The 144,179-nt window shown below is 46.7% G+C and overlaps 3 protein-coding genes across 10 annotated transcripts in view; 2 read left to right on the top strand and 1 right to left on the bottom strand.

The window, feature by feature from the left end:
- Positions 1–284: 284 nt before the first annotated feature.
- usp8 (ubiquitin specific peptidase 8) lies at positions 285–58,680 on the bottom strand. 3 transcript variants are annotated; one of them, XM_085968295.1, is made up of 20 exons: positions 58,554–58,680; positions 43,066–43,261; positions 38,115–38,259; positions 32,677–32,762; positions 31,811–31,976; positions 31,191–31,239; positions 29,625–29,796; positions 29,331–29,493; positions 28,768–28,912; positions 27,372–27,595; positions 25,411–25,989; positions 20,655–20,738; positions 17,707–17,787; positions 16,774–17,033; positions 15,979–16,191; positions 10,352–10,562; positions 8,704–8,937; positions 8,021–8,163; positions 7,296–7,428; positions 285–3,553 (listed from the first exon to the last, which is right to left on the bottom strand). In XM_085968295.1, exons 2-20 carry the CDS (start codon positions 43,167–43,169, stop codon positions 3,368–3,370), a joined length of 3,378 nt encoding a protein of 1,125 aa, XP_085824421.1. In that variant the 5' UTR covers positions 43,170–43,261; positions 58,554–58,680; the 3' UTR covers positions 285–3,367. The 3 variants fall into 3 exon arrangements, with proteins under 3 accessions (XP_085824421.1, XP_085824422.1, XP_085824420.1); XM_085968296.1 differs by lacking the exon at positions 58,554–58,680 and adding an exon at positions 46,552–46,868 and having other exon boundaries at positions 29,625–29,793; XM_085968294.1 differs by lacking the exon at positions 58,554–58,680 and adding an exon at positions 46,552–46,868.
- Position 58,681: 1 nt separating this feature from the next.
- Positions 58,682–116,220, top strand: gabpb1 (GA binding protein transcription factor subunit beta 1). Of its 6 annotated transcripts, none has more exons than XM_085968297.1 (11): positions 58,682–58,828; positions 60,563–60,670; positions 73,672–73,839; positions 76,703–76,897; positions 82,089–82,233; positions 83,693–83,806; positions 88,882–88,989; positions 93,189–93,371; positions 93,800–93,915; positions 111,655–111,711; positions 113,960–116,220. In XM_085968297.1, the coding sequence occupies exons 1-11, from the start codon at positions 58,760–58,762 to the stop codon at positions 114,110–114,112; spliced, it is 1,416 nt and encodes a 471-aa protein (XP_085824423.1). In that variant the 5' UTR covers positions 58,682–58,759; the 3' UTR covers positions 114,113–116,220. The 6 variants fall into 6 exon arrangements, with proteins under 6 accessions (XP_085824423.1, XP_085824424.1, XP_085824425.1 ...); XM_085968298.1 differs by having other exon boundaries at positions 93,192–93,371; XM_085968301.1 differs by lacking the exon at positions 58,682–58,828 and adding an exon at positions 59,100–59,356.
- A 21,428-nt stretch (positions 116,221–137,648) lies between these two features.
- hdc (histidine decarboxylase) overlaps positions 137,649–144,179 on the top strand; it is a 26,106-nt gene continuing 19,575 nt past the window's right edge. The window contains exons 1-2 of the mRNA XM_085968306.1: positions 137,649–137,703; positions 142,247–142,419. Coding sequence (XP_085824432.1) covers positions 137,676–137,703; positions 142,247–142,419 — 201 coding nt within the window. The 5' untranslated portion in view covers positions 137,649–137,675. The remainder of the gene's footprint in view (positions 137,704–142,246; positions 142,420–144,179) is intronic.

The raw sequence follows: 144,179 nt of genomic DNA on the forward strand, positions 1-144,179 counted from the left end.
CACACTAATCAATCAACGTGGGCCAGGACCTCAGCCTTCCCCCAGCACAACCAAAACTTAGGGGCAGAGATCAAACAAAACTAAAAACATATGGCTCCCAACAAATACACATCCACAGCATCAAGCTCCACATACCCATGCATGGCATGCAATCCGAATGTACAACTTCACTAGACATGTACGAGTATGTAGCGAAAAGTAGAACAGCTGGTATTAATTGGCGTGGAAAAGCAAGGCGTTTGGCTAAAAGAGATAAAGGAAAGAACAGAAAAGCTTAGCAAATGGGCAATCGAATCACATGGTATTTAATTAAGAAATGTGAAATAATACAAGACAGTACTAAAATAAATGATTACAAAATAAAAGACATTTCATTACACAGGTCAGGAAAAAAATCCCAATGTTGATTAAACATTAAAATATTGCCACAGTGTGGTAGAATTTCAAAGGCAAAAAAATGTAGTACAAGTAGATGCAGATCGATGGAGGGAAGGATGCTCATGTCCTATAAACCAATCATGGGAGCACACACGGAAGAGTGTCCGAGTTGTTGCCATATTTATAAAATAAGTTAGAGGGGCTGAAAATAATTCAGAAAAGGACATTAATGTTTACATTTAATATGAAAGTTTAATTATTTTTAAATGAGTAATTCAAATGTTACTAGATAATATTTTATTAACATTAAGTGAAATATTTAATTTCTCCATTGCTCATAACTACACTGGACTGCAGATTTCCCATGTCATTAAACGGGATCAAGGCAGGATAGAAAATTGTGGGAGCCTCAAAATAAAATTTAGATCTAGTCAGGAGGCCTACTGAAGTACAGTGATGTAAAGTTAGTCATCAGAGTTTAACTCCTTGATGTGATGGCAGATCTTCCCCTATAATCGGTTAGTCTAGGAATACGATGGCTACCCCAGGGGGAGAGGTCAGTTTAGTCACAGACAATAAAACCACTCGATGCCGATACTTATTTCCAAGTATTTCCCAAATCAAAGAGGCAATGCTAATCTTTTTCAGAGCGACAGTACTGAATGAATTCTGCAGGAAACACGCTGGTATTTATGGACAGACATCCACTACCTAAAGTATCTTATAAGCTCAGTTTGATGCATGTGCTTTCAGATTAAATGCTTGGATTGTTTAATTGAAATCAGTTTTACATTTCATTCCCTGCTGACTGTATTTGTGTTCAAAGCAGGGATCATTTTCTTAGCCATATAATGTGAAGAGAAATACAAGTGGCTTTAAAGGGAATTAGCATATGGGCAAGCAGTCACTGAACTCATGGGCATTTACAGACCGCACAGAACTATCAACTGCAGTTCCTGGTCCAAGTTACCATTATCTCCATCAGAAACTTTCATAAGCTGGGGAAGAATGCAGCAGAATCCTTTTTCAGTGATGTCAGAGGCCAAACTTCAATGCTTTGTTGAGTTTCTGACCTCAAGCATGGTGATGTAAAGGAAACACTGAGGAAGAGGGGGAAGAAGCCATTTAGCCGCTCGAGCCCGTTCTGCCATTCAATTAAATCATGGCTGATCTAGATCTTATACCCATGCGGCCACCTTGGTTCCGTAACTCTTAATTCACTTGCCCAACAAAAAAACTATTAATCTCAATTTTTAAATTTCAATTGACTCCTAGCCACTTCCTTTGCGAGAAGTGCTTTCAAAGGGGTGGAAGCTATCCTACAGCTGTACAGAGCTCTGGTTAGACCCCATCTGGAGTAACTGCATTCAGTTCTGGGCCCCGCACCTCAGGAAGGATTATTGGTCTTGGAGGGGGTGCAGTGCAGATTCACCAGAACGATACCGGGGCTAAAAGGGTTAAATTATGAGGACAGGTTGCACAGACTGGGCTTGTGTTCCCTCGAATATAGAAGATTAAGGTTGACATCACTCCTGAACGGCCTGGCTCTAATTTTAAGGTTCTGCCCCCTTGTTCTGGACTCCCCCCACCAGAGGAAATAGTTTCTCTCTATTTACCCCATCAACTCCTTTCATCTTAAACACCTCAATCAGATCACCCCTTAATCTTCTATACTCAAGGGAATACAAACATAGAAGATAGGAGCAGGAGTAGGCCAATCGGCCCCTCGAGCCTGCTCCGCCATTCAATGCGATCATGGCTGATCATCCAAGCCTAGTCTATGCAATCTGTCCTCAATTTAACCATTTTAGCCCCGGCATCATTCTGGTGAGAATGCAGCCCCTCCAAGGCCAATATATCCTGCCTGAGGGGCGGTGCCCAGAACTGAATGCAGTGTTCCAGATGGGGTGGAACCAGAGCTCTGTACAGTGGTGATCGCTTTCACCTTTCACTTCCGGCCCTCCTGGGATAAAGGCCAACCTTCCATTAGCCGTTTTAATATTTTTGCCCTCACAGGAGGCAAACAGACCTTCCACAGGGAAGCAGACAGGAATTTCAACAAGTCTTGGAAAACGTATTGGCACCTGTCAGTATCAACCCATGAAAGGCAGGCAGCGGTAGCTTGTATCTGCAGCCAGAGGCATTGCAAAGGAACGGCAAATGAGTAACAGATCTCTCATCAACAAACAAGCGGTTACACAGTAACCAGTGTAGAAAACCCCCAAAATAAGCAAAGATCAAGGATCATCCCCATTAACAAGTCATACAGGTTGTTCAGATCTCAACTGTTAAAGGAAAGTATATTTTTGATAAATTAAATGCACAGCTTTTTCAAAAGTCTGAAAATAATTTTGATTTGCAATATAACAAGTGCAGCAGAGTTGCACCTTTTAAGCACCTCCCGTTAGATAGAAATATAGGCAAGGTTACTTCAAATAAAAGTACCATTACTTTTTAAAACTATTTATATTATACACATACACATTTTGTGCAAGTCTGCAGTCATTATGTACAGATACATTCCCATCCATTCAGATTACTCCGGTTACCTTCACAGTACAGAAAGATTCACTATAACGAATATTGAAATGCCATTACAATAGGAACAAGTCATTTAAGAGAATCATACTAGTACTTGTCTCACGTAGCAGCAACAATCTTATGATGGCCAATGAGTGCTGGCTTGTGAAATTGTTGCAAACTACAAACTCGGTTCATCAGTAAACAGGATATTTGACATTCTTGTAATCATTCTAAATCGGCATTGTTAAATTTGTTACACAACTATAGCTCTTATTTTTCTGGTATACCCTTTAAAGGACAGATCATCCAGTTAAACTCTAGTATTGCAATACGATGCAATTAAGTTTTGCTACAGCTGTATATGCTGCTAGTCTTTCTGGTCACATGCCAACGTGGCTCGATAAATAACTAACATCGGTGCAATCATGTGCAGCGTCACTTTGGAAATTCACCACACTGAACCCGGCTATGTAGCCAAGTCAGCCACACGCAGCTCCAACGAACTGTAGAAGAGAATGTAGGTTGCCGATGACCTCACTGAAGAAGCAGATATCTCGGAAACATCATGATCATCGAACTTGAACCAGCGCTGCTTCACAGCATTCTTGCAGTAAGCTGTATAGTGCCCTCCATCCAGTCCTCCGTAATGGTTCTATACAAATTAAAACATTTAGATTCATAGAATGGTTACAGCACAGGAGGTTATTCAGCCCACGCTGGCTCTGCAAGAGCACTTCAGCTAGTTCCACTCACTTTCCCCATAGCCCGCAGTTTTTTTTCCTTCAGGTTCTTATCCAATTCCCTTTTGAAAGCCACAATTAAATTTGCCTCCACCACCCTTTCAGGCAGTGAATTCCAGATCCTAACCACTCTCTGCGTAAAAAAGTTTTTTCTCACGTCGCCTTTGGTTCTTCTGCCAATCACCTTAAATCTGTGTCCTCTGGTTCTCGACCCTTCCACCAATGGGAACAGTTTCTCTGTCCAGACCCTTCATGATTTTGAACATCTCTATCAAATCTCCTCCTCAACCTTCTCTGCTCCAAGGAGAACAACCCCAGATTCTCCAGTCTATCCATGTAACTTAAGTCCCTCATCCCTGGAACCATTCTCGTAAATCTTTTCTGCACCCTCTCTAAGACCTTCACATCCTTCCTAAAGTGCGGTGCCCAGAATTGGACACAATACTCCAGTTGAGGCCGCTCCAGTGTTTTATAAAGGCTCATCATAACATCTTTGCTTTTGTACTCTGTGCCTCTATTTATGAAGCCCAGGATCCCGTATGTTTATTTAACCGCTTTCTCAACCTGCCCTGCCACCTTCAATGATTTGTGCACATATACCCCCAGGTCTCTGTTCATGCACCCCCTTTAGGATTGTACCCTTTAGTTTACATTTCTTCTCATTGTTTCTACCAAAATGTATCACTTCACACTTTTCTGCATTAAATTTCATCTGCCACGTGTCCGCCCATTTCCTCTTGAAGTCTATCACTATCCTCCTCACAGTTCACTACACTTCCAAGTTTTGTGTTATCTGCAAATTTTGAAATTGTGCCCTGTACACCCAGGTCATTAATATACATCAAGAAAAGCAGTGGTCCTAGGACCAACCACAGGGGAACACCACTGTATACCTTCCTCTAATCCGAAAAACAACCATTCACCACTACTTTCTGTTTCCTGTCACTTAGACAGTTTCGTATCCATGCTGCCACTGTCCCTTTTGTTCCATGGGCTTCAACGTTGCTGGCAAGCCTATTATGTGGCACTTCATCAAATGCCTTTTGGAAATCCACATCAACCGCATTGCCCTCATCAACCCTCTGTTACCGCATCAAAAAACTTAAATCAAACCAGTTAAACACAATTTCCCTTTGACAAATACGTGCTGGCTTTCCTTAATTAATCTACACTTGTCCAAGTGCCTTAATTTTGTCATTTCTAAAAGCTTCCCCACAACCGAGGTTAAACTGACTGGCCTGTAGTTGCTGGGTTTATCCTTGCACCTTTTTTGAACAAGGGTGTAACATTTGCAATTCTCCAGTCCTCTGGCACCACCCCCGTATCCAAGGAGGTTTGGAAAATTATGGCCAGTACTTCCGCTATTTCCACCCTTACCTCCCTCGGTGCACCCCATCTGCTCCTGGTGACTTATCTACTTTAAGTACAGCCAGCCTTTCTAGCACTGTACCTCCTCGATCAATTTTTATCCAATCAGTATCTCAACTACCTCCTTTTTCACTAGGACTTTGGCATCATTTTCTTGGTAAAGACAGATGCAAAGTACTCATTTAGTACCTCAGCCATGCCCTCTGCCTCCATGCGTAGGTCTCCTTTTTGTTGCCTAAATCGGACCCATCACTCCTCTTACTACCCATTTACTATTTACATGCCTACAGAAGACTTTTGGATTCCCTTTTATGTTAGCTGCCAGCCTATTCTCATACTCTTCATTTCCTTTTTCACTTCCCCTCTGAACTTTCTAGATTCAGCCTGGTTCTTACTTGTATTCTCAACCCGACATCTGTCATACGCCCCCTTATTCTGCTTCATCTTACTCTCTATCTCTTTCAGCATCCAGGGAGCTCTGACTTTGGTTGCCCTACCTTTCCCCCTCGTGGGAATGTACCTCGACTGTACCCAAACCATCTCTAAAGGCAGCCCATTGTTCAATTACAGTTTTGCCTGGCAATCTTTGATTCCAATTTACCCGGGCCAGATCCGTTCTCAATCCACTGAAATTGGCCTTCCTCCAATTAAGTATTTTTACTCTAGATTGCTCCTTGTCCTTTTCCATAGCTAATCTAAACCTTATGATACTATGATCACTGTTCCCTAAATGTTCCCCTATTGTTGCTAAATGTTGCTCCACTTGACCCACCTCACACCCCAGATCCAGCAATACCTCCTTTCTCATTGGGCCAGAAATGTACCGATCAAGAAAGTTCTCCTGAACACTTCAGAAATTCTTCCCCCCCCCCCCCCCCCCTCTGCCCTTTACACCATTACTATCCCAGTCTATATTAGGATAGTTGAAGTCCCCCATTATCTCTACTCTAGTTCTTGCACCTCTAATTTCCCTGTTAATTTGCTCTCTATATCCGTCCCACTACAGGAAACTTTGGTTTATCCGGAGGTTAACTGTCCGGAATGCTCGATCCACTGGCAAAATTCAGGAGTCGGTTCAGTAAGTTTTTTTTCTTTTCGTTGCTTTTTTTCCCCCACCAGTCAGGCTCTGCAAGGTCTAGCTAAAGCTGTTGCTTAGCTACAGAGACGCTTGCAAGCTACGGCCGATTGTTTAGAAGCTGAACAGGGTTTGTTGCTAGATACGGAGCTCAAAAGCTCCGTATGTTTTAACATTAGCGCTGGTTTGTCCGGCAGTTTTGATGGGACGGCAACAGCTCGGTCCCGTCGGTGCCGGATATCACAAAGTTTCCTGTAGTTGGTGGCCTATAGAATACACCTAGTAGAGTAATGGCACCTCTATTGTTTCTTAACTCTAACCAATAGATTCTGTCCTTGACCCCTCCAGGACATCCTCTCTCTCCAGCGCTGTAATATTCTCCTTAATCAATACTGCCACCCCACCTCCTTTCTTTCCTTCCCTATCTTTCCTGAACACCTTCTATCCAGGAATATTAAGTACCCAATCCTGCCCTTATTTGAGCCAGATCTCAGTTATCACCACGATCCATATAGCCACATTCCCATGTGGCTATTTGCGCCTGCAGCTCACCAATCTTATTTACCACGTATTTAAGCCATTGTGGTTAAAATCAGCTACTTCAAGATGTTCAATGAAGTCACTGTTAGAGGTGATCATTTTCAAGATTTAACAACCTTCTGCTGACCTTTAAACATTCTCTAACGCTAGTGACCGTTTCTGTTTGACTGCAAAAATACCAACCCCATAGCCCCAGTCTTGGATGTCCAGATGCAGAAGTGTGCTACATCGCCACCCTGCTAAATCAGAGCATTACAATCATTTCATCCCACCTCTTACCACTTCCCTGGAATGGACAAGAATAACACTATACATTTGACTAAATGCCAGACTCTTCCATTAGGCACAGAGGACCACTTGAAACTTACCCAATATCTAACATTGGTCTCATAGGAAACCAACCACCACAGACAGCTTTACTTTAGGAAGCTGAGAGGATAAAAAGCTGCACCTAATAATAGGCCAAACCCTCAGACATTAAGGGGGCAGAATGTCCAAAAAGGTATCATCCCAATGCATTCAACCACCTACAAATCAGATTGGACAGGAGTCTCTAGTGTATCCGCAGTACTTAATCGGAGATTTACAAGACAATTCCCTATGGGTCTGCTAACTACCATGACTGAGGAAAATTGCAAAGCTATAAATGCAGCGATAGTGCAGCTACTTACCGACACTGCAAACAAATTGTATCTTTTGACATTGTTCTTGGGGCCAATGACGTAGTTGGACAGCTCCAGATTCTCCAACGGAAAGTCAACGTTTGTCTGTAGCTTCTGTTTCCATCTTCCTTCATAAGAGAACCTGTGATGAAAACCACAGGAGAAGTGAGATATATGGAACGAGACGGTGCTCACCAGGACAAGCCGGTGAGTACAATGAGACTGATGGAGGCAGACTCAGGTCTTTGGCTGTGCTTACACCTCTTGCTGTGTTTAGGGAAGGTGGGAGGGGAGAAGGACAGCTCTCGTATACTTTCTGCAGCTTCTTGATTGAAATATAAATATACAGAAATCAACACAGCATCATTTTTCTCCCTCCTGAAGGCTGCGATTCGTGCTATGGTACTGTTCCATAAGCAGCAGCTGCTTAGTCCCTCAGCCACCCTGCACATGCGAGCAGAGCGCTGGTAGTCTCCAACTATGGAATCACAGCCCCCACAACCCTGTCCTCACCAGACAACCACATGTGTACTTTTCAAGCATGGACAGTGATCAGGAGCACAAACTTTAGCTGAATCCTCCATAGCCCACCCCAGTATGAGGACACTGAGGCGATTGCAGTGACTTCAGTCTGGCTTGTCCGAAATCAGCTAACAGCAGAAACCAGTGATTGAGCCTGGGACAAAGTGCATTCCTCAGTGAGTCACATCTGCCATCTTATTAAAGAGCCGCACCGTTTCAAATGCACCAGTAGGATAGGAGGCAGTTTCCAGATCTCTAACTTCTTTGTGGAGTCCCTGTGTGCCTTGCAGTTGCTGCAGTGGAATCGGTTGTTGTCTGTCAGCTTCTCCTCTTTGGAAAACGATTTAAGACAATCCTTCAAAAAGGAAAACAATAATTCCCATTAAAATTAAAAGCAACTCCACCTGCTACAATAATCTCGTTTTAGATTTTTGTTGAGAACAAACCACTTTTTAACAATTTTTAAAGAGTTAATTTGAGTCCTGATCAGCACCTTTCATTCCCAAGCAGCAACACGCTGCTGTAACCAGACATTAGCTGTCGCACTGTCGGAGGGGCAGCGCCAAGGGAGCACCACACTGTCGGAGGGGCTGGGGGAAGGAAGAGAGAACCAGGCAAGGTACTGTTCCACAGGCTGCCCCTTCTATCTAATGACCTGACAAAATGGCCCTCCTTTATTTACATCTAAAAAGGTGAGTGATGGTAGGCAATTCAACTATGGAGGCACCACAGCGGTGCCTGATCTCACGGATACTCATCGCTCACTGGACAGTAATCAGGAGCAGAAACGCTTGCTGATTTTCCCCTCCCCAGATTGAGGACAACATAAATTTTGAACACATACAATCCATGAACACACCCAATCTATGAAGCTCAGGTAAGGAGATGACTTTACCTGCAGAGAACATTTGCTAGAAGATGGAAGTGGCAGAGATAGATACATAAAGGCCTCAAATGTTCGAGACCTTTTATGGCAAGTCAGACACTGCACTGTTGATTTAAACTGGCCTTGGAACAAAGCCACAATAATGGACTCATTGAGGAGCTTGTGCTTCTGCCAGGCTAGATCGGCTGCTCTCGTGTCATCCAAGCCATCGTTGTTTTCCTCCTTGTATCTCTTCCGGTCAGCCTGTGAGGTTAAAAAGAGAAAAAACTAGCCTGCCATCCTTCAGTACATATTAGATGCGAAAAGAACTGAAAGACTGTCAACACAGTGACCCTTACAGAGCAACGGGAGTGCTGCGTCGGGCTGCTGACATACTGAACAGAGCCCTTCATTTCAGATACCTGGCATTCAGCTTTCGAGTGCCACTGCGCAATAGGAACAGGAGTTGGCCATTCAGCCTCTCAAGTCTGTTCTGCCATTCAATGAGAGACTGGCTGATCCTTGATCTCATTGAAGGCAATCCACTATTCTACAGGAACTTACAAATAGAAAACATGCATTTCTAAAGCTGCAGGGGGAAGAGCATTTCAGAATCCCCAACCTACTCATACTGGAATAGTCTCATCAGACTACAAGTGCTTACTCTGCACCGACTATGATGCAGCTACAGCAATGTCTAAACATCCGGCAGCAGAAGCAAAAAGGCATGGATTCCATCACCAGAGTGGTGACAACTGAAGCTTGGTTTAACCCCATAAGTTACATTATCTTCATATGGACATTCCAGAATGCATTGTATTAATTAGCAGAAAGACTATTCCCAGGAGATGCGGCTAAACTGCAGTAAATTGCAACAATTCCACTCAGCTGTAGCTGAATTCACTTTATGCTGTAACCATCTTTGGAAATCATTTATTGATGCAACAGGAAAGGCTTTTCACCTACGTATATTTGGCAAATGGATACAGCTGTGAGTGCAGTGCTGTTCCTCCCCGGCTCTGTCCCAATTCACAAATTTAGCATTGGCCAATATACTTATTGATAAGGAAAAAAAACACCGAACAGATTGCTTTCCCTTGCTGTTCGGAGATATAACGCAAGATATCAGGGACACATAGGCTACAATATTTTTCAATCCACACGTTTGCTGCAGTTGCAGTGTAAATGCAGCTGGAATCCAGCATTGGAGCCCAACCTGATACCGGAACAAAGGAGGGGGGCTCCTTGGAGGAGAGGACCCTGCTCCACTTCACTCTGGAACCAGCTGGGTCTTAACGTCGGATTTATAGGTTTAGCATTGGTAGAAAGCTAAAACTTCTCATTGTGTAAACACATCCTTAAAGAGATGGTGGAGAAAAAAAATATAAAATTGGGAAGAGAGACTACTGTAAATATGTCAAAACTATAAAATCAGAAATGACAGCACTGGAGACGGCCACCTAGCCCATAGCACCTGATTCGTTACTAGCTCTTCATCTACAGCCAAATACCTCAGCTCCCCGTAAAAGGCCACGTTTAAACAATGCCTGACCAGAATTCCGCACCGTATCAAGAATTTACACATTCTTCAAACTACCTCACAAATATCCGCATTCAGTGCAACAGCACCCCTGTATTCAATGCACCCTTACATGCACAGCGTGCAGTCAACTCTTACTTTGTTAAGGTCTTCATGGAGTCCATCCATTAGAAATAGAAGCAGCTCCTGGGAATCCTGCTGCACATACCCTGCAAACGGCTCATTTATTTTTCCTATTCGTCCCTTAAAGTCCCTTGGGCTGATGCATTTATATTGTCCTGACCACAAGGTTTTCATTATTACACCAAACTCTTCAGCAACCTCACCTTTATGACCAAGAATGTTTGACCTATCAAAAAAAAAAAAAAAATTGGAATTATTCATATTACAAACCAAACCTTCAAACATCAGCATGTATACACTTTAGGGAGGGCGGAGGGAGCGTCAACATTCAGTGAGGGCGAGGGAGCATCAACATTCAGTGAGGGCGAGGGAGCATCAACATTCAGTGAGGACGAGGGACGGAGGGAGCATCAACATTCAGTGAGGACGAGGGACGGAGGGAGCATCAACATTCAGGGAGGGCGAGGGAGCATCAACATTCAGTGAGGGCGAGGGAGCATCAACATTCAGGGAGGGCGAGGGAGCATCAACATTCAGTGAGGACGAGGGACGGAGGGAGCATCAACATTCAGGGAGGGCGAGGGAGCATCAACATTCAGTGAGGGCGAGGGAGCATCAACATTCAGGGAGGGCGAGGGAGCATCAACATTCAGTGAGGGCGAGGGACGGAGGGAGCATCAACATTCAGTGAGGGCGAGGGACGGAGGGAGCATCAACATTCAGTGAGGGCGAGGGACGGAGGGAGCATCAACATTCAGTGAGGGCGAGGGAGCATCAACATTCAGGGAGGGCGAGGGAGCATCAACATTCAGGGAGGGCGAGGGACGGAGGGAGCATCAACATTCAGTGAGGGCGAGGGACGGAGGGAGCATCAACATTCAGTGAGGGCGAGGGACGGAGGGAGCATCAACATTCAGTGAGGGCGAGGGACGGAGGGAGCATCAACATTCAGTGAGGGCGAGGGAGCATCAACATTCAGTGAGGGCGAGGGAGCATCAACATTCAGTGAGGGCGAGGGAGCATCAACATTCAGTGAGGGCGAGGGAGCATCAACATTCAGTGAGGGCGAGGGAGCATCAACATTCAGTGAGGGCGAGGGACGGAGGGAGCATCAACATTCAGGGAGGGCGAGGGACGGAGGGAGCATCAACATTCAGTGAGGACGAGGGACGGAGGGAGCATCAACATTCAGTGAGGGCGAGGGAGCATCAACATTCAGTGAGGGCGAGGGAGCATCAACATTCAGGGAGGGCGAGGGAGCATCAACATTCAGTGAGGACGAGGGAGCATCAACATTCAGGGAGGGCGAGGGAGCATCAACATTCAGTGAGGGCGAGGGAGCATCAACATTCAGTGAGGGCGAGGGAGCATCAACATTCAGGGAGGGCGAGGGAGCATCAACATTCAGTGAGGGCGAGGGAGCATCAACATTCAGGGAGGGCGAGGGAGCATCAACATTCAGTGAGGGCGAGGGACGGAGGGAGCATCAACATTCAGTGAGGGCGAGGGACGGAGGGAGCATCAACATTCAGTGAGGGCGAGGGACGGAGGGAGCATCAACATTCAGTGAGGGCGAGGGAGCATCAACATTCAGGGAGGGCGAGGGACGGAGGGAGCATCAACATTCAGGGAGGGCGAGGGACGGAGGGAGCATCAACATTCAGTGAGGGCGAGGGACGGAGGGAGCATCAACATTCAGTGAGGGCGAGGGACGGAGGGAGCATCAACATTCAGTGAGGGCGAGGGACGGAGGGAGCATCAACATTCAGTGAGGGCGAGGGAGCATCAACATTCAGTGAGGGCGAGGGAGCATCAACATTCAGTGAGGGCGAGGGAGCATCAACATTCAGTGAGGGCGAGGGACGGAGGGAGCATCAACATTCAGGGAGGGCGAGGGACGGAGGGAGCATCAACATTCAGGGAGGGCGAGGGACGGAGGGAGCATCAACATTCAGTGAGGGCGAGGGACGGAGGGAGCATCAACATTCAGTGAGGGCGAGGGACGGAGGGAGCATCAACATTCAGTGAGGGCGAGGGAGCATCAACATTCAGTGAGGGCGAGGGAGCATCAACATTCAGGGAGGGCGAGGGACGGAGGGAGCATCAACATTCAGTGAGGGCGAGGGACGGAGGGAGCATCAACATTCAGGGAGGGCGAGGGACGGAGGGAGCATCAACATTCAGTGAGGGCGAGGGACGGAGGGAGCATCAACATTCAGTGAGGGCGAGGGACGGAGGGAGCATCAACATTCAGTGAGGGCGAGGGACGGAGGGAGCATCAACATTCAGGGAGGGCGAGGGACGGAGGGAGCATCAACATTCAGGGAGGGTGAGGGACGGAGGGAGCATCAACATTCAGTGAGGGCGAGGGACGGAGGGAGCATCAACATTCAGTGAGGGCGAGGGAGCATCAACATTCAGCAGACAGTTTTCCATTTTCTATCTCTGTGGTGTGTTTGCTGTGAGTCACGTTACGCAGCTTCAGGTTCAGTTCTTGTTAGCATCATTGTTTTGGTACTTCCGAACAGTCTTGGAATTTCACAATGGCAAGGTGTAACGTACATCTTGGCTTCCTTGTTGTAGTTTGTACAAATATGGAACAGATGTTGCAGAGGCAACCCCAAGACTACAGTTCCATCAACTGGCTCAGCCAATGTTCATAAAAATATTAACCTTGAGGTAATCATTCTCGACATATGGGCGTTGCTGGCAAGACCGGCATTTATTGCCCACCCCTAGTTGCCTTGAGAAGGTGGTGGTGAGCCGCCTTCTTGATTCGCTGCAGTCTGTGTGGTGAACAGTGCTGTTGGGGTTCTGGGATTTTGACCCAGCGACGAAGAAGAAATGGCGATATATGTTCAAGTCGGGATGGTGAGAGAGACTCAGAGGGGAACTTGCAGGTGATGGTGTTCCCATTTCATTCTGCTGCCCTTGTCGGTGTTGGAGGTCATGGGTTTGGGAAGTGCTGCAGTGCATCCCATAGATGGTACAACACTGCAGCCACAGTGCACCGGTGGTGGAGGGAGAGGCTGTTTAAGCAAGATGGGGTGTCAATTGAGCAGACTGCTTTGTCCTGGATGGTACTGCACACAGTGTAAATTTGTCCCTGGCAATTTTAGATATCTAGGTAAAGGAGCTCTAAACATAAGAACATAAGAAATAGGAGCAGGAGTAGGCCAATCGGCCCCTCGAGCCTGCTCCGCCATTCAATAAGATCATGGCTGATCTGATCCTAACCGCCAATCCACTATCACAGGACTATCTCCTGAATCTAACAGAATTAGACACACGAAACAGGAGCAGGATCAGGCTACACGGCCCCTGGGCCCGCTCCGCTACCCACAGGGCCATGACCGATCCGAACCTAGACTCATGTCCAAATTCCTGCCCACTCCCCGTAACCCTTAATTCCCTTTTCTTCTAGGAAACTGTCTATTTCTGTTTTAAATTTATGTAATGATGTAGCTTCTACAGCTTTTTGGGGCAGCATATTCCATGGACCTACCACCCTCTGAATGAAGTAGTTCCTCCTCATCTCAGTTTTGAAAGAGCAGCCCCTTATTCTAAGACTATGTCCCCTAGTTCTAGTTTCACCCATCATCGGGAACATCCTCCCCGTATCCACCCGATCCAACCCCTTCACAATCTTATATGTTTCAATAAGATCGCCTCTCATTCTTCTGAACTCCAATGAGTAGAGTCCCAATCTACTCAACCTCTCCTCATATGTCCATCCCCTCATCCCCGGGATTAACCGAGTGAACCTTCTTTGTACTGACTCGAGAGCAAGTATGTCCTTTCTTAAGTATGGACACCAAAACTGTACGCAGTATTCCAGGTGCGGTCTCACCAATACCTTGTACAACTGAAGCAATACCTCCCTATTTTTATATTCTATCCCCCTAGCAATGAAAGCCAACATTCCATTGGCCTTATCACTTGCTGCACCTGCATACTAACCTTTTGAGTTTCGTGCACCAGGACCCCCAGATCCCTTTGTACTTCAGTACTTTCCAGTTTCTTGCCATTAAGATAATAACTTGCTCTACGATTTTTCCTGCCAAAGTGCATAACCTCACACTTTCCAGTATTGTATTCCATCTGCCAAATCTCTGCCCACTTACTTAGCCTGTCTATGTCCCCTTGCAGGTTTTTTATGTCCTCCTCACTCACTGCTTTCCCTCCCATCTTAGTATCATCTGCAAACTTTGATATGTTACACTCGGTCCCCTCCTCCAAATCGTTAATATAGATTGTAAAGAGTTGGGGACCCAGCACTGACCCCTGCGGAACACCACTGGTTACTGATTGCCAGTCTGAGAATGAACCATTTATCCCAACTCTCTGCCTTCTGTTAGATAGCCAATCCTCTATCCATGCCAGAATATTACCCCAATCCCGTGATTTTTTATCTTAAGCAATAATCTTTTGTGTGGCACCTTGTCAAATGCCTTTTGGAAGTCTAAATACACTACGTCCACTGGTTCACCTTTATCCACCCTATATGTTACTTCCTCAAAGAACTCCAGCAAATTTGCCAAACATGACTTCCCCTTCATAAAACCATGCTGACTTTGTCTTATTAAATTATGATTATCCAAATGTCCTGTTACTGTCTCCTTAATAATGGACTCCAAAATTTTACCTACCACAGATGTTAGGCTAACCGGTCTATAGTTTCCAGCCTTCTGTCTACTGCCCTTTTTAAATAAGGGTGTTACATTAGCAGTTTTCCAGTCTGCCGGGACCTTTGCCGAGTCCAGGGAGTTTTGGAAGATTATTACCAATGCATCCACAATCCCTACCACCACTTCCCTCAAGACCCTAGGATGTAAGCCATCAGGTCCAGGTGATTTATCCGCCTTGAGTCCCATTATTTTACCGAGTACCACTTCCTTAGTGATTTTGATCGTGTTTATCTCCTCCCCCCCCCTATAGCCCCCTGCTTGTCCAGTGTTGGGATATTCTTAGTGTCCTCTACTGTAAAGACTGATACAAAATATTCATTCAGTGTTTTTGCCATCTCCGTATTTCCCACCATTAATTTCCCGGTCTCATCCTCCAAGGGATCAACATTTACTTTAGCCACCCTTTTTCTTTGACAGACTCATTCACAATTCACTCACTCATTGACTATCATGAAGATTAAGAACCAATGTTCCCCCTAAGGTGCGCGGGCGCCAGGCAGTGCACGAATCCGGTCTCGCACAGGCCGCTCCCACTGGAAGATACCGCGCAACGAATTTAAAGGGACCACACACACTAAAAAAAATTTAGAGGGAACACGAAGAACTATTCTCCAGATATACATTGGGTGGGAGGGGAGGACTATGACCGCCATTCTCCTGAGATTTTAACCATTCCTGCAGTGGGGGGGGCAGCACCAAGAAGTCAACAGGGTTTGAGCAGGATTGGCTTTAGGTCTGGCCCACCTCTGTCATTATACTGTATAGGCCAAAATCTCTAAATTCCAACAAGCACAACAACCTTCAACTATCCAAAGCTTTTAACGGAACAGGTAATTCAGAAGTCCTCAATGGTTAGCGACGCTGCAATGCAGGGTTCTCGGTTTTAATGTATCCCAACAAGTGTTGATCTTGGTCCATCAGACCACGACCGTCTACAAGTGACATCGTTTTTACCTGTTTATATCTTGTTGGTAGTAATTTTTATTGAAGTATTCCGCCAGACGGGGAGTGTTGCACAAACACTGCAAGATGGAGTTCATGTAGCAGGTGTTGCCAAGGTTTCGCAAACCAGTCAGAGCTCGCCCCAGCCCCCCGTACACTGGGTTCAAGTTTCGGATTTGAGAAGCGGAGGGGCTTGAGATTTCAGTTTTGCTGTAGCTGGAGGGTCTGAGAAGATGCAAAAAATCCATTTGATTTAGGATAAGGAACAATGAACTCCTATTATCAAACGTCCACAACTAGAATTACTAATTTTTCAGCTACTTCGTAATATACATACTATTTACTGTCTGATGTATGTAAGCTAGTGTGAAGAAAAATTCAGGTTTTGTAAATGTTTTACTGGAGAATGTGTTTGGCTGTGGTTATTCAAGATTATCTCCATGATTTAGGTGGTGATATTAACACACTGCATCATGGAATAATTAGAACACTGAATCATGGCCGCAGTCTCCCAAATAGGCGTAATCTTATAGGGTCATTAACCCTGGACGTCTGCCAAAGCAGTTTGCATTGGGACTGGGGAAGTGGTGGAGAAATGGGCAAACAAGTTTACCTCGGCCAAGTGTGGCTTTTCTGGGTGCCAGGTCCAGGGTGGCAATGACAAAGACCTGGGAACAAGTCACTGGCCCAAAGGAACAGAACATTAGTAAACCAAATCTTACTTTTGAAAGATAATTAGTAATTTGAGTATATTGAAACACACAAAGTAGCTTAGTGACTTTGGACATAATTAAAAAAACAACCTACTTGGTTTCCCGATTGATTGTGGGCACTAGTTTTGTCGTCACCTTGCTTTGCTCATCCTGAATTGCTTGGGCAATATCCGGTGAGGAGAATGAGCGCTTTAGTTTGGGGACATCAACATCTGTTGCACTTTGCGGTTTGGCTTTGTGAGCTGGAGGGGTGGCAGGAGGTGTAATCGATGGGACCATTTCAGGTGGATACATGTGAACAGAGTTGGTCGGTGAATGATAGTAACGGTAGGTTCCAGTCACCACATCAAGAAACTAAAAAAGGAGCAAAAACAAGGTGAAAGTTGTACTTAAAAGATTTAGATTTGCTCTTCTCTATCACAATATCAAAAGGAGACATCTCCAATGAAACTTGCTCTATTAAAATTAAAGATAAATATGATCCTGCTGGATTATGGAAAAAAAAATAATTTGTTTTCTCAAAGCTTTGAGTGCTGAACGTCACAGAAATGACTGTCCTCGCACAGGAAGAAAGGATTTACTGCAGAGTTCATTTGGATTGCCAGTATTTCCTCATTCCAATACTAATCTCGGTGCAGTTAAACATAACCACTATTATGTCAGATGACCAAGCACACGGCCCCAACAAGCTGTGCTGCGAAGCCGCTGTTATGATTCCACATGTTGAGTTCTTTATCTCGGCTGTGCTACTTTCACAAAGGGGAAGGAACAAAAGGAAGGAGTCAAACTCCAGTAGTGTCCTCTTGGAAACAGATGACCTGCCCATCACTGTTGTGCCTGTGTGGGGCGAACCACGGGGCAACTGAAGGGGGGGGGGGGGGGGGCGGCGAATGAAATTCTTGTTTTCTTATAAAGTTACAGAATTTCTCCACTGATTTAGGAAGGAAAAATATGCAAATTAATCCCATGGGGGAAAATTTTTTCCAACTGTGTTTAAACTTCTCTCGTCAAAACTTGAGCACTGTACCTTCATCCACCCTGTCGGTAAGCCTGGCACGGTGCGGCCCATTTCCTCACCCCTTGCTCTGGTTAACGTATCTCTATGTTCCTACAAAAAAAACCACAGAATTCGAGTTTTTGGGCAGACAGCAGCAAGGAAAATATTTTCAAAAACATAAAACTCTACAAAAAACAAGCACACTGATATATTCTACAGTACTGATTACACTGCCTCCGTCCCAGCTGCAGCCATTGTACATCTGCAGCAACCTACATTTTTTCGGGGGGGGCAGTGAGCAATACTTAAAATCAAGCTCTCAACAGCAACTCCAGGTTATCAATAATTGCAAAAATATTGGAAAAAAAGGACCGCTTCAGATACTGAGATGCAGGATCTAATCAAAGGAATTGAGGTGTTGCACACAAGACCAAGTGGAGGCTTCAGGTGATGTGGGGGATAATCAGACCAGGGTGCAGAGGCATCATTCTGGCCCTATTTTAAAGTCACACATTCTATTATTTTTTGTTCCCATCCACATTTATGATTTAGAAATGTCACCACAGGTGGGAGGGTGTAATTACAGCATGACGTTTACAGAGGCACTGCCCATTATAAATGTGGACAGAGGGCTCTATAATAAGAACATAAGAAGTAGGAGCAGGAGTAGGCCATACGGCCCCTCGGGCCTGCTCCGCCATTCAATAGGATCATGGCGGATCCGAACCTAGACTCACGTCCACTTCCCTGCCTGCTCCCCGTAACCCCTTATTCCCTTATCAGCTAGGAAACTGTCTATCACCGTTTTAAATTTATTTAATGTCGCAGCTTCCACAGCTCTCTGAGGTAACAAATTCCATAGATTTACCACCCTTGGAGTGAAGAAGTTTCCCCTCATCTCAGTTTTGAAAGGGCAGCCCCTTATTCTAAGATTATGCCCCCTAGCTCTAGTCTCACCCATCAGTGGAAACATCCTTCCCGCATCCACCCGATCAAGCCCCCTCACAATCTTATATGTTTCGATAAGATCGCCTCTCATTCTTCTGAATTCCAATGAGTAGAGGCCCAACCTACTCAACCTTTCCTCGTACGTCAACCCCCTCATCTCCGGAATCAACCGAGTGAACCTTCTCTGAACTGCCTTGAGAGCAAGTATATCTTTTCTTAAATATGGAAACCAAAACTGCACGCAGTATTCCAGGTGTGGCCTCACCAGTACCCTGTATTACTGAAGCAAGACTTCCCTGCTTTTATACTCTAAATATCCCCCTTGCAATAAAAGCCAAGATTCCATTGGCCTTCCTGATCACCTGCTGTACCTGCATACTAACCTTCTGGGAATGGGAAAGTTCACATGAATAAATGATCTTCAATTCAGCAAGAACTATTTTATCATGCAGTGAAATGAATTCTCTTTATAAACTGTTATTCACATCATTGCTTTAAGCAGGGGTCTGAGAATCATACAACCAGACCGCACAGAAGGAGGCCATTCGGCCAGTGCTGGCTCTGAAAGAGCACTGAGGCTCAGATCCACATCCCCCACTTTCTGTCCGTAACCCTCCAAGTTCCTCATCCTCAGGTACCTGTCCAGCTCCCTTATAAAATTATTGATGGAATCAGCTTCCACCACCTTTTCAGGTAGAGCGTTCCAGATCCCGACAACTCAGTGAAAAAATTCCCGTCTCTCCTCTTGATCTTTTGCCAATGATTTTGAATCGATGACCTCTGGGTATTGACCCACTCGCCGGAGGGAATCGTCTTTCTCCGTCTACTCTATCAAAACCTCTCCATCTTAAAACCTCGATTAGGCCACCTCTTAACCTTCTCTGTTCCAGGGAGAACAATCCTAACTTTTCCAATCTTCCCTCATAACTAAGTCCCTCATCCCTGGTAACCCTCCTCTGTACCCTTTCTGAGGCCTTCTGATACAATTTGAAAAAGGTGTGCCCATCCGGGATAATCAATGTTGTGATGTAGGGAGTGAGAATTTAAAAAGCTGCATTGTGTGTTCATTGCTGTTCTGCTAAAAAGGAGCGGTTTCTTCTAGATTATAGTTAAAAAGGCATTTTAGGGCGTCCAGAGTACAGTTTATTGGAGATATACACACCCGTACACTGAACTAGAGATGGACAAGCTCCCAGCAGTAAGAAGAGCTCCTGAAACTCAAAGAGGCTTAAATCACCATGTATCTGAACTGGCTGCTACATAATGAAGTCACTCTACACCCAACATACACCTGGCTTGTGATTTAGAGACCACCTGAAATCAAAACCAGGATGTTCCAACATATTGCATTTACTTGATCACATCATAGGAAATATATATATTTTTTAAAACAAAAGTACAGGAACATTTAGTATCTGTAGGCATTAACATGCAAACAGCAAAGTTCAATGGGGCACTGAAGGAACATAAGGCTTAACAACTTGTATTTATATAGCGCCTTTAACGTAGTAAAATATCCCAAGGCGCTTCACAGGAGCGACTATCAAACAAAATTTGACACCGAGCCACAAAAGGAGATATTAGAGCGGATGACCTAAAGCTTGGTCAAAGAGGTAGGTTTTAAGGATCATCTTAAAGGAGGAAAGAGAGGTATAAGGAGGGAATTCCAGAGCTTAGGGCCTTGGCAGCTGAAGGCACGGCTGCCAATGGTGGAGCGATTAAAATTGGGGATGCTCAAGAGGCCAGAATTGGAGGAGCGCAGAGATCTCGGAGGTTTGTAGGGCTGGAGGAGATTACGGAGATGGAGGGATTTGGGAAAAAAAATGAGAATTTTAAAATCAAGGAGTTGCTTAACCAGCAGTCAATGTAAGTCAGCGAACACAGGGGTGATGGGTGAATGGGACTTGGTGCGAGTTAGGACACGGGCAGCAGAGCTTTGGATGACCTTAAGTTTACGGAGGGTAGAACTTAAACTCTAAATATCCTGGGGTGCAAAACAATAGGTAGGTTTTACTAATAGAGTCTCTTACATTTGTTCTTTCACCTTCCTTGAACATTGTTGCTTTCTGGCCTCCACTTTCCTGGCCCCCTTGACAAACCTCTTGTTGCTGTTCCTAAATGTAGAAATAGCTCATTATAAACTATTCAATTATTATACATTACATGAATAAAATTAAAACATGCTTTGAAAAATTGTCTCCATAATGGCCGTCATGTTTGTGTTAAAACCGTCAGGTCTGTGTGTCAACTTTAAAAATCATAGGATTACAGCACAGCAGTAATTACTATTTGGTCCATTGGGAATGTGCTGGTTACTGGAACCATCTCCTCTAATCCCATTTTCATGCTCTTTTCCTTCTTTTATACAATCATAGAAATTTTAGCATGAAAGGAGATCATTCTTCCTTCTCATTGGTCAAGTGTTTTTCTTCCATCTCTGTTTAATTTGCCATTTTTCTCCTTTCTAATTTGGTGAAAGACACATAGAAAATAACCAATTACATAAAAGAAAATTGAAATTGGCAAGATATTTGATCAAATTTCACAAAAGGCTGTCCAATCACACTGAAGCAAAAAGATCTCTCTGCCTCCACACTTTCTCCCCCCTCCTCCAGGCTCGGACCAGGGAAAGCTTTTGATAATAGCACTTTTACTGTTGTAACCTCTGAACGGAACGGATCATAAATAAGATTAAAGTACAGACACTACCTGCATAAAACCACACCAATGGCAGCATATTGGCGGACACACCTGGACCTCCACATGCTCTGGGTCCTATTGGCGGACACACCTGGACCTCCACATGCTCCGAGTCCCATTGGCGGACACACCTGGACCTCCACATGCTCCGGGTCCTATTGGCGGACACACCTGGACCTCCACATGCTCTGGGTCCCATTGGCGGGCACACCTGGACCTCCACATGCTCCGAGTCCTATTGGCGGACACACCTGGACCTCCACATGCTCTGGGTCCTATTGGCGGACACACCTGGACCTCCACATGCTCTGGGTCCTATTGGCGGACACACCTGGACCTCCACATGCGCTGGGTCCTATTGGCGGACACACCTGGACCTCCACATGCTCCGAGTCCTATTGGCGGACACACCTGGACCTCCACATGCTCCGAGTCCTATTGGCGGACACACCTGGACCTCCACATGCTCCGAGTCCTATTGGCGGACACACCTGGACCTCCACATGCTCTGGGTCCTATTGGCGGACACACCTGGACCTCCACATGCTCTGGGTCCTATTGGCGGACACACCTGGACCTCCACATGCTCCGAGTCCTATTGGCGGACACACCTGGACCTCCACATGCGCTGGGTCCTATTGGCGGACACACCTGGACCTCCACATGCTCTGGGTCCTATTGGCGGACACACCTGGACCTCCACATGCTCCGAGTCCTATTGACGGACACACCTGGACCTCCACATGCTCTGGGTCCTATTGGCGGACACACCTGGACCTCCACATGCTCTGGGTCCTATTGGCGGACACACCTGGACCTCCACATGCTCCGAGTCCTATTGGCGGACACACCTGGACCTCCACATGCTCCGAGTCCTATTGGCGGACACACTTGGACCTCTACATGCTCTGGGTCCTATTGATGGACACACCTGGACCTCCACATGCGCTGGGTCCTATTGGCGGACACACCTGGACCTCCACATGCTCTGGGTCCTATTGGCGGACACACCTGGACCTCCACATGCTCCGAGTCCTATTGGCGGACACACTTGGACCTCCACATGCTCCGAGTCCTATTGGCGGACACACTTGGACCTCCACATGCTCTGGGTCCTATTGATGGACACACTTGGACCTCCACATGCTCCGAGTCCTATTGATGGACACACCTGGACCTCCACATGCTCCGAGTCCTATTGGCGGACACACCTGGACCTCCACATGCTCCGAGTCCTATTGGCGGACACACCTGGACCTCCACATGCGCTGGGTCCTATTTAAGATGCCACACACTGCTCCGTATCTACCCCCACTGTACTCCACTCTCTCCTCCCTAATTAATTTTCCTTCTTTTGTAAACCAACTGACCTGAACACCTCAAACCAGTACCCACCCTGACGGAGCCTCAGCACTGGACTTCACTCCAATGTGCGTCCCTCCACAGCTACTCCACCAGACACACCCCGACCTCCGCCTCAGCCTGAAGCAATGCCTCAAATCTGCTACTATAAAATTAGACAGCTAATTACAAAGAGATTCCCCCTTTTTATTCCTAATCCTATCCAGACCACTGGGAAGCAGGAGTGAAGGACCGAACAGGCTGAAATGGAAAAACCTGCCCAGTCTGCTCTGGCTCAGCTCCCAGTGAGCAGCTGGTGGGTTCCGAGTAGGATGCAGGTTTCCAATCCTGACCACCAAATATCATCTGGATAGTAACTACAAGATATGACAATGGGGGCAGTGGTTCATCGAGGGGGAGGAAGAAGGGGACCACTTACTCAAAAGGCATCTGTGTGTAGCTTGTGGAGATCGAAAAAGGGTGTAGGAATTTCCAAACTGATCAGCAGCCAGGAGAGATTTTAAAAAGCATGGCACCATACCAATTCCAACACACGTCAGGCATGGCACAGATTTCCCACTGTACTAAGCTTCCAATCTCCACAGCCTAGTAGTCAGAAGAACATAAGAAATAGGAGGAGTAGGCCATTCGGCCCCTTGAGCCTGCTCTGTCATTCAATAAGATCATGGCTGATCTTCTCCCTCATCCCCATATCCCTGGATTCCCTTAATATTCAAAAATCTATCTCTGTCTTGAATATACTCAAAGACAGCCTCCACTGCCCTCTGGGGTAGAGAATTCCAAAGATTCACCACCCTCTGAGTGAAGAAATTTCTCCTCATCTCAGTCCTAAATGGCCGACCCCTTATTCTGAGACTGACCCCTGGTTCAAGACTCCTCAGCCAGGGAAACATCCTCCCTGCATCTACCCTGTCAAGCCCTGTAAGAATTTTCTTTGTTTCAATGAGATCACCTCTCATTCTTCTGAACTCTAATAGGCCTAGTCTACTCAATCTCTCCTCATAGGACAATCCCCCCATTCCAGGAACCAGTCTGGTGAACCTTCGTTGCACTCCCTCTATGGCAAGTATATCCTTCCTTAGGTAAGGAGACCAAAACTGTACACAATACTCCAGGTGTGGTCTCATAATTGCAGTAAAACGTCTTTATTCTTATACTCAAATCCTCTTGTAATAAAGGCCAACATATCACTTGCTTTCCTAATTGCTTGCTGTTCCTGCATGTTAACTTTCAGTGATTCGTGTACAAGGACACTCAGGTCCCTCTGAACAACATTTCCCAATCTCACCATCTAAAAAATACTCTGCTTTTCTATTTTTACACCAAAGTGGATAACTTCACATTTCTCCACATTATATTCCATTTGCCATGTTCTTGCCCACTCACTTAGCCTGTCTATATCCCCTTGAAGCCTCCTTGCATCCTCCTCACAACTTACATTCCCACCCAGCTTTGTATCATCAGCAAACTTGGATATTTTACATTTGGTCCCCTCATCCAAATCATTGATGTAGATTGTGAATAGCTGAGGCCCAAGCACTGATCCTTGCGGTACCTCACTAGTTACAGCCTGCCAACCCGAAAATGACCCGTTTATTCCTACTGTTTTCTGTCCGTTAACCAATCCTCAATCCATGCTAGTATATTACCCCAATCCCAAGACCCCTAATTTTGTTTAATAACCTCTCGTGTGGCACCTTATCAAATGCCTTCTGAAAATCCAAATACACCACATCCTCTGGTTCCCCCATAGCTATTCTGCTAGTAACAACTTCAAAAAAATTCTAACAGATTCGTCAAACACTATTTCCCTTTCATAAATCCGTTGATTCTGCCCAATCCTATTATTATTTGCCAAGTGCCCTGTTACCACGTCCTTAATAATAGATTCTAGAATTTTCCCTACTACTGATGTCAGGCTAACTGGTCTATAGTTCCCTGTTTTCTCACTCCCTCCTTTCTTAAATTGTGGAGTTACATTTGCTACCTTCCAATCTAGAATCTATGAAATTTTGGAAAATGACAACCAATGCATCCACCATCTCTGTAGCCACCTCTTTCAAAACCCTAGGATGTAGGCCATCAGTTCCAGAGGATTTACCAGCTTTCAGTCCCATTAATTTCTCCAGTACTATTTTTTTTACAAATACTAATTTCTTTCAGTTCCTCATTCTCGCTAGACCCTTGGTTCTCCACCATTTCTGGGAGGTTTTTTGCATCTTCTTCCATGAAGACAGACACAAAGTATTTGTTTAATTTCTCTGCCAGTCCCTTATTCTCCATTATAATTTCTCCTGTCATCACTGGGGGATGTTGAGCAAAGGGCACGTGCCTCACGCAGCCAGGAATTAGGTAAAGGGATGAAATAAAAACCAATCGGAGACAATTGTCCACAAGCCACAAACAGCTTGTACTGATGAGGACTTGGGATTAGATCACAAAGCAGCTGGAATAAGGCGTGGTGACACCAGGGGTAAAGATTAAAAAAGGATAACCAGCAATTTAGAAAAGTGCAGGTATAGCAAAAGGAAGCAGAGGAGCTGTAAACACGGGCACAGACATACAAATCAGTTCAGCAGACTATGCTCGTTACTAGATTATAGCCACAACATTTAAATTCTTTTTAAAATAGATAATGACAACAGGCATTAATTTTATCTGTTAGTACCATCTTACTTCAACAGTGATTATATTTTCTTAATGCAATGTTTCCAAGTGAAGTACCTGCTTTGCTATATTTGTGCTGCTGCACTCTGGCTCAGAGACAGATTGCTCTCCGCCACTTTTCCTTGGGTCTACTTGATCTCTTATCGGACTTTCAATTTTGCCCTTTTCTTCCGGAGATGACTTTTCTTGCTCTGCTAATCTTTTTCTTTCAGCTTCTTCTTTCCACCGTCTGTCTTCCAGTTCCTGCATTCTCTGTTCCTCGTTTTCTCTGCGCTCCCTCTCTTGCTCTGCTTTTATTTTAAGCTCTTTTTCTTCCTCCTCCTGCTGTTCTTTTTCTCGGCGCTCTTCTTCTTCCCTTTCTCGCTCTAATCTCTCCTTTTCTTTTCTCTGCTCTTCCTGCCTTCGTTCACGCTGTTCTTTCTCCTTTCTGGCCTTCTCGCTAATGAGTGCTGCTTCAGCGTGGATCTGACTTCTTTCTTCGTCAGTTAACACATTCTGTGGTTCCACAGATGGCTTTGTTGACCGGTCAGGAATCACTGGCCCATTGTGAACAGGCAGATTGTCTGCTCCAGCAACATCTGATTTGGGTTGAGATCTATCTGGCCGTTTCAGTGAGGGTTTTTTAGTTCGATCAATCTGTTCAAATACAGAAAAGTACAATTGTCTTCATGGTAATTTAGAATCTTACAAAGACATTCACTTAATAAGATAAACATAATATTCAGTACAAGTGATCAGAGCTAACAAAATATTCAACTCCTGTACAAGAGGTGCATACAAGCTACAGCTATATCATCGAAAGAAAGGGCGAGGCAACAGCACCTGCAATTCTCCGCACATTTTCAATCTCATGCTGTGCAATCAATGCAAAATACAAAGAAATCAGAAATAGGGGAAAACACACACATGGCAAATGACCCACTGATTGGGGTCGCCTGCCTGCTAGCGGCTGGCTGCACATCAGCAGATTCAGAGAAGCAGTTCAATACCAGCAACTAAGTTGGGGAAGGTTTGTGATGTAGGAAGACATGTTTTTTTTTGGGGGGGGGGGGGGGGGGGGGGGGTGGTGGAGAGAGAAAGAAAGAACGAAAGAAAAAAAGGAGAGAGACAGAGAGAATACTGTTAACCCAATTGTTGTAATAGGGGCTATTTTAACAAGCTCAAAAAATAACACATTTGATATTCCTCTGGTACTCATAACAGATGAAAGTCTAAATTCTAAAGAAAAAAAAAGTTACACAAAAATAGATCATTTAATTTGTTTTGCCGTGATTTTATGGAACCTGGCCTCAAGAGTTTGACAGAGATCAAGTGCCACTTTTGGATAATCTAAAACGAATCTGAAAGATGCCCAAAATTCATTGACCATCAGAGGTGGCAGCGAGAGCAATGGTGCTCCCAGAATACGAGGTAGGTCCCACAATGCGCCAACATGGGCTACCCCCGTCAGAGCTGTATTTTCAGTGCTAGAAATGAAATAAAAGCCAGCTAACTTGGCAACAGGGGAGAATGGTGTTAATAACCGAAGATCCTCACTTGCTTTTCCCTGGGCTGAGCTGATGTGAAGATTTTCAGATGTGAAACTTAGGTGACCAGAATAACTGCTTCATCCAAGGACATCACCGACTGCTGTTCCTGGGAAGACGAATGCCAGTGTTCACATCCCAACCAACACCAAGTGTTTCTGAAAACCTGACTCAATTGGGGTGGTTCTGAGTGTTATAGATAAGGGTTTGCCCTGTTTTTTTATTTCCCTTTCCCACCCCACCAGTCCAGTGATTTCACATGTTACAAGATCCCAATTTTACTCGGACCAGCTGAACAAGCACCAAAGAGGAAGAGAGAAAAATAAAATGGAGGACGAGTTGAGCAGCAATGGACATGGGCAGGAGTTTTGCTTTTGTTTCATTTAGAAAAGGGAGAGAGGGAGGAATGCAACTGCGAGCAGAACTAAAGAAGCAGGGACATGGGAGGACAGTGCACACTTTGTACCAACATAGACAATATACCGCACATACCTGTGGAATGGTTTTCACTGCAATAGGCTGCCCAGCGACTGGAACCCCAGGAACACCATTAGGCACATTTACAGTTTCTATACTGACTTTTTTTGTTGTCTCTTCAAGCTCGGGTACATGTTCATTAAAACTCTCCAATTCTTGCAATGCCTTCTTTTCATTGAGGTCTCCAGAGGGTGGGGGAGGAGGGGGAGGTTCCTCCAAGGATGGGTAACTAAAATTCACTGTCATAAAAAAAAATGAACATCGTATTTTATTCAAAATTTGATTTAGCACTTTCATTAATATATGGATCGCTCCCTTGATCGCCTAATTAGTAACGGTCACATGCGATGTTACACCAAACTATAGGTCAGGCGGCCACACACTACTCCGTGCGTGATGTCAGCTGCCACAGCGATTGTGGCGCATGGTTAGCCTCCGTGCCCACTGACTAGGGAAGATTGAATTAAGAGAATTAGCCATGATTGGCATTTCTGATCAATATCCAGTGACCCCTCTTACAGGGCCGGGCTGTAATGACTTCCAGTTGAACAACCTGCGATGCCACGGTCACAGGGTGGGCACATAGGCACCGTACCAGCAGGCTGCCAGTGCATGTGGCACTGTACCCCAACAAGAGTCAGCACTTTCAAGAGATGAGGGGTGAAAAAGTGCAAAACACAATCAAAATCACCCTTTCACACCCAGTTCTATTACAAGGTCACCCACAGCGATGGGAGCTGTTCTTGCTGCCTCCCCTTCCATCACCTACAGCAGGTTTCAATAGTTTCGTGTACTTTCTTTTATGGGCGCCATTTGTTAAGGCAAGCCTTCCCCATTTATTTCCTAATTTTAATTCCCTTTCACCTGGCCTCAACAGCCCAGGGAGTGGGCACAGACTCTGCTACCTAGCCTAGTCCCAATGCCTTTTTAATTAGCCAGGCGTGACCCTGTGTCTTGTTCTTCCCCCTTACAGTGGTGCCGACCTCAGCTAGACACAGCCAAGAGCAGGGACTGGGATTAGCAGGATGCTGTCCATTCCCATTCTGTGTGACTATGCACTGGTACACCAATTCTTGGTGCATCACCCCAGGTTTCATCCTGTATTCTTAGGAAGGCAAAACAAATGTCAAAGCTGAAACATTTTAAAAAGATTACTCAAAATGCAGATGCTCTTATCTTGTATTTGCTCCATTTCATCTTCAGGTGGAGCAGGAAGTTTCCCCATTAAAAGTTTACAAACCATGGCACCACTTATTGCAATGGACTGTCTCAAACGCTGCATACAGTTTGTGGCAAACTTATATCGGGAATGCTTTGCAGCCTTCTCTTTAAAAAGAGGACATACTCAGGGGAAGAAAAGGGTTTTGAAACCGAGCAGGCCCTTGTACGTTCAGGAAGCAGCAGTACTTACAGGACACTTGGACAGCTCCACGGGATTCTTCCTTGGGAGCGGTCACTTTTGCATTGGTGGTATACATTGGGTAGCAGAGAAGCCAGCTGTCGTAGCCGCCTTCCAACACCAGCGGTTCACTCCGAAGAATTATCTGGCTATCCCACTGCATCAGAAAAACTTGCAAGTTGAAAATTCAGTACGCTTTTGGCAAGTTACCTTACACTTTCCCTCCCGCCACTAAAAGCTTCTATTAAGGCCGTTATCAGCTCTATAAATTGTGACTCACCCTGTGATTTTCACTTCTGTTTTGTAGGGTTGGGCTGGGAATCAAATGAGGGGACAACAAAAGAAGAGAATCTCTCAGCCTTGTTTCAGTGCCTCCCCAAGTGGCTCGGGCGAGGAATGCTGCACGCGAGCAGTACATTTAGAGCACCATGGCATTACAGGGAGGGATCAAGTCGAGGACATCAATTCCCTGTGGGGAACTGGGAGGGGGAGAAAGTAAAATTTGGATGGACAGTTACGATGCACGCATGGCACGAGAGGTGTAGGAGAATCTTTCTGGAAAATTTTTTACAAACCTTATAAAGTGCATCCTTGAGGCTCTGAAGAATGGTTCCCCTTTTCACCTGGTCAATGGAGCTGAACCAATCCAACAAAACAATGTAATCAACAAACTGTCGTTTTCGCCACATGTCTTTTGACTCCTCCGGTAGTTTCAGCTCTATCTGGTTAACAGTGATGCTGCAGAAAAGAGTTTAAAATCATTACTTCCTGTCTCCCTGCAGTACATTGAAGTATCTTGTTACAATTAGCGTTAAAATAATAGTACTGTAGTTACCAACACTATTCTAAACTTTGACTCAATTTCCTACCCCGGGTTGACAGCTTCCTCTGGCACGCTTACACAGCACGACCTGGCCATGTGTATGTGAGATTCCTGGTAATCCTTGTAGCTTCGTGCATCCATAATGATCACCCCAGTGTTTTCATCTTGCAACATTGCAAACAGCTTTTCGGCACTGATTGCGCCTCGAGGTGAATCTGCTTCCGAAAGGAAACGATATAAATAAAGTGACCAATAGTTCAGTCAAACAATAGTGGGAGGTGGTGACGGGAAGAGAAGAGAGATCTGTAAAACTCAAAAACTCCCTTTTACTTTGTAATTAAGTACAGAAGCCATGAGGAGAAAAAGCAATGCTGCTACAAACTTTTCAACACTAGGAAATTGCCTGTGCTTCATAGCCAGGTCAAAGGGACCAGCAGGTGAGCGATCGCTCCTAGGCTGCTGCTGCTTTATACCAGCTATTTGCAAGGGCAGAAGAAATGTCCTCGGTGACTGTCCAAACTTTATAATTTTGCTCCTCTCAGTTACCTGCAAAGAATTGGCATCCTCTACTCGCTGTGTGTCGAGGATTGAAAGTTCTTTTTAATATGCAGTTAGAGATAGAGCCGACACTTCAGAAACTGGCCACACAGCGTGGCCAGAGTATGCAATGGCATCATGACAGTTGACATCGCAAAACTGAATGGGAAATGCTGACAACAGCCATTTACAATGGGAAATGTTGATGGAAAGGTGTGGCCATAAATCAGGAAGTACACAAGAATTTTAATATATAGATTTTGATTTATTTTTAAATTTGCAATTCCCGTCTTCACAAAACCCAAGCATGCTAATCATTGCACTGTTGGGGAATAAGCAAAATGTTTATTCAACCAAATTTCCATATACACAAGATAATAGCATTTCAACTCAAGAAATGCAAGTCATAACCATTCTAAAACTTGGGAGAGTATATTTCACAGTCACTCAACCCGAGAATGAGTCACTATCTTCTAAATAAGAATGTAGAAAGTGGGAGAGGAAGAGATGCCCACTACATTGAAGTCTAAATCATTGATATATACAATAAAAAGCAAGGGACCCAGTACTGAGCCCTGCAGAACCCCACTGGAAACAGCCCTCCAGTCACCTGCTCACACCTCAGGACCACTGGCAAAGCCCCGGAACCAGTCAGGGAATGTGGTGTAGGAAAATAAATTCCAAAAAAAGATAGTTAGTTTAAGCTTCCCCCTACACCATAGAGGCCAAGAAGGTCCTGGGTTCAATCTCCAGTCTATGTTGAGTTAGCTAATCTGAGCTGTCAACTGTAGGGGCACTAGAACTAATCACTGTGCCCAGCATTAGGCGGAAGCTTAGCGAGGGCTCCCACTCCTGACTGCCATCCAGTGACCGCTGCTGGAAGCTGGACGAGATCAGGATCAAGCTGATTGAGTGACATCACTGACCAAGTTTAGAATTAGGATATGTTGATGGGGTTAGATGAAGAGGGGTGGGAGGAGGTTCATGTGGAGCAAACACTGGCATGGATCTGTTGGGCTGGATGGCCTATTTCTGTGCTGTAAATACTTTCCAAGCAGTACCGACAAAGCCTCACCATTACGTTCTGCACTTGTTTCTTTGATGTCACTTAACTCACTGTCCTCCTAAAAATAAAAACAGAAAGAAACTTTACAAACTTGTTCTGGTTAACATTCCAAACATGCTTAGATTATTTGAACCTTTTTCTATTCCCCCCTCAACTTAAAAAATAAAATAAAAAAATAAATAAATCTCTGCAATTAATTAAATGAGTGAAATAAAGAATAGATTTGCCTTTCTAATCTAGGCTGGAAAGAACTGAATTTAAGATGGCCACCACAAATCACATGACATCAACTACCAATGAGATTACAGCATATATCCCAAGGCAGGAAACAAACAACCAATCACAATACTTCTTACTAAACACAGAATAATCACAATGAGATAAAAACCCAAGTGCCATAATTTGATCAGATATTCCTCTTCTGCAGCACAGAAGGTTGGATACTGATTCTAAGTCCTTTTTTAATAGGAATCCAAACCTAGGAAGATACCCTTAACCCATCTATTTTAGTTGTGCAATGTGCTGACATACTAACCCCTGAATTTAATTAAAGCTGATACTACAACAATGTTGCTGTAATTGGAGGTCATTTCCAATGCAGGATAATTATTATTCAACTTGTTCCTAACCTTTAAGTTTCTTTTCTTAATGCCATCCAGGTCTGAAGAATTTCTGGTTGCTGCTTTCAAGCTGTTATCTCGTCCCTTGCTTTTTGTTTCCTCCTGCTGTTTTCTTTTTTCTTCCCGCAGCCTTTCATTTTCTTCAAGCTTTTTACGCACTTCAGCTTCCTCATATCTAACAGATAAAAAAAAAACGTTAGAATCTCTTGCACTAGTTTCCCAGTTAAAAACAACTGATTGTGTGTTGGGTCAGACAGATGAGTTTCTGTACAGCGAGGAAGTGTCTGTGTGACAGCACTCGAGTGGTGAGGCCTGGTAATTGGTTGAAAGAGATCAGGACCTGGGTGGCTCAACGCTTGAAAAGTCCGGGTTCTGGCCGGCGGGCAACCCGGGTCCAGGCTGGAGACCGGATTGTGGACAAATCCTAGAAGGTGTACATGAACATTGCTATAACTCAACAATACCGTTAATACTGGGAAATGCAGCAGTTCTTCGGGTCACGAGATCATGAAACAGCAAAATGGTAACGGCAGAGGATGCAAACTGACAGCAAAATATGGCAGAGTGGAAGATAAGGAACCAAAGGTTAACACTGAAAATTGGGAGATAAAGCAGAGATAAATCGAAAACTGAAAACTACATCACTGTGGGAGTGGGACTGATGATGCAGTCAGTGGTTAGGTGAAAATCAGTCTTGTGTGCAAAATATAAAGAGAAACAGACTGGGAGCAGGTTATTAGCTGCAGAGTCAAGCTTTGATGAATAAATAAAAGGATTAAATGGGCCATCAGGACAGCTCAGGTGGATTCCAGTCATTTTGTACAACCCTAGTCCACTATTATAAACCTTACAGGAATCGGAGCAACTGTACAGACCTTAACTTGAGGCTTTCAGAAAGCCTTTCTGCTTCTTCTATGGCTTTTCTGAAGCTTGTAGGGCCAAGTAGAGAAAGGTAGTAGTCCTGAAATAAAACACATGACACAATATGTACTCATCCTGTAACGCAATAGAACCAACAAAACTGCTCTGCAGTTCTGAGCAATAATGGCTTCACACAGGCAATGCCCAATGCTTAAAAACAGATAACTAATGCTGCAAATACACTGCTGATCAATCAGCCTCTAAAAGAGAAAGACGGGGCAACACTTTGAATGTGACCTTTATCATCAGAACTGTAACAGCCAGGATGGCAAAGTCCTTTGATAGATTTGACTGAAACAGGGTGGCGAGAACAAGTGCAGGTCAGGTGCTACCAGTGACATAGTTGTGAAAGTAGGCAACACGGCTGAACTCCTCCCTCCCTTCCATTTTTGTCAGTCACATGAAGGGGTTTTCCCAGCCTGCCACGACCTGTTCTGATGAATCATCACACCCAAAACATTCATCTCTCACGTGATTAGACCTGCTGTGCACTTCTAGAATTTAATGTATTTATTTCAGATTCTGCATTTGCTGTTATTCTTTTACATTAAAGACAGGTACACACTTGATAAAGTCCTCACCTTTTTCAAGCAACTGCTGCAAGCAATACATTGCTCAGATCCTTCTCCAGCAAGCAGCACAAACAGGCTAAAACTTATTTTCTTTCTCCTCCCACCAAAAACTGACCCCAAGAAGTCACTGCTGGGAAAATCCTAGCTGGAGAAAAAAAAAATCACGGTCCACGTAGAATATTTTAAAGACACTCCCAACACCTCACTGGTTTCCAGGTTGTAATTGTGGGGAGGGCATTCAGATTTTAAGACATTAAAGCCTAGGCTGTCTCAGAATGGTAGGTCTGGAACAGCCCCATCACGCTTCGGGGCTCAGGGTCAGGTTTATCATCATTTTGAGTTAAATTCAGGGTAGTTTAAACAACAACTTGCATTTCTAATGTAGTAAAATGTCCCAAGGCATGTCACAGGAGCGTAATCGAACAAAATTTGACAGAGCCACATAAGGAGATATTAGGACATGTATGTGATCAACAGCGTGGTCAGAGGTAGGCTTTAAAGAGTGTCTTAAAGGAGAAAAGGTGGCGAGGCGGAGAGGTTTAGGGAGGGAATGCCAGAGCTTAGGGCCTAAGCAGCACGGCCGCCAATGGTGGAGCGATGAAAATCGGGGATGCGCAAGAGGCCAGAATTAGAGGAGTGCAGAGATCTTGGAGGGTTGTAGGGCTGGAGGAGATTACAGAAATAGGGAGGGGGGGGGGGGGGGCGAGACCATGGAGGGATTTGAAGACAAGGATGAGAATTTTAAATTTGAGGCGTTGCCAGACCAGGTCAATGTAGTAAAACATAACCAACTTTACTTTCTTAAAGCAAACCTCAACTTTCAGCCATGTACTTAGTTTCCCTTCTCATCATCTCTTATTAACCAATCAGTTTCCACAAGCCACTGTGCTAACTTCAGTGTGGAAAACAACCAGCAACTGATAAATGGAACATAAATGAAAATAAAAGTACTCCTTAAACAGGCACTCTCCAGCTAGTTAATACAAAACACTGTCATTGTTCAAGCTTCAAACTTGGCAGTAATCAGATTTATAATTGGGTCTCAAACTTAGAAAGCTGTGCAACAGAAGTGAGCAGATAGGCTCCATCCTTTATTGTTAGAGTGCCAATTGAGTACACACCAGCACCCAGAGATAGTGAACATGAAATACTGACTCCCTCTGATCAAGGTCGAGAAACAGTGGTACTGACTCTACAGAGACTCGTGTTGAAGGGATCCGTAACCGTCATCAGCTCAATGGCTCCAGTGAGTTAACCCAAAAGGACCCTCTGAAATTAATGGGACATGCTGGAAGTTGAATTAAAGCACAGATGCCTCAATAAATAAAAAGGAAGAATTGAAGGTCCACTAACAAAATTGCATCTCGGATCATGTTTTAAAGTTGCACAGCCTGTGATTTTCTTAACAGGTCTTTAAATCATGAAAAAAGACATGTTCCTGATTTTCATTAAAGAGGAATTTGATCCTCTATTTATTTATTTAGGGGTACAGCGGTGTAGTGGTTAGGCTACAGGACCAGTAATCCAGCAAACGAGTCTGAGAATTTGAGGGAGGAAGAAAGCAAAGAAAGACTTTAGCATCTTTCACCACCTTAGGGCATCCCAAAGCGCTCCGCAGGCAATGAAGTATTTTTGGAGTGTAGCCACTGTTGTAATGCAGGAAACGCAGCAGCCAATTTGCACACAGCAAGGTCCCACAAACAGCAATGTGATAATGAATGGATAATGTTTTCTAGTGATCTAAAATCAGCCGCTTTGTACAATCAGGCTTAGCAACTCAACCACGTCACTAACATTAAGCATGGCAGCAATACACAAGAGAGAAAAATCCTGCACAATATGTTTATTTCACCAAGAGTGATCTCTACCATTAGCAGCAACAGCCATGTAATCACCAGCACGTCATCCGAGCATTGTGTCACTCAAAATGGTTCCTGCAGATACACCTGGGATAAAGCCCGGAACTGCAGTGCTCTAGTTCATGTGGGCATAGTACAACAATTTGACATGTCCATGATGCCACTGGAACCAGTGACAGCACCAACTCCTCCAGCACAGCTACTACCCAACAGCACTCAACTTTAAAACTTAAGAACAAAGATAATAAAGTTGATCACAACTCATAGAAATTTGGCAATAAAATGCATTCTTATATATACTTGCTCGGATACTGCACACCGACAGGTGCATTACAGTATACAGTACTTAGAAGCCTCATCACCAGGGCCCCTTTACAAGTAATATTACATAAGAACATAAGAAATAGGAGGAGTCAGCCATTTGAACCTGCTCCGCCATTCAATAAAATCACGGCCGATCTTCTACCTCATCTCCACGTTCCTCATATCGTTTGATATTAATATTCAAAAATCTATCGATCTCTGTCTTGAATATACTCAACGACTGAGCCTTCACAGCCCTCTGGGGTAGAGAATTCCAAAGATTCACCACCCTCTGAAGAAATTTCTCATCTCAGTCCTAAATGGCCGACCCCTTATTCTGAGACTGTGACCCCTGGTTCTAGACTCCCCAGCCAACCACCATCTACCCTGTCAAGCTGTGTAAGAATTTTCTATGTTTCAATGAGATCACCTCTCATTCTTTCAAACTCTAGAGAATATAGGCCTAGTCTACTCAATCTCTCCTCATAGGACAATCCCCCCATCCCAGGAATCAGTCTGGTGAACCTTCGTTGCACTCCCTCTATGGCAAGTATATCCTTCCTTAGGTAAGGAGACCAAAACTGTACACAATACTCCAGGTGTGGTCTCACCAGGGCCCTATATAATTGCAGTAAGAAGTGGTTACTGTTATACTCAAATCCTCTTGTAATAAAGGCCAACATACCATTTGCTTTCCTAATTGCTTGCTGTACCTGCATGTTAACTTTCAGTGATTCATGTACAAGGACACCCAGGTCCCTCTGAACACCAACATTTCCCAATCTCTCACCATTTAAAAAATACTCTGCTTTTCTATTTTTCCTACCAAAGTGGATAACTTCACATTTCTCCACATTATATTCCATTTGCCATGTTATTGCCCACTCACTTAACCGGTCTATAGCCCCTTGAAGCCTCCTTGCATCCTCCTCACAACTTACATTCCCACCCAGCTTTGTATCATCAGCAAACTTGGATATTTTACATTTGGTCCCCTCATCCAAATCATTGATGTAGATTGTGAATAGCTGAGGCCCAAGCACTGATCCTTGCGGTACCCCACTAGTCACAGCCTGCCAACCCGAAAATGACCCGTTTATTCCTACTCTCTGTTTTTGCCCGTTAACCAATCCTCAATCCATGCTAGTATATTACCCCCAATCCCATGAGGCCTAATTTTGTTTACATAGAACATAGAAGCAGGAGTAGGCCATTCGGCCCTTCGAGCCTGCTCCGCCATTCAACGAGATCATGGCTGATCATCCAAACCCTAGCACCCGGTCCCTACACCGACAGCCATCCCACCCAAGCCCTATCCCCGTAACCCCGCGTATTTAATCCTCCCTAACACTAAGGGTCAATTTTTATCATGGCCAATCAACCTAACCCGCACATCTTTGGACTGTGGGAGGAAACCGGAGCACCCGGAGGAAACCCACGCAAACACGGGGAGAATGTGCAAACTCCACACAGTCACCCGAGGCCGGATTTGAACCCGGGTCCCTGGTGCTGTGAGGCAACAGTGCTAACCACTATGCCACCGTGCTTTAATAAGCTCTTGTGTGGCACCTTATCGAATACTTTCTGATAATCCAAATACACTACATCCATTGGTTCCCCCTTATCTATTCTGCTAGTTACAACCTCAAAAAATTCTAACAAATTTGTCAAACACAATTTCCCTTTCATAAATCTGTGTTGATTCTGCCCAATCCTATTATTTTCTAAGTGCCCTGTTACCACGTCCTTAATAATAGATTCTAGAATTTTCTGTATTACTGATGTCAGGCTAACTGGTCTGTAGTTCCCTGTTTTCTCTCTCCCTCCTTTCTTAAATAGTGGGGTTACATTTGCTACCTTCCAATCTGCAGGAACCGTTCTAGAATCTATGGAATTTTGGAAAATGAGAACCAATGCATCCACTATCTCTATAGCCACCTCTTTCAAAACCCTAGGATATAGGCCATCAGGTCCAGGGGATTTATCGGCTTTCAGTGCCAGCAATTTCTCCAGTACTATTTTTTTTACAAATACTAATTTCTTTCAGTTCCTCATTCTCAATAGACCCTTGGTTCTCCACTAGTTCCAGGAAGGTTTTTTGCGTCTTCTTCCAAGTAGACACAAAATATTAGTTTAATTTCTCTGCCGTTTCCTTATTCCCCATTATAATTTCTCCTGTCTCAGCCTGTAAGGGACCCACATTTACTTTCACTAATCTTTTCCTTTTTACATACCTATAGAAGCTTTTACAGTCTGTGTTTATGTCTCTTGCTAGTTTACTCTATTATATTTTCTCTTTCTTTAATCAATTTCTTGGTCCTCCTTTGCTGAATTCTAAAATACTCCCAATCCTCAGGCTTACTTCTCTTTTTGGCAACATTAGAAGCCTCTTCCTTTGATCTAATACTAAATATTAAAAGGCTACACAATAACTTCTTCCAGGTCAGGCACCTCGAGTACAATTGTTTACATCTGGCAATTTTCTGAAAATCTCCTGAAGGAACGACTTTAATTACACAAAACATGCATTGAATGAGCAGAGTGCCAACAATAGGTCAGTGGAATGGGTAAACCCCCAGCGTGCACATTAACTATGGCAGCTCTATGACCAGTGCTGGTGGTATAAGCTGTGCAGTACAAAACAGAACAGCCAAGTACCTGCTGGTTTTTGAAATCGGCCCTTTTCCGAATGAGATCGTACACAGCCAGGTACTTCATGTAAAGAACATATGCCTTTTCCTCATCTCTGTCCAACCTACACTCCTCCGCAGCCTTGAAAATCTTACAGGCACTAGTAACATAGCTGGAAAAGAAAGGAAATAGTGAGTTAGATAAAGGCAACATCCTCATTAGCTGCAATAGGCTGCTGAACAGTGCAAACAACCTTCCTTGTCCTTTTCGTGTTGACAACATATACATGCTCGGATACTGCACACTGACAGGTGCATTACAGTACACTTCGATCATCAGCACTCCTTTACAACAACAAGTATTTAGAAGAACATAAGAAATATGAGCAGGAGGCCATTCGGCCCTTTGAGCCTGCTCCGCAATTAAATGAGATTATGGCTGATCTTCTGCCTCAACTCCATTCACCGGCCCTATCGCCATATCCCTTACTAGTCAGAAATCTATCGACATCTGTCTTGAATATACCCAATGACTAAGCCTCCACAGCCCTCTGGGGTAGAGAATTCCAAAGATTCACCACCCTCTGTGCGAAGAAATTTCTTTTCATCTCAGTCCTGAATGGCCAACCCTTTCTCCTGAGGCTGTGGCCCCTGGTTCTAGACTCCCCAGCCAAGGGAAACATTCTCCCAGCATCCATCCTATCAAGCCCTGTAATAATTTTGTATGCTTCAATGAGATCCCCTCTCATTCTTCTGAATTCAAGAGAATACAGGCCTAGTTTACTCAATCTCTTCTCGTACGACAGTCCCGCCATCCCAGGAATCAATCTCGTGAACCTTTGTTGCATTCCCTCTATGGCAAGTATATCCTTCCTTAGGTAAGGAGATCAAAATTGTACACAGTACTCCAGGTGTGGTCTCACCAAGGCCCTATATAATTGGAGTAAGGCTTCTTTACTCCTGTACTCAAATCCTCTTGTAATGAAGGCCAGCATACCATTTGCCTTCCTAATGGCTTGCTGCACCTGCACATTCACTTTCAGTGACTCATGTACAAGGACACCCAGGTCCCTTTGAGCATCTGCATTCCCCAATCTTTCACCATTTAGGAAATACTCTGCCTTTCTGTTTTTTCTATCAAAGTGGATAACTTCACATTTATCCACATTATATTCCAGCTACCATGTTCTCGCCCACTCACTGAGCCTGTCAAGATCCCCTTGAAGCCTCTTCACATCCTCTTCGCAACTGACACTGCCACCTAGCTTTGTATCACAGGCAAATTTGGAAATGTTACATTTAGTCCCCTCATCCAAATCATTGATATAGATTGTGAATAGCTGGGGCCCAAGCACCAATCCTTGCGGTACCCCACTAGTCACAGCCTGCCATCCTGAAAAAGACCCGTTTATCCCTACTCTTTGTTTTCTGTCTGTTAACCAATTCTCAATCCAAGTTAGTATATTACCCCCAATTCCATGTGCCCTAATTTTGTTCACCAACCTCTTGTGTAGGACCTTATCGAAGGCCTTCTGAAAATCCAGATACACCACATCTACCGGTTCCCCTTTGTCTACTCCACTACTTACATCTTCAAACCTTTATATAACACCTTTAACATAGTAAAACATCCCAAGGTGCTGCACAGGAGTATTTTAAGACAAAAAAATTGGCATCGAGCCACATAAGGATAAATTAGGGCAGGTGACCAAAAGCTTGGTCAAAGAGTTAGGTTTTAAGGAGCGTCTTAAAGGAGGAAAGGTAGCAAGGCAGACAGGTTTAGGCAGGGAATTCCAGAGCTTAGGGCCTAGGCAACAAAAGGCACGGCCACTAAAGGTTGAGTGATTATAATCGGGGATGCTCAAGAGGGCAGAATGAGAGGAGTGCAGTTATCTTGGGGGGGGGGGGGGGGGGGGGTTGTGGGGCTGAAAGAGATTAGAGAGATAGGAAAGGGCGCGGTCATGGAGGGATTTGAAAACAAGGATGAAAATTTTGAAATCGAGGCGCTGCTTAACTGGGAGCCATTGTAGGTCAGCGAGCACAGGGGTGATGGGCGAACGAGACTTGGAGAGAGTTTGGATACGGGCAGCCGAGTTTTGGATGACCTCAAGTTTACGTAATGTGGAATGTGGGAGGCCAGCCAGGAATGCGTTAGAATAGTCAAGTCTAGAGCTAACAAATGCATGGATGAGGGTTTCAGCAATGCTGAGGCAAGGGTGGAGACAGGCGATGTTACGGAGGTGGAAGTAGGTGGTGTTTGTTATGCTGTGAGTATGTGGTCAGAAGCTCATTTCACCGGTGGTGGAGGGAGTGAATGTTTAAGGTGGTGGATGGGGTGCCCATCAAGCAGGCTGCTTTGTCCTGGGTGGTGTCAAGCTTCTTGAGTGTTGTTGGAGCTGCTCTCATCCAGGTAAGTGGAGAGTATTCCATCACACTCCTTACTTGTGCTTTGTAGATGGTGGAAAGGCTTTGGGGAGTCAGGAGGTGACACACTCATCGCAGAATAACTAGCCCCTGACCGGCTCTTGTTGCCACAGTATTTATGTGGCTGGTCCAGTTAAGTTTCTGGTTAATTGTGACCCCCCAAGGATGTTGATGGTGGGGGATTTGGCGATGGTAATGCCGTTGAATGTCAAGGGTCGGTGGTTACACTCTCGCTTGTTGGAGATAGTCATTGCCTGGCACTTCTGTGGCGCGAATGTTACCTGTCACTTATCAGCCCAAGCCTGAACGTCATCCAGGTCTTGTTGCGTGCGGGCATGGACTGTTTCATTTCCTGAGGAGTTGTGAATGGCGCTGAACACTGTGCAGTCATCAGCGAACATCCCCACTTCTGACCTTATGTTGGAGGGAAGGTCATTGATGAAGCAGCTGAAGATGGTTGGGCCTAGGACACTGCCCTGAGGAGCTCCTGCAGCGATGTCCTGGGGCTGTGATGATTGACCTTCAACCACCACAACCATCTTTCTTTGTGCTAGGTATGACTCCAGCCAGTGGAGTTCCCCCCCCCCCCCCCCAATTCCCATTGACTTCAGTTTTACTGGGGCTCCTTGATGCCACACTCGGTCAAATGCTGCCTTGGTGTCAAGGGCCGTCACTCTCACCTCACCTCTGGAATTCAGCTCCTTTGTCCATGTTTGGACCAAGGCTGTAATGAGGTCGGGAGCCGAGTGTTCTTGGTGGAACCCAAACTGGGCATCAGTGAGTAGGTTATGGGTGAGCAAGTGACGCTTGATAGCACTGTTGATGACGCCTTCCATCAGTTTGCTGATGATTGAGAGTGGACTGGTGGGGTGGTAATTGGCCGGATTGGATTTGTCCTGCTTTTTCTGGACAGGACACACCTGGACAGTTTTCCACATTGTCAGATAGATGCCAGTGTCGTAGCTGTACTGGAACAGCTTGGCTAGAGGCGTGGCTAGTTCTGGAGCACAAGTCTTCAGCACGATAGCCGGGGTGTTGTCGGGGCCCATAGCTTTTGCTGTATTCAGTGCGCTCAGCCGTTTCTTGATATCACGTGGAGTGAATTGAATTGGCTGAAGACTGGCTTCATTCTTATTGTGTTTCGTAGCGGTTAGTTACAACTGAGTGGCTCGCTAGGCCATTTCAGAGGGCAGTTAAGAGTCAACCACATTGCCGAGAGTCTGGAGTCACATATAGGCAAGACCGGGTAAGGACGGCAGATTTCCTTCCTTAAAAAAGGACATTAGTGGACCAGATGGCTTTTTACGACAATCCAATAGTTTAATGGTCACCATTACTGATACTAGCTTTTTTTAAATTCCAGATTTATTTAATTACCTGAATTTAATTTCAGGATTTGAACTCACGTCTCTGGATCATTAGTCCAGGCCTCTGGATTACTAGCCCAGTGACATTACCACTATGCTACCGTTCCCTTAAGCATGAAGGGTAATAGAAGAAAAGTTGAAAAACAGATCACTTGAATGGACAGAAGTTTCGGAAGGACCTCAATCATAGTGTGCTGTTGCACAATACAGGACCAGAATCTGCTTGACATAACTTTGAAATAATATTATGCAGCATTATACAGTATATGGAATGGCAAATGCCTATTAGTTTTAAGACCTCATCTTCAAACCAATCATTCTCCACTCTTGTTCCATCTCCGAGCCACTGCACTATAATTTGTTCAGATTAAATTATTTCTACTAGTGCAGGCTCCATGTTGTTATATTTTTCTTCCTGAAGCTTTGTATTCCTTGTTGTTCCGTTACCTAAACTTCGCTCTGTGCCCACCATTGATCATGTTTTAAACAGCTGGCATACAGCGCTTGCCAATCTGCACTTTTAGCACCTACTACCCACTGCAAAAAGACGCCCACACAGAACCCACGTAATGGCACGGCAGACTGTAGTCTGAATATCAGATTCCAGGTGATTTTGGAATAAATTCTAATTTTTGGAGTTATCCCCACTTTTACATTCCCCATACTCCATAATCACCCATCTAAGGCTAGCATTGCAGAGCAAATCCCCTTGTGAATTACATTAGACTGAGGTCTCGAAACCTACAGCTTTCACAGTAAGTTCACACAAAATGAGATTCAATTAAAATAAAATACAGCTTGTGTCGCAAACCCTAAGGCAACCAATCATAGAATCAGACAGCACAGGAGGCGGCTATTCGGCCCATCGTGTCTGTGCTGGCTCTTTGAAGAGCTCTCCAATTAGTCCCACTCCCCTGCTCTTTCCCCAGAGCCCTGCACATTTTCAAGTGTTTATCCAATTCCCGTTTGAAAGTTACTATTGAATCTGCTTCCACCGCAATGTCAGGCAGTGAATTCCGATCATAACTTACAAAAGAACCACAGTAGGTGCAAGTCAATTACTTTTTTTTTTTTTTTTAAACCCTTCTAGTCTGCATTGCTCAGTTTTCTGCTACTAACTTGAGCTTTTTCAGAGATTTATTTAGATTTTAAAAAGGAATATTTTATTGCTGATGCACATTCCCTTACTTTTTGGTGCTTTTCTTTTCCAGTTTCACTTCTGTTTTCTTATTAAGATCGGCCAAGCAGGTAGAGAGATACAACTCCTTCACATCGCTCGATACTGCAGGCATTTTGAAGAAAGGTTCTCAATTGGTTCGGGACAGAAGCAGTCTCCTCTATATATTTTTGTTTAAACAGCAAGTAATATACACATATACTCTGTCTGCAGGAAAAAGAGCAAGAAAATCATTTCTATCACTTGAAGCTCTCAGGACTTAATGGCTCTCAGTGCAAGAAAACTGACAGTTTGCAGAATTTTTTTTGTGCCAATATATCTTTCAAATACATCAAGGGCAGCGCATTGAAGAAAAGCTACACGCCCTAGAGTTTCTTAAACCACAAGAATAATTTGGCCAGCAAACCAAATGCATGCTGTCACACAGACTATACCAGGCTGGGACATGCTCACTCAACACAGAACCAATGCCAGCTCCACCCTTACCCACTGATGGGGGAGCAGTCCTGCCCAGTAGTAGCCTATTAAGCAGAAATATGAAACAAATCTGAGCAGTCATGAATGGAAAAGAGAATTAAAAAGCAGCATAAAAAATCCCCTACTTGGAAACTGAAACTTCCAAAAAATATATATTCTACTGAGAAGAAAAGGGTGTAAAAGAAAAGACAGCCATCCGTGGCTAAGTAAAGAAATTAAGGATAGTATTCGACTAAAAACAAGGGCATATAAGGTCGCCAAATCTAGTGGGAGGATAGAGGATTGGGAAAACTTTAAAAGACAGCAAAAAACAAAAAGATTGATTAAGAAAGGGAAGATAGATTATGAAAGTAAATTAGCAAAAAATATAAAAACAGATAGTAAGAGTTTTTATAGTTATATAAAAAGAAAAAGGGTGGCTAAAGTAAATGTTGGTCCCTTAGAGGATGAGACCAGGAAATTAATGGTGGGAAATATGGAGATGGCAAAAACACTGAATGAATATTTTGTATCAGTCTTTACAGTAGCGGACACTAAGAATATCCCAACACTGGACAAACAGGGGGCTTTGGGGGGGGGGGGGGGAGGAGCTAAACACAATCAAAATCACTAAGGAAGTGGTACTCGGTAAAATAATGGGACTCAAGGCGGATAAATCACCTGGACCTGATGGCTTACATCCAAGGGTCTTGAGGGAAGTGGCGGTAGGAATTGTGGATGCATTAGTAATAATTTTCCAAAACTCCCTGGACTCAGCAAAGGTCCCGGCAGACTGGAAAACTGCTAATGTAACACCCTTATTTAAAAAGGGCAGTAGACAGAAGGCTGGAAACTATAGACCGGTTAGCCTAACATCTGTGGTAGGTAAAATTTTGGAGTCCATTATTAAGGAGACAGTAACAGGACATTTGGATAATCATAATTTAATAAGACAAAGTCAGCATGGTTTTATGAAGGGGAAGTCATGTTTGACAAATTTGCTGGAGTTCTTTGAGGAAGTAACGTATAGGATGGATAAAGGGGAACCAGTGGACGTAGTGTATTTAGACTTCCAAAAGGCATTTGACAAGGTGCCACACAAAAGATTATTGCTTAAGATTTTTAAAAAAATCACGGGATTGGGGGCAATATTCTGGCATGGATAGAGGATTGGCTATCTAACAGAAGGCAGAGAGTTGGGATAAATGCTTCATTCTCAGACTGGCAATCAGTAACTAGTGGTGTTCCGCAGGGGTCAGTGCTGGGTCCCCAACTCTTTACAATCTATATTAACGATTTGGAGGAGGGGACCGAGTGTAACATATCAAAGTTTGCAGATGATACTATGATGGGAGGGAAAGTAGTGAGTGAGGAGGACATAAAAAACCTGCAAGGGGACATCGACAGGCTAAGTAAGTGGGCAGAGATTTGGCAGATGGAATACAATACTGGAAAGTGTGAGGTTATGCACTTTGGCAGGAAAAATCGTAGAGCAAGCTATTATCTTAATGGCAAGAAACTGGAAAGTACTGAAGTACAAAGGGATCTGGGGTTCCTGGTGCACGAAACTCAAAAGGTTAGTATGCAAGTGCAGCAAATGATTAAGAAGGCCAGTGGAATGTTGGCTTTTATTGCTAGGGGGATAGAATATAAAAATAAGGGAGGTATTGCTTCAGTTGTACAAGGTATTGGTGAGACCGCACCTGGAATACTGCATACAGTTCTGGTGTCCATACTTAAGAAAAGACATACTTGCTCTCGAGTCAGTACAAAGAAGGTTCACTCGGTTAATCCCGGGGATGAGGGGATGGACATATGAGGAGAGGTTGAGTAGATTGGGACTCTTCTCATTGGAGTTCAGAAGAATGAGAGGCGATCTTATTGAAACATATAAGATTGTGAAGGGGTTGGATCGGGTGGATGCAGGGAGGATGTTCCCGATGATGGGTGAAACTAGAACTAGGGGGCATAGTCTTAGAATAAGGGGCTGCTCTTTCAAAACTGAGATGAGGAGGAACTACTTCACTCAGAGGGTGGTAGGTCCATGGAATATGCTGCCCCAAAAAGCTGTAGAAGCTACATCATTACATAAATTTAAAACAGAATTAGACAGTTTCCTAGAAGTAAAGGGAATTAAGGGTTACGGGGAGTGGGCAGGAATTTGGACATGAGTCTAGGTTCGGATCGGTCATGGCCCTGTGGGTAGCGGAGCGGGCCCAGGGGCCGTGTAGTCTGATCCTGCTCCTATTTCGTGTGTCTAATTCTGTTAGATTCAGGAGATGGTTCTGTGATAGTAGATTGGCGGTTATATGAGAAACATACTTTATCAAAGTAGGGGGGGGGGGCAGGCACGCAGGGGCTCGGAAGGAAGAGAAAGGAACCTTGCACCAGGCCTAGTGCACTCCAAGGTATTTAAAGCCAGTTGCTGTACTCACTAAGTCACCCACAAAATCTCCTGTACCCCATTGTGAGGAAGCACCTGTTTCTGCTCAGCACTTCCTCAAGGAGTTTGGCCAATATTAGGCAGCCATCGCTAGTGAGAAGCACGGGCTCCAAGCACAATATTTTGGGCAGAGCACTTGCTGAATACACCATTTCATCAGACACTCCCAATCATTGTAATCCCAATTTGTATTACTCAGTACAGACATGGGACACCAATATATTGGCCCAGAATGCAAACATTGTCTGATTGATTCAAGACGCCATTGCTATAGGAAACTAACATCCCGAATAAGACAGTCGGACAACTGAATACAAAATTCTTTCTTGGGTTAAATCCGAAAACCTGCTCTACACGGGCTCGACGGCCCGAACCTTCTTCCGTGCTGGAACCATTCTGTGATTCTACAGACCCTCCACAAACTGGAATAAACAGAACAGGGAGGAGTCCTGGGGGAGAATAACCGCGTCCTACCACCTCAAACCCCGACCCGGCGCCTCCACCATAAACTTCACTCGCGGCTTCGAGTGGAGAGCGGCCACCGCGGGACAACGCTGCAATGGGCCGAGGCCCCAGCGACTCCCTCACGCACACCTACCGGGTACCGGGCCGAGCTGAGTCGAGCGGGGCCGGGCCGAGCTGAGCTGGGTCGAGCGGGGCCAGGCCGGGCTGAGCTGGGTCGAGCGGAGCGGGGCCGGGCTCCGGGCCGAGCTGAGCTGGGTCGAGCGGGGCCGGACTCCGGGCCGAGCTGAGCTGAGCTGGGTCAAGCGGGGCCGGGCTCCGCTCTGAGCTGGGTCAAGCGGGGCCGGGCTCCGCTCCGAGCTGGGCTGAGCTGGGTCAAGCGGGGCCGGGCTCCGGGCCTCTCCCCGAGGTGCTGCAGCGACGGACACTCCGCAGACAGTTACACAACGCCCCTACTGCGCCTGCGCACCGGCCATATTTCTAAAGGCGGCTGGTGGCAACACACTTCCTGCCTTCATTATAGAGCCCTCTGTCCACATTTATAATGGGAAGTGCCTATGTGAACTGGTCACGCTGTAATTACACCCTCCCACCAGCAGAGGTACTGCACTGCCACCACTGCCAGGAGGGTCCTCTTTTGATTGAACCAAATTAAATAGCACTTTAAATAAAACTTACCAAATCAAATTAAAATTTGGTTTGCCGGGCTGATGATGCACTCGTCCTCGCGGCGCCCACCGGTCTCGGAAGGCCTCAAGTGTGCCGGCGGACACCGCGTGCTCCATCTCCAGGGCCACCCGGGCACGAACATAGCCGCGACTGCCAGGAGGGTGCAATTAGAATCAGAGAAATTTAAAGCACAGAAGGAGGCCATTTTGGCCCATTGTGTCTATGCTAACCGACAAAGAGCTATCCAGCCGAATCCCACTTTCCAGCACTTGGTCCGTAGCCCTGTGGGTTACGGCACTTCAAGTGCACACCCAAGTACTTTAAATGTGGTGAGGGTTTCTGCCTCTACCACCCTTTCAGGCAGTGAGTTCCAGACCCCCCAACACCCTCTGAGTGAAGAAATTTCCCCTCAAATCCCCTCTAAGCCGCCGACCAATGATTTTAAATCTGTGCCCCCTGGTTGTTGACCCCTCTGCTAAGGGAAATAAGTCCTTCCTATCCACTCTATCTAGGCCCCTCATAATTTTATACAACTCAATCTGTGGACCTGCACTCCAAGGTCCCTTTGTTCCTCTACACTTCTCAGTGTCCTACCATTTATAGTGTATCCTCTTGCCTTGTTAGCCCTCCCCAAATGCATTACCTCACACTTCTCCGGATTGAATTCTATTTGCCACTGTTCTGCCCACCTGACCAGTTCATTGATATCTTCCTGCAGTCTACAGCTTTCTTCTTCATTGTCAACCACACAGCCAATTTTAGTATCATCTGCAAACTTCTTAATCATACCCCCTACATTCAAGTCTAAATCATTGATATATACCACAAAAAGCACGGGACCTAGTACTGAGCCCTGCGGAACCCCACTGGAAACAGCCTTCCAGTCACAAAAACACCCATCAACTATTACCCTTTGCTTCCTGCCTCAGCCAATTTTGGATCCAACTTGTCACTTTGCCCAGGATCCCATGGGCTTTTACTTTCGTGACCAGTCTGCCATGTGGGACCTTATCAAAAGCCTTGCTAAAATCCATATACACTACATCAAATGCACTACCCTCATCGACCCTCCTTGTTACCACCTCAAAAAATTCTATCATGTTAGTCAGACACGACCTTCCCTTAACAAATCGATGCTGACTGTCCTTGATTAATCCGTGTCTTTCTAAATGAAGATTTATCCTGTCCCTCAGAACCTTTTCCAATAATTTTCCCACCACAGAGGTTAGGCTGACTGGCCTGTAATTACTCGGTCTATCCCTTTCTCCCTTTTTAAACAAAGGTACAATGTTAGCAGTCCTCTGGCACCACACCTGTAGCCAGAGAGGATTGGAAAATGATGGTCAGAGCCTCTGCTATTTACTCTTTTGCTTCTGCTAACACCCTGGGATACATTTCATCCGGGCCTGTGGATTTATCCACTTTCAAAGCTGCTAAGCCCCTTAATACTTCCTCTTTCACTATGTTTATTTCATCTAATATTTCACACCTCCTCCCTGATTGCAACGTCTGTATCGCCGCTCTCTTTTGTGAAAACAGACGCAAAGTATTCATTAAGAACCATACTCACATCTTCCGCCTCCACACACACATTACCTTTATGGTCTCTAATAGGCCCTACTTTCTTTAGTTATCCTCTTGCTCTTAATGTATTTATAAAATATCTTTGGGTTTTCCTTGATTTTACTTGCCAACATTTTTTCATGCTCTCTCTTTGCTTTCCTAATTTCCTTTTTAATTGCACCCCTGCACTTTCTATACTCCTCTAGAGTTTCTGCAGTATTGAGCGTGACAAGTTTACATAGGCACTTCCCAATATTCATATGGACAGAGGAATTTATAATATATATAACAATAAGGACAGAATCTATGACTTCAGTGGTGACTGAATCACATCGCTGTGCCATGGTCCACTTAGCTCTGGACTCCAACCCCACTTCACTTGACAATTACACTGAGGGTGATTTTCAACTTGTTGCCTGGGTGTAAAACTGACGTTTCGGATCAGTCACCCATATTAGAAACCACCTGATTTTAATTTCCAAACAGTGTTATCCAATAGAAATTGCTGACTAGCCACAGATGTGACTATGGCGACACCATTTTATGTAAGAAGTCACACAACACCAGGTTATAGTCCAACAGTTTTATTTGAAATCACAAGCTTTCGGAGCGCTGCTCCTTCGTCAGGTGAAGTGGAGAGATGCATAAAGACACAGCTTATATAGTCAGAGAATAATGCCAGATGATTACAGGTAATCTTTCTAACTGCCATTTATCACACCTCGGCAGAGAGATAATCACAGCAATCAAAGGTGTGAATGGTGTCCAAACAGGTTAGTCAGGAAAACATTACATCAAAGAACAATGAGGTGGGGTCACAAGGGGTCAAATGTTGCAGATGCTGGGATCTGTATGAAAAACAAAACAGACAAAAAAACATTTTTTTTTGCTGGAAATCACAGCAGGTCCGGCCGCATCTGTATAGAGAGAACACGCCAACGACGACTCGAGTCTGGGTGACCCTACGTCAGGTGGGGTTACATGTAGCGTGACATGAACCCAAGATCTCGGTTAAGGCCGTCCTCATGAGTGCGGAACTTGGCTATCAGTTTCTGCTCGACGATTTTGTATTGTCGTGCGTCTCGAAGGCCGCCTTGGAGAATGCTTACCCGAAGGTCGGAGGCTGAATGTCCTTGACTGCTGAAGTGTTCCCCGACTGGGAGGGAACACTCCTGCCTGGCGATTGTTGTGTGGTGTCCGTTCATCCGTTGTCGCAGTGTCTGCATGGTCTCGCCGATGTACCATGCTCCGGGGCATCCTTTCTTGCAACGTATGAGGTAGACAACATTGGCCGAGTCACATGAGTATGTACCATGTACCTGGTGGGTGGTGTCCTCACGTGTGATGATGGTATCTGTGTTGATGATCTGGCATGTCTTGCAGAGGTTGCTGTGGCAGGGTTGTGTGGTGTCGTGGTCGCTGTTCTCCTGAAAGCTGGGTAATTTGCTGCGAACGATGGTCTGTTTGAGGTTAGGCGGCTGTTTGAAGGCGAGTAGTGGAGGCGTGGGGATGGCCTTAGCGAGGTGTTCGTCATCATCGATGACATGTTGAAGGCTGCGAAGAACATGGCGTAGTTTCTCCGCTCCGGGGAAGTACTGGACGACGAAGGGTACTCTGTTGGTTGTGTCCCGTGTTTGTCTTCTGAGGAGGTCTATGCGATTTTTTGCTGTGGCCCGTCGGAACTGTCGATCGACGAGTCGAGCGTCATATCCCGTTCTTACGAGGTCGTCTTTCAGCGTCTGTAGGTGTCCATCGCGTTCCTCCTCGTCTGAGCAGATCCTGTGTATTCGCAGGACTTGTCCATAGGGGATGGCTTCTTTAACGTGATTAGGGTGGAAGCTGGAGAAGTGGAGCATCCTGAGGTTGTCCGTGGGCTTGCGGTAGAGTGAAGTGCTGAGGTGTCCGTCTTTGATGGAGATTCGTCTGTCCAAGAATGAAACCGATTCTGAGGAGTAGTCCATGGTGAGTTTGATGGTGGGATGGAACTTGTTGATGTTATTGTGTAGACTCGTCGATCGACAGTTCCGACGGGCCACAGCAAAAAATCGCATAGACCTCCTCAGAAGACAAACACAGGACACAACCAACAGAGTACCCTTCGTCGTCCAGTACTTCCCCGGAGCGGAGAAACTACGCCATGTTCTTCGCAGCCTTCAACATGTCATTGATGACGACGAACACCTCGCTAAGGCCATCCCCACGCCTCCACTACTCGCCTTCAAACAGCCGCCTAACCTCAAACAGACCATCGTTCGCAGCAAATTACCCAGCTTTCAGGAGAACAGTGACCACGACACCACACAACCCTGCCACGGCAACCTCTGCAAGACATGCCAGATCATCAACACAGATACCATCATCACACGTGAGGACACCACCCACCAGGTACATGGTACATACTCATGTGACTCGGCCAACGTTGTCTACCTCATATGTTGCAGGAAAGGATGCCCCGGAGCATGGTACATCGGCGAGACCATGCAGAGACTGCGACAACGGATGAACGGACACCGCGCAATAATCGCCAGGCAGGAGTGTTCCCTCCCAGTCGGGGAACACTTCAGCAGTCAAGGACATTCAGCCTCCGATCTTCGGGTAAGCATTCTCCAGGGCGGCCTTCGAGACACACGACAACGCAAAATCGTCGAGCAGAAACTGATACCCAAGTTCCGCACTCATGAGGACGGCCTCAACCGCGATCTTGGGTTCATGTCACGCTACATGTAACCCCACCTGACGTAGGGTCACCCAGACTTGAGTCGTCGTTGGCTTGTTCTCTACACAGATGCGGCCGAACCTGCTGTGATTTCCAGCAAAAAAAAAGTTTTTTTGTCTGTTTTTTGTTTTTCATACAGACCCCAGCATCTGCAACATTTGACCCCTTGTGACCCCACCTCATTGTTCTTTGATGTAATGTTTTCCTGACTAACCTGTTTGGACACCATTCACACCTTTGATCGCTGTGATTATCTCTCTGCCGAGGTGTGATAAATGGCAGTTAGAAAGATTACCTGTAATCATCTGGCATTATTCTCTGACTATATAAGCTGTGTCTTTATGCATCTCTCCACTTCACCTGACGAAGGAGCAGTGCTCCGAAAGCTTGTGATTTCAAATACAACTGTTGGACTATAACCTGGTGTTTTGTGACTTCTTACATTTGTCCACCCCAGTCCAACTCCAGCATCTCCACACCATGGACACCATTTTAGACACATGCACTAATTGTAGTAGAAAATGCCGTACACACGATACAGCTAAATGTATTGCACAGGTGCATATTTACTTGTACATCTACCACCATTCATAATAAAGGAAGTAAAGCACTCACAGCAATCAAAAAACAGTTGGAACGGTTTTCGTATTACCATTTTACAAACAAACAACTTTCATTTATATAGCGCCTTTAATCTCGTAAAACATCCCAAGGCACTTCACAGGAGCATTATCAAACAAAATTTGACACAAGCCACATAAGGTGATATTAGGGCAGATGCTTGGTCAAAGACGTACTTTTTAATGAGTGTCTTAAAGGAGGTAGAGAGGTTTAGGGAGGGAATTCCAAAGCTTAGGGCCTCGACAGTTGAAGGCACGGCCGCCAATGGCGGAACGAATGAAATCGGGGGCATGCGAGGCCGAAATTGGAGGAGTGCAAAGATCTCGGCGAGTTGTCAGGCTGCAGGAGGTTACCGAGATATGGAGGGCGAGACCATGGAGGGATGAGAATTTTAAAATCAAGGCATTGCTCAACTAGGAGCCAACGTAGATCAGCGAGCACAGGGATGATGGGTGAACACGACTTGGTGCGAGTTAGGATCCAGGCACCCGAGTTTTGGATGAGCTCAAGTTTATGGAGGGTGGAAGATGGAAGGCCGGCCAGGAGTGAGTTGGAATAGTCAAGTCTAGAGGCAACAAAGGCATGGATGAGGGTTTCAGCAGTAGATGAGCTGAGGCGGGGTGGAGTCGGGCGATGTTACGGAGGTGGAAGTAGGCGGTCTTAGTGATGGCACAGATCTGTGGTTGGAAGCTCATCTTGGGGTCAAATACGACACCAAGGTTGGGAACAGTCTGGTTCAGCCTCACACAGTTGCCATGGAGAGGGATGGAGTCAGTGGCGAGGGAACGGAGTTTGTGGCGGGGACAAAAAAACAAAGGCTTCAATCTTCCCAATATTTAATTGGAGAAAATCCCTGCTCATCCAGTACTGGACGTTGGACAAGCAGTCTGACAATTTAGAGACAGTGGAGGGGTCAAGAGAGGCAGTGGTGAGGTAGAGCTGGGTGTCATCAGTGTACATGTCGAACCTGATGTTGCGATTTCAGATGATGTCGCCGAGGGGCAGCATGTAGATGAGAAATAGGAGGAGGCCAAGGATAGATCCTTGGGGACACCAGAGGTAACGGTGCGGGAGCGGGAAGAGAAGCCACTGCAGGTGATTGTCTGGCTATGACTGGATAGATAAGAATGGAACCAGGCAAGGACAGTCCCACCCAGCTGGACAACGGTGGAGAGGCGTTGGAGAAGGATGGTAAGGGCAACCGTGTCAAAGGCTGCAGACAGGTCGAGAAGGATGAGGAGGGATAGGACAGACACATAAGGATGTTATTTGTGATTTTGATAAGAGCTGTTTCGGTACTGTGGCGGGGCAGAAACCTGATTGGAAGCATTCAAACATGGAGTTTCAGGAAAGATGGGCACGGATTTGGGAGGCAACAGCACATTCAAGAACTTTGGAGAGGAAAGGGAGGTTGGAGATGAGGCGGTAGTTTGCAAGGATGGAGGGGTCAAGGGTTGTTTTTTTGAGGAGAGGGGTGATGACAGCAGATTTGAAGGGGAAGGGGACGGTACCCAAAAGGAGAGATCCGTTAACAATTGCACAAAAAAGTTTAAAATACACATGCATACGCCATGCAACTGAGTACTGACATCACATATTCAACGACGGGGTCTATTACTCACTTTTTATTTATTAATCAGGCATACAATCAGCTACACCCGGATTCCCAATTAGCCGTAAGTTGCTCGTGGCTAACACATTGAACAACACTGATATAATGTGTTGCCAATCCCGATGCCAATTTTATGCCTAGGCTACAAGTTGGAAACTAACCCCACTTGGTTATGACTCCTCATGTGCAATACCACAGGCCATTGACTAGCATATATTCAAATACAAATGATTGTTCAGAAGTTGGTGTAGTGCCTTGGAAATGGTGCTGAGTTGTAAGGTCTGTATATAACCAGTCCTTGTGTGGCAGGCCTGTAGTACTGCTCACTCTGAAACATATTGTAAAGAAGGTTTTAATATATCTGGTTGCAAAACGAGTGTTGAATATTCTGTGTCTACGCCACAGTTTCATCTCCAGACAGGCAGACTCAGGAACTGTTAAATGTTAAGAGTCTGCTGCTCCACTGTACTCAGAATTCTAAGGTGAAACCACCTACTCTTTTGCATTAAACATCAGGGATCATTTTTCCCTCCACAATTTGCTCCTTAAGGTGACGACTGTTACTGGGACATGGTTTCCAAGATGCTGCCACCTTGGCGCTATGCCAATTCTTCATAGCCCTGTCTTGACATCGAGTGTTAAAGGCTATTCAGCATGGTGGGTGGGGTCATCGTGGCTGATCTTGTCCCACATTAAAACAGGGTCACTGGATGATGGTCAAAAGCAGGAAATCTGTTTCTTCCCTCTCCCGGCTGTTGCACTGGATCAAATCAGACAACTCACCAGGGACGAAACTCGAGCTTCCTGATCTGTTCTTGCACCCCCTTTAGGATTGTACCCTTTAGTTTATATTTCCTCTCCTCATTCTTTCTACCAAAATGTATCACTTCACACTTTTCTGCGTTAAATTTCATCTGCCATTTTGGTAGGAACGACGAGGAAAGACAATATAAACTAAAGGGTACAATTCTAAAGGGGGTGTATGAACAGAGAGACCTGGGGGTATATGTGCACAAATCGTTGAAGTTGGCAGGGCAGGTTGAGAAAGCGATTTAAAAAAGCATACGGGATCCTAGGCTTCATAAATAAAGACACAGAGTACAAAAGCAAGGAAGTTATGATGAACCTTTATAAAACACTGGTCCGGCCTCAACTGGAGTATTGTGTCCAACTCTGGGCACCGCACTTTAGGAAGGATGTGAAGGAATTAGAGAGGGTGTAGAAAAGATTTACAAGAATGGTTCCAGGGATGAGGGACTTCAGTTACGTGGATAGACTGGAGAAGCTGGGGTTGTTCTCTTTAGAGCAGAGTAGATAGAAACTGTTCCCATTGGTGGAAGGGTCGATAACCAGATTATAGAGAAAAAATCAAGTCAGCTTGGTAGACAGGGCAAATATATAAGGGCAAGGCTGGATGGCATCTATTTTAATGCAAGGGGTCTTGCAAATAAGGTGGATGAACTGAAGGTGTTGATAAACACATGGGAGTACGATATTGTTGCTATCACGGAGACGTGGTTGAGGGAGGGGCAGGACTGGCAGCTCAATATTCCGGGGTACAGAATCTTCAGGCGAGACAGAGGGGGAGGTATAAGAGGAGGGGGTGTCGCAATATTAATTAAGGAGTCAATTACTGCAGTAAGGAGGGATGGTATATTAGCAGGTTCCTCTAATGAGGCCATATGGGTGGAGCTTAAAAACAAAAAGGGGGCAAGCACTTTGATGGGAGTGTACTGTAGGCCTCCAAACAGTCAGGGGGAGATAGAGGAACAGATATGTAGGCAAATCTCAGAGAAATGTGCAAATAGGGTAATAATAATGGGGGATTTCAACTTCCCCAATATTAACTGGGATAGTCAGAGTGTGAAAGGCTCAGAGGGTGTAGAATTCTTAAAGTGCATCCAGGAGAGCTTTTTGAGCCAGCATGTAGAAAGTCCTACAAGAGAGGGGGCGGTACTGGACCTAATTCTAGGGAATGTGGCCAGCCAAGTGGAAAAAGTGCTAGTAGGTGAGCACTTTGGTGACAGTGACCATAATATGGTAAGATTTAAGGTGGTCATGGAAAAGGACAGGGATGGGCCGGAAATAAAGGTTCTAAATTGGGGGAAGGCCGATTTTAATAGGATAAGGCAGGATCTGGCCAAAATGGACTGAGATCAGCTACTTGTAGGAAAATCCGCATCAGAGCAATGGGAGGCTTTCAGAAGGGAGATTGAGATCATACAATGGCAACATGTTCCCGTAAAGGTCAAGGGTGGTTCCAAAAAGCACAGGGAACCTTGGATGTCAGGGGATATACGAGAATGGATTAGGAAAAAAAGGAGGGCTTTTGGCAGATACAAAAGGATAAAGACGGAGGAAGCCCTAGAGGAGTACAAAAAGTGCAGGGGATACTTAAAAAAGAAATTAGGAGATCAAGGAGGGGCCATGAAATAACACTGGCGAGCAAAATAAAGGAAAATCCTAAGATGTTTTAGAAGTATATTAAGGGTAAGAGGATAACTAGGGAAAAAATAGGGCCCATTAGGGACAAAAGTGGCAATCTGTGTGTGGAGCCGGAAGATGTGGCAGGGGTTCTAAATGAATTTTTTGCATCTGTTTTCACTATGGAGAAGGACGATGTAGACATAGAAATAGGGCGGGGGGGACTGTGATATGCTTGAACATATTCACATCGAGAGGGAGGAGGTATTGGCGGTTTTAGCTGGCCTAAAAATGGATAAATCCCCAGGCCCGGATGAAATGTATCCCAGGCTGCTGTGTGAGGCAAAGGAAGAGATTGCGGGGGCTCTAACACATATTCAGGACCTCTCTGGCCACAGGGGATGTGCCAGAGGACTGGAGAACCGCTAATGTAGTACCATTATTCAAGAAGGGAAGTAGGGAAAAACCGGGGAACTACAGGCCAGTGAGCCTAACATCAGTGGTAGGAAAATTATTGGAAAAAATTCTGAGGGACAAAATTTGTCTCCACTTGGAGAGGCAAGGATTAATCAGGGATAGTCAACATGGCTTTGTCAAGGGAAGATCATGTCTGACTAATTTGATTGAATTTTTTGAGGGGGTGACTAGGTGTGTGGATGAGGGTAACGCAGTGGATGTGGTATATATGGATTTCAGCAAGGCCTTCGATAAAGTCCCGCACAGGAGGCTGGTCAAGAAGGTAAGAGCCCATGGAATCCAGGGTGCCTTGGCACATTGGATACAAAACTGGCTTAGTGACAGAAGGCAGAGGGTGATGGTTGAAGGTTGTTTTTGTGACTGGAAGCCTGTGGCCAGTGGGGTACCACAGGGATCGGTGCTGGGTCCCTTGCTGTTTGTGGTCTACATTAATGACTTGGATATGAATGTAAAAGGTATGATCAGTAAGTTCGCGGATGATACAAAAATTGGCAGGGTGGTAAATAGCGAGGAGGGTAGCCTCAGTCTGCAGGACGATATAGATGGGTTGGTCAGATGGGCGGAACAGTGGCAAATGGAATTTAACCCAGAAAAGTGCGAGGTGATGCACTTTGGGGGGACTAACAAGGCAAGGGAATACACAATGAATGGTAAGACCCTAGGCAAGACGGAGGGTCAGAGGGATCTGGGTGTGCAAGTACACAGATCCCTGAAGGCGGCGGAACAGGTGGATAAGGTGGTAAAAAAGGCATATGGGATACTTGCCTTCATTAGCCGAGGCATTGAATATAAGAGCAAGGAGGTTATGATGGAACTGTATAAAACACTGGTTAGGCCACAGCTGGAATACTGTGTGCAGTTCTGGTCGCCACACTACAGGAAGGATGTGATCGCGTTGGAGAGGGTGCAGAGGAGGTTCACCAGGATGTTACCGGGGCTGGAGCGCTTCAGCTATGAAGAGAGACTGGGCAGATTGGGTTTGTTTTCCTTGGAGCAGAGGAGGCTGAGGGGGGACATGATTGAGGTGTACAAAATTATGAGGGGCATAGATAGGATGGATGCTGAGGAGCTTTTTCCCTTAGTAGAGGGGTCAATAACTAGGGGGCATAGATTCAAGGTAAAGGGCGGGAGGTTTAGAGGGGATTTGAGAAAGAACTTTTTCACCCAGAGGGTGGTTGGAGTCTGGAACTCACTGCCTGAAAGGGTTGTGGAGGCAGGAACCCTCACAACATTTAAGAAGCATTTGGATGAGCACTTGAAATGCCATAGCATACAAGGCTACGGACCAAATGCTGGAATATGGGATTAGATCAGACAGGGCTTGATGGCCGGCGCGGACACGATGGGCCGAAGGGCCTCTATCCGTGCTGTATAACTCTATGACACAGATTTAAGGTGATTGTCAGAAGAACCAAAGGCGATAGGAGGAAAATCTTTTTCATGCAGCGAGTGGTTAGGATCTGGAATTCACTGACTGAAAGGGTGGTGGAGGCAAATTCAATTGTGGCTTTCAAAAGGGAATTGGATAAGTACCTGAAGGAAAAAAAATTGCAGGGCTACGGGGAAAGGGCGGGGGAGTGGGACTAGCTGAAGTGCTCTTGCCGAGAGCCAGCATGGGCTCAACTGGCCGAATGGCCTCCTCCTGTGCTGTAACCACTCTCTGATTCTACAAGTGGGGACCCTCAAGTTAGAGGGTTCTCAGGATTAGGCGATGCTGCAATTTTTATTACCAATCCAGAGGTGCCCCGAGAAGGTGCTGGTGCACCTTCTCGCTATAGCACTGCCGTCCTTGGATTAATGGCAATCACACAATGGTATTAGGTAGTGAATTCCGGGATGTTGATGCAGCAACATGGGGGTGACATATATACACATAACAAGTCAGGGGCAGGCCTCTCCCTATCTTTGTAACCTCCTCCAGCACCCCCGAGATCTCCGCGCTCCTCTAATACTGGCCTCTCGAGCTTCACCATTGGCGGCCGTGCCTTCAGCTGCCTGGACCCTAAGCTCTGGAATTCCCTCCCTAAACCTTTCCACCTCTCTCCTGAAAACCTACCTCTTTGAGCACCTGTCCGAGTATCTCCTTGTGAGGGGCCCGGGGCCTGTCACCACACGGTGGGCGCCAGCTCCTTCACCAAGATGGCGGCGGGCCGGGGCCTGTCACCGCAACGCGGGCGCCAGCTCCTTCACAAAGATGGCGGCGGGCGGGCCGGCCGGGTCACGTGCGCCCACCCTCGCCCTCCGCGGTCCGCCTTGCGATCGATGCCAGCGCGGGGCCTACAGGCGGCGCCCTGCTCCCGCCACACAGCCCGCGGCTGCCCGCTCGCCGAGGTAGGTGCGGGGCCGGGGAACCGACCGACTAACCGGGCAGCGAGACTGGCCGCCGCGTTCGTCGCTTTCTCTCTCACTGACCGACTGCCTGTGTGAGGCGGCCCCGGGAGCAGCGCTCCCTCGCTGGCTGCGGGCCGGGGCTCAGGCTCAGGCTGCCTGCCTCTCTCTCGGGGCCCAGGCTGCCTGCCTCTCTCTCGGGGCCCGAGCTCCCTCCCTCGCTCGCTGCCTGCCGGGGCGGGCGGGCTGAAGCTTTTCCAGGTCACGCTCAGGCGATGGCCTACCGGATGTGGAAGTTGATCTTTCTCTCTGCGCCTTAAAGAATAATCGACTTCCCCCGGAAAGGCCCTGGGCCCCGGGCCGCCGCCCGCTTCCTGTCGCCCCGAGAGTGGCCGCGGGGAGCGGGAGCAGGGGCTTCGGCCTCGGGCTCTCGGCTCCCCGGCTCTGGGGCAGGGGGCTCGGGGGAGAGGGAGGCGCGTACTATTCTGGCCTGAAGGCTCGGGCCTCCCGGAGTGAGTCCTCTTCCCCCCGGTAAAGCGGCGTCCACCCGGCTCCCTGCCTCCAAAATAAACCGAGGCACGGTGGGGAGGGGGTAAATGTGGGGGTTGGGGGGTAAATGTGGGGGTTGGGGGGGTGAATGTGGGGCGGTGAGGGGGGTGAATGTGGAGCGGTGAGGGGGGTGAATGTGGAGCGGTGAGGGGGGTGAATGTGGGGCGGTGAGGGGGGTGAATGTGGGGCGGGTGGTTAACTGGGGCAATGGGGGGGTGAATGTGGGGCTGTGAGGGAGGTGAATGTGGGGCGATGAGGGGGGAGAATGTGGGGCAGTGAGGGGGAGAATGTGGGGCAGTGAGGGGGTGAATGTGGGGCAGTGAGGGGGTAAATGCGGGGTGTTAACTGGGGCAATGGGGGGGTAAATGTGGGGCGAGGGGGGTAAATGTGGAGGTTGGGGGGTAAATGTTTCTAGCTATCTAATCTATCTCTGGTGCACTTGAACTATTAGCAGAGTTATAGGAGATTATGTGGCTCTGTAAGAATTCCACTAAAGAGTCTGATTGAATAACTTGCGATATTTATCTCGCCTCACCGCTGATGGTAAATGTATCTTATTACAATACAATTTTGAACGATTTTTTGTTTTTCTGAAATGAAATAGTCTCCATAGTAACCAAACAATGCATGCAATATAGCTCACTACTGTAAAATTACAATTGGAACACTGGCAATTTGGAGAAAAATAATATAAAAATCACAGTGTGTACATGTAGAATGTTGCTTGTTCTTGTGCCAGATCTGCCATCTTGGATTTGAGCCTGATGGTGCAGAGAGGGTGTATGTATATAGCTATATGGCTGTATGTATATTCCCTGCTCCAGTCTTTGCGGTATACTCTGTAAAGGTGTAAACTTGCAGAATTATCAGGAATAGAATTTGCATTTTTGTGTCGAGATCTGTGCAGGTTTGCGGGTGAATCCATGATATATTTTGCAGTGTCAAAACCTTCTAGTCTGGCCTCCAGTGTAATAGAAAGGATGCTTCACGATTCAGATACACAGATCATTTTGGAAATAAATTAAATGTAAAGTGAAATTTCCACGTTCTGGTGTTTTTACAGAGCCATGTTTTTCCCAGGCAGTTGTGTAGCAATATGTGATTACTAGCCTGAGAGCCAAAAGCAATGCTTGCTTTAGTATAGTTCAGTGGGTGTTGGTGGAATTCCATTGTGTGTTTTCTGCTTAGATGTCTCTAGTGGATTTGGGGAAGAAGCTTTTAGAAGCTGCACGAGCAGGACAGGATGACGAGGTCCGAAACTTGATGTCCAATGGTGCCCCTTTCACAACAGACTGGGTAAGTAGAGTCCCTGTGTTAATAACCTTTTATGCACTGAATATAATTGCTACTTTCTGTGACCTGTGCCCTGCTAAATAGCCAAAATGTGACAGAAATAAGCCTTGTACTGTGTGGACAAAGAAGAGCTCAGTGTGCATGGTACAGTAGTATGGTTATGGAATAACAACAGAAAATGCTGGAAATACTCAGCAGGCCAGGCAGCATCCGTGGAGAGAGAAACAGGGTTAACGTTTCAGGTCTGGGACCCTTCATCAGAACTGGAAAAAGCTGGAAATGTAACGGATATTAAGCAGGTGCAGAGACAGGGGGGCGGGGGGCATTTAGGAGGGGAGGAAGGAATTGAAAGAACATGCTGTGAAAATGTTGCAAATGGGAATGGCAAAATCATACTGCATGAAAAATGGGGGCAGGGATTATTATCTGAAATTGTTGAACTCTACATCGAGTCCAGCAGGCTGCAAAGTGCCCAATCGAAAGATGAGGTGCTGTTCCTCGAGCTTACGTTGAGCTTCATTAGAACAATATAATAGGCCGAGGACAGAGAGATCAGAGTGGGAGTGAAGTGGAGAATTAAAGTGACAGGCGACCGGAAGCTCAGGGTCACCCTTACGGACTGAACGGAGGTGTTCCGCAAAGCGGTCGCCCAATCTGCGTTTGGTCTCCCCAATGTTGAGGAGACCGCATCGTGAGCAGCGAATACAGTATATTAAATTGCAAGAAGTACAAGTAAATCGCTGTTTCACCTGCAAGGGGTGTTTGTGGCCCTGGACAATGGGAAGGGAGGAGGTAAAAGGGCATCTTCCAGAACTCGATAGACTCCGGAACAGTACCCATGGATTGGAGGGTAGCTAATGTTACCCCACTATTCAAAAAAGGGTGGTAGAGAAAAAGCGGGGAATTATAGACCGGTATGCCTGACATCGGTAGCGGGGAAAATGCTAGAGTCTATTATAAAAGATGTAATAGCAGAGCACTTGGAAAGCAGTGACAGGATCGGACAAAGTCAACATGGATTTACAAAAGGTAAATCATGCTTGACTAATTTACTGGAATTTTTTGAGGATGTAACTGGTAAAATAGATAAGGGAGAACCAGTGGATGTGGTGTATTTGGACTTTCAGAAGGCTTTCGATAAGGTCCCACATAAGAGATTAGCGTGCAAAATTAAGGCACATGGGATTGGGGGCAAGGTATTGACTTGGATAGAGAACTGGTTGGCGGACAGAAAGCAAAGAGTTGGAATAAACGGGTCGTTTTCCGAGTGGCAGGCAGTGACTAGTGGGGTACCGCAAGGATCGGTCCTAGGACCCCAGCTGTTCACAATATATATTAATGATCTGGACGAGGGAATTGGATGTAATATCTCCAAATTTGCAGACGACACAAAGCTGGGTGGGAGGGTAAGCTGTGAGGAGGATGTCGTGAAACTCCAGTACGATTTGGACAGGTTGGGTGATTGGGCAGATGATGCGCTATCAATTCTAATAAAAGGCTGGGCAGAGTTCAGAACGACAGGCTTTTATTAACTACTGAATTGCACTTCAGACAGATCAGGACTATGCCCCTAGTGGACGACCGAATGCCAGGAGCTGCCATGCGGCCGCTCTTATACTCGGTAGCCCAGGGGCGGAGTCAGCTGAGGCATAGTCAGGCACAACAGTGAAACAAGAGTGAACAACAACAGTGAACTACAGTGGTTTACCACATTCACCCCTCGTTTAAAATTAAGTCCGGCGGGGTGAAGTGTATCAAAAGTTCGAGTAGGCGAGTCTGTCGGGCGGCCTCGTTTGCCGTCGAGATCTTCGTGGCGACGGTTGCGATGGTACAGCTTCCCACGACGCGTCTTGAGCGGGGTCCAGCACCGGCGTATCGTCCCCTTTGGTGTTGGGTGGGCGAGTGGACTCCGGCTGGTCCTGGGGTCGCGGCATGCCGTCTACTGGGGTGGAATGGACAGGGGTGAGAATTGGGTCTACTGAATTTTGGGCCGTGTCGGAGGGGGTCGTGGTGGGGGGCAATGGTGGCGGGTCAGTGGACCCCGAGGGTGCCAGATCTCTAATGGAGACTGTATCCTCCCGCCCGTCCGGGTATGCCACGTAGGCGTACTGGGGGTTGGCATGGAGGAGGTGAACCTTCTCTACCAGGGGAGCCGTTTTGTGGGACCTTACATGCTTCCTCAGCAGGACGGGCCCTGGGGACGTCAGCCAGTGTGGTAGTGAGTTACCGGATGTGGACCTCCGGGGAAAAACAAACATTCACTCATGGGGGGTTGCGTTGGTGGCTGTACACAGCAGTGACCGGATGGAGTGGAGCGCATCGGGTAGGACATCCTGCCAATGGGAGGTCGGAAGGCCCCTAGATTTTAAGGCTAGGAGGGCCGCCTTCCAGACCGTCGCGTTCTCTCTTTCAACCTGTCCGTTCCCCCGGGGGTTGTAGCTGGTGGTCCGGCTTGAGGCAATACCTCTCATGAGCAGGTACTGACGGAGTTCGTCGCTCATGAAGGACGAGCCCCGGTCGCTATGAATATAGCTGGGAAAACCGAACAGAGCAAAGAGGTTGTGCAGGCATTTAATGACCGTAGCGGTGGTCATGTCCGGGCAGGGGATGGCAAAAGGGAAACGGGAGTACTCATCAACTATGTTGAGGAAGTACACATTGCGGTCAGAGGAGGGGAGGGGCCCTTTAAAGTCGATACTCAGGCGCTCAAAAGGGCGGGTGGCCTTGATCAGGTTTGCTCTGTCAGGCCTATAGAAGTGCGGCTTGCACTCTGCACAGACTGGGCAGCTCCTGGTCATGGTCCTGACCTCCTCGATGGAGTAAGGCAGGTTGCGGCCCTTAATGAAATGGAAGAACCTGGTGACCCCCGGGTGGCAGAGGTCGTTGTGGAGGCCCCGTAGTCTATCGATCTGCGCGGTGGCGCATGTGCCTCGCGATAGAGCGTCTGAGGGTTCGTTGAGTTTCCCTGGCCGGTACAAGATGTCGTAATTGTAGGTGGAAAGTTCGATTCTCCACCTCAAAATCTTGTCATTTTTGATTTTACCCCTCTGCTTGTTGTTGAACATGAAAGCAACTGAACGCTGGTCAGTAAGCAGGGTAAATCGTTTTCCAGCCAGGTAGTGCCGCCAGTGGCGCACCGCCTCCACGATGGCCTGGGCCTCTTTTTCCACAGAGGAGTGTCTGAATTCGGAGCCCTGGAGGGTTCGTGAAAAGAAGGCCACGGGTCTTCCCGCCTGGTTAAGGGTAGCGGCCAGGGCAAAGCCGGATGCATCGCTCTCCACCTGAAAGGGGATGGACTCGTCTACCGAGTGCATGGTGGCCTTGGCAATGTCATCTTTTATACGGTGAAAGGCTAAGCGGGCCTCCGCCGTCAGGGGGAAGGAAGTGGACTTGATAAGTGGACGGGCTTTGTCCGCATAATGAGGGACCCACTGGGCGTAATAGGAAAAGAAGCCCAGGCACCTTTTGAGGGCCTTGAGACAGTGGGGCAGGGGAAGTTCCATCAGGGGGCGCATCCGGTCAGGGTCAGGACTGATGACTCCGTGTTTCACCACGCAACCAAGGATAGCGAGGCGGGCTGTGCGGAATATGCACTTTTCCTTGTATGTGAGGTTTAGGAGTTGGGCCGTGCGGAGGAACTTGTCAAGATTGGCGTCATGGTCCTGCAGGTCATGGCCGCAGATGGTCACGTTGTCCAGGTAGGGAAACGTGGCCTGTAACGCATTCTCGTCGACCATCCGGTCCATCTCCCTCTGGAAGACGGAGACACCGTTGGTGACGCCAAAAGGAACCCTGAGGAAGTGAAAAAGGCGGCTGTTTGCCTCGAAAGCTGTGTACTGGCGGTCCTCAGGGCGGATAGGGATTTGGTGGTATGCTGCCTTGAGGTCAATGGTCGAGAAAACGCAGTATTGCGCTATCTTATTAACCATGTCGGCTATGCGGGGGAGGGGGTATGCGTCCAACTGGGTGTACTTGTTGATAGTCTGGCTGTAGTCGATGACTAGGCGCTGCTTGTTGCCAGTCTTAACGACTACCACCTGGGCTCGCCAGGGGCTGGTACTATCCTCAATAATCCCCTCTTTCAGGAGCCGCGTCACCTCAGATCTTATGAAGGATCTGTCCCCGGTGCTGTATCGCCTGCTCTTTGTGGCGATAGGCTTGCAGTCGCGGGTGAGGTTGGCGAACAGGGGGGGGGGGGTGTGATTTTGAGGGTGGAGAGACTACAGGTGGGGCGCGGCGGGCAATTTAAAAACTGCTGGTTGCAGACAGCGGGGGAAGAGGTCCACCGTATGTCAAGGTGACACTCTTAAAGTGACAATGAAAGTCCAACCCCAGTAGAACGGCAGCGCAGAGATGTGGCAGGACGAATAGCTTTACATTTTTATATACGGAGCCCTTCACCGAGAGGGTCACTACGCAGTAGCCGCCGACGTCTGCTGAGTGGGATTTCGAGGCCATGGAGATCCGATGGCGCGTTGGCCGGACTGAGAGGGAATAGCGCCGTACTGTATCAGGGTGTATGAAGCTCTCCGTGCTCCCGGAATCAAAAAGGCAAGTTGTGGCGCGGCCATTTACCTGGATGTCCATCGTGGGCCTGGCTAGCTGATGGGGTCTGGATTGATCCAGCGTGATGGAGGCCGCTGTGGAGTCGGTAGCGTCGCTGTAGAACCCCGGTGAGGCGGCGGTGGGTGAGTCGGGGGCCCGTTGGCAGAATGGCGGACAAGATGGCGGCGTCGGAGAGGAAGGACAAAATGGCGGCGCCCATGACGATCCCGATCCCCACGAGGCTGGAGGGAGGCAAGATGGCCGCTCCCACGAATCGCACGCGGCGCTGCTGGAGGTGGGGGTCTTCTGACTTCTGCAGACGCCAGTGTAGTGTCCCTTCTTACCGCAGGCAGAGCAGACTGCGTTTTTCGCCGGGCAGCGCGCCCTGGGGTGTTTGGTTTGGCCACAGAAATAACATTTCTGGCTCGGGCGGGACATCGCTGCAGCAGTTGAGGCCAGGGCCTGTGGCGGCGCCGCGTCCCAAGGTGGCGGCGGCTGCGGCATCCATGAGGCGGCCGCGCGGTCCGGGGAGTAGGCCTCCATGTTCCGGTGGGCTACGTCCAACGAGAGGGTGAGTGAAATCGCCTTCTTCAGGTCGAGCTCGCTACTTTCCAGCAGTCGCTGCCGTGTGTGAGTGGACCTGAGGCCCGCCACGAGGGCGTCCCGGATGAGCTCCTCCGTATGTTCCATGGCTGTTACTTGCTTGCATTCGCAGGCTCGGTCGAGTTCCTTCAGCGCCCGTATGTATGCTTCTGTGGGTTCCCCGGGCTGCTGTTTGCGAGACCCCAGGAGATGTCTTGTGTAAACATAGTTGACCGGGCGTGCGTATTGCTCCTTCAAGATGTCGATCGCCCCCTGGTAGCTCGTAGCGTCCCGGATAAGAGCAAAAGCTCGGTGGTTTACTTTAGAGTTCAGCACCCTGAGCTTGTCGGCATCGGCGGCGACGGTCTCGCCGGATGCAGTCAGAAAGGACTCAAAACAGTGCAGCCAGTGCGAGAACTTAGCAGTCGAGTCCAGTTCTTGCGGGTTGAGTTCCAGGCACTTGATCTTAAGAATCTGCAGCATCGTTTTTTTTTGGCTTTTTTTCAGTAGTTAATAAAATTGATGCGCTATCAATTCCAATAAAAGGCTGGGCAGAGTTCAGAACGACAGGCTTTTATTAACTACTGAATTGCACTTCAGACAGATCAGGACTATGCCCCTAGTGGACGACCGAATGCCAGGAGCTGCCATGCGGCCGCTCTTATACTCGGTAGCCCAGGGGCGGAGTCAGCTGAGGCATAGTCAGGCACAACAGTGAAACAAGAGTGAACGACAACAACAACAACAACAACAGTGAACTACAGTGGTTTACCACAGCAGAAACATGGCAAATGCACTATAATGTGGATAAATGTGAGGTTATCCACTTTGGTGGCAAAAACAGGAAGGCAGATTATTATTTGAATGGCAATAGATTGGGAGAAGGGGAAGTGCAAAGAGACCTGGGTGTTCTTGTGCACCAGTCGCTGAAGGTAAGCATGCAGGTGCAGCAGGCGGTTAAGAAGGCAAATGGTATGTTGGCCTTCGTAGCAAGAGGGTTCGAGTACAGGAACAAGGATGTCTTGCTACAGTTGTACAGGGCCTTGGTGAGACCGCACCTTGAGTATTGTGTGCAGTTTTGGTCGCCTTACTTGAGGAAGGACGTTCTTGCCATGGAAGGAGTGCAGCGAAGATTCACCAGGCTGATACCTGGGATGGCAGGAATGACGTATGAGGAGAGATTGTGTCGACTGGGCTTATACTCACTGGAGTTTAGAAGATTGAGAGGGGATCTCATCGAAACCTATAAAATTCTGTCAGGCCTGGACAGACTAGATGCAGGAAGGATGTTTCTGATGGCCGGGGAGTCCAGAACCAGGGGTCATAGTCTAAGGATAAGGGGTAAGCCATTTAGGACTGAAATGAGGAGGAATTTCTTCACCCAGAGAGTGGTGAACCTGTGGAATTCTCTGCCACAGAGGGCGGTGGAGGCCAGTTCATTAAATATATTCAAGAAAGAGTTGGATATATTTCTTAAGGCTAAAGGGATCAAGGGATATGGGGAGAAGGTAGGGACGGGCTACTGAATTTGGATGATCAGCCATGATCTCATTGAATGGCGGAGCAGGCTCGAAGGGCCGAATGGCCTACTCCTGCTCCTATCTCCTGCGTTTGCACAGGAAGGTGCTGGGCGAAGGGGAAGGGCTACTGGGGGTGATTGAGGAGTGGACCAGGGTGTCGCGGAGGGAGCGGTCCCTTTGGAATGCTGAAAGGGGAGGTGAGGGGAAGATGTGTTTGGTGGTGAGATCATGTTGGAGGTGGCGGAAATGGCGGTGGATGATCCGTTGAATGTGGAGGCTGGTGGGGTGAAAGGTGAGGACAAGGGGAACCCTATCATGGTTCTGGGAGGGAGGGGAAGGGGTGAGAGCAGAAGTGCGGGAAATAGAACGGACACGGTCGAGGGCTGTGTCAACCACAGTAGAGGGGAATCCTCGGTTGAGAAAAAATGAAGACATGTCGGAAGCACTAGTATGGAAGGTGGCATCGTCAGAACAGCCGCGGCGGAGACGGAGAAATTGGGAGACTGGAATAGAGTCTTTACAGGAAGCGGGGTGGGAGGAAGTGTCGTCCAGGTAGCTGTGGGAGTCGGTGGGCTTGTAGTGGATGTTTGTCGAAAGCCGATCGCCAGAAATGGAGACGGAGAAGTAAGGGAAGGGAAGAGTTGGAGACGGACCATGTGAAGGTGAGGGAAGGGTGGAAATTGGAAGTAAAGTGAATGAACTTATCTAGTTCGGGGCGAGAGCAGGAAACGGCACCAATACAGTCATCGATGTACCGGAAAAAGAGGTGAGGGAGGGGACATGAGTAGGACTGGAACAAAGAATGTTCCACATATCCCATGAACGGGCAGGCATAGCTAGGGCCTGTGCGGGTTCCCATAGCAACACCTTTAATTTGGAGGAAGTGAGTGGAGTCAAAGGAGAAGTTGTTCAATGTGAGAACAAGTTCAGCCAGGCGGAGGAGCGTGGTGGTGGATGGGGACTGGTTGGGCCTCTGTTCAAGGAAGAAACGGAGCGCCCGAAGGCCGTCCTGGTGGGGGGTGGTGGTGTAGAGAGATTGGACGTCCATAGTGGAAAGGAGACGGTTGGGGCCAGGAAACTGGAAACTGTTAAAGTGACGGAGGGCGTCAGAAGTATTTTGCTATTATAGTATGGTTATGGTATTGGACTAGCAAAAGTCAGGATTTCAAATCCCACCGATGGCAAGTTGTGAAATTTAATTTATTAAAAATGTCCCAACTATTGAGACGTCCCATGTGATTCCAGTCCACACTAGTTCGCTCCTGGTGCCCGCAGCCCCCAACTACAGATGGGTAGGCAGTGCAGCCTTGCCCACACCCCAAGAATACAATTAAGAAATAAACAAATCTGAGGGTGCTGCTGGGTGTTAGACTGGAGCTCGATTGTCTGAAGAATGAAAAATAAAAAGACAAATCAGAAAGCACAGTCTCTTTCTAGCTGTAAGTTGGGGGTGGGGGTAACAACTTAAGAAATGAGAGGAGGAAATAAACACAGGTTCCTTTAGAGTAGCAACAAATACATTTATTAAATGGGACAGTTTTGCTCCTTTTATCAAAATGAAGTGAAGGCCCAGTATACATCACAAACAGCAAGGAATATTCCTGGTTAATGTTCCCAGAAGAATTTGTTCACAGATTGGCAAATAAAGAGAATGTACACTCTTTTAAAACTGTATTCAAAAACAAGAAGTTACAGTGGACCGAAAACATTTCAAGCATTTTTTCAATCATAAGCACGGTAACAATTAAGCCATTCACTCCTGGGATAATCTGAAAGCTCGCAGCTCATCATCGCCATAGGTTGTCGCTCCAATAATGGTATGATTCCAAAATTCCCAGATGAGATTTAGAAGGAACAATTGTTTTGAAGTATTCAGAAAGAAAACAACAGATTCCAGATCCAGCACCGAGCGGCAGAATAGAACCTCGGTGCGTTAAACTCAACTGAGCTGATACTGAGCACGGCCTGAAACAGGCGAGTGACGCACATGAGTTGTGGCTTTCTCTTGTTCTGGTCATCTTAATAATAAATTTGAAGTGCTATTTAAAATATATAAACTGAGCTGTTGTATGGTATTTTAGTACTTTTACAAATTGCTCATATCTGATGATCTTGAGTAAAGTTATGGCATTTAGGCCTAGAAATTCAGTTGTTTGCGCCAGCCGCTAGCGCCTTAGGAGGAGGAGATGTGGGGCGCTAGGCGGCTAGCGGCCGGGCGCAGCGCGATCTGTGCCTCTCCCCAACTTCAGTAAAGATTTAGCGGCGGCGCGAAGCCTTTGCGCGCGCTCAGCTGCACGCGCAGATCCTGACGTCATTTCATCGTGCAACGCCCTTTGTTCGCCCCAAACCGGAAATTCAGTGGCGCCGGCCTATTGTGCGCCTGGCGCCCCTAGCAACTGGTAGAGGGGAACGGTTCTCGGGCGCGGGGGACGCAAATTAAAGGACACTCCTCCTGCAGTAGAAATGGCAGCCATTTTGCAACACTCCTTCTTTGTGAGAGACGGATCTTTGCAGAGAGACAAAGGTAGAGAGCTTTCTGGTTTGGCTCAACACTCGCACAGGTACTTGTGGCTTCAGGCCACAGCTTTGCACTTGTCTTTAACTTCAGAGCCATATCATTGATTGGAAACATATAATGGGGGCTGCAATGGGTGCAAACGTTGGCCTTCTCCATTGCATTCAAAGGGCTCACAGACGCCGTGAGAGAGTGGCAGACATGGCCAGACGGAGAGGGGGCAACAGGCGTCGGCAAAGGAGGCCTTACCCACCCAGGGTATACCGCCAGCAGTTCTCATATCTGAACATGTCTGACGAGCAGTGTGTTCGGAGGCTGCAATTCCGAAGGGCGGTGGTCACTGAGATCTGCCACCTGCTTCGCGGAGATCTGCAGCCACATCTGAGGAGCAGGACGTCTCTGTCGGTGGCAGTGAAGGTGACGGTATCTCTCAACTTCTATGCCACCGGCTCCTTCCAATCCGCTACTGGGGACATTTCCAACATCTCCCAGTTTGCCGTGCATTGCTGCATCCGCCAGGTGACCAATGCCCTTTTCAGAAGGAGACGTCAGTTCATCTCCTTCTCCATGGCCCTTGTCAAGCAGCAACAGCGTGCAATGGGCTTTGCAGCATTAGCGGGCTTCCCCATGGTGCAGGGCGCCATTGACTGCACGCATGTGGCTTTGCGGGCACCTAGTCATAGAGTCATAGAGTTATACAGCATGGATAGAGGCCCTTCGGCCCATCGTGTCCGCGCCGGCCATCAAGCCCTGTCTGATCTAATCCCATATTCCAGCATTTGGTCCGTAGCCTTGTATGCTATGGCATTTCAAGTGCTCATCCAAATGCTTTTTAAATGTTGAGGGTTCCTGCCTCCACAACCCTTTCAGGCAGTGAGTTCCAGACTCCAACCACCCTCTGGGTGAAAAAGTTCTTTCTCAAATCCCCTCTAAACCTCCCGCCCTTTACCTTGAATCTATGCCCCCTAGTTATTGACCCCTCTACTAAGGGAAAAAGCTCCTCAGCATCCATCCTATCTATGCCCCTCATAATTTTGTACACCTCAATCATGTCCCCCCTCAGCCTCCTCTGCTCCAAGGAAAACAAACCCAATCTGCCCAGTCTCTCTTCATAGCTGAAGCGCTCCAGCCCCGGTAACATCCTGGTGAACCTCCTCTGCACCCTCTCCAACGCGATCACATCCTTCCTGTAGTGTGGCGACCAGAACTGCACACAGTATTCCAGCTGTGGCCTAACCAGTGTTTTATACAGTTCCATCATAACCTCCTTGCTCTTATATTCAATGCCTCGGCTAATGAAGGCAAGTATCCCATATGCCTTTTTTACCACCTTATCCACCTGTTCCGCCGCCTTCAGGGATCTGTGTACTTGCACACCCAGATCCCTCTGACCCTCCGTCTTGCCTAGGGTCTTACCATTCATTGTGTATTCCCTTGCCTTGTTAGTCCCCCCAAAGTGCATCACCTCGCACTTTTCCGGGTTAAATTCCATTTGCCACTGTTCCGCCCATCTGACCAACCCATCTATATCGTCCTGCAGACTGAGGCTACCCTCCTCGCTATTTACCACCCTACCAATTTTTGTATCATCCGCGAACTTACTGATCATACCTTTTACATTCATATCCAAGTCATTAATGTAGACCACAAACAGCAAGGGACCCAGCACCGATCCCTGTGGTACCCCACTGGCCACAGGCTTCCAGTCACAAAAACAACCTTCGACCATCACCCTCTGCCTTCTGTCACTAAGCCAGTTTTGTATCCAATGTGCCAAGGCACCCTGGATTCCATGGGCTCTTACCTTCTTGACCAGTCTCCTGTGCGGGACTTTATCGAAGGCCTTGCTGAAATCCATATATACCACATCCACTGCGTTACCCTCATCCACACACCTAGTCACCCCCTCAAAAAATTCAATCAAATTAGTCAGACATGATCTTCCCTTGACAAAGCCATGTTGACTATCCCTGATTAATCCTTGCCTCTGCAAGTGGAGACAAATTTTGTCCCTCAGAATTTTTTCCAATAATTTTCCTACCACTGATGTTAGGCTCACTGGCCTGTAGTTCCCCGGTTTTTCCCTACTTCCCTTCTTGAATAATGGTACTACATTAGCGGTTCTCCAGTCCTCTGGCACATCCCCTGTGGCCAGAGAGGTCCTGAATATATGTGTTAGAGCCCCTGCAATCTCTTCCTTTGCCTCACACAGCAGCCTGGGATACATTTCATCCGGGCCTGGGGATTTATCCATTTTTAGGCCAGCTAAAACCGCCAATACCTCCTCCCTCTCGATGTGAATATGTTCGAGCATATCACAGTCCCCCCGCCCTATTTCTATGTCTACATCGTCTTTGATGCAAAAAATTCATTTAGAACCCCTCCTACATCTTCCAGCTCCACACACAGATTGCCACTTTTGTCCCTAATGGGCCCTATTTTTTCCCTAGTTATCCTCTTACCCTTAATATACCTCTGGAGAATGCCGAGGATTACCGCAACCGGAAGGGCTACCATTCGCTCAATGTGCAGTTGGTGTGTGACCACAGGCAGCTCATCCTAGCTGTCAATGCCTGCTTTCCAGGCAGCAGCCACGATGCCTTCATCCTGCGCCAGACCTCTGTGGCAGACATGTTCCAGGCCCAGCCTCACCCACGAGGATGGCTTCTCGGGGACAAAGGCTATCCTTTGTGCACCTGGCTGATGACCCCGCTCCGTGCGCCCAGCACCCCTGCTGAAGAGGGATACAATGACAGCCATCAAGCAACCAGGAACATCATTGAGCAAACAATCGGCGTCCTGAAGCAACGGTTCCGCTGTCTGGATCGTTCCGGAGGAGCCCTACAGTATTCGCCTGAGCGAGTCTCCCATTTCGTGGTTGTGTGCTGCATGCTGCACAACCTGGCTATCCGTAGGACTCAGCCACTGCCACCAGACATTGGAGGACCACCGGAGGAGGAGGAGGACCAGCACAGGAGGGAGGCAGAAAGTGCAAGGGCCGCCCGTCGGCGGCTTATTGAACGTCGGTTCTAGGCCCCCTCTCAGGGAATGGCTGAAGAATGTAGCCGCTCCACAAGCCCTCAGCCGAGCAGGACTTCCAAAAGAAAGCATGGACAGTGCGATTTAAGAACATTTATTTCTTTGAAACCTCTGCCCTTCCCACATTACAAACTAATGGAGAGAAGCCCCCCCAAAAAACACAAATCGACCAGTCTCGGCCTTTCAAAAAACACAAATACACCAGTCTCGGCCTTTCAAAAAAACAAATCCACCCTCCCCCTTTAAGAGCTCACCGGCGCCAGAGTGTCTGCCGTCAATCAGCAGCTCGCCGCACCTGCGCTGCGCTCGCCCTCGGGGGTTTCGCCCCGGGCCGCCGGCTTAGCGCCTAATGATAGTCGTGCATCGCCTGTTTTAGCGCAGCAGCAACCTCTTGGGGCAATGCCACTGAATATCGGCGAAGGTGGCGCGAAGTTGCGCCGGGCACAAACTTTAGCGGCCGCCCGGCTGTAGCGCCCCAAACGTGGCTATACTGAATTTCTAGGCCTTAATGTTTTATACTTTTGAGAATATTAAACTTTCAATGCAAAATGTTCATGGCACAGACATCCATTTTAAAATATTCTAGTCGTTAAATATTGGGTGGATGCTCAAAAATTAAAATCTAAGGTTCACTATACAGAGCTAAAGTTTTCATTTAATTTTTGAGGATGTTAGTTTTTCAACATTTAAGATATTGCATTATCTCATTCCACCTGCAAAACCATTGCACTAATTAGAATAGGTGGGGAATTGCCATTCTTCTGTTGGGTTACTTTACATTCAGTTTATATTTGCTGATACAGCTGGGAACATCCCCCCTTCATCTGGCAGCCCAATACGGTCACTATTCAACAGCTGAGGTGCTACTTCGAGCGGGAGTGAGTCGGGATGCAAGGACCAAAGTGGACAGAACGCCTCTGCATATGGCAGCATCGGAGGGCCATGCAAACATTGTAGAGGTACTTGTAAAGGTAAGATTAGAAAAGTGATGGTGTATATTAGCCGTACTTCAGTGGTAGCACTCTCGCCTCGGAGTCTCAGGTAGTGGGTTCAATTCCCACTCCAGAGACTTCAGCACATAATCTGGGCTGACTACTGGGGGAGTGCTGCACTGTTGAAAGTGCTGTCATTCAGATGAGACGTTAATCCGCGGCCCTGTTTATCCTCTCAAGTGGGCGTAAAAGATCCTACAGCACTATTCAGCGAAGAGCAGGGGAGTTCTCCCAGTGTCCTGGCTGATATTTATCCCTCAACCAACATCACTAAAAACATTATCTGGGCATCTCATTCCTCCTTGTTGGACCTTCCTTTGTGCAAATTGGTTGCCACTTTTCCCTTCATTACAACAGGGATTATACATCAAAAAGTACTTAATTGACTGCGAAGTGATTTGGGATAGAGTCATACAGCACGGATAGAGGCCTTTCGGCCCATCGTGTCCGCGCCGGCCATCACGCCCTGTCTAATCTAATCCCATATTCCAGCATTTGGTCCGTAGCCTTGTATGCTATGGCATTTCAAGTGCTCATCCAAATGCTTCTTGAATGTTGTGAGGGTTCCTGCCTCCACAACCCTTTCAGGCAGTGAGTTCCAGACTCCAACCACCCTCTGGGTGAAAAAGTTCTTTCTCAAATCCCCTCTAAACCTCCCGCCCTTTACCTTGAATCTATGCCCCCTAGTTATTGACCCTTCTACTAAGGGAAAAAGTTCCTTAGTATCCATCCTATCTATGCCCCTCATAATTTTGTACACCTCAATCATGTCCCCCCTCAGCCTCCTCTGCTCCAAGGAAAACAAACCCAATCTGCCCAGTCTCTCTTCATAGCTGAAGCGCTCCAGCCCTGGTAGCATCCTGGTGAATCTCCTCTGCACCCTCTCCAAAGCTATCACATCCTTCCTGTAGTGTGGCAACCAGAACTGCACACAGTATTCCAGCTGTGGCCTAACCAGTGTTTTATACAGCTCCATCATAACCTCCTTGCTCTTATATTCAATGCCTCGGCTAATGAAGGCAAGTATCCCATATGCCTTTTTTACCACCTTATCCACCTGTTCCGCCGCCTTCAGGGATCTGTGTACTTGCACACCCAGATCCCTCTGACCCTCCGTCTTGCCTAGGGTCTTACCATTCATTGTGTATTCCCTTGCCTTGTTAGTCCCCCCCAAAGTGCATCACCTCGCACTTTTCCGGGTTAAATTCCATTTGCCACTGTTCCGCCCATCTGACCAACCCATCTATATCGTCCTGCAGACTGAGACTACCCTCCTCGCTATTTACCACCCTACCAATTTTTGTATCATCCGCGAACTTACTGATCATACCTTTTACATTCATATCCAAGTCATTAATGTAGACCACAAACAGCAAGGGACCCAGCACCGATCCCTGTGGTACCCCACTGGCCACAGGCTTCCAGTCGCAAAAACAACCTTCGACCATCACCCTCTGCCTTCTGCCACTAAGCCAGTTTTGTATCCAACGTGCCAAGGCACCCTGGATTCCATGGGCTCTTACCTTCTTGACCAGTCTCCTGTGTGGGACTTTATCGAAGACCTTACTGAAATCCATGTATACCACATCCACTGCGATGTCCTGTTGTGGAGGGTGGGTCACTGACTATATTGAAGGTGGAGATAGACAGATTTTTAAATGGTATGGGAGTCAAGGGTTATGGGGAGCGGGCAGGGAAGTGGAGTTGAGGCAAAGATCAGATCAGCCATGATCTTATTGAATGGTGGAGCAGACTCGAGGGGCCAAATGACCACCTACTGCTCCTACATCTTATGTCTTATGTCCTCAGGTCATGAAAGGTGGTATCGAAATGCAAGTTCTTGTATTATTTGGACACAACACTATTGTGATCTGAACCAACCTCGACTGAAAAGCCCAAGTTTCCAATAGCCTTTCCTTATAATGTCTGACCCTGGGAATCCGAGTCGTGGCTGTTTGCTGAACTACCACCGGGGTTTGAAAGTCTCTTGAAGTGAACGGGACTGGGTACTCTGGATGTGATCTGACCAGTGTATTATAGAATTTGAGCATGACTTGCTCTGACTTGTTCTCTACTGTTTTGTCTATATAGTTGAGGAGTCTGTTGGCTTTGTGTCTGGTGCTCTGTGATTGGATATATTGAATGTTAAGTTATTAAAACCTCTAGATCTCTTTTTAACTTTATCCATAGCTATTTCAATGCCTGTCATCAAGTGCTTGTGTTGCTGCACAATTCAAATCGCGAGGTCTCTATCTGGAATTCAGAGCTGCTAAACCGTATTTGATTTTTACAGGCCTCTGGTGTATTTTTAAAATCTGTAAATTTATTTTTCATGGTGATCTAGAGAAGCAGTTTGATCCAAGGGAATTATTTAGCTATTCGTACCCCCACTTTATAAAATAATAAAATAAAATACGATTTTAGTTGTGTTGTTGCAGCATTCAGTTCTTTCAGTATGTGGTTTGATATTTTAAAACCTTTTAAACTTTCAATAATCCAGCCTTTTGACATTGTTAACCATTGATAAACAGATTATTATTGAACTTGTTTTTGATTCATGTGACGTTCTGCCCAGGTGTGTATCCTGTTGTTGGAAATTATGCTTTGATGTGTTTACAATGCCTGGCACTTGTAGAAAAGTGCAGCAAATGGAAGGGTAATTGTAAAATAATAAAAGAGAAAATTCAGAGGATCTGGGATAGGTGCAACAGGATACTTTCATCATCTATACTCCAATTCCATTTGGGTAATTGTGCAGTCAGAGAGACAATAGATGATCTGTTTCCCCACTGATATTGTTCATCCTGATGTGTCTCACACACACACTCTTCTCTCTTGACAGAATGGAGCTGACATAAATGCGAAGGACATGCTTAAGATGACGGCCCTTCACTGGGCAGTGGAGCACGGTCACCAAGATGTGGTCGAGCTCTTGATAAAATATGGCGCTGATGTTCACACACCAAGTAAATTCTGCAAGACGGCCTTCGATATTGCAATGGATAATGGGGATGAAGAATTAATTTTAATGCTTCAGGTAATTAATTTAATAAAAGTAACACCATACAATATGAATTATCTATTTATATGAATGCAAGAATTACATTTATATTGCTAGAAATGTAGCAATCTGGTGGATACTTGCAGAATGCTGCAGTAAGAAAATGTAGTGTCTTTCATCTCAGGACGTCCCAAGTGCTTTATAGCCAATGAAGTACTTTTTGAAGTGTGGTCACTGTTGTAATGTGGGAAACACAGCAGCCAATTTGTGCACAGCAAGCTCCCACAAATGGCAATGTGATAATGACCAGATCATCTGTTTTAGTGATGTTGATTGAGGGATAAATATTGACCAGGAGAACGCCCCTGCTCCTCTTCGAAATAGTGCCATGGGATCTTTTACGTCCACCTGAGAGAACAGACGGGGCCTCGGTTTAATGTCTCATCCGAAAGACGGCACCTCCGACAGTGCAGCACTCCCTCAGCACTGCACTGGGAGTGTCAGCCTGGATTTTTGTGCTCAAGTCTCTGGAGTGGGACTTGAACTCATGAGTTCTGACTCAGAGGCGAGTGTGCTGCCCACTGGGCCACAGCTGACACAGCATTGCGAAGATCATCCAGTAGAAAGGAAAATGTGCAGAGGTCCTTGACGCAGTCAATTGAATAGAATATTTGCAGTTGCCATTTCACCTTAATAATAACCAGAAAGTGAATTCTTCCTCTCCTGCTCCCTGACATATTGAAGCTTATCACATTGAGTTGGTTATCGGAGGGAATTTATATAAAATATTCTTGGATGGCAGGTTCAGTCTCCAAGCTCGGGTTGTGAAAGCTAGAAAATTGGGTAAAATTTCTCCGCTCACTGTGCTGCTGTATACCCCTCTCAACATCATCTGCTGTTTTATGCAGCAATCAAAATAACATAATTATTCTTGAAATGGGCACCGAAAGGCATTTCCTAAGTGTAGTACATGTGAAAATTACTGTTCTGTAAAGCGTCTAAATGTATTAAACGTGAAGATCTGTTAAAATAGCAGATAAAGCAATTTGATATGACAACATTGAGCCTTTGTTAATCTTCGCACCGCATAATTTCAAGGCTTAACTATTTTAAAGGAACAGCCTACAGTGGCTGTGTGGTGGAAAGGCCCAGTTTGGCATAAAAATAAAACAAAAAAGGTGACTCAACCGTGGCTAACAAGGGAAATTAGGGATAGCATAAGATCCAAGGAGAGGACATATAAATTGGCCAGAAAAAGCAATAATCCTGAGGATCGGGAGCAGTTTAGGATTCAACAAAGGAGGACAAAGGGATTAATTAAGAAGGGGAAAATAGAATATGAGAGTAAGCTTTCAGGGAACATAAAAACTGGCTGTAAAAGCTTTTATAGATATGTGAAGAGAAAAAGATTGGTGAAGTCAAGCGTAGGTCCCTTACAGTCAGAATCAGGGGAATTTATAATGGGAAACAAGGAAATGGCAGACCAACCAAATACATACTTTGGTTCTGTCTTCACAAAGGAGGACACAAATAACCTCCCAGAGATGCCGGGGAACATAGGGTCTGATGAAAGGGAGGAACTGAAAGAAATCAGTATTTGTAGGGAAATGGTGTTAGGAAAATTGATGGGACTGAAGGCTGATAAATCCCCAGGGCCTGATGGTCTACATCCCAGGGTACTTAAGGAAGTGGCCCTAGAGATAGTAGATGCATTGCTGGTCATCTTCCAGAACTCGATAGACTCTGGAACAGTACCCATGGATTGGAGGGTAGCTAATGTTACCCCACTATTCAAAAAAGGTGGTAGAGAAAAAGCGGGGAATTATAGACCGGTAAGCCTGACATCGGTAGTGGGGAAAATGCTAGAGTCTATTATAAAAGATGTAATAGCAGAGCACTTGGAAAGCAGTGACAGGATCGGACAAAGTCAACATGGATTTACAAAAGGTAAATCATGCTTGACTAATTTACTGGAATTTTTTGAGGATGTAACTGGTAAAATAGATAAGGGAGAACCAGTGGATGTGGTGTATTTGGACTTTCAGAAGGCTTTCGATAAGGTCCCACATAAGAGATTAGCGTGCAAAATTAAGGCACATGGGATTGGGGGCAAGGTATTGACTTGGATAGAGAACTGGTTGGTGGACAGAAAGCAAAGAGTTGGAATAAACGGGTCGTTTTCCGAGTGGCAGGCAGTGACTAGTGGGGTACCGCAAGGATCGGTCCTAGGACCCCAGCTGTTCACAATATATATTAATGATCTGGACGAGGGAATTTGATGTAATATCTCCAAATTTGCAGACGACACAAAGCTGGGTGGGAGGGTAAGCTGTGAGGAGGATGTCGTGAAACTCCAGTACGATTTGGGCAGAAACATGGCAAATGCACTATAATGTGGATAAATGTGAGGTTATCCACTTTGGTGGCAAAAACAGGAAGGCAGATTATTATTTGAATGGCAATAGATTGGGAGAAGGGGAAGTGCAAAGAGACCTGGGTGTTATTGTGCACCAGTCGCTGAAGGTAAGCATGCAGGTGCAGCAGGCGGCTAAGAAGGCAAATGGTATGTTGGCCTTCGTAGCAAGAGGGTTCAAGTACAGGAACAAGGATGTCTTGCTGCAGTTGTACAGGGCCTTGGTGAGACCGCACCTTGAGTATTATGTGCAGTTTTGGTCGCCTTACCCGAGGAAGGACGTTCTTGCCATGGAAGGAGTGCAGAGAAGATTCACCAGGCTGATACCTGGGATGGCAGGAATGACGTATGAGGAGAGATTGTGTCGATTGGGCTTATACTCACTGGAGTTTAGAAGATTGAGAGGGGATCTCATCGAAACCTATAAAATTCTATTAGGTCTGGACAGACTAGATGCAGGAAGGATGTTTCTGATGGCCGGGGAGTCCAGAACCAGGGGTCATAGTCTAAGGATAAGGGGTAAGCCATTTAGGACTGAAATGAGGAGGAATTTCTTCACCCAGAGAGTGGTGAACCTGTGGAATTCTCTACCACAGAGGGCAGTGGAGGCCAGTTCATTAAATATATTCAAGAAAGAGTTGGATATACTTCTTAAGGCTAAAGGGATATGGGGAGAAGGCAGGGACAGGGTCCTGAATTTGGATGATCAGCCATGATCTCATTGAATGGCGGAGCAGGCTCGAGGGGCCGAATGGCCGACTCCTGCTCCTATCTTCTATGTTTCTATGTAAGGTGCTTTGGCATTCCAACACACACAGTGGCAGGCCATGGGTTTGCAGTAGTGATTTCTAAACATAACAGGTTCACTCTTAGCATTGAGCTAAGGGGTTAAATTATGAGAACAGGTTACATAGACTAGGCTTGTATTCCCTTGTGTATAGAAAATTAAGGGGTGAACTAATTGAGATGTTTAAGATTATTAAAGAATTTGATAGGGTAGAGAAAAACCATTTCCTCTGGTAGGGGAGTCCAGGACAAGGGGGCAGAACCTTAAAATTAGAGCCAGGCCATTCAGCGGTGATGTTAGAAAGCACTTCACACAAAGGGTCGTGGAAATCTGGAATTCTCCCCCAAAAACCTGTTGAGGTTGGGGGTCAATTGAACATTTCAAAACTGAGATTGATAGATTTTTGTTAGGCAAGGGTGTTAACCCCATTTACCTGCCTTGATTCTGTAAATCTTAAGATACAGGTCAGCCATGATGTCATTGAATGGTGGAACAGGCTCGAGGGCTGAATGGCCTCCTCCTGTTCTTGTGAGCAAAGCTGAATATTTCCCACAGGTAGGAAGAGTAAAGCTGGATTACCAAGGCCCTTAAACCGCTGTCCTGCACCTTGCAAAACCCGACTCTAGGGTGGGATTGAGGGAACCTTGAGTAACCTGCCTGCCTTCCCATTTGGCAGGGAAAAGATGTGTGGTTGGATGAACTTTTCATTGAGCAGGGGAAATAGTTTAAATAAAGGCTGCTTACAGGCAACGTGGGGATGCTGAATTACCACAGTGAATTGTGATTACTCTTTTTTTGTCAGCATGATAAAGCAATTAACTAGTCAAGGCCAAGGTGGATGAATTAAATGAATGCTTTTACTGTGGTGTGACTCTTTCACCCACCCCTCCCTTATAACATTTCTATCTTGCTGTGGAGCCAGAACTCTCAAACACATTTTGCTCCTACCACTTTCTCCAATAACAATGGGTTTGTGCAAAACATCTTTTGTGTCTGTGAAAGTGAAGGATGTTGGTGCTGAGGAATGGAAGACTCTCCATTTTAGGCACCCTGTGTTGGCATCAAGCACTGCCAGGCCTGATGCAGCACTATGACATGCAGAGTGATGGTCCTTGTGGGCTTCCCTAGCCACGTGTTTCAGCCCCAAACCAGAAGAGCACTGGCACTGCATTGGCTGTGTCACTATTGACGAGGCTGTATTGTGGAACCGTGTCCACAAGGAATTGGACTGAAGCTGCTCAAACTTATTCCATACATGGTACTTGGAGCTTACAGGGTGCGGAGACTTTGATCCCATCAATCTGGGCTTGACTTGAACCCAAGCGCCAGAAGTGAAAGGCCAGTGCCTTGCCCAGTGTCTTGCCCAGTCGCTAGTCTGATATCACTATCCTGTTGGATTGTTTCCCTGTTTGTTCTTGTGAAGCTGAGTCTGGTATCTTGCAGTATAATGAACCACAGACATGAAGTATTCAGTGACTGAGAACATTAGAAAGTAGATATGGTGCACTCTGAAATGTAACTTTTTTGTTTTTAATGGTCAGATGTGATGAGCTGAAAAATATACCCTCATTTCCACCACCAAATGCTGTATAACTAACAATTTTTTTTATCAAAACTAATTTTTGTAATCCAGTATTTACACTGTCTTACTCTGTTGGCACAGATCATGGGGCTTAGTTGTAAACTCTGTCTGTGTATATAACTTTGAATTGTTTGTATTGAAGTGAATTTCTTTCATTGGTTCTGTGACTGTAAACCTATAGCTTTGCATTCCTGTCCACCAGAGACTAACTACCTAGCCTTTTCATCATGGTAACCATGGCTGATATGATTACTGACGTATCTGTCACTCCAGCTAACCTGAGGAAGGTGGGGCTAGCTAGTTTAGTAACAATCCATTTATTTCTTGTATCCTGGTAGAGATGCAAGGGGTACAGCATTTCCTCTAATTAGAATAAACAGCTTCTTGAAGGAGTGTACAACTGCCATGTTTGTTGTTCAGTAACACTCTTTCTGTTACCCTACAGAGGGCAATGCAGAACCAGATTAACACAAACTCGGACAGCTCTGATACAATCACAGTACATAGTGCTACACCACAATTCATCATTGGGCCTGGAGGAGTGGTCAACCTAACCGGCCTAGTTTCCACTGGTACAACAAAGGTCTCGGGTATGTCGGCCACATTACAATTGTTTGGTTTTTCATTGCTGTGAAATTCCTCTACTTTCTTCCTGTTTTTCCTGGTCTCCTGTGACTGAAGGTGGGCGACTTATTCCTAGGCTAAATTACATGGTAGACTTGTGGTGAGTGAGCTATACTGTAGTTGAATAACGCTAGGGACTGATTTCAAGTAGTGGCTGTGGCACTAGTGTACACTGCTGTGCTCAGTATGTCAGTGTCCGGTGTATGCATGTTGTGTTGTCTACAGGACACAGATGACCATTTCTGTAATGCAGCCTGTAAAATTATTTTTTTTAGCCTGTGAAAAATGAGTTGCTATTGGTTCTCATTTACAGAAAGAACTGCATTTATATAATGCCTTATCACATTAGGAAATCTCTATTGGTGTTGCTTGAGTGATTGAATATTGGCCAGGACACCAAGCAAACTCCCTGCTTCTCTTCAGAGAGTGCCATGGGATCTTTTATGTCCACCAGAACAGGCGGATGAGGCCTCCGTTTAGCCTCGTCTGAAAGACGGCATCTCTGAGATTGTACTGCAGGCTCGATGCTCAAGTCCACATCAGGGCTTGAACCCACAGCCTTCTGACTCGGAGACAAGAATCTACCAACTGAGCCACGCTTATGTGTGGAAAATATCAATACTTGAATTGCCCAGATTTCATGTTTCTTTTGTGAGGTTGTTATTTTTGTTATGTATTCTAAGTGTTAGGATTTTAAGAAATGCTATTGGACTTTCAACATCAAGGGTTTAATTAAATGGCCTTTCAACTGGCCTATTAATGCAAGGATACAGTAAACCTTGTATTGCCATAGACCCGATGTTAAGGGGGGGGGGGGGAATTTAAACTGGGTTTGGGAACTTCTCGCACCGTTCATGGTGCATGCCATTTTAAACGCATGCTTTGCATAACTTATTTTTAAACTCCATAATTGCAATGCACAGTGTTGGCAGTGAAGAGGGTGCTTCACTCTGCAGCAGCTGCCCCATATCTGACCCAGGAGTGTTTGATGTGGACACTGGATGACTGAAATCCGAAAGTTTTCCATTTCCCAGCACTAAAATCCTTTCCCTTGAGCTCAACAAAACCACTAATAATGAAATAAAACTGTGTTTAAACCAGAACAGATTTATCTAGTTTGATTCTGATTTTTTTAAATGTGGTCCTGCTTCTTAATCCATCTCAATGTATAAAGGTGATTACCAAATGAATTGAATTTATGAAGTTGATTTGCAGTTGTTCATGATATTTTTAATTTTAAAAGTACTTGTAATAAAACTCATCAAGTTTAACTTTTGTTTTTAACAACATTATAAAGATGATTCCTGTTTTAGTACTTTGTGTTTAATGGCATTTTTAAATAGTGTGTGTGTGTATATAAACGCGTAGATCTTCAGTAACCTGTTTCCTGAGGAATGGCGTGTAACCTTTTTTTTTAAATTTTAGACTCTTCAGGTATTTCTACGGTACAATTTGGGAATTCCTCTACATCGGTGTTGGCTACATTAGCTGCTTTGGCAGAAGCATCAGCACCATTGACGCATACAATTGAAGCACCAGGTTAGGAAAACAGCTGCTCATCATTCTGCTAAACCATTCAGGGTGCACCACTTACCTAGAAAATGTGTTAGAAATTCCTAAGCAGAGTGATCTCACCAGTGTTGTATATCTCGCAGAGCTACAGAAACTTGGCAAATACAACGCATCTCATCACATCGAATTCCTCTCCAACTCCAATTTTAATTACATTTTATTTTTTAATACAACAAACGCTAAATAATATTGAGAAATTTTCACTTCAGCAACGCAAACAGACTTTTACAAGTGGACGCGTTTGCAACAATACAACCTGAGGTGTTTGTGTATTATGCTGTAGCGCCCATGTCATGTCATCCATTTCCTTTGTACCGCCTCCAGTCATCCTTTCCTTCACTATTAATGAAGATTTATTAAGAAGGTAAAGACTAAATTGTTTTCAGAATCAAGGTTTTATGATTTAGAAAAATATTGGGTGATACTTTTCTGTAGGGTGGTAGATCAGTTCTAAAATATCAGCAAGCAGCAAAATCAGAACACTTGTATATTTAACCTGACTCACTGAACATTCTGTAACTCAGTATGGCATCATCATCTCTGGCCCGAGTTTTGGGCAATGAGTGGTTCAGCTTGCAGTAACAGTAACTTCCATTGTCAAAATTGTTGTTGAGAGATGCACTTGAACAATAATCAATTTCCCCCCATCCCCTAGTTTACCCAGCTGGATTTAATATTCATGCTCCTTTTGGGATAGGGACAGTGTGAATATCAAGTCACTTGTAACTTACTGCTGAGGTTTTAACCTAGTCTTGGGAAAGCTATTCAGTCACGCCCTCCGTGCACCACTCTTGCCCATTTATGTTACTTCTTCAGTGCACTCTCGAAAGTTTGCAGAGAAAGATGGAAACTTGCCATTGTGTGTGCATGGGCATCATGCCATGATGATTCAAACAGACAGAAGTTTGTTAAACTATGTGCCTGTGAACCCTTCTCAGTCATAGAGTTTTGCACCCCACTTTTAATTACATTTAGTGTAACTTTTCTTCATTGAGCAAGTACACACATTGCATATTTAAAAAATATCAGCAATGTCGTGTGTGTGTTTTCTGCCGCGTGCTTATTGAAACCCACCATTCCTGTTGTAAAAATGTGCCTGTCCACTGTGGTTTCTGTTACCCAACAGTGAGTCTCAGCTCTATGATTTCAAAATTAATCTCCTTTTAGAAATAAACAGTGTCAAGCTCCATTATTCCTCACTGTTCCTTGACATTGTATGAAATAGTTGTCACAGATTAGTAATGAAGTCATTATTAGACTGCAGTCCTGCTGGTAAATTCAGTTTTAAAGTTGAGCTTTCTCAAAAGACAGATAATGGGGCTGGTGTTGTACGCTGAAAATGTTTCCCTTTAAAGTTTAGAGCCAGGAGCTATTTGTGTCATTAAGTAACATATAAATCCATTTAGATATTGTTTTCTTTGGTCCTAATTAAGAAACTTAATGTTTTAGAATAGTTTTTAAGCTTTTTCCATTGGCTTCAGATGCCACGCACTATTTCTTGGTTGACGAGCGACAGCTCCCAGGCTCTTGCTGTCTGCACAAGCCTCAGAAGATACTTGGACATCTGCAGGGAAGCACCTGTCTTCTGTTCAGTGGTTTGGCCTGAACATATGGCTAAGATTCTGACCTCGCTATGATATTACCTTTCTGGTTTTGGCAGCAGTTATTGTGCAGAGCGAAAAACAAACAGAAAATCCTCAGTTTTCCTATGGGAGCTTGATAATTTTGAAAAGGAAACTGTGCATATGCAAAGTGGCCGATTTCATGCTTAAGAGTGTGCATGTACGACACATGCCTGATCATGAGTAAAACGACCCAAAGAGTGTTTAATTGTTCAGTCAGTCTTTGGACTGGAAAATGAGTAAAGAACCTAGTTGGCTTTGCCCCATATCCTACTGCTAAAGTGGTCACTGGAATGCTTCTTAAGTGCTCCTATTATAGATGCTAAAAGGATTCTTCCATCATCAAGTTTTACAAGATGAACACAGGTGTACGTTATATGGAAAAGAAGTTGTTTATATTCATGACGATATAGTGCGAATGACTCCTATTTTGCAGAGCGCATCATTGGGTGGCTTCAACGTGCCTGTCTTATCTGGAGGGGGAGGAGTGGGTATTCCGTCTAGAGTCAAATAATTTATTGGCTACTGAGATGTTTCAGGGATTAAAGAACCAGAGTTGCTTATTCCTTTGATGTCATCACTGTGTACGTTTCAAACCCTGAGTGTGCGCATTTGCTGAAAGGAAATCCAGTCAGGTTCCTGTCGTTTTTCCTTTAAATTTCCAGTGGTGGAAATGAAGGTTGCAGGACCGTTAAATGTCAGAAGCAGCAGTCACACTGGTCCACTAACATAATCAGTATGCGTAATGTGCTTCCTGCGTGTTGTATATACAGTTGTGTGTTTGGGCAGTTTGTTGAAAGCCTACAAAAACATTTTTGTGTTGTATGCAAATTTTGATACTGCGCTCCATATCATTAAATATTGAGAAGAGCAATGGTCCCAACACTGACCACTATTTATATCCATTAACCACTGGTTTCTGTCCGTTTAGCCAACTTCTTAGCAACGCTGCCACATTCCCGTTAATACCACATGTCTTATTTTATCAAAAAGCCTCCATTGTAACACCTTTTTAAACATCTTTTAAAAATCCATACACATAACATCCACTGCATTTCCTTTACTAATATGCTGCTATTTCTTCAGACTGACTTGTCTTTTACAAATCTTAATATTTTTCTAGGTGAGCTTCACTTTATTATGGCCTCGAGAAGCTTACCCACTACTCCTAGGTTAACTGGGTCCCTCCCCCCTTTCTCCCTTTTGAACAGGGGTGTTATGTTGGCAGCCTTCCAATCCTCAGACAACTTCTGTATCCAAGGATGTTTGAAAGATTGTAGTCAGAACCTCTGCTATTTCCTTTCTGACTTCACTGAGAATTCTAGAATACAGCCACCAGGGCCTTGTGCCTTTTCCACATTCCACTCCACCAATTTTTAGCACTACCTCCTTATCTGTGGTTATCCTATCTACTTTCAACACCTGCTCTTGTATCCTTTCATCCTCACTACCACACTCTTCTGTGAATACCTAGGCAAAGTCCTCATTTAGTGTCTCCGCCCTTCCTTCATCCCCTTAAGATGTCCTTCTCCATCTCTAATTGGCCTTACCCATTCTTCAATTATTTTACTTTTATGTGTTTATAAAATCCTTTTATTTCCTGCCATTCTTTCTTTATAATTTCTCTTGGTCTTATGGTTTAGCTGAGTTAGTTAACTTTTATGTGATTGGGGGAAAAAGACAATTTCAATCTTTGACTGTTCCCTCTCTTTTTCAAATTTTTATATCCAAACTAATTATTTGCCCCTACCTATACATTACCCAGTTCTCCTATTTCATTTCCGAGAACTAGACCCAGCACTGCCTCTTTCCTTATTAGATTAAACACATACTATAAATGGAATGGCTTTATGGATATTACTGACTATTGAACTACAATCATTCTGGTTTACTGGTTCAGTGCGTGAGTGATTATAAGTTTTATTTTTATTCTCCGGATGTGGGCATTGCTGGTAAGGCTGGCATTTATTGCCCATGTCTAGTTGCCCTGAGTTGGTGGTGTGGGCCTTCTTGAACCGCTGCTGCCATCAATAGAAATGTATAAACATACAGTGGGGTTATTCGCATTTAATGAATGCCAGCTACATTTAGCAGAGATGGAGTTATTGCAGCATCCTGCACCTTAACAGCCAGCTTTCAATATTGTAACCACAACATACCGAAGGATTTGGAACAGTCTCTCTGTCAGAACATTCATTCCCTTAGAACAGTCGGAGTATGGGACTAGCTTAACATTGGTAAGAGCTCCTTGCATATGGTTACCTTCACGCTATTTCTTGACTACAATAATAAGCAATTTAAAATAAAATAAAGGTAGTATCTCATTATGGAAAATAATGAGAAATGGAGAGCTTGTCGGGTGGAGTCTATTCGGGTCCTAGAGCTTTAATGGCTAAGTTTGTGCCTTGGGGTGGGGTGAAAGAAAATATGTTCACACGAAGCTTTTGGGCTTTGTGATTTCATAAAATCACAGAAACTGATAGCACAGGAGGAGGCCATTTGGCCCGTTGTGCCTGTGCTGGCTCTTTGAGCAGTCGTGTTTAGTCCCACACCCCTGCCTGCTTTTTGTCCACAACCCTGGAAGTTCCTTATCCTCCAGTACCTGTCCAACTTCCTTTTAAAGTTATCTATGGATTCGGCTTCCGCCATCTTTTCCCGTAGAGCGTTCCAAATCCCGACAGCTCTGAGTGAAAATATTTCTCCTCGTCTCTCCTCTAGATCTTTTAAATCTATTACCTCTAGTTATTAACCACCTCGCCAGAGGGAACAGCCTTTATCTACTCTATCAAAACCCCTGATTTGAAAGATTTAATGTAGTAAAAGGGATCATATGAATTTACAGTATTAACGGATGCTTTGTACATATGTGTATAATGTATATAAATCTTGCTGTTTACATAACCATCAAATAAATAACTAGATATATGATGGGAATCTCAACCTTTGTGTAATTAGCCCACTTCCCTGAATTTAACTCTTCACATACCCACATAACGAAAGAGTAATGTTTTAAGTTATATCGGAGAAAACAACATTAATCACTGAGTTCAGACGTGATGTATTCTGCTCATCACTCTCTCCCTTGAGTTAGATATTTTTATTGCTATATTCAGTAAAACAATTTCTACTAAAATGACATTTTCTCCTCCCACCTATTTTTGTGTTACATAAATGGTACATTTTAAATTAAATTGATTAGATTTGACCTCAGAGTGTAATACTCTGCGTATGTATGAGGAATAAGAATCTAAAGTAGTATTGTAGCATTGTTTTATGGTAATCCTTAAATAATAGAAACTGCTGCAGATAGTTTTAAAAAAGGAATCTATTTAAACATGTTAGTCCTGACAATATAGGTGACTTCACTTCGTCTTCTAACATGTCGAGGATGACCTAACCCATCCCTTGGTTTTTACACAGTGAGGAATTACAGAAGGGCTTGCTTTTCGTTTGCGAATACCAGAGTTTGGAATGATGAGGACAACTATGTGCCCGCTGTTTCAGAACTGAATGGACCCCACTTTGAGAGTAAATATGATTGGCAGTCTCTGCACTTAGAAATAAGTGGGGATGGTATTAGAGCTAAAAGCGACTGTCTGAACTGCATCCAGCCCACTGTCTGATCTCGGGCTTCTTTCAAAGCAGACTTGCTTATCTGATATGTTTTCAAAAACAGATTGCACTAATATAAATGTAACCTTCAATTATGTCCACAAAATGCCTCCTATTGGAGAGACTCTTGGTTACTAAAGTGCTGAAAATGTTAGTATTGGTGATAAAGAAGTCTTTCCCTTTCCCTTTATCAATCTGAGCATGGGGGGGTCAAGTGGGGAGGAATGAAGCTTTGTGTGATTTGCATAGCAGTAGATGTATTATAACTGATTTTTTCCAACAGTATTTGTTAAATCGATATTAAAAATAAACGATCTGTTAGAGGTTATGGTGCAGAACTGGGACAGAAGGCTAATTGAAGGATGAGGTGAGATCCAAACAGGAGATTGTGATGTTTCAACAGTTCCTATGCCGAAATATATGATTAAGTAAAGCACGAAGTGAAATGTTAATACTTTAATTAGTTACGGTCCACTATTCTAGCCTGGAATCTGCTGGATCTTAAAACTAACTGTTACAGGCATGTCTCACTCCGAGAGCTCCTATACAGGTTGCTGTTGGACAGAATTTCAGCCTCGATCCAGTGACTAGGACAAGCATAAAGCATGCAACACCGCACCCCCCAGCCCCCTGATGTCATTTCGGGCCAAGATCAGGAAGCTGCTTCTTGGGGGATTCATGCAAATGAATCCTTATCCAACTGCTGGACGCAGCACTATGGAATATTAATTCATTGCATTGCTGTAGTAAGCTACAAAGTTATTGTATAACAGTTTTGGGCAAGAATTCTGTTATGTAATTTTCAGCAGCTTCAGATCGTAATTCTTAGTATATTGCAATACCTCTTTTTCTGCCACTTTGCTCCTTTCCTGAATTAGATATATTTCTTAAGGCTAAAGGGATCAAGGGATATGGGGAGAAGGCAGGGACCGGGTACTGAGTTTGGATGATCAGCCATGATCGCATTGAATGGCGGAGCAGGCTCGAGGGGCCGAATGGCCTACTCCTGCTCCTATCTTCTATGTTTCCTCTCCTCTCCCCTCCTGAATGCATTGACTTAATTTGGGGTACATTTCCATATGCACTGGTCTCTGATTTCTCCTCTAAGTAGTGGGTCTTCATCTGTGAGCTGAAATGGTAAATATTTGCAGGCTATTTGACCACAGGAGATTCACATCTGAGCAAACCCTCCCCCACCCCAACAAGGGTGCTGAGGCCAGTTGTAATGTTTTTGCTAACGCCTCACAGATCAGCGAACTGAGTGGGGTTAAACCTGGGACCTTCCTAGTCTGTGCCTCGGGCACATATGCTGCCTTATTATTGAGATACTTTTAAACTAGGGCTGCTCTCGTGCACCTGCTAGTGGCAGGTTACAGAGCAATGTGTAAGATGCCTATGAGAAGGCTCCCTTTACCCTGTGCATGATGTGGGAGGGAGAGGGACATTGAATGGTAAAACATTTGCATGAGTACCTTTTTTGTTTAACTTTTATATTTTGTAACTTTAGGAGAATTTGATTGGTAATGTTGCTATTTTGCATTAAATTAATGCAACTTGAAAACTCTAAGGATATTGTTTTTTTGCCTGGCTTTTTAAACATTTTGTTCAATCGCCAGAGTGGTGGTGCATTATTAGCGCTACCTCTGAAAAAACTTTGTGAATTAAACTTCAAAATTACTTTCAGAACAGATTAAAATGTTCAATAGTCTGGAATTTGTTATTATATTAATGGGTACAAAATTTAAAATAAATAAAGGGACAGCCAATGTTGTAAACAATGGCTAGAATGAATTTCCTACTGATGAACACCGTCCACCGACATCAATTTTTGAGGCTTTAAATTTAGAGCGGGCATCTAATCTCAACAGAGAGGAGCGCACAGCAGTTTAAGAATCCTCATGGCCTGTCTGGATAACAGATATACTTTAATAAAGGCTGAGAATGATTGAACTATTTGCCTTTACATATTGCAACCTTAGAAATAAGTGTTTGATTAACTGTCTTGTTCAATTCAAGGGCGTAGTGATTGACATCTGCATTTGTGTCTAAAGTAACCAATTTTTAAAAAGTAAATTTCCAGTAGAAAGGCTGTCCACAACTACTCACTGCACTATATTCAAATGAAGTTTTAATATTTTTCATTTTGTAAACTTCGGTAGATGATGAGAACAGAACTATACTGGCAGCACCCAGCGATCTGGATGAGTTTGAGAATCATAACCAGTAGTATGCTTAGCGAGGAGAAGATTGCTTGTCTGGAAATTGCTAATGTTTACTTTTTATATTTAACATTTTCCTGCTTTTTGGGTGCATATTGAGTAACATTTTATGTAGTGATTGCTGTGTGTTTATTTCACCTACCTCCGAACTATAGGTGAAATATTATGGAGGGCAGGTATACAGCGGCCAGTTCTGCTCACCCATCCTTTGCTTCCCTCAGCAGCTTGGGAAGATTACGGGCTCGAATCTGTCTTGCTATTCTGTAGCACTGTGTGTTGGTGCTAAAGTGTACTGTGGTACTTTGTCACTGTTAATAGAAAAATATTCTTCGACTCTCCAGGTACAAAATGAGTGATGTCCAGTGTGACGTCAAATATTCTCATTAACATTAATTCTGTTGATGAAATCCCAAAAGAATTATTATTTTTTAAATGAATGGCACACTATTGTTATTTGTCTCTTTGGAGAGTGCGTTTAAACTTGCTGTATTATTCCATATCCGCTTGAGAGAGTAAAGTAGACCAACCAAAGCAAACTGTGGTTAAAATTAACGATAATGTTTTTGTAGCTGAGACATTGTCCTTAAGATCAGCTCTTTGGAGCCTTTTCTGGGTTTTTAGATTCTTCCAGACTTGGTACCAATGCAGTAAAAAGTTGACCCTTTATAGGAATGGAGACCAAAAACCGTCGCAGTGTTAATGACCATCTGACACTTGTTGATGAGCTCACATGGAGCGCCTGGTTTTGGATTCTGTTAAATCTGCAAAATGGTGGCAACTTGGTGTGTGCGTCTGTCTGTGGGGGGGGGGGGGGGCTACACGCCCCTGTCTGTCGGGGGGGGCTACACGCCCCTGTCTGTGGGGGGGGGGGGGGGGGCTCCACGTCCCTGTCTGTGGGGGAGGGCTCCACGTCCCTGTCTGTTTGCGGGGGGGGGGGGGCTACACGCCCCTGTCTGTGGGTGGGGGGGGGGCTACACGCCCGTCTGTTTGGGGTGGGGGGGGGGGGCCTACAAGTCCCTGTCTGTGGGGGGGGGGGGCCTACATGTCCCTGTCTGTGGGGGGGGCTACACGTGCCTGTCTGTTTGGGGGGGGGGGGGCAACACGTCGCTGTCTGTTGGGGGGGGGCAACACGTCGCTGTCTGTGGGGGGGGGGCTACACGTCGCTGTCTGTGGGGGGGGGGCTACACGTCGCTGTCTGTGGGGGGGGGCTACACGTCCCTGTCTGTTGGGGGGGGTGGGGGCTACACACCCCTGTCTGTTGGGGGGGGTGGGGGCTACACACCCCTGTCTGTTGGGGGGGTGGGGGCTACACGCCCCTGTCTGTGGGTGGAGGGGCTACACGCCCCTGTCTGTGGGGGGGGGGGGCGCTACATGTCCCTGTCTGTTGGGGGGGGGGGGCTACACGTGCCTGTCTGTGGGGGGGTGCAACACGTCGCTGTCTGTTGGGGGGGGGGGGGGGCTACACGTCCCTGTCTTTGGGGGGGGGTGCCTACACGCCCCTGCCTGTGGGGGAGGGAGGCTACACGCCCCTGTCTGTGGGGGGGGGCTACACGCCCCTGTCTGTTGAGGGGGGGGGGCTACACGTGCCTGTTGATTAATTGTCTCCCAGTTATTTTTTAAAATCTTGCATGCAAAGTTAACATTCTTGTCATATACTGTCAGAATTTCAGTCAATCCATGCTTCTCTTCCATACTTCCTAGTGAATGCTTTAGAAGCAGAATTGACTGAGTCTTATTAGCAGGTCATCTGACAGTTTTCTGGATTGGGGGAAATCTTTCAACTTAGTCAAGAGTTGCTCGGTTTTGGGTATTGCTTACTACATATTAAGGTCTGAAGTGGAAAACATTGATTTCCAAAATTCAGAGTTAGAAGAGAAATATTAATTTTACTTTCAGCAGTTGCCACAGAAGAAGTCGTAACAGCAGACTCGGTGGACAGTGCTATTCAACAAGTTGTCAGCAGTGGAGGTCAGCAAGTGATTACCATAGTAACCGATGATATTCAACTGAGCAACCTACAGGCAGCCAGTGACAGCATGAATCAACCAATCATTGTGACAATGCAGGATGGACAACAAGGTAAAGTGTAATTAATTGATAAAATACTAGTGTGGGTGAAAGCTCATTGTGTTTATTCATCATTTCCCAGTATTCTTTCTTTGGCCATACATGCAAGGTAAATATTACAAAGCTGAACATTCCAGGGTAATTGAGCAGGTGTAGCACATTCACTGTTGCACACTGAATAAAAGACCGCATGCAATACTCGTGTGGCTACACGTTCTGATACCAAAAATAATTATATTTGAATATTTTTTGTTTTAGAGAATGTTGTTACAGAGGTGATATTGATCACTTTACACATCAAATACTTTATACTGAAATGCAGTTCAGATGATCTGCAGCTCGTAACCATTTAAAAAATGATAAAAATGTAAGTGCAAGATTTCTGAGAATTCTGTTTCTGAAGTTGTTTATGTCCTGTCTAACCTATTTCTGTGTTCTAGTTTTGACTGTTCCAGCAACGGACATTGCTGAAGAGACAGTGATCACTGAGGAGCCATTGATGAAGAGGCAGTGTGTGGAGATAATTGAAAATCATGCCGATACCACAGAAATCGAGGTAAGTGTACAAAAGATCAGTCCTTTCAGGCAGATGGATAATCTTGGTTAAAGTGCTGGATAGTGCCACACCTGTTGTGTGGCTAGTTGCTTTATTATCAGAAGCGCTGCAATGAGTGATTCTTTTCTACTAGTATCTCCTGGTGCCACATTGGCTGGAATGTGATCACTGCAGAACTATCACTGCCATTACATACACTGCTGTCTCTAACCATCATTCTCTTTACTACCGAGACTCATTAATGCTCCCTCAAATACCTGTCGCAAATAATCTGTTGTCTTTGAAGTTAAAGGTTAGAAACTGCTCACTTAACTGTTGTCTGCACATTGAGTGTGTGATAACAAATATCAGGAGTTGTGTTCTCCTCTGCAAACACTTGCTATTTATGGTAACACATTTAGAGATATAGATCCTAGACGTAACCATCATAGCTCAGTGATATTGCACGCATTTCTTGGCTTGAGCAAGCAGGGTCTGGGAAAGGGAAGAACCAAGACTCCCAGCACCATGGCTCCCATTATGAAGCATTTCCCATAAACTTCTCTGTATATCTGTGATTGAACTGCTGCATGATGTGAGCAGGATTCCGAAAGAAGGAGCGGCATTTTCCGTAACGCACTCTGTACAGAGTGTTTAATTAGGAATATTTAGGCTCTGAAATTCCTCGGGAGGCCTTGAGGGGTTTGGTAGATGTGGAGTAGAACTGCTACCTGGCCCCAACTGAAGTTCTGGGGTCTGGTCAATTTGCACCACTGTGTTTTGGGTGGGCTCCCGTGCTGTTTCTGATGTAGCTGGGCTACCAGTCTGGGCAGGGTGGGCTACCAGTCTGGGCGGGGTGGGCTACCAGTCTGGGCGGGGTGGGCTACCAGTCTGGGCGGAGGGGGCTACCAGTCTGGGCGGAGGGGGCTACCAGTCTGGGCGGAGGGGGCTACCAGTCTGGGCGGAGGGGGCTACCAGTCTGGGCGGAGGGGGCTACCAGTCTGGGCGGAGGGGGCTACCAGTCTGGGCGGAGGGGGCTACCAGTCTGGGCGGAGGGGGCTACCAGTCTGGGCGGAGGGGGCTACCAGTCTGGGCGGAGGGGGCTACCAGTCTGGGCGGAGGGGGCTACCAGTCTGGGCGGAGGGGGCTACCAGTCTGGGCGGAGGGGGCTACCAGTCTGGGCGGGGGGGGCTACCAGTCTGGGCGGGGGGGGCTACCAGTCTGGGCGGGGGGGGCTACCAGTCTGGGCGGGGGGGGCTACCGGTGGGTGGGGTGAGGAAGACGTTGCTACAGCGCAGACTACAGAACCAACATCAAACTTTAATGACCTGCCTTGCTGCTTCTAGTTTTGACAATGCAATTAGTTGTTGTCTGAAAGCGGCTTTAAATTGGAGAATTGCGCCCCCACCACTGGCCCCAGTAACAACGGACGACAACGTCTGGCATCCAGCGTTGGGCAGAGCATAAATGAGGGAAATGTGTCGCTCGACGCGTTTCCCTCATTCACATTGCATTGCAATATGCCTGCTTATTCGTGAGCCATCAAGTGTATCGTGGAGCTTGCCCTGAAAGTACTTTTATTTCTGGCGGGTCTAAAAATGGGGCAGAACTCTGTTGGATACCACCCTAAGTTCCAGCCCCCGTAAGCCTCTCCGGCCCCAGGAATTTTGGGATCGCTACATAATCTCTGGACAAGATAATTCTAGAATTATCTCATTGGGGGAGAAATTTGGTATCGCCCCGTTTGGGGCGCAATTATCGGCCGGGCGCAAAGTTTAACGCTTGGCGCTAATTATCACCTCCGACTGCAAACTTGGCTTCTATGGCCCTGGAGGTGATTGGAGCGCTAAATCAGGCACTACACACCTCTTAAGGCGCTAACGCTGAGGAGCGAGGCGTTACCACAGAGTGCTGGTGAAGCTCATGTGATGTCAGTTAGCAATGGAACACAGACACACTGGCGCCGGCTAGTTCTTAAAGGGGAGGGTCGATCTTGCTCTCTATCCACACCCTGCTCATTGCAGCCTTGAGTCTCGGCCTGGAGAGACCTGTACATCAATTCTGCTGGAAAGAACAATGGAGAGGCCCAGGGAAAGAGCTCAGAGTGCAGCCCCCATAGTCTCTTCTAAATCGATGCAAGGAAGGTCAAATCAAAATGAACCTGCAAAGTGCTGCTTAGTACCCAAAGCTCCTTCACACAGCGTTGAATCTGTCCAGAAGTCTCTCAGTCTCTCTCTGTCTCTCAATGTGTGGTGCAAAAATGTCGCCGACAAAAAAAGGCAGGAAGCAGCTGCCTTTAAATAGCGCTTCCCCAGCCCCTTCCCGACTGCAAAACGTTGCCCTCAACCTGCTGTTGCTAGCGGCAGGCGGAAAGGCAGGGGGGCGCCACTCAATATCCGATCCGGGGCATTGCATGCTCGACTGACGTCATGATCTGCTGGCGCAGGAGATCGTGGCGGTAGTGTTTAGCGCCACTGCAAAATATCTGGTCAATTTCGCGAGCGGCGCAAACATCGTCGCGCCCAGGTGCTAGTTGCTTTGCGCCCCGTTAGCACCAAGCAACCAAATTTTCCCCCGTAGCTTCCAACAGCAATCGCTTACTGCCAATCCCTTGAGCATAAAGGCGATTAACAGTGTAGGGTTGAGGTGAGCGAGGTAATGCTATAATGTTTGGCACTGAGTGGTTTTGTCTACTTTCTCCCCTGGTTCCATCTGTCCATCCGTGAGTTGTGAATCTCCAGGACTTGCTGGTTGATTTATTCTGCTCCGCCGTTTACTTCACACAAACGGCATCTCGCCCTTGACCTCCCTGTTATTTTTAAGAACTTACTTGGTTTTCACATTAATTGTCCATTAAACTCGCTGCAGAAAGTTAGGGCTGGAACTTAACAGCGTAAGTACCTTTTTAACAACGTGATAATTGTTAATGCAATGCCAATCAACCTCTTTGACCCAGAAAGGAACAATTTAAACTGTTTAATTTAGAGGTATTTCACCCAATTTCCTTCTCCGTTGTTTCTCTATTTCTTTCTAGACCCTTAAATCTCATTGATTAAGGAGATAGACTGTTGGTCCCACCGTTCACTGAGGTCCCAGATGCTCCGTTGCCGCGCCGTTATCAGTTTGCACTTCAAACACGTTACGGTGCAAATAAACTTTGAACTGAAGGGTGCAGAAAAAAGTCTAACTAATGGTGTACGCCATGAGATGCCTCACGCCAGCAAATTCTGGCCCATTAGCTTAAAAAAAAAAGCTTGCCTGTAAAAGTATGAATTTTGCATGTACAGCAAATATAAAATAGAAATCAAAGTTAACAAGTCACTAGTTCAAGATGGGATGCATCGTAGGCTGCTGAGGGAAGCAAGGGTGGAGATAGCTAAAGCTCTGACCACACTCTTAGATATGGGAGTGGTGCTGGAGGATTGCAAATGTTACATCCCTATTCAAAGAAGGGGAGAGGGATAAACCTGGTAACTGCAGGCCAATCCGTCTAGCATCAGTGGGAAAACTACTAGTGACCGTTGCCGAGGACAGAATTAATTCTCACTTGGAGACGCATGGGTTAATGAGGGACAGCCACTGATTTGTTGAAGGCAAATCGTGTCAGACTAACCTGATTTAGTTCTTTGAAGTAACAGAGAGGGTTGATAAAGGTAGATGCATATATGGACTTTCAAAAGGCATTTGATAAACTGCCACATAATAGACTTATTCGGAAAATAGAAGCACATGGTATTAAAGGGACGGTGGTAACTTGGGTACGTAATGGGCTGAGAGATAGGAGGTAGAGAGTCTCGGTGAATGGCTGGAGAGTCGCGGTGAATGGCTGGAGAGTCGCGGTGAATGGCTGGAGAGTCGCGGTGAATGGATGTTTTTCCAACTGGAGAGAAAGTGTACAGTGGAATCCCCCAGGGATCAATATTAGGACCTTTGCTTTTCTTGTATATAAATGACCTGGACTTGGGTATAAGGAGTACAATTTCCAAGTTTGCGGATGAAACAAAACTTGGCAATGTAGTTAGCAGCGAGGATGATAGCAGACTTCAGGCGGATGTGAACAGACTGGTGAAATGGGCAGACGCATGGCAAATGCAATTTAATGTGTATAATGTGAAGTGATGCATTTTGGGAGGAACAACATGGTATGATTTTTGAGGGGGGTGCAAGAGCAGAGGGACCCGAGGTGCATTTTCCAAATCCTTGAAGGTGGCAGGGCGAGTTGATGAGGCGGTTAAGAAAGTGTATGAGATACTCGGCTTTATGAATAGGGGCATTGAATACAAAAAGAAGGAAGTCTTGCTAAACCTTTACAAATCACTGGTTAGGCCTCAGCTGGAGTATTGTTTACAATTCTGGGCCCCACACTTTAGGAAGGATGTCAAGCCCCTGGAGAGGGTACAGAGGAGATTTAGCAGGATGACACCATGGATGAGGAACTTCAGTTATGGGGAGAGATTGGAGAATCTGGGGGGGTTCTCCTTAGAGCAGAGACGGTTAAGGAGAGACCTAATACAGGTGCTCAAAATTATGAGGGGTTTTGATAGAGCAAGTGGAGAGAAACTGTTTCCTCTGGCAAGTGGGTTGGTAACCAAACGTCAAAGATTTAACATAATTGGCAAAAAAAGGTCAAGGGGAAATGAGGAGAAATTTTTCCCACAGAGGGTTGTTAAGATCTGGAACGCACTACCTGAAAAGGTGGTGGAAGCAGATTCCATAGGAAATTTAAAAAGACAATTGGACATGTACTTGAAGAGGACTAATTTACAGGGTTATGGGGAAAAGCCAGGGTGGGACTCAATTCGACAGCTCTTTCAAAGAGCCGGGACAGGCTGATGGCCTCCTTCTGTGTTGTTAGACGGCAGGGCTTTTATATACTATCTTTGAAGAGCCGATAGACATCCAATCCAATATTCGTGATTTGGTCCAGTTTAAGTGACTTTTATGGGTGCCAAATCTTCAAATTAAACCGTACAAGCTGTGTAGCTCTGTACTTGGACATGACCATCGAGTTCCATGCCATCATTTTCGCATATCCATCTATCTATTACATCATTATATTTCAAAGTATTACACTTTATTACAAATGTGAAACAATCTTTTTTTAAAAGGGAGAGTAATTTATGTGGAGCCTGAAATTTCCAAGCAATTAAATTGATTGATCTCAGGAGGTTAAGTAGCTACAGTCACCTGCCTTTGCCCATTGAACAGTGACCAGCCAAGTTTGAAGCTAAACATGACTGCAGTGCTCCAGAGTACCTGTGAGCAATGCCACAGGAGATCAGTTGGTGTACTGCTGGCTCTGCTGCAGCTTGCCAAGTTAATGATACACAGGCATTGGTCGTCATTCAGACATGTTCAGTTCCAAGTTCTGATTGAGCTGTTCTCCGAGCGCATGTGGGTTTCTGCCGAATGCTGAGAGTGTCTTTCCATTTAGGTCAGTAACTTTACACATTGGAATTGGAATGTCACTTCTATTATGTGGATGCTTGTAGAGTTCAGTACATAACTGAATATACCACATCACTGGCATACACGACATCTGTTTATCACATACATGGACGTCCTAGATCTAAGAGCTCCCAAATGGGTAAAATGTATCGTATGTTACAATCCAATCTAATGACTAAGTGACTCCCTTTGGAATCTCTGAAGCAGGGTCCGTAAGGAACCAATGCTTCGACATGGTAACCATAAATGATAGCTTTAGTAGATCAGTTATCTTCGCCAACTTCAAGGACCTCTCCTAGTTTTAGGTGCTACTTGGTTAGTCTGCAGCAGTGTGCGGGCAATATGATCTGGAGAAGAAAGATTGATTTTATAGAATATTCATCTTTCTTCCTTCAGGGAACACACACACACTTCCTAGTTTCTGGTATTGCCTCCAGTTTTCCTTCTTTTCCTGAGCGTGCTGAGTCACGTTGGCTACGGTTCCACATCTTCCAGTCACTGTCGGACATAGAAACATAGAAGATAGGAGCAGGAGTAGGCCATTCGGCCCCTCGAGCCTGCTCCACCATTCAATGAGATCATGGCTGATCATCCAAATTCAGTACCCTGTTCCTGCCTTCTCTCCATATCCCTTGATCCCTTTAGCCTTAAGAAATATATCCAACTCCTTCTTGAATATATTTAATGAATTGGCTTCGACTGCCTTCTTTGGTAGAGAATTCCACAGGTTCACCACTCTCTGGGTGAAGAAATTCCTCCTCATCTCTGTCCTAAATGGCTTACCCCTTATCCTTAGACACTGACCCCTGGTTCTGGACTCCCCCACCATCGAGAACATCCTTCCAGCATCTAGTCTGTCTAGTCCTGTTAGAATTTTATAAGTTTCAATGAGATCCCCTCTCATTCTTCTAAACTCCAGCGAGTACAAGCCCAATCGACCCAATCTCTCCTCGTACGTCATTCCTGCCATCCCAGGTATCAGCCTGGTGAGTCTTTGCTGCACTCCTTCCATGGCAAGAACATCCTTCCTCAGATAAGGTGACCAAAACTGCACACAATACTCAAGATGTGGTCTCACCAAGGCCCTGTACAACTGCAGCAAGACATCCTTGTTCCTGTACTCAAACCCTCTCGCTACGAAGGCCAACATACCATTTGCCTTCTTAACCGCCTGCTGCACCTGCATGCTTACTTTCAGCGACTGGTGCACAAGGACGCCCAGGTCTCGTTGCACTTCCCCTTCTCCCAATCTATTGCCATTCAGATAATCTGCATTCCTGTTTTTTGACACCAAAGTGGATAACCTCGCATTTATCCACGTTATATTGCATCTGCCATGCTTCTGCCCAATCACCCAACCTGTCCAAATCATACTGGAGTTTCTCGGCATCCTCCTCACAGCACACACGCCCACCCAGCTTTGTGTCGTCTGCAAACTTGGAGATATTACATCTAGTTCCCTCGTCTAGATCATTAATATATATTGTGAATAGCTGGGGTCCAAGGACAGGATCCCTGCGGTACCCCACTAGTCACTGCCTGCCACTCGGAAAAAGACCCATTTATTCCAACTCTTTGCTTTCTGTCTGCCAACCAGTTCTCTATCCAAGTCAATACCTTGCCCCCCCAATCCCATGTGCCTTAATTTTACACGCTAATCTCTTATGCGGGACCTTATCGAAAGCCTTTTGAAAATCCAAATACACCACATCCACTGGTTCTCCCTTATCTATTTTACCAGTTACATCCTCAAACAATTCCAGTAGATTAGTCAAGCACGATTTATCTTTTGTAAATCCATGTTGACTTTGTCTAATCCGGTCACTTTTTTCCCAAGTGCTCTGCTATTACATCCTTTATAATGGACTCTAGCATTTTCCCCACTACCGATGTCAGGCTTACGGTCTGTAATTCCCCGTTTTCTCTCTACCACCCTTTTTGAACAGTGGGGTAACATTAGCTACCCACCAATCCATGGGTAATGTTCCAGAGTCTATCGGATTTTGGAAGATGACCAGCAATGCATCTACTATTTCTAGGGCCACTTCCTTAAGTACCCTAGGATGTAGGTTATCGAGCCCTGGGGATTTATCGGCCCTCAATCCCATCAATTTCCCTAACACCATTTCCCTGCAAATGCTGATTTCTATCAGTTCCTCCCTTTCATTAGATCCTATGTTCCCCGACCGCCCACAGACTGCGAGTTATGGCAGGCCATTGGACTTTGGGAGAGGGGGCACCCGCACCGGCACCCCCACACGTTCCTGCACCCGCACACGTTCCAGCGGGAGGCACAGCACAGGAATCTTGGTTGTTCTTTCCTTCCCAAGCACAGAGTGCTGATGCCAATTGTGACCTGGGACTGGCTTAGTTTAAACCGCAGCAGATATCTTCCAAACAAATTATCTGGGAACAAAAGCTGTTTAACCAACTCCCCAAAGCTCTCTTGGGTCAGCTGAAAAAGTTGATTTTGAAACTTCACTGCAGGTGAAACAAAAAAATTAGTTTTTGTCAGGAGCTAAATTCTGATGGCATCTTCTGAAATTTAAATAGAACGTGTTTAATTTACTGATTGGATGAGTTGGTGCACTTTCTGCTGGTATTAGTCACGGATAATCTGGAACAGATTTATTTATTTTAAACTTCTCTAATTTTACTTTGACAAGCAGTTAAATTAGATTAATTTTACTTTTTCCGTCTAAAATTATATTAGACACAAAATTCAAAGAGTTCTGAACGAATGAAAGGACCGAGAATTGGTGCATTTGCTGTGACTACAGTCTAGCCCCAGTGACACTTTTGTAAAAGCTAACTGCAAACCGTGCCGTTAATTTGTGATTCTGTTGTTGTTTTAGGTTCACAGTGAGATGTTAAATACACAAACACTCCTGGTTAATCTAATGGAAAAGGAGCATGAATTAGAGCAAGCACAGTGATGTACTTAGAAGAATGGAGGAAATTAAATGCCAAGATTTACCAAAAGAAGCAGAGCAAAAAGGAAGGCCAATAAAATATTTTTTTTTAAATTAAAATCTAGACCTATTTGCATTGGTATTTCAAATTGCTGATGTACGCTGTGTAATGGAAATCTTATTTATTTGGGAAACTTGAAATGTGCAACACCGGCTTCTCAAATGCCCCGTCAATTCAATGCTTTTGTGTAACTAAAAAAAAAAAGATAAATTAAATTATGTTGAAATATGAAGGGTCCTAGATGTTAAGCTGCTCTATAATGCCGTTTGAAAGTGGATAAAATCTATATTTTTATTTCTCTGGAAAAAGACAGGGTAACTTGAATTTTATTTTAATAAATACAAAATTAGCACAGAATTCCCACTCATTTGGGTGTTTACTTACTTATAAAGACTATCTTAGTAACTGTTAGCAACCTGAAGGAAACCGACATTTTTCATAGATACTCTTTTTAAAAACACTTTTTTTTGTACTTGCTCTTTTCAAATACTAATGATTCCAACACCAACTTAACTCTGCACGTGTAGTTTTGGGAGAGGAAGCAGGAAGTGTCCTCAACGTTCTGATCCCCGTTCCGTTTCAAAGTGAAACAAATGATAAATATAACTTTTTTATTTTTTATTTCACAAAACTTTTTTTCATTGGGTTTGGCTCTGAAGTCTCGTGTCCTAATTATTTTGCATTCTAAAGCAAGGCCTTTTGGTAAGATGCTGTCTCCTGAACTCACTATAGCTGACAAGGGATTTAATGATCAGTAAACGATTTGTACTTGCTTTTAAATATATTGAATGTATAACTGAGGAGGGGGGAGGCAGGATCAGGAACTGAAAAATAGCAGCTTACTACACGATCCTGGAGAGGGTGCTTTGGGAATTTGAAATAAAATACCCAAGATATGTGGAGGTGGTCTCTGTTTCAGGAAGGGGCTGTTTTGCAGTTCCAAATGACCAATTTAAATATCATTCACATGGTGTATCCTGGTCGCCACCTTACTATTGCTTACAGAGGAGGAATTGGATGTTTCTGTTGGGAACATTTATGCAATAAAGGTTTTTTTTACTTTTTTCTTATTTTTGTCATATTTCAATATGAAGAATAAGATCTTTGTTTGGTGCCTATGTCAGTAGTGAATGGATATTCGCCACCAAAGCTCCTTTCTCTTTATGAAGCCTTCATAAACTGACCCCTGTAAATAGCCCCTCTGCTTCCGGCATCTGTTTCAAATTTCTTGTGGTTTTATATTTGCACTCCATCAATGTAGCTTTCCTTAGGATCTTGTGCATTTTCTACATTAAATTCCACAGATTCTCTAAGGTCTGTCCATTTTCATGTTTCCTATAATTATGGATTGCACAAATGACCATTTATATGTGGTCAAAATTGAGGATTGAGTGGCTAAAAAAAATTTAAAACATTCTAAACACAGTTGGTTTTGATCATCCAAATTGACCACAATTTTATTGGATTTTCATTATTGCTAATTGCTAGTGGTTGCCTCTCCCCAGGCTCTTTGTTCCTTTAGGTGGTGGCTTTAGTTAAAACTCTACCCTCATGCTGTAGAATGTGTCTGAAATTCCTTTCTTTTTTTTTAAATGGAAAGTATTAGTCTATTTATTACATACCATTCACACAGCAGAATTTCAGGGCTGTGTAGAACTACAAATACCTCAGGGTCCTGAAGGAAAATTGTGTTCTGTTGAATCGTCTCAGTCCTCCATTTATTTCTCATACTTTTATGATTTCAAATTGCTGTTTGTAAAGACTCTGGAAGCAAATGTTTTCTGCCAACTTCATTTGAAGTTCCTCTTCATTGTGCCCCATTCACAAAGTCAGGGGGAGGAACTTTGTGATGTCATAGGAAAGGATACTCCAGACAACATGGCTGCTCCCATACTGTATGAGCCTCTCACCAATAATTTTGAAAATGTTAAACACACAAACAAGTCAGCAAGGAGAGCCACCAGTAACTTGCGGGATTATTTGGCAGTTCAGGAAATAGTACTTTATCAGTCTTTTTCACCAAATTAGGTTCTAGTGACCTTTAGGCCATTTGTATTCAATGTATAATCTTGTTAAATTTAATTCACTAGAGTATTCTATTGATCAGGCATATTCAGACTAATATTTAATTTTTGTATTGCACAATTTGTTGCCTACTTTTAACTGAGGTTTTCTGTTTCGTTTATTTCCCCCCTCTCCTCCTGAGCGTATTGACCTTTGCTATGGTGTGGTTTAATGGGTGCCAACAGCCTTCCAACACCTCACCCAATTGGCCATTTGTCCTGTGAACCTGAACAATGAACACTGTCAGCCTATTCAGCCATTCCACTGACCCCATCCCAACATTCCAACAATCACACCTTCCAGAGCTGGAAGCTCCGGCTTTATTCCTCTTTATAGTCCAAGGCCCTTTGGCCAATTGTAGCATCCCAAACTGAATGGTGAACTATTTCGGCAACACAGTAGAGGGTAAGTGGGAGGAAGCCATTCTCGCATGGTGATATCTTACCTTGAAGACTGTGTCCAGCTCTGGTCACTGAGACACAAAGAAGACTTACAAGCCCTGGGGGTGGTTGAGAACAGGACTAATCTCTTGGATCAGGGGACTCTCTTATGAGGAAAGGGGAGAAACTTGGGTTTAATGGTATTTTTTTAAGGAGATGACTGAAAGGTGACCATATAGAGATATATAAAATAGAAACGGTAGAGCTGTAACATTACCTCAAACTAAGCTCTAGTACAAGGGGATGCAGGTTCCAACTAGAAAAAGGCAAATTTGGAACTTATGTGAAGAGAGTAATCAACACATGGAATGGACTTTCAAGTGGCATCTTGGAGGCAAAATCCCTGAAATAATTGAAACAGTTGGAGGTTCTGATGAGGAATTGTCTTTCCGAATGGATGTGTACTAAGATGGGTTGATTGATCTTTGCCATCTACATTAATCTGAACTACCAGCCTGGGAAACATCAGCAAATTCTCCAGGAATTGAACCTGGGACCTCCTGGTGCAATTGGCTCCACAAGTTTGTTGTGTGTTGACTCCTCCAGAGTATTAGGGGAGCTATCGGAAGATTGAACTAAAAAAACAATTTCGTTCTGTTCTGACTTTAATTTGCTGTACTTTGGTAGCTTGTTGAAGTAGTTCTGTAACCCGTTGTACTGAAGGTGTCTGCATAACTTGCTCATTAAACATGAGCGTGTATGATTTGGACAAATAAGATTCACAAGGGCACTGTCCTGCTAAAAGCACTGCATTCAGTTTATCAGGAGTGGTTAAAATGGGTGCGGTTAGAAAAAAAAGTTTTGGAATTCTCAACTTGGGATAGGAAAAAGAAACGGCTACTTGGTCAGTCCAGGTCACCTTGGGGACGAGATTTTATCTTTTTGTTATTTGTAGTAAAATTTGCAAATGGTTAAAGAGAAGACATTTAAGATGTTACTGCAAGTAGCAAACTCCGAGTCTTGTGCCTCCCGTCCCACCCCGTTATGTCCATGTTCAGGAGTCCCACAAACCTTTCCATCTTTCTCCACATTCATGTCTATTGAATCAGAAATCTCTCCATTTCCTTTTTTAAATGGTTCATCGACTTGTTCAGTTTCTAGGGTACAGAGTTAGTTCCCTGGTTTAATGGCTCTCGATGAGAAGAAATCAGTGATTTTGAATAGTTTCCTGAATTATTGTAGTCGGCACCAACATCCATCCTTTTAATAAAAACTTGGATTATGTTTCCACCCCCTCAACATGTCTTTTTCCCTTCTTTAGTAAATTGACCTCCCTTAACCTCTACTTTGTAGCTTAATGATCTATAACCTGAAGCTATCCTTGTTGCCCTCTTTGCAAAAGGACATACAGGCAGCAGAGTGTTCAGTGACCCTGAAACTCGATGCAGATGCTTTTTAGAGTTAGGAATGACTGATCCTGCCAAACTTTCTTTGTAGCCTGGGAACTGCTCTTGTGCATTGTGGTGAGACTTAGTTGCAGAATATTTTATTATGCAATTTATTTTAATCAGCCTGAGTGCTCCACTTTTGTCACCCAGGGTCAAACACACTCTTTAGGTATAACTCCAACCTAAAGAACATCCCCTGATTGTTATCCAGTGTGAATATTTTAATTTCTCACACTAGCCACCCATATGTTGTCATGTTGCCAGTAGTTTATGCAGTGGGACTGTCCCAACTAGGCAATGCGCACGAGTATAGCACAGACGTAGGCCATTCAGCCCCTAGCACCTGTTCTGCCTTTGTTAGATCATGGCTGACCTATATCTCCACTCCATTTACCTGCCTTTGCTCGATATCGCTTGACCCCCTTGCCTAATAATCTATTGATCGCAGTCTTACAGGTTTCAGTTAACCTAACCTCAACAGCTTTTTTTTTCACTACCCTTTGTGTGGAAAAAGTGCTTCCTGATTTCACCAGTAAATGACCTAGTTGTAATTTTAAGATTATGCTCCCCTGTTCTGGATTTTCCCACCAGAAGAAATGGTTTTCCTGTATCATTTTAAATGCTTTGATTAGATCACCCCTCAATCTTCTAAACTCAAGGAAATACAAGTCAAGTTTATGCAATTTTTCCTCATCATTTAACCCTTTTAGCCCCAGAATCATTGTGGTGAATCTGCACTGCTCCCCCTCAAAGGCCAGTATATCTTTCCTGAGGTGCGGGGCCCAGAACAGAACCCAGTTACTCCCGCTGGGGTCTGACCACGGCTCTGTACAACTGAAGTATAACTTCCTCCCCTTGTAGTCCAGCCCCTTGAGATAAAGGCCAACATTCCAGGAGCCCTTTTGATTGTGTTTTGTACCTAAACACCCAAACCCCTTTGCTCCTGTACAGCTCCTGGTCTCTCACCATTGAGAAAAAATCCAATTTGTCTTTTGTGGATCCAAAGTGGGTGACCTCACACTTCCCTACAATGTACTCCATCTGCCACAGTTTTGCCCATTCACTTAGTCTTATCAATTTCCCTTTGTAACTTTATGCTCCTATCTGCACACTTGCTGTGCCTCTTAATTTAGTGTCATCTGCAAACTTAGATATACAACTCTGTCTTCCTTTATCCAACTCGATATATCATGATGAGTTGTGGCCCCAGTACAGATCCCTGGGAACAGCACTTTTCACATCCTACCAATCAGAACAAACTTTATCCCTACTCTGTCTCCTACCTCCCAATCACAGGAGTGGGCCTTTGGCGTAGCGGTAGCATCCCCGCCGCTGGGCCAGAAGGCGTAGGGTTTCGAACCCCGCTCCAGACAGTCCCGGCAAGTGGAGTCGGAGCTCCGGCTCTAAATTCTGGGTTGACATCCAGCGGGATACTTGCGTCCGTGGGTGTGGGTGGCCCCCCGCCTCGTATGGGTTGTGGGAGCCCGTAAAACCCTCCCGCCATAGGACTAACCACCCTAATGGCTGGTACGAAGATGGTTACGGTCACAGAAGGAGCGTTAATCGCGGCCAGAAATCCTTCCACCACTTCATACAGTGCGCTTTCATTTTTGTTCATAATCTCTTTTGCGGGATCTTATCAAATGCCTTTGGGAAGTAACCTCAAAAAATTCAACTACATTACTCAGACATCTCATCAGCTTGTGCTTGTCAAAGAAGTTTAATACAGACAGCAGAGAGAAAAGAGACTTTTATCTTCACTTTGGCTGGATTCAAACCTAGCATGCAAAGCTGAAAATGCAGTGTGCATCTACTGCAGCTCCAGTCCCACATTGATGGGACTTTCAACATTTAATTGGCCATCAAGCACAGCTCCTCTTACTCTGGCTTTCATCAGGTTTCAATTTTACAGTGTTGGAAGAAGTTGGATTCTGTATGTGGCGATATAAACGACCCAAACTGCTGGTTCTAAATGGAGACCAATGTTAAAGGAGACCTGCCCTGGGGGTGGACGAGCTGCCAGTGTAAAATAGCATCCTCACAAAGTCTAGATTTCCTTCAGTAAATTCTCAATAACACTAGATCCTCTGGGCAGACATACACATAACCACAGAAGAAAGGGAGTGACTTATAAAGTGAGGTCAGGTCAGGTCACGTGAGCACATGGATATTAGAAAGTCTTGAAACGGGGCAATATTTTGTCATGGGGTGGGAGGAGACACCCCCAAATATGGCATGCCTAGGTTATCAGTGTGAGAGAAATTATAATAGGATTATTACACAAATCATCCAAACCCTTGTCACCTTCCCCACCCCACCCACCCATTCTGCAACCCCCCACCCCAGAAAGAAGTTAGGTGCTAAGGTTGCTGGTTGTATACTTTATTGTGGTAGCAGCTGCAGTGAAACTGCAGATTTAAAAATATATATATATATTAATACATTTAAAAACCCAACTATGAAACATACAAAGTTGACATTTGGACCACAAAATCAATGATCAGTTATGGACTGAAGAAAATGATCTGTGAAACAGTTCTACTTGAATTGTGCAAACACTCTGAAAATAATGAGACTGGACAAAAATCTGTTAGATTGGATATTGCAAGTAGACAACTGGATCACTGAAAGATCCTTCTATCTTTTTATCTCACTGAAACATAAAATTCTTAGAGGGCTTGACAGGGTAGATGCTGCGAGGCTGCTTCCCCTGGCTGGAGAGTCTAGAACAAGGGGTCATAGTCTCAGGATAAGGGATTGGTTATTCAGGACTGAGATGAGGAATTTCTTCACTCCGAGGGTGGTGAATCTTTGGAATTCTCTACCCCAGAGGGCTGTAGATGCTCAGTCATTGAGTATATTCAAGACAGAGATCGATAGATTTTTGGATCATAAGGGAATCAAGGGATATGGGGATAGGGTGGGAAAGTGGAGATGAGGTAGAAGATCAGCCATGATCTTATTGAATGGCGGAGCAGGCTCGAGGGGCCGAATGGCCGACTCCTGCTCCTAATTCTGATGTTCGTATCAAGAAATGAATAGACTTTTCACTGGAAAATACTGAGACCGCACACTCAATGTTGTCCAGTTTCATGCATGCCTTTAGTGTCCATCTCGAGACCACAATTAAAGATTGATTCAAACTGACGCATAAATCTCGAAATAAGAATTTCTGGCTTAAAGGCTACATACATCTGGCTCTGTTATAGAAGGCGGAACTGCCTATATCCTATGTTGGTTCGGAATGACAACATCCTGGCAGGTGCTCAGCCGGAGCACTCCACATCCACATGAATGGATTGGCCAGATGAGCTGTGGTCAGGATTTGAAGACCAAAGTAATACCCAGTGATGAATCAGCTGATGACGAGGAGTGGAGGCCCGGAATGGAGACTAGACACTTCTCCAGAGGCTTGTCACCTCTGTCTCCAATTGAGCACTTAGTAAAGGTTGGGTCAAGAGTGCCTTTCCTGGAGATATGGGTGATTGTCATTTGTCCACCTCTCTCGGTTTGGGAATGATATATGGCATTAAGGAGTGGTAGGGCAAAAAAGGTAAATTGCTTTATAAAATAGTCAATTTTCGGTTGATTTTGCCTTTGATTCTTTTTTTCTTTAACTATGAATGCTGATGACTTAAGTATGGCATTGGCTGTAATTACTGACCCCAGTTGTGAGTTAGAGGATGCTCTATTGATTTTAGCCCACATCTCTGCCAATGTTGAGACAACGATCTAGTTCATTGACATCATCAGCACACACGGCAACAAAAATATTCCATGGTGTTCGTGTCCTGAAGTGGGACTCATGCTGAGGTGTGAGTTTGGACACCGAGTCCAGCTCATTACTCAGCTGTGATTTCACTTTCCTCAACCACTAAGTCCAATCTTTTCTTCCCCTGAGGTCCATGCAAGATCAACATCGGCCACTGGGTAAAATCAACAGAGGAAGCTCTGACAATTCTTTCTCCTTGGCTTAGGAACACTGAGCTAAATTATACTGCCCTCATTTCTGAGATCAACTGGTTCATCACTGAGCGGGAGTCGTGCTTTGGACCTGCCTGCTCCCATGGTCAGGAACTAAATGTTGAGTACAATTGGAGAAAATAAAATAACTGAAGGTGATGCTAAAGAATTTTAAATGACTTTGGACCGATGTTGGAAAAATATCTGCTTGAATGAACAGATACGTTGTTGCAACTTACGTGCTTTCCTGATAAATCAAAATTCACAGCTACAGGCTCGGTGAACGGGCAAAACTGGAAACCACGGCCGATGGAGTTCAATGTGGGGAAGTGTGAGATCATCCACTTTGGATCTGAGAAAGACAAATCGGAATATTTTCTTAATGGTGAGAGACTAGGAGCAGTGGAGGAGGAAAGGGATTTAGATGTCCGTGTACACAAATCACTACTAGCTAGTGCACAGGTAGAAAAAGCAATCAAAATGGCTAATGGAAATTTGGCCTTTATCTTGAGGGCTGGAATACTAAAGTAAGGAAGTGATGCTTCAGTTATACAGAGTCTTGTCCGACCCCATCTGGTACACTGTGTTCCGTTCTGGGCCCCGCACCTTGGGAAGGAGATACTGGCTTTGGAGGGGGGGGCAGCGCAGATTCACCAGAATGATACCGGGGCTAAAAGGGATAAATGATGAGGACTGGCTGCATAAACTTGGTTTGTATTTAGAAGATTGAGGGGGGACCTGATTGAGGTGTTTAAAATGGTAAAAGGATTTGATGGGGTAGATGCGGAGAAACTATTTCCTCTGGTGGGGAATCTAGAACAAGGGGCACAATTTTAAAATTAGAGCCAGGCTGTTCAGGAGTGAAATCAGGAAGCACTTTTTCCAAGGGTAATGAGAATCTGGAATTTTCCCTCAAACGGCTGTGAATACTGGGGATCAGTTGAAATTTTCAAGACTGACGGTGATAGATTCTTGTTTGGTCGGATTATCAACCCACAGTTCTGTGCAGGGTGAGCTCCCAGTCTCCGCTGTATTCCTGGGGGAGTCTCTGGTCAAGCCCGGGTGCTTCTGCACAGCTAGTGACTCAGGTTAGGGTTCCATGCGCCGACCAGTTATTGACTGGTGAAATCTGGGTTCTGGTAACTATGCTGAAGATGTGTGGCATGGGAAGATACAGGATAGGGGGCGTGGGAACAGCAATAATAAATTAAAGGAACATTATGCTATTTATTTGCATCTAAAGTCTATCTTATTTCATGCCTGTGACTTGGTGAATGTGCCATTTATAGGCGATACAGTTCCCATTAACTCATTTGTGAGAAGGAGATAAATCATAACCTACAGGACTATTGTGGAAAAAATGTTTTAACAGACAAAAGCAAATAAACTCATCAGTTTCTTTCACAATACTTTTGTCTTTTTCTTGGAAATCATTTTGTGAATGAAGTGTTTATAATGTTTTATTTCTTTTCCCTGCCTGTTAGATACAAGACGGTTCTGGCCCAGAAACCTGCACTCTGCACACAGCGGAGTTCTCCGAGGTAAACCCTTAAATATTTATTTACCAGATACAGATTTAATCCCTCGGGGCGTAATTCTTGTCCCTCCCCCGCCCCGTTGGACTGTGGGAGTGACCCCACACTGCTCCCGTGGGCAGACGCAGCTTTATTACTGGAACTCGCTCCACCTCTGGCGCTCCGCCTCTGGCTCTGGCTTTTTTCCTGTGTATTTTCTCTTAGTTCTAGTGGTCTCTGCATACCGCGAGCGTCACACAGCTGTGAGAGTTCGTGGGACAACTGATGCCACCCTTCAGTAATTCCAACTGCTGGGGGTGGTACAAGCAACCTGCAGTGAATGGTCCCGCAGTTCTCCCTCCACAGGCAGAGATGCCTTGCCTCTCCCAGCAGTGTGTCCCAGGCCGGCTACTGAGCATGAGGCATAAACCTGTGTCTTCCCAATCCAGGGTGAAGCATCTGGGAGTGTCACCATGTCACTCCCAGATATTCCTACAGGGAGCGAGGGAGGGGCTGGTATTCTGTATTGAAAGAAAGAAAGACTTGCATTTATATAGCGCCTTTCACAACCACCGGACATCTCAAAGCGCTTTACAGCCAATGAAGTAGTTTTTTTTGAAGTGGAGTCACTGTTGTAATGTGGGAACTTGGATTATCTAATGCATATTATCAGAATCAAAATGTCCAAGCTCATATCAAATTTAGTTAACAATGAATCTTTAAGCATTGTGAGTTGATACCAGCTCATTGCACCATACTGTGGAGTGAGAGGCTGCAGCTCACCTACAGAATAATAGAAGGTTACGGAAACAGCTCATTTGGCCCATTAGATCAGCATTGGTTTTTGGGACCTGTGCCTGACTCCCCACGTAAGGTAACTTCCTTGTTTAGTTGGATCATTTTGAGCTGCTGAAAAAGAGACCAGGTGCATGTCGAAAAGAAATGCAGGGAAATAGAATGGTGTGTAACCTCCTCCTCATTGGCCCACTTCCTAGTGGCCAATTAATGAGTGATAGCCACAGAGCTATGAGACCAAGCTAACAAATTGCTCATTATTTACAGTAAATGAAGGCAAACACCAACGAAAGCTCATTAGCACCTTAACTACCTCACATCAGAGCCTTTCTTTAACTTCTGTGAATACACTATACTTTAGAACACCACATTTATAGAAGTCACTGGACGGTGATCAGGAGCAGGAACCCTGGCTGGAAACACTCGCTGTAGATCGATCCTGGTTTAAGAAATAGGAGTAGGTCATTTGGCCCGTTGCGCCTGCTCCGCCATTCAATAAGATCATGGCTGATCTTCTACCTCATCTCCACTTTCCTACACTATCCCCTTATCCCTTGAATCCCTTAATATTCAAAAATCTATCGATCTCTGCCTTGAATATACTCGACAACTGAGCCTCCACAGCCCTCTGGGGTAGAGAATTCCAAAGATTCACCACCCTCTGAGTGAAGAAATTTCTTCTCATCTCAGTCCTAAATGGCCGAGGCTGTGACCCCTGGTTCTAGACTCCCCAGCCAGGGGAAACATCCTCCCTGCATCTACCCTGTCAAGCCCTGTAAGAATTTTGTATGTTTCAATGAGATCGCCTCTCATTCTTCTAAACTCTAGAGAATATAGGCCTAGTCTACTCAATCTCTCCTCATAGGAAAATCCCCTCATCCCAGGAACCAGTCTGGTGAACCTTCGTTGCACTCCCTCTATGGCAAGTATATCCTTCCTTAGGTAAGGAGACCAAAACTGTGCACAATACTCCAGGCGTGGTCTCACCAGGGCCCTATATAATTGCAGTAAGACGTCTTTAGTCTTATACTCAAATCCTCTTGTAATAAAGGTCAACATACCATTTGCTTTCCTAATTGCATGCTGTACCTGCATGTTAACTTTCAGTGATTCGTGTACAAAGACACCCAGGTCCCTCTGAACACCAACATTTCCCAATCTCTCTCCATTTAAAAAATACTCTGCTTTTCTATTTTTCCTACCAAAGTGGATAACTTCAGATTTCTCCCCATTATATTCCATTTGCCATGTTCTTGCCCACTCACTTAGCCTGTCTGTATCTCCTTGAAGCCTCCTTGCATCTTCCTCACAACTTACATTCCCACCCAGCTTTGTATCCAGTTTGTGTGGCTGTAGGTTTGGCTGCACACCTTTAGGGGAGCTTTGGGGAAGCTAAGAAATGACAGAGTAACACACTCTGAGCCTCAGAGCAGGCTGATGGCCAGGCCCCAGTGCTGACCGTGTTGTGTTTCGGTTCTAGGAGAAAGAAGTGTTACAGAAACAGCTGGAAGAAGCGAATCGCGAGGCACAGAAGTACAGACAACAGCTTTTGGAAAAAGAACAGGAGGCAGAGGCGTACAGGCAGAGGCTGGAAGCCTTTGGCCATCTGCACCCAAACAAAAAGGTGCTTTAAGTTGTCAGATGGATATTAAAAGGCAGACTCACATCACAACAAACAATTCAACGGTTGCAAAACCTACGGGAAGGACGGCCTTCTCTGATCACTGTGACACAAAAGGGCACTGCAAACAACCCCAGGAATAAAGAGACCTGGAAGATGGACCACAATTCAGAAAATTGTGTTTTTTGTTCAGTTGAAATCCTGATAGTGACTCAACTGCAGTCAAAGGATGTAGAGAGGGACGGGATGGAGGGCGAGGAGAGGCGAGGTGAGGCAGTGAGTGATCAGACTATATTCTGTATATTTCAACTAACGATTGAATTTGTCCCAAGGAGCTGCAATTCCTCTGTCCTTTGTCATTCGCACCTTCTCATCGGCCGATCTTGGTAATTCTGTTGTCAGTACAGTGGGAGGTTCTGGTTGTTGTGAGGTTATCTTTGAATGTTGCTTTTTATCTGTTAATTACTGGATTGGATCTGTAAGATGCTGCAAAACTGTGAAATATTATTGTCTAGCCAAAAAAAATAGGAAATATCTGCAGATCAATGACGTCTGCACGAGTTGTTCACATTGAAACCCAGATCTGTGATGGTGAACAGGCAAACTGCAGAGGGAGCCTCCTTTCCATAATCCATTGAGAACGGATGGCAGCCTGTGCTTGTGAAGAGAATTGAAGCTTTCAAAGTAGAAATGTAACTGTGCAAAATGAGCCAATGCTTGCCACAGGCTTTTCACATTCCTGAACGTTCAGTTATAGAAGTTCAGAAATGACTTAGTGGTAATTGTAGGACGCCTTAGAAGGGAAATCTCACCACCAGGAACCCATTTCAGAATAGAAGCTTGTCACAAAGCTGTTTAATGTCTTATTAAATCTAAATTAAATAATCAACATTCACTGTATTTAAACAAAAACAAAATGCAGAAATAAGGACGTTACTGTTGATTGTAATTTTTGTAATTATGGTTTTTTTTAATGGGTTGGACTCACTCTTTACCAATGAGGCAATGTGTCAGTGAAACAATCCAGGGAAAGGAATCCGAGTAAACGGTCAGCATCTCGCCATGGAATCGTGCAATGCTGGAAACGTTCCTGGAAGAAATTATTCAATGACAAAATCATAACTATAAATCACTGCTGACTCTGCAGTGTATGAAGGCGATGGAATGGCAATAGGTTACATTATTTACACTAAAATTATTATATTGCCAATCCTGACCGTTACTAATACCAACATTGCCAGTCCTAATACTGACCCACCCCCGTCCTACCAAGGATGTTGTTAACCCCGTGTGCTGAGTATCACAGCAGTTTTTTAAACAAATTATACTCAGAATTTTAAAATGTATTGATTTATACTGTGAGAGTGAAAAGGCTCTGCTTCAGTATCAAGTTTCATTACCGAAAGGTAAAGGTGGAGACGATCCATCGCTGAGCAGAGGGTCTAGTTGTGAAATACAATTTGATTTTTGACTTTAAGATTGCACAGAGTTAGATCATTTCACGTGTATGTAATCGCAATTCTGGTTATAGATTCAGTCAAACACCAATAGTTCTTTAAGTGTCAGAAAGTGAAATTGCAGTACGGCTCTTTGCAGGCTGCTGGTGACTGCGGGTCTGGAAGAGCATGTGTGTATATTTTTGACTTCATTATACTGTGTCGCTCGTTGAAGAAGTGTAAATATAAACAAAATCCTGTTTATATTCCACTTGTGCAGCCAGTCAGTCCATTCCGCTGCCCGCGGTCAACCATTATTTGTTTTGTTGCCTGACCTGATGCCGACTGTCCTTTAGCTTCATATCTGGTGATTTTATCTAGCGTTTTGTTGGGGCCTGTCCATTGAAGCTTGTCACAATGACCACTGGTTTATTTGCTGGACTGATGGTGCTGACATACTGTTTATGTTAAACATTGTCATTCGTTGATATGAGAAAGACTGTGTGCTCCAGCTGTTCATTTCCCTGACTTATCCGTGTTTACTGTATTATAAGCTGCAGTGAATTCAGTCTTACCTTATCGTTTTTTTTCCCATTCAGGCTATCCTGGTAATTATATAAACAAAGTTGTTGACAAAACTTACACTGTATAATTTTGTATCAAATAAAATCTTTCTTAAGTAATGATTTTTTTCAAACATTTTATGGTTTAAAAACAGTGGCATTAATTCTCGTATTATTTCATGTTCTCACCTTTTCGGTCTTTTCCTCCCATTATAGCCAGTGTCTTATCACACCTCTGAGACACTCTCAAAGCTTCACATACAATGTGTTACGTTGAGATTCAGTGACTGTTGTTACGTTGGGAAACACCAGAGCCATTTTGTGCACAGCAAGATTCCATTAAAAGCAATGACATGGAGGAGTGAAGCTGACTTTTGTGATAGGAAAGTGATCTGAGGCGAATTGCCCTACTACTGCAACCCTTGACATGTTCTCTCAACTGTCTTCATAATACTTTCATTTTGCATCATAGAATAATATAACACAGAAGGAGACCATTCGGTATCCAAAGCTGGTTTTATTCCAGCTTCACCAGTCTCGCCACATAACTGAAGTCCCTCATCCCCGGAACCATTCCAGTAAATCTCCTCCGCACCCTCTCCAAGACCTTGACATCCTTCCTAAAGTGCGGTGCCCACAATTGGACACAATACTCCAGCTGAGGCCCTACCAGTGAATGTTAAAGGTTTACCATAACTTCCTTGCTTTTGTATTCGATGCCTCTCCTGTATACTTTTGTAATAGCTTTATCAACTTGTCTTGCCAACTTCAAAGATTTATGTATGTGACCCGCCACGTCTCTTTCTGTTCCTGCACCCCCTTTAAAATGTAACTCTTCCATCTATATTTTTGACATTCCTTCACAATTCTCTTTTCTCCATAGATTTCCCCTCCTCCACACTGTCGTCTTGGTGAAAATTCTGGGACTTTAAAGGCCACAGACACGGCCAATGCCATTCTTGGTTGACCCGTCAAGAGGTGCAACTTAAGTAATACGTCAGGACTCCCCTCCTCCACCTTTCCCAGGTGTCCTCCCTCAGTACTGCCCCTCCGACAGTGTGGCACTCCCTCAGTACTGCCCCTCCGACAGTGCTGCGCTTCCTCAGTACTGCCCCTCCGACAGTGCGGCGCTCCCTCAGTACTGCCCCTCCGACAGTGTGGCGCTCCCTCAGTACTGCCCCTCTGACAGTGCTGCGCTCCCTCAGTACTGCCCCTCTGACAGTGCTGCGCTCCCTCAGTACTGCCCCTCCGACAGTGCGGCACTCCCTCAGTACTGCCCACTCCGACAGTGCGGCGCTCCCTCAGTACTGCCCCTCCGACAGTGCGGCGCTCCCTCAGTACTACCCCTCCGACAGTGCGGCGCTCCCTCAGTACTGCCCCTCCGACAGTGCTGCGCTCCCTCAGTACTGCCCCTCCGACAGTGCGGCACTCCCTCAGTACTGCCCCTCCGACAGTGCGGCACTCCCTCAGTACTGCCCCTCCGACAGTGCGGCACTCCCTCAGTACTGCCCCTCCGACAGTGCGGCGCTCCCTCAGTACTGCCCCTCCGACAGTGCGGCGCTCCCTCAGTACTGCCCACTCCGACAGTGCGGCGCTTCCTCAGCACTGCCCACTCCGACAGTGCAGCGCTTCCTCGGCACTGCCCACTCCGACAGTGCAGCGCTTCCTCGGCACTGCCCACTCCGACAGTGCAGCGCTCCCTCAGTACTGCCCCTCCGACAGTGCAGCGCTCCCTCAGTACTGCCCACTCCGACAGTGCAGCGCTTCCTCAGTACACACTGGGCGTGTCAGCCTGGATATTTGTGTTCAAGTCTCTGGAGTGGGACTTGAACCCACAACCTTCTGACTGAGGCGAGAGTGCGATCCATATCCTGAGAATGAAGGAATGAAATAAAGTAGCCGGGACGTGGGGTTTGAATTCAGTGCAGCCTGATTTGACGGCAGTCTGCTCTTTGTGCTCTAGGCTCTGAACTGAAATAAGGTGGAGGGGCTTCAACTGAATGCGTTGATCTCTTTTTTTTCTTCCTTTCTGATGTCAAGGATCGCAAGCTTCATCAACTCTTGAACACCAACGCCCCTCTGGAACCTTCTTCCCCTTCACTTTCCTCTGACTCCCAATCTCACCCCCTGCCGTGTTTTCACTATCCCCTCTGACCTTCCCCTCTCTGACCCCGAATGATCAGTCCTCAGCAAAGGCCTGAGCTTCATCCCCTTATGCCCCCACCTCAATGAATTTCGAGCTCGGCACGATGTTGAGCTCTTTTTCCGCCGCCTTCGTCTCCGTGCCCACTTCTCTGGCCACGAGTCTTCCACCCGCACGGCTGACCCTTTCTCCCGCTTTCAGAATTCCCGTTCTACCTGGACCCCTCCCCCTGGTCTCTTACCCTCTCTAGATCTTTTCATCGCTAACTGCCGCCGTGACATCGGCCGTCTCCATTTCTCTGCCCCCCTCACTCACTCCAACCTACCTCGCTCTGAACTTGCAGCACTCCATTCTCTCATATCCAACCCCGATATTGTCATTAAACCTGCTGACAAGGGTGGTGCTGTTGTTGTTTGGCGAACCAACCTCTACTTAGCGGAAGCTGAACGCCAACTCTCTGACACCTCCTCCTACCTCCACCTGGACCATGACCCCACTACCGAACATCAAGCCATTGTTTCCAAGACTGTCACTGACCTCATCTCTGGAGATCTTCCCCCCGCATCCACCAACCTCATAGTTCTCCAAACCCACACAGCCCGCTTCTACCTCCTTCCCAAGATCCACAAACAGGACTGCCCTGGTAGACCCATCATTTCAGCCTGTTCTTGCCGCACGGAACTTATCTCTTCCTATCTCGACTCTATTTTTTCTCCCCTTGTCCAGTCTCTTCCCACCTATATCCGCCACTCTTCCGACGCCCTCCGCCACTTTAACAGTTTCCTGGCCCCAACCATCTCCTGTTCACTATGGACGTACAATCCCTCTACACCTCCATCCCCCACCAGGATGGCCTGAGGGCGCTCTGCTTCTTCCTTGAAGAGAGGCCCGACCAGTCCCCATCCACCACTACCCTCCTCCGCCTGGCTGAACTTGTTTTCACATTGAACAACTTCTCCTTTGACTCCACTCATTTCCTCCAAATCAAAGGTGTTGCTGTGGGTACCCGCATGGGTCCTAGCTATGCCTGCCTTTTCGTGGGCTATGTGGAACACTCTTTGTTCCAGTCCTACTCGGGTCCCCTCCCTCACCTCTTTTTCCAGTACATTGATGACTGTATCGGTGCTGTTTCCTGCTCTCGCCCTGAACTAGAAAATTTCATTCACTTTGCTTCCAATTTCCACCCTTCCCTCACCTTCACATGGTCCATCTCCGACTCTTCCCTTCCCTTCCTCGACTTCTCCGTCTCTGGGGATAGGTTATTGACCAACATTCACTACAAGCCCACTGACTCCCACAGCTACCTGGACTACACTTCCTCCCACCCCGCCTCCTGTAAGGACTCTATTCCATTCTCCCAGTTTCTCCGTCTCCACCGCATCTGCTCCGACGATGCCACCTTCCATACCAGCGCTTCCGACATGTCTCCCTTTTTCCTCAACCGAGGATTCCCCTCTACTGTGACTGACACGGCCCTCGACCGTGTCCATTCTATCACCCGCACTTCTGCCCTCACCCCTGCCCCTCCCTCCCAGAACCACGATAGAGTTCCCCTTGTCCTCACCTTTCACCCCACCAGCCTTCACATTCAACGGATCATCCTCCGCCATCTCCAGCGTGATCCCACCACCAAACGCATCTTCCCCTCAGCTCCCCTTTCAGCATTCCATAGGGACCGCTCCCTCCGCGACACCCTAGTCCACTCCTCAACCACCCCCAGCACCCCTTCCCCTTCGCCTGGCACCTTCCCGTGCAAGCGCAGGAGATGCAACACATGCCCTTATACCTCCCCCCTTCCCACTGTCCAGGGCCCCAAACACCCCTTCCAGGTGAAACAGCGATTTACTTGTACTTCTTGCAATTTAGTATACTGCATTCGCTGCTCACGATGTGGTCTCCTCTACATTGAGGAGACCAAACGCAGATTGGGTGACCGCTTTGCGGAACACCTCCGTTCAGTCCATAAGGGGGACCCCGAGCTCCCGGTGGCCTGTCACTTTAATTCACTGCTCCATTCCCACTCCGACCTCTCCGCCCTCGGCCTCTTGCATTGTTCCACGGAAGCTCAGCATAAGCTCGAGGAACAGCACCTCATTTTTCGATTAGGCACTCTACAGCCCTCTGGACTCAACATAGAGTTCAACAATTTCAGATCATAACCTCGGCCCGTCACATATATAGATTTTCTTCCTTTTTTTTATCCACAGTTTTTGTTTGGCCCTTTTTTCTTCTTCCCTCCCACAGGGCAGCTGTCCTTCATTCTGCTGGCACAATTCACACCCCATCTTGAGCCATCCTTTGTTCCTTAACCTGTCCCATTACCATCTCCTCTTGCCTTAAATATCTCTTAATCTCTCTCAATGTCTCTTACTCTCTCCTGCTCTCTATCCTATCACTGACCTTCCCTTTTGTTCCTTCATCCCCTCCCCCTTTTCCCAGCCCCTAAACCTGTTCCATTTCCTGCTTTTTTCTCAGTTCTGACGAAAGGTCACAGACCTGAAACGTTAACTCTGTTTCTCTCTCCACGGATGCTGCCTGGCCTGCTGAGTTTTTCCAGCGTTTTCTGTTGTTATTTCAGATTTCCAGCATCCGCAGTATTTTGCTATCGCGTTGATCTCTTGTTGGGGTTCAGTTTCCCAAGAGCTGTGCACCCTGCAGTGCCCCGGAGCCCAGGGTCATTCTCCGTGTGTGAGTACAGGCATTGGGTGTCAGGCTCCCCAACCAGGGATTCACATCAGAACCCGACCCTGTCCTCAGCGGACAGCGCCGACTCTCCAGCACGGGTTCCCGATCGCGATCACAGATGTCTGGCTGGTTTTCTTTTTCTGACCTGGGAAAGCTGGAGTCGACATGAACATCCCTGACTGCCGCCTGACTGCTCCCACTACCCTGGGATGGAGGCCTGTTCCTCTCTCGCCTGTCAGGCTTAGCTGCTTTTGCAGTTCCTTGCTGCATTTGATAGATTTTTCAGGGTAACAGGCGCAACTTTTGGGGATCAGTCCCTGTTTAACAGCCAGTTCACCTGCGGAGTCTCAGTCCTGATAAACTCTGCATTAACTTCAGCTCTTGTGTGGAAATCCTTCCAAGATCATGGAATCCAAGATCAGTGCGTCATCTGCATGCAGCTCCGCGCCTTTCCTCGTCTACTGTTAGTGTCCTTTTGCAACTTGGGTGTGATGTTCTGTGGTGTCAACGAGGTTTCATAAAGTAGATTTTCCATAATTATCTCAAGGGTTGTAGCAGAGTTTGAACCAGGAGACTGTATTCTGGGAAGCCTGACGGGGTTAACACTGAATTCTAGAAACAGCACCTGCCATTAAAAACAGCGAGAATCTCACAGATCATCCAATGTGGTGAGGAGGGAGCGTTGGAGCTTTGGGTTATAAACCTGTCTCCTTGCTCAGTCTGGACTTGATCAACCAAGCTCAGTCCGGCAGTCAATTCAAGACTAGAGTGAAGAGTTGAAGTTGTAAGGTTAACAAAGATTCGGTATTTAACCAAGCAACTCTGGCTGGTTAAATCAGGAGAAGAAGACGAATCAGCCAATGAGTGAGAAGGCTGTAGAAAGAAGTCAACTGACAGGATCTCAAAACCGATCTTCTGAAGGAGCGGGAGCTCCGACTCCGACAGCTGAGGCTGAAATTACATTGCATATTGGAACAATTTATGCTCTGTCAAAATTAATAATCATAGATGTTCAGAGCACAGAAGGAGGCCATTCAGCCCATCATGTCTGGAACAGTTCTTTGCTGGAGCTTTCCAAATTTAATGTTAGTGCCGCACCTTCTCCCCATAGCCCTTCTATTACCTGGTATATGCTTAGAAAAACCCTGACTATTAAGTTTTATATTATCTGCCAGCCTTTTTTATATGCCCTTTTAGCCCATATTATCTCCCTTTCCTCTCCCCTACACTTTCTGGATTCCTTGCGATTACTTTTAGTATTGTTAGTCCACATTTTATCACATGTCTCCCTTTTAAGTTTCAGGTTCGTTTTAATGGCCCGGATTTTGCGGTGGTAATGACGGCGAAACTGTCAGCGTTTGCCATCATTACCCCTCTGAAACTGACTGTAACTTCAGGACTTAGCCTGAAGTTGTGGTCAATCATTTCCGTGTTGCGCTGTGGGACTCATAGCTGGCAATCGGTGAAATTAAGCCTTGTTAAAAGAGGTGTAACTGGGGTTTTAATGGTGTATTGGTTGCCGAACAACCCTTCTGGCCCTGAAAAACTAATTTTATATTTGTGGAATGTCAGATTTCTCCATTATGATAAAAAAAATTACTAGATTTTTAAAATAAAAAGTTTTTTTTGGTTTGTTTATGATATTTCAGCTTTTACCTTAGCCCCATATGTATGTCCTGAGCTTTATTTCGTCCTCTGTAAAAGTGAATAATAAAAGCTGCTTTTTATTTCCTGGTTTGCTGTCTGTGATAATTCATCAATGTGATTGGCTGTTTAGGCAGCTTGATGCTGGGGAATCCCCCTTTGACAGTGCTACAATCAAATTAAGGTCGAGAAAACTAGTTTCCTTGCGATTACTTTTAGTATTGTTAGCCAACATTTTATCACGTGTCACAAGATGTGGGCAGCTTTATGTGAGGTCAGCAGCGATCACCGTCACTTCACCACTGACTGCAAATACCAGGCCAATATCTCTGTTTATTAATATTACTATGATGCACTCCATTTTCAGCTTATAGGAATGTGAAGTAAGATTTAAAAATGAGCGTAACAGGGCACGTTTAGTAGAACGCAATTGCGCAGCAAAATGTTTAAAGATGAAATGTACTAATTACTCGTATGTTTAATTGCAGAAATGACCATACCAGTTTAGAGAGATGAAACTTACAAAAAGAGACAATGACATAACCCTTTTCTGGAAAAACGAAACTTAGTAGTGGTCAAGAGAGAGAGGGTCTCGTTTCTCAGAAATCACATGACCTGATGACTCATTTCCAAGAAATCAGAGGGGCCACAGGCCCATACAGTGAAAAGTGAAACTTATGTTATTGGTTACCTTGTAGAAGTTAGACACACCTAGTTAGTGATTAATGTATAGACTTTTAAATCGATTGGACCTCGGGAGTAGGAGGTCTCGGAATATGTGTATAACTGTGTAAACCTCAAGAGATTCGGTGGAGTTGGAGCCTTGTGTTGGGATGCAAGAGCCATAGCTCCCCAGGCCTGAATAAACCGTTTTACCTCAATTATTGGGTCTGTCTTTCTTACAACAAGCCAGTGTTGTCGACTTTGTATATCACTCAGTCCACACTTTGGGGGCTTACATCAGAATGTATGTATTTTGTACTCTGTGTATCTCAACAACAACTTGCATTTATATAGCATCTTTAATGTAGTAAAACGTCTCAAAGCGCTTCACAGGAGCGTTATCAAACAAAAATTGACACCGAACCACATAATGAGATATTAGGACAAGTTACCAAAAGCTTGGTCAAAAAGGTACGTTTTAAGGAGTGACTTAAAGGAGAGAGAGGCAGAGAGGTTTAGAGAGGGAATTCCGGAGCTTAGGGGCCAGGCAGCTGAAGGCACGGCCACCAATGATGGAACGATGAAAATCGGGGTGCAAGAGAGGCCAGAATTTGAGGTGTACAGAGATCTCGGAGGGTTCTAGGGCTGCATGAGGTTGCAGAGATAACCATGGGGAGGCCATGGGGAAATTTGAACACAAGGATGATCATTTAATATTGAGGCATTGATGGACCAGGTGCCAATATGGGGCAGCCTGTGCAAGGGTGATGGGTGAATGGGACTTGGTGTGAGTTAGGACATGGGCAGCAGAGTTTTGGATGAACTCAAGTTTATGGAGGGTGCAAGGTGGGAGGCTGGCCATGAGTGCGTTGGAATAGTCGAGTCTGGAGATAACAAATGCATGGATGAGAGCTTCAGCAGCAGATGAGGTAAGGCAAGAGCGGAGATGGGCAATGTTACAGAGTTAGAAGTAGGCCAGCTTGGTGATTGAGAGGGGATGTGTTCGGAAGCTCATCTCAGGGTCAACTGGAACACCAAGGTTGCGAACAGTGTGGTTCAGTCTCAGACAGATGTTAGGGAGCGGGATGGAGTCCATGGCTAGGGAACAGAGATTATGGTCGGGGCCAAAAACAATGGCCTCGGTCTTCCCAATATTTAATTGGAGGAAATGTCTGCTCATCCAGAACTGGATGTTGGACAAGCAGTCTGACAATTTAGAGATATATTTGAAGATTCCTCTCTGCTGATCTGTCGACTTGTTTGCAAACTTTCTGCCCAGTTAATTTGGGCCAGATCCCTTCTTCTCTGGGTTATCATTGCCTTTTTCTTTGATGGGTTATAGTGTGTGTCCATATATCATCCTATAGTGGGGGATAGTAACAGTGCTCTCACACCTCGTGGCGAGGTTTGTTGCTCATTGACTCACTGCAGGTTTCAGAGTATCGCTCCCTCCCTGCCTTGAACTTGACAGCTCTCTAATGACCAAGTAGTGAATATCTGCCTTGGGGAGAGCGAAGAAATAAGTGAGGCCTCTTTGGAGTTTAGATGTAATTTCTGAAGAGGATTCCAACATGTGTCCCATTCCAGGACAATGGAAGCTGCTTATTTCTATTTCTCAGTGGTTTGGAGTTTCCTAAACATGGTGATGGGTTTCCGTTCGTATCAGCCATCGACTGACTAAAAATCATGTCTGCTTTTCATTAAAAATAAACTTTCATTTCCAAATAAACTGATGTTTTTATTAGAAACACCTGAAAATATTCTCACACCCTGCGTCAGTCAAACTCCTGCACAAACACAAATCAATGGGGAAAAATGCGTCTCATTAAAAAAGCTTCCTGAGTGTTTGTTCCCTGTCCCCTGACGCAGTTTGGTCACTTCAGCACATTCACGCTCTTTTCTGGATGTGATATTTACATTTTGGTAATGAGATGCCACATTTTCATTCCTAACTGATTCACATTTCACTGTGTCCCAGCAAAGAAAACAATTCCTGGAAACAACTCCCGATTATTTTGTAAAATGAAATCAACCTCACAGTACGGTATCACATCCCAAGGGAGTGGCACCGAGCAATGTGCTGTGACACTGGCCACACAGGACCATTGGACAACACCTGCTTTTATCCCACAGAAGTCACTATCTGCTCCAGAACATAAAGTTGTCAAATATTCTCCATTTCTCAGAGAGAGAAAAATCTTTTGCTACAATCATCATAACTGACACGGTGAATGGGAGAACGCAGTGGATGTGGTGTACATGGACTTTCAGAAGATTAAGGTGAATGGAATTAGTGGAATGGTATCAACTTGGATTAAAAACTGGTTAGAATGGAGGAAGACAGTAAGAGTTATGGGCAGTTTCTCAGAGTGATTGGAAGTGGGTAGTCGTGTCCCACAGGGTTCAATTCTGGGACCACTTATATTCACTGTGTACAATGTTCAATGATTTGGATACAGAATCATAGAATCTTACAGCACAGTAAGAGGCCATTCGGCCCATCGTGCCTGTGCCGCCTCACTGAAAGAACTCTCCAATTAGCCCAACTCTCCTGCTCTTTCCCCATAGCCCTGTAAATTTTTCCCTTCAAGTATTTATCCAATTCCCTTTGAAAGTTACTATTGAATCTGCTTCCACCGCCATTTCAGGCAGCGCATTCCAGATCACAACAACTCGCTGCGTAAAAAAAATTCTCCTCATCTCGCCTCTGATTCTTTTGTCAATTACCTTAAATCTGCGTCCTTCGGTTACCGACCCTCCCGCCACTGGAGACTCTGCCTGACCTGCTGCATGTTTCCAGCATTTTCTGTTTTTATTCCAGCTTTTCCTGTCTCTCCCCATAACTGAAGTATTTCATCCCTGGTACCATTTTAGTAATTCCCTTCTGCACCCTCTCAGGCCTTGACATCCTTCCTAAAGTGCGGTGCTCAGAATTGGACCCAATACTCCAGCTGAGGTCCAACCAGTGTTTTATAAAGGTTTAGTATAATTTCCTTGCTTTTGTACTCTCTGCCTCTATTAATAAAGCCAAGGATCCCATATGCCCTTTCAGCAGCCTTCTCAACTTGTCCTGCCACCTACAAAGATATGTATACGTACACCCCCAGGGCTCTCTGTTTCTGCACCCCCTTTTAAATTTGTACTACTTAGTTTATATTGCCTCTCCTCATTCCTTCTATCAAAATGCATCACTTCTTTATAGGGCCAGAGGGAGCGGTGTCCAAATTTGCAGACAATACTAAAATAAGAACATAAGATAAGAACATAAGTATTGGGAGCAGTAGTCAGCCACATGGCCCCTCGAGCCTGCTCCGCCATTCACTGAGATCATGGTTGATCTTCGACCTCAACTCCACTTTCCTGCACTATCTCCATATCCCTTGATTCCCTGAGAGTCCAAAAATCTATCGATCGCAGCCTTGAATATACTCAAAGACTGAGCCTCCACAGCCCTCTGGGGCAGAGAATTCCAAAGATTCACAACCCTCTGAGTGAAGAAATTCCTCCTCATCTCAGTCTTAAATGGCCGACCCCTATCCTGAGACTATGCCCCCTAGTTCTAGACTCTCCAGCCAGGGGAAACAACCTCTCAGCATCTACCCTGTCAATCCCCTTCAGAATCTTGTATGTTTCAATGAGATCACCTCTCATTCTTCTAAACTCCAGAGAGTATAGGCCCATTCTACATAATCTCTCATCATAGGACAGCCCTCTCATCCCAGGAATCAATCTAGTGAACCTCCAAGGCAAGTATATCCTTCCTTAGATAAGGAGACCAAAACTGTGCACATTACTCCAGGCGTGGTCTCACCGAGGCCCTGTACAATTGTAGCAAAACTTCCTTACTCTTATACTCCAACATAGAAACATAGAAGAAAGGAGCAGGAGTAGGCCATTCGGCCCCTCGAGCCTGCTCCGCCATTCAATGAGATCATGGCTGATCATCCAAATTCAGTACCCGGTCCCTGCTTTCTCCCCATACCCCTTGATCCCTTTAGCCTTAAGAAATATATCTAACTCCTTCTTGAATATATTTAATGAATTGGCCTCAACTGCCTTCTGTGGTAGAGAATTCTACAGGTTCACCACTCTCTGGGTGAAGAAATTCCTCCTCATCTCTGTCCTAAATGGCTTACCCCTTATCTTTAGACAGTGAATAACCTCACATTTCCCTACATTATATTCCATCTGCCACCTTACTGCCCACTCACTTAGTCTATCTATATACCATTGCAGATTCTTTGGTGTTCTCCTCACAGCTTACTGTCCCACCTAGCTTTGTATCGTCAGCGATACAGTAGGAGGTTATGTCCTGAATTTCCTCAATGTTGTTGCACCGGAAAGTTACAGCATTCTCCAGCAGAGGGAGCTACACAGAAGTTTCTGGGGTAAGGTAATTTAAATATTTTTGGCTTTGCTCTGGTGAACTCGTTTTAGTGCAACCAAAAAACAAATAGACTGTAACGAAAAAAATATTAAAGAAAACTTAACAACTTAAATTAAAATTGTATTCCCGGGGGTGGTGGTGGACTCCAGTCCCTGCAGTGCCCAGCGGTCGTGGACGGCTTCGAGCGTGCCGGCGGACACTGCGCGCTCCGTCTCCAGGGCCACCCAGGCGCCAATATGGCCGCGGGAGAGAGGCGGGGCAGTCGGGCTGAATGACCCCCTCAACCGCCCACTGCCTGGACCAGTTGATGGCCACTTTGGCCAGGCCCAGGAGCAGTCCTATGAGGAGGTCCCGCGACCTGCCCACTCCACTCCGCACCGGGTGACCAAAGATCAGGAGCGTGGGACTGAAGTGCAGCCAAAAATCGAGGAGCAGCCCCTTCAAATAGTGGAAGAGGGGCTGCAGCCTCTCACATTCCATATAGACGTGGAACACAGACTCCTCCAGGCTGCAGAAAAGGCAGGCAGCCTGGGAGTCCGCGAACCTACTTAAAACATTATTGCACGGGACTGCTCTGTGCAACACCCTCCAGGCCAAGTCCCAAATAGATAAAGGGAGGACTCCCGCGTAGAGAGCCCTCCATTGGGGACCCATGCCTCCGCCAGATGGCAAGATGGAGCGCCAAGGCGTGTCCGGACGGCAGATGAAGATGGCAAAGTGGAGAGTGTGCGGGAGCAGCCCGTACAGGAAACCCCTCCGTGCAGAATGAAAAGGCCAGCTCTAGTGTAACTTGAATGTAGAAACTGTGTAAGTTGCTGAACCCCCCCCCCAGGAAACTTCCATTCAAATCGGAGCAAATCTTTAAAAACGACAAGTGCCCAGCAGCAGAGCACCGTCCAACAGCAACAAGTGGTTTCACTGGCAATTTCCACCAAGTCACTTAACGGCATCTCTCATCCACAGCATCAGGGCAGATTGGCACCACCATGCCCACTGGGCACCATGCCAGGTCATCAGGCAGTAGAAGCACGACCAGCTCCTCAGATGAAGATCTCCAAGTCCTCCTCCATTAGGTACAGGACACGGGCTTCAAGTGCCTGGGTCTCTCTCATCAACAGGGCAGCACGGTGGCATAGTGGTTAGCACTGTTGCCTCACAGCGCCAGGGACCCAGGTTCGAATCCGGCCTCGGGTGACTGTCTGTGTGGAGTTTGCACATTCTCCCCGTGTTTGCGTGGGTTTCCTCCGGGTGCTCCGGTTTCCTCCCACAGTCCAACGATGTGCAGGTTAGGTTGATTGGCTATGATAAATTGACCCTTAGTGTTAGGGGGATTAAAATGTGTGGGGTTACGGAGATAGGGTGGGATATGTGTTGGTGTAGGGGTTACGGGGATCGGGTGGGATATGTGTCGGTGCAGGCTCGATGGGCTGAAATGGCCTCTATCTGCATTGTGGGGTTTCTGTGATTCTGTGAACATCAGTGGTGCCACTTGCAGGAAGCTGGCACAGGCACTGACCCAACTCCCTCACCCAGGCACTGACCCAACTCCCTCACCCAGGACTGACCCAACTCCCTCACACCCAGGTTAGACCCAACTCTCTCACCCAGGACTGACCCAACTCCCTCACTCCCAGGACAGACCCAACTCCCTCACCCAGGTCAGACCCAACTCCCTCACCCAGGACTGACCCAACTCCCTCACCCAGGACAGACCCAACTCCCTCACCCAGGACAGACCCAACTCCCTCACCCAGGACAGACACAACTCCCTCACCCAGGACAGACCAACTCTCTCACCCAGGACTGACCCAACTCCCTCACTCCCAGGACAGACCCATCTCCCTCACCCAGGACAGACCCAGGACTGACCCAACTCCCTCACTCCCAGGACAGACCCAACTCCCTCACCCAGGACAGACACAACTCACTGACCCAACTCCCTCACTCCCAGGACAGACCCAAACCCCTCACCCAGGACAGACCCAACTCTCTAACCCAGGACTGACCCAACTCTCTCACCCAGGACTGACCCAGCCCCCTCACTCCCAGGACAGACCCAACTCCCTCACTCAGGACTGAGCCAACTCCCTCACTCCCAGGACAGACCCAACTCCCTCACCCAGGACAGACCCAACTCCCTCACCCAGGACAGACCCAACTCCCTCACTCCCAGGACAGACCCAACCCCCTCACTCTCAGGACAGACTCAACTCCCTCACTCTTAGGACAGACTCAACTCCCTCACTCTCAGGACAGACCCAACTCCCTCACCCAGGACAGACCCAACTCCCTCACCCAGGACAGACCCAACTCCCTCACCCAGGACAGACCCAACTCCCTCACCCAGGACAGACCCAACTCCCTCACCCAGGACTGAACCAACTCCCTCACTCCCAGGACAGACCCAACTCCCTCACCCAGGACAGACCCAACTCCCTCACTCCCAGGACAGACCCAACTCTCTGACTCAGGACAGACCCAACTCCCTCACCCAGGACAGACCCAACTCCCTCACTCCCAGAAATGACCCAACTCCCTTACCCAGGACAGACCCAACTCCCTCACCCAGGACAGACCCAACTCCCTCACTCAGGACAGACCCAACTCCCTCACTCCCAGGACAGACTCAACTCCCTCACCCAGGACAGACCCAACTCCCTCACCCAGGACAGACCCAACTCCCTCACCCAGGACAGACCCAACTCCCTCACCCAGGACAGACCCAACTCCCTCACCCAGGACAGACTCAACTCCCTCACCCAGGACAGACCCAACTCCCTCACCCAGGACAGACCCAACTCCCTCACCCAGGACAGACCCAACCCCCTCACCCAGGACTGAACCAACTCTCTCACCCAGGACAGACCCAACTCCCTCACCCAGGACAGACCCAACTCCCTCACTCCCAGAAATGACCCAACTCCCTTACCCAGGACAGACCCAACTCCCTCACCCAGGACAGACCCAACTCCCTCACCCAGGACAGACCCAACTCCCTCACTCCCAGGACAGGCCCAACTCCCTCACTCCCAGGACAGACCCAACTCCCTCACCCAGGACTGAACCAACTCTCTCACCCAGGACAGACCCAACTCTCTGACTCAGGACAGACCCAACTCCCTCACCCAGGACAGACCAACTCTCTCACCCAGGACTGACCCAACTCCCTCACTCCCAGGACAGACCCATCTCCCTCACCCAGGACAGACCCAGGACTGACCCAACTCCCTCACTCCCAGGACAGACCCAACTCCCTCACCCAGGACAGACACAACTCACTGACCCAACTCCCTCACTCCCAGGACAGACCCAAACCCCTCACCCAGGACAGACCCAACTCTCTAACCCAGGACTGACCCAACCCTCTCACCCAGGACTGACCCAGCCCCCGCACTCCCAGGACAGACCCAACTCCCTCACTCCCAAGACAGACCCAACTCCCTCACTCCCAGGACAGACTCAACTCCCTCACTCAGGACTGAGCCAACTCCCTCACCCAGGACAGACCCAACTCCCTCACCCAGGACAGACCCAACTCCCTCACTCCCAGGACAGACCCAACTCCCTCACTCAGGACAGACCCAACTCTCTGACTCAGGACAGACCCAACTCCCTCACCCAGGACAGACCCAACTCCCTCACTCCCAGAAATGACCCAACTCCCTTACCCAGGACAGACCCAACTCCCTCACCCAGGACAGTCCCAACTCCCTCACTCAGGACAGACCCAACTCCCTCACCCAGGACAGACCCAACTCCCTCACTCAGGACAGACCCAACCCCCTCACCCAGGACTGAACCAACTCTCTCACCCAGGACAGACCCAACTCTCTCACTCAGGACAGACCCAACTCCCTCACCCAGGACAGACCCAACTCCCTCACCCAGGACAGACCCAGCTCCCTCACTCCCAGAAATGACCCAACTCCCTTACCCAGGACAGACCCAACTCCCTCACTCAGGACAGACCCAACTCCCTCACTCAGGACAGACCCAACTCCCTCACTCAGGACAGACCCAACTCCCTCACTCAGGACTGAACCAACTCCCTCACTCCCAGGACAGACCCAACTCCCTCACCCAGGACAGGCCCAACTCCCTCACTCTCAGGACAGACTCAACTCCCTCACTCAGGACTGAACCAACTAATCACCCAGGACAGACCCAACTCCCTCACCCAGGACAGACCCAACTCCCTCACCCAGGACAGACCCAACTCCCTCACCCAGGACAGACCCAACTCCCTCACTCCCAGGACAGACCCAACTCCCTCACTCAGGACTGAACCAACTCCCTCACCCAGGACAGACCCAACCCCCTCACCTAGGACTGAACCAACTCTCTCACCCAGGACAGACCCAACTCTCTGACTCAGGACAGACCCAACTCCCTCACCCAGGACAGACCCAACTCCCTCACTCCCAGAAATGACCCAACTCCCTTACCCAGGACAGACCCAACTCCCTCACCCAGGACAGACCCAACTCCCTCACTCAGGACAGACCCAACTCCCTCACCCAGGACAGACCCAACCCCCTCACCCAGGACTGAACCAACTCTCTCACCCAGGACAGACCCAACTCTCTCACTCAGGACAGACCCAACTCCCTCACCCAGGACAGACCCAACTCCCTCACCCAGGACAGACCCAAGTCCCTCACTCCCAGAAATGACCCAGCTCCCTTACCCAGGACAGACCCAACTCTCTCACCCAGGACAGACCCAACTCTCTCACTCAGGACAGACCCAACTCCCTCACCCAGGACAGACCCAACTCCCTCACCCAGGACAGACCCAAGTCCCTCACTCCCAGAAATGACCCAACTCCCTTACCCAGGACAGACCCAACTCTCTCACCCAGGACAGACCCAACTCCCTTACCCAGGACAGACCCAACTCCCTCACTCAGGACAGACCCAACTCCCTCACTCAGGACAGACCCAATTCCCTCACCCAGGACTGAACCAACTCCCTCACTCCCAGGACAGACCCAACTCCCTCACCCAGGACTGAACCAACTCCCTCACTCCCAGGACAGACCCAACTCCCTCACCCAGGACAGACCCAACTCCCTTACCCAGGACAGACCCAACTCCCTCACCCAGGACAGACCCAACTCCCTCACTCAGGACAGACCCAACTCCCTCACCCAGGACAGACCCAACTCCCTCACTCCCAGGACAGACCCAATTCCCTCACTCAGGACTGAACCAACTCCCTCACCCAGGACAGACCCAACCCCCTCACCCAGGACTGAACCAACTCTCTCACCCAGGACAGACCCAACTCTCTCACTCAGGACAGACCCAACTCCCTCACCCAGGACAGACACAACTCCCTCACCCAGGACAGACCCAACTCCCTCACTCCCAGAAATGACCCAACTCCCTTACCCAGGACAGACCCAACTCTCTCACCCAGGACAGACCCAACTCCCTTACCCAGGACAGACCCAACTCTCTCACCCAGGCCAGACCCAACTCCCTCACCCAGGACAGACCCAACTCCCTCACTCCCAGAAATGACCCAACTCCCTTACCCAGGACAGACCCAACTCCCTCACTCAGGACAGACCCAACTCCCTCACTCAGGACAGACCCAATTCCCTCACCCAGGACTGAACCAACTCCCTCACTCCCAGGACAGACCCAACTCCCTCACCCAGGACTGAACCAACTCCCTCACTCCCAGGACAGACCCAACTCCCTCACTCAGGACTGAACCAACTAATCACCCAGGACTGACCCAACTCCCTCACCCAGGACAGACCCAACTCTGTCACCCAGGACAGACCCAACTCCCTTACCCAGGACAGACCCAACTCCCTCACTCCCAGGACAGACCCAACTCCCTCACTCAGGACAGACCCAACTCCCTCACCCAGGACTGAACCAACTCCCTCGCCCAGGACAGACCCAACTCCCTTACCCAGGACAGACCCAACTCCCTCACCCAGGACAGACCCAACTCCCTCACTCAGGACAGACACAACTCCCTCACCCAGGACAGACCCAACTCCCTCACTCAGGACAGACCCAACTCCCTCACCCAGGACAGACCCAACTCCCTCACTCCCAGGACAGACCCAATTCCCTCACTCAGGACTGAACCAACTCCCTCACCCAGGACAGACCCAACCCCCTCACCCAGGACTGAACCAACTCTCTCACCCAGGACAGACCCAACTCTCTCACTCAGGACAGACCCAACTCCCTCACCCAGGACAGACCCAACTCCCTCACCCAGGACAGACCCAACTCCCTCACCCAGGACAGACCCAACTCCCTCACCCAGGACAGACCCAACTCCCTCACCCAGGACAGACCCAACTCCCTCACTCCCAGAAATGACCCAACTCCCTTACCCAGGACAGACCCAACTCCCTCACTCAGGACAGACCCAACTCCCTCACTCAGGACAGACCCAATTCCCTCACCCAGGACTGAACCAACTCCCTCACTCCCAGGACAGACCCAACTCCCTCACCCAGGACTGAACCAACTCCCTCACTCCCAGGACAGACCCAACTCCCTCACTCAGGACTGAACCAACTAATCACCCAGGACAGACCCAACTCCCTCACCCAGGACAGACCCAACTCCCTCACTCCCAGGACAGACCCAACTCCCTCACTCAGGACAGACCCAACTCCCTCACCCAGGACTGAACCAACTCCCTCGCCCAGGACAGACCCAACTCCCTTACCCAGGACAGACCCAACTCCCTCACCCAGGACAGACCCAACTCCCTCACTCAGGACAGACCCAACTCCCTCACCCAGGACAGACCCAACTCCCTCACTCAGGACAGACCCAACTCCCTCACCCAGGACAGACCCAACTCCCTCACTCCCAGGACAGACCCAATTCCCTCACTCAGGACTGAACCAACTCCCTCACCCAGGACAGACCCAACCCCCTCACCCAGGACTGAACCAACTCTCTCACCCAGGACAGACCCAACTCTCTCACTCAGGACAGACCCAACTCCCTCACCCAGGACAGACCCAACTCCCTCACCCAGGACAGACCCAACTCCCTCACCCAGGACAGACCCAACTCCCCCACCCAGGACAGACCCAACTCCCTCACCCAGGACAGACCCAACTCCCTCACTCCCAGAAATGACCCAACTCCCTTACCCAGGACAGACCCAACTCCCTCACTCAGGACAGACCCAACTCCCTCACTCAGGACAGACCCAATTCCCTCACCCAGGACTGAACCAACTCCCTCACTCCCAGGACAGACCCAACTCCCTCACCCAGGACTGAACCAACTCCCTCACTCCCAGGACAGACCCAACTCCCTCACTCAGGACTGAACCAACTAATCACCCAGGACAGACCCAACTCCCTCACCCAGGACAGACCCAACTCCCTCACTCCCAGGACAGACCCAACTCCCTCACTCAGGACAGACCCAACTCCCTCACCCAGGACTGAACCAACTCCCTCACCCAGGACAGACCCAACTCCCTCACTCAGGACAGACCCAACTCCCTCACCCAGGACTGAACCAACTCCCTCGCCCAGGACAGACCCAACTCCCTTACCCAGGACAGACCCAACTCCCTCACCCAGGACAGACCCAACTCCCTCACTCAGGACAGACCCAACTCCCTCACCCAGGACAGACCCAACTCCCTCACTCAGGACAGACCCAACTCCCTCACCCAGGACAGACCCAACTCCCTCACTCCCAGGACAGACCCAATTCCCTCATTCAGGACTGAACCAGCTCCCTCACCCAGGACAGACCCAACCCCCTCACCCAGGACTGAACCAACTCTCTCACCCAGGACAGACCCAACTCTCTCACTCAGGACAGACCCAACTCCCTCACCCAGGACAGACCCAACTCCCTCACCCAGGACAGACCCAACTCCCTCACCCAGGACAGACCCAACTCCCTCACCCAGGACAGACCCAACTCCCTCACTCCCAGAAATGACCCAACTCCCTTACCCAGGACAGACCCAACTCCCTCACTCAGGACAGACCCAACTCCCTCACTCAGGACAGACCCAATTCCCTCACCCAGGACTGAACCAACTCCCTCACTCCCAGGACAGACCCAACTCCCTCACCCAGGACTGAACCAACTCCCTCACTCCCAGGACAGACCCAACTCCCTCACTCAGGACTGAACCAACTAATCAACCAGGACAGACCCAACTCCCTCACCCAGGACAGACCCAACTCCCTCACTCCCAGGACAGACCCAACTCCCTCACTCAGGACAGACCCAACTCCCTCACCCAGGACTGAACCAACTCCCTCGCCCAGGACAGACCCAACTCCCTTACCCAGGACAGACCCAACTCCCTCACCCAGGACAGACCCAACTCCCTCACTCAGGACAGACCCAACTCCCTCACCCAGGACAGACCCAACTCCCTCACTCAGGACAGACCCAACTCCCTCACCCAGGACAGACCCAACTCCCTCACTCCCAGGACAGACCCAATTCCCTCACTCAGGACTGAACCAACTCCCTCACCCAGGACAGACCCAACCCCCTCACGCAGGACTGAACCAACTCTCTCACCCAGGACAGACCCAACTCTCTCACTCAGGACAGACCCAACTCCCTCACCCAGGACAGACCCAACTCCCTCACCCAGGACAGACCCAACTCCCTCACCCAGGACAGACCCAACTCCCTCACCCAGGACAGACCCAACTCCCTCACCCAGGACAGACCCAACTCCCTCACTCCCAGAAATGACCCAACTCCCTTACCCAGGACAGACCCAACTCCCTCACTCAGGACAGACCCAACTCCCTCACTCAGGACAGACCCAATTCCCTCACCCAGGACTGAACCAACTCCCTCACTCCCAGGACAGACCCAACTCCCTCACCCAGGACTGAACCAACTCCCTCACTCCCAGGACAGACCCAACTCCCTCACTCAGGACTGAACCAACTAATCACCCAGGACAGACCCAACTCCCTCACCCAGGACAGACCCAACTCCCTCACTCCCAGGACAGACCCAACTCCCTCACTCAGGACAGACCCAACTCCCTCACCCAGGACTGAACCAACTCCCTCACCCAGGACAGACCCAACTCCCTCACTCAGGACAGACCCAACTCCCTCACCCAGGACTGAACCAACTCCCTCGCCCAGGACAGACCCAACTCCCTTACCCAGGACAGACCCAACTCCCTCACCCAGGACAGACCCAACTCCCTCACTCAGGACAGACCCAACTCCCTCACCCAGGACAGACCCAACTCCCTCACTCAGGACAGACCCAACTCCCTCACCCAGGACAGACCCAACTCCCTCACTCCCAGGACAGACCCAATTCCCTCACTCAGGACTGAACCAGCTCCCTCACCCAGGACAGACCCAACCCCCTCACCCAGGACTGAACCAACTCTCTCACCCAGGACAGACCCAACTCTCTCACTCAGGACAGACCCAACTCCCTCACCCAGGACAGACCCAACTCCCTCACCCAGGACAGACCCAACTCCCTCACCCAGGACAGACCCAACTCCCTCACCCAGGACAGACCCAACTCCCTCACCCAGGACAGACCCAACTCCCTCACTCCCAGAAATGACCCAACTCCCTTACCCAGGACAGACCCAACTCCCTCACTCAGGACAGACCCAACTCCCTCACTCAGGACAGACCCAATTCCCTCACCCAGGACTGAACCAACTCCCTCACTCCCAGGACAGACCCAACTCCCTCACCCAGGACTGAACCAACTCCCTCACTCCCAGGACAGACCCAACTCCCTCACTCAGGACTGAACCAACTAATCACCCAGGACAGACCCAACTCCCTCACCCAGGACAGACCCAACTCCCTCACTCCCAGGACAGACCCAACTCCCTCACTCAGGACAGACCCAACTCCCTCACCCAGGACTGAACCAACTCCCTCACCCAGGACTGACCCAACTCCTCCCCGGTGGGCGGGCCCGTCCCGGGGGCGGGGCCTGTCGGTGGGCGGGGCCAGCGGAGGTTTAAAGCCCAGTGGCTGAAGTGAGGGGCCGGACAGCTGGAGCCGTCACTCCGCCGAGCGCAGGACATGGACCGGGAGGAATATCGCGTCCGTGGTGAGTTCAGCTCCGGCTCTCGGGTTAATCGGCGGCGGCTCAGGATCTGATCCGAGCAGCGGGAGTGTCCCCGGGGTCCCGGCTCCATCCCCAGGACCGGGAGAGTTGGACAGAACCAACTCCCAGTTACAGAACCTCAGGACGTCCCAAAGCTTTCCCAGCAAGTGAGGTTCTTGTGAAGTGTGGTCACTGTTGTAATGTAGGAAACGCGGCAGCCAATTTGCGCACAGCAAGATCCCACTAACATCAATGTGATAATGACCCAATCATCTGTTTTACTGGTGTGTATTGAGGGAAAAGTATTGGTCAGGACACGGAGAGAACTCCCCTGTTGCTCGAATAGTGTGAAGCATCTTTTATACCCACCTGAAGGCAGACCGGGTCTCTCATCTGAATGGTGGCTCTTCTGACAGCGCAGCTCTGAAGGTTCAGCCTGGATAATGTGCTCAGGTCCAGGAGTGAGGTTTGAACCCACAACCTTCTGACTCCGAGGCGAGCGTGCTACCCACTGACTGAGAATGAGAGACTTGGAATGGGATTAAATTTAAAAAAGTGAATGTAAAGGACAGAGTGTGAATTGTGTGACCGAGATCAGGGAGTGAACTGAGCCTGTGAGTCAAACCGAGCAAGGCAGGCTGTCACAGGGCAGGGTTTGAATGGTCAGTTTGGATATTTTAGAAAAAGTAACCCGGTCCTTAAAGTCCGGCCACTGGTTCGGAGGTAAGGGCTCTTAAAGACATTCCCATTGGCAACAAAGCCCGCCTCAAGAACCCACAGCAGGTCTCCCGGACGGCTGACAGTCAGGACCCTGTGGTGGAGTTAGGGGGAAAGGTGTTAGCGAGGGGGAAAGGTGGTGAGAGTCCACGGGTGTGGGTGTTAGAATTAAATTGCCGGAGTTGTAAACCTTTTTCTCATGTGTGGCATTGGTTAAACAGCAGCATCTTACACTTACTTTTAGTGTCTGTTACATGTTGCAAGTCAAGTATTCGCACAATTAGCGGACTGTTAATCAGAGAAAAACGGGAATTCTGTTTGTAATTAAGAGAAATTCTCTCCTATTCCAGTCAAAATGATTCACGGACAAAGATTGCACTATCATCTTTCTCCCTATCCTTGTCTCTATCTCTCCTTTCGTTGCTTTTGCTCAATCTTTCTCTCCCTCCTTTCAGTCTCTCCCTGGGGGGAGGGAAAGAGTGGGAGGGAGACCATGGTATTTTCCTGAATTTAAAACGATCTCTCCGAGGATGTCCTGATTGGCAGGAGATAGGGACACATCAACAGTTAATCTTCCACAGAAGTCATGGCAGCCAATTCGCGACCTATATTCCTGTATGTTTAACAATGACCCTTAGTCTGTGCTGTACCTGCATGCTAGCTTTCGGTGTTTCTTGCATGAGGACACCCAAATCTCTCTGAACACCAACATTTGAAAGTTTCTCACCATTTAAAAAATATTCTGTTTTTCTATTCTTACCAAAGTGAATAACCTCACATCTCCCTACATTATACACCATCTGCCACCTTACTGCCCACTCACTCAGTCTATCTATATCCCTTTGCAGGCTGTGTGTTCTCCTCACAGCTTACTGTCCCACCTAGCTTTGTACCATCAGCAAACTGGGATACATTACAATCGGTCCCTTCATCTTGGTTATTAATATAGATTGTAAATAGCTGAGGCCCCAACACTGATCCTTGCGGCACCCCACTAGTTACAGCCAGCCAACCTGAAAAAGATCCGTTTACCCCGACTCTCTGTTTTCTGTCTGTTAACCAACCCTCTATCCATGCTACTCTATTACCCCCAACCCCATGAGCCCTAATCCTGTGTAATAACCTTTTATGTGGCACCTTATCGAATGCCTTTTGGAAATCCAAGTATACTACATCCACTGGTTCCCCTTTATCTACCCTACTAGTTACATCCTCAAAAAACTCAAAAAATTTGTCAAACACGATTTCCCTTTCATAAAACCATGTTGACTCTGCCTAATCATATTATGATTTTCTAAGTGCTCTGATACCACTTCCTTAACAATGGGTTCCAGCATTTTCCCGACGACTGATGTCAGGCTAACAGGCCTGTCGTTCCCTGTTTTTTCTCTCCCTCCTTTCTTGAAAAGCGGTCTTACATTTGCGACCTTCGAATCCGCTGGGACCATTCTGCTAGCCTTTCTATGTCCTATTGCAGTTGATTGGTATCATCTTCACTGCCACATCCAAGTTTGGTACCATCCGCCAGTCTGAAAAAACAGCCATTTACCACAAATAAAAACAGAAAATGCTGGAAATACTCAGCAGGTCAGGCAGCATCTGTGGAGAGAGAAACAGAGTTAATGTTTCAGGTCGATGACCCTTCATCAGAACTGGAAAAAGTTGGAGATGGAACAGGTTTTTAAGCCAGTGTAGGGGCAGGGAAAGGGGGGAGGGGAGGAAAGAACAAAAGGGAAGGTCTGTGATAGGATGGAAGACAGGAGAGATTAAGAGACAAAAGGGATGATGGTGCGAGGCAAAAGGAGATGGTAATGGGACAAGTTAAGACAAAAGATGACTCTAGATGAAGTGTATATGGCAATGGCAGTTTACCACAACTCATGTTTTCTGTCCTTAAGCCAATTCCTTATCCGAGCTGCCACTGACCCACCTATTCCATGAGCCTCAATTTTGTTAACCAGCCTCTGTGTTACTTTGTCAAATGCCTTCCTAAAATCCATGTAGACAACATCCATTGCATTCCCTTCATCAATCCTCCCTGTTACTTCATCAAAAAATTCAATTAGATTAGTCAAACATGATCTGTCTTTTACAAATCTGTGTTGGCTCTCTTTAATTAGCTTAAACCTCTCCAAGTGCCTGTTAATTTTTTCCTTGATTATTGTTTCTAAAACTTTACCCACCACTGATGTTAAACTGACCGGCCTGTAGTTACTGGGATTGTCCTTCCACCCTTTCTTGAACAATGGTGTCACATTTGCCACTTTCCAATCCGCAGGCACCTCTCCTGCATCTAGGGAAGTTTGGAAATTCTGTTCTCATGACCTCTCTTTGCCCCTCTTATTTTCTTTTCCACTTCTCCTATGAACTTTCTATATATAGCCTGATTCTCAGATGTATTTGCAACCTGACTCACTTTAACATCTTATCCAACAGTCAGTGCAGCACTCCCTCCGCACTACCCTGGAGTCTCTGCCAAGTATTTGCGGTTATATTTTGCTTGGTGAATTAATTGGGTATTCTGGCATTTTTGCGTGATGTTTCTGTCAGTACTTGCTTTATTATTCTTTGCTGCAGCCAATTAAATCGCAGTGAACAGAGCGGTGTGCGAGGGTTCCCAAATCCCTGCTAAACTTAGATCAGGAGGATGAGTTCATGAGAGCAGAATAAATGCAGGTGAAAAAAGTCCTGGTGTTTTGTTCACACACAAACCTCTCCTGGGCTGATGTTTATTGACTCCTCACCTTTACCTGCACATTTGGGGGGGGGGGCGGTATTTACCACAGGACAGGCTGTCAGATTGTGACAACATCTGGAACAGGGATGGCTCTTCCCATGGAGTGACGGTCACTCACCGCAGGAGATCCAAACCATTGCAGGGGGCGCGGTCACATCAGGCAGTCTGCAGTGCACAAGAATGAAGAAAGTGACAAATACTGTGCTTTCAACATCTGGACAGGAGGCAATTTAATGTTTGCTAACAATCTTGTGTGCAATGTTATCAAAAATCACCTGGGAGTCCATAGACTGCAAAGGCTCATGTCGCTGAGGCGGCCTGGTCTGTGCCACCTTGTTCCTGACCGGGAGCTGCCAGGCCTGGGCAGCCTGGTGTCCCCTCCCACACAGCCGGGGCTCTGGAGGGGAAGGCCACAGGTCAGGCATGTGCTGCTGTCGTGAGACCCTCCCGCCAGTGTACACCGAGGGGCTGAAACCAGTATAAAAACCCCCCTTGGGCCGTATGATGTACAAGTGTGTTAATTGTAAATGCACTTGTAATCTGTTGATGTAAATAGAGTACCATGTACTGCATTCATCTGGATTATGTCATATGTAATAAGATTGGTGGATTGTAGTGTAATGCATCGTGACAAGTGTTGGAATGTATCTTGACCCCCTTGGGCTGTATGACTTATAAAATGTGTAATGAAAATGCTTTGTAAGGTGTCTCTGTAAATTGAGTGCCATGTACCGCAGTTAGTTTGTGTTGTAGGTGATGTAGACTGTGTATTGTCATGTTTCTCAACACATTTTTATGAATAAAGTATATATTTTTGAAAAAAAATGTGCTCCTGTCATGAGAGACAACCGTATCCGGCAGGCGGACTCCCTCTGGCACCATTGCACTGGCCCACGGTCTGTGTCTAAGGGAAGCTCCGATCCTGAGCCACTGGCCCGGCTCTGGAGGTGGTGCAGCGCCTGTTGTTGGAAGGAGTCTCCCTGCCGCTGGATTTATTGGTTGGCCATTGTTCCCGAGTGTTTGCTCGGGTCTGTCTCTTGGTGCCAAGCGCCTGGTGTGTTGGTTATTGAATGTTTCCCTCTGTCTCCCCAGGGAAGGAGCTGGTGGATTATATCGCCGAGTACCTGAGCTCAGTCAGGGAGCGCCGCGTTTATCCTGATGTGCAACCCGGCTACATGAGGGAGCTTCTCCCGGCCCGAGCCCCGGAGCAGGGCGACAGCTGGAGCCACATCTTGGAGGACATCGACAGGGTCATCATGCCTGGGGTAGGCCCCGCCCCCTCTCCCGGCCCCTCCCGCCTGGGCCAATCCTGACCCGCCCCTCCCACCTGGGCCCCGCCCCCGGTCCCGCCCCTCATGACCCCGCCCCTCCCGCCTGCGCAAATCCTGACCCGCCCCTTCCTCTGGGCCCCGCCCCGCCCCCTTCCCTGGGCCCCGCCCCTCCCACCTGGGCCCCGGCCCCGCCCCTCATGACCCGGCCCCTCCCGCCTGGGCCCTGCCCCCGCCCCGCCCCCTCTCCTGGGCCCGCCCCCCGACCCCGCCCCTTCCCTGGGCCGCGCCCCCGGCCCCGCCCCGCCCACCTGGGCCCCGCCCCCGGCCCCGCCCCGCCCGCCTGGGCCCCCCCCCAACCAGGGCCCCGCCCCCGGCCCCGCCCCTCCCGTCTGGGCCAATCCGGCCCCGCCCCTACCGCCCAGGCCCCGCCCCCTCACTGATCACTGAGCCGCTATTGGTCCATATTATTGTAGCGTTCAGCCTTTCATCTTTCTAATCTTTGTTTCGGGATTTTCCTTTTTTAAATTGAAGTTTTATCCGTTAATGTCAAAAGTCTTCAGATTCTCGACCTCAGATAATCGAGCTCGCATTAATAAATGTCGTTGACTTTATTAACAGCGTTAACATAGAGTGTAGCACAAAACACCCCGGGACCAGTTAGCACTCCGGGACCAGAGATCTGCCGCACTCTGAAGCAGTCTCTCAAATTCAAATTCAAATTCAAATGTTTTATTGGCATGAAAGTTTACAGAGAACCATATTGCCAAAGCTTACATAGCAAAAAGGTACATTTTCAAACATTCTGTAGGTGTCAATCGATTTGACATTTGTTGGGTACATACAATATTACTCTCTCTCTCTCTCGAGTCTGTTCGATCTGAACCCTAGATTTATCGGTAACTGATTTACAATCTAACAGCTATCCTTGGACAATAGCGAGGTCAGTTATAACAACAAATACTTTGTTGCAGTATTTTGCTATCGTACTAGAGCGAGGTCAGTTAACTCGACTGTTTAAATTGTCGAGTCAGGTATAAATACCAATTTCCCCTTTCCCATCAAGCCCGTTGTTACGCATCCTCCTTCCATACAATAAGGTCTAACTTTTGCAATGACATTTGTAATCATGATTTATACAAACAGACATTACTTAAGATATCCAACAACAATCAAGAAGCTCGACACCAAAAGCAGCCCGCTTAATTGGCACCTGATCCACCACCTTAAACATTCACTCCCTCCACCACCGGCGCACCGTGACTGCGGTGTGTACCATCTACAAGATGCACTGCAGCAACTCGCCAAAGCTTCTTCGGCAGCACTTCCCAAACCCGCGACCTCTTCCACCTAAAAGGACGAGAGCAGCAGGTGCATGGGAACACCACCACCTCCAAGTCACACACCATTCTGACTTGGAAATATATCGACCATTCCTTCATCGTCGCTGGGTCAAAATCCTGGAATTCCCTCCCTAACAGCACTGTGGGAGTACCTTCACCACACGGACTTGCAGCGGTTCAAGAAGGCGGCTCACCACCACATTCTCGAGGGCAATTAGGGATGGGCAATAAATGCCGGCCTTGCCAACAACACCTACAACCCATGAATAATTTTTAAAAAAAATCTGATTTAATGGTACACATTTAGACACGACATAACGACATTTATTCATTATCAACATTAACTCTTTTTTGACCAGACTGCCCCTTGAGATTACTGACAATTACACTCCTTCATCCAATATCAAACATCCA

This window comes from Somniosus microcephalus, chromosome 27 (genome assembly GCF_052327205.1).
Source record: "Somniosus microcephalus isolate GS21.2 chromosome 27, FLI_Smic_1.0, whole genome shotgun sequence".
In the NCBI taxonomy this organism is placed as follows: domain Eukaryota; kingdom Metazoa; phylum Chordata; class Chondrichthyes; order Squaliformes; family Somniosidae; genus Somniosus; species Somniosus microcephalus.

What these genes read in the sequence shown, in the direction of transcription:
- usp8 (XM_085968295.1), bottom strand. Translation starts at nt 43,169, where the DNA reads ATGCCTGCAGTATCGAGCGATGTGAAGGAGTTGTATCTCTCTACCTGC. An exon ending in TCCATGAAGACCTTAACAAA is followed by an intron (nt 8,938 to 10,351) that starts GTAAGAGTTGAC and finishes TTAACCTCACAG; the next exon opens with GCTGACCGGAAGAGATACAA. An exon ending in CTAGCAAATGTTCTCTGCAG is followed by an intron (nt 8,164 to 8,703) that starts GTAAAGTCATCT and finishes TCCTTTTTGAAG; the next exon opens with GATTGTCTTAAATCGTTTTC.
- gabpb1 (XM_085968297.1), top strand. Translation starts at nt 58,760, where the DNA reads ATGCCAGCGCGGGGCCTACAGGCGGCGCCCTGCTCCCGCCACACAGCC. An exon ending in CCCCTTTCACAACAGACTGG is followed by an intron (nt 60,671 to 73,671) that starts GTAAGTAGAGTC and finishes TTGCTGATACAG; the next exon opens with CTGGGAACATCCCCCCTTCA. An exon ending in TGGTACAACAAAGGTCTCGG is followed by an intron (nt 82,234 to 83,692) that starts GTATGTCGGCCA and finishes TTTAAATTTTAG; the next exon opens with ACTCTTCAGGTATTTCTACG.